The sequence below is a fragment of the Sander lucioperca genome, chromosome 11 (assembly GCF_008315115.2).
Source record: "Sander lucioperca isolate FBNREF2018 chromosome 11, SLUC_FBN_1.2, whole genome shotgun sequence".
Lineage (NCBI taxonomy): Eukaryota > Metazoa > Chordata > Actinopteri > Perciformes > Percidae > Sander > Sander lucioperca.
This window is the reverse complement of record NC_050183.1, coordinates 5,916,969-6,044,302: the sequence shown is the minus strand read 5'-3', so window position 1 is coordinate 6,044,302 and position 127,334 is coordinate 5,916,969. Positions and strand designations below refer to the sequence as shown.

The following is a 127,334-nucleotide window of genomic DNA, read 5'->3' as shown; positions in this document are numbered from 1 at the left end:
GGGTCACAGGAGTGGTGTGGTGAGTCACCTGCTAGAGCAGCCGGCCATCCAGCGCTGTGATTGTTTTGCCAAAGCTTTTAATAAGGAGATTCCCCTGTCCTCTTACAATACTTTTTCGGGGTGGTTGAGCCAGGTAGAGTGAATGAAAGGTATGAAGCTCTTTCAGAAAATCTGGCAACCTGTCGTTAGTCTTAAATGTGTCATATGTCAATACCTTGTAACTTAGGTGATAAATAATGTGTAACTTTTTTAAAAACTGTTTAGGTTCAGAGAATGTTTTCTTTCGTCATTGTTTTCTGTGCATGTGTTGTTTGTATGTTTGTTCTGCTGGATTTCTATTCAAAATATTTCAAAATGAATAAACAGATGTTTAAAAAATATATAAAAGGACAGAAAAGAACATGAAGTGAAATGGAAACATCTTGAAAACATAACTATAGTAGAATAATGGCAACAGAAATAAACAAACCTGAGTCATCTATTGCATTTGCAAATACTTAGTACTGTTTATTTTAAGAAACATGAAACACAGATGGGTGATGTTTTAGAACACCAGCATAAGACAAGTTGAACAAAGCCAGAAGACAGGAGCTTCACAACCTGAATTTTAAATATTTTTATGATTCTATAAACATGTTGTTTTATATAATTTTCTCCAATGTGTGCTCAAACAAATATTACTTGACCCAGGTTTGTATACTGGATAATGACTCTGAGGAGACTCTCACCTTCATGTTTAACTTGTACCTGCGTCTACAACCCAACACTTCTGAAATGTCTGGAAAGAGAAACCAGGTGAAGCTGAGCAGTAAAATCATTGCTATTGGCCATCGCCTGCTTTCCCAGCTAACTGTACACCTCACTAATGACCTGCTATTATGTCTAGCAGGTGTTTGGCCACTTTTGTTCCTGGGTAAATGTCTGTTTCGTGGCATTCCTCAGCAATGAATGTCATCCTTTCTTCAGCTACTCAGTTCTGTCCTGGTTTTTGTGTGAAATTCTCAAATTCAGTTTATTTCAAGATAAAATTATTAATGCAGTTCGTATCCTCTCATCTTTCAGTGAAAGATTAATTTACAAAAAACATCAAGAAACCATTTTCAATCAAAATCATAATGTATTCCATAACAGATTGGTTCATCCACCTTCATTTCAACATCTTCACAGACTATATTATATAGTAGGGATGATTAATGGAGTCAAGACCTGAGACCTCTACTGAAGGTAATACATGGTGTACAGCTGCAGGCAGAAAGGGAATGTTTCTGACTGGAAAAAATTTAACCAGATTGTCCACTTATTAAACAGTAGTTTGAGCCACTTAATTCAAAGGATAAGGTTGCTTTTCTTCTATAATTTTATGTATTGTCAACAAATCCCACAAAACCAAAAATTAATTTCTTGGTCTCTTATTTCTTTTTGACTGCCCTACCCTCTCTGTGGCACACAAACCTAATTTGTCCCTACTAAAGACATTTTTAAAAAGTGATCACAGATATATATTTTCACTTCTAAAAAAAGGCTCAGTCATTTCACAAAACGGATGTGCACTGTAGCTTTTGGCAAACTCAAACAGGAATAAATGATTTTGTTAAGAACTATTTTCAGGCATAGATTAATACACGCTCACACTTGTAAGTATTTTTTGCGCCATTGACTCAAAATAATCCACAGTGCCCATGTTCATTGTGAAGAAGGAACATGTGTCACCCAGTGCCAAGTTGTGACTCATTAATGTTTTTTGAATAGTTTTTGGACAACAATGGTATGGCACAGTGGAAATAAGCTCTCTGAGGCTTTTGGCTACACATACATGTATGTAGCCAGCCTTATCCCTTAGCAATTTGTGTGTTCTCATGTGTTCATATTGTTCAGGACAAAATTATATTTGGAAACAACTTTCTGGAATTCAAATGGAAACCATCACTGCCTGCCATGTTGCAATTACACACATTGTTCCCTTTAGCTCTAATTCCCATATGAGCTTCATTTTGTTGTAGTTTAAAATAAAAATGTGCCCTCATCCAGAGAAAATCCACCCTGCTCTCCCAGCAGCTTTTACCTTTTTTTACCCAACCATTCCCAAACATGTCCTTCAATAGTCAGCAAGGTTCCAGACCTCATATTAACATTAGTGCCTGGACAAATATTTAAAAACGTTATAGACACCCCCTTTAATAAACTCCTCTGTAGTCCTTGTCGCTCTGTCTCGTGACAGCTGCCCTCAGCCTTGTCCCTTCGCTTTACAGGTCTGGTCACGCACAGCTGCCTCTCCCCACCCCAGCTTCTCATTGCCTTCCAGTGACATCATTGAGTTACTCACAGCAACACATCTTTCATCATCATTTCAGTAATGATTATCATTATCAAACCACCATTAAGGTCTCTCCGACTGCATCATATTTGGCTAACTTCCTTCCCGGTAAGGAGAATAAAACTTCTATGGGGATGACAGGATAGACTGGGTTTGGGTGGTGATGAATCATGTGGAGGAAGATGGAAGGGTGGTGAGGTTGGGGGAGCATACATTGGAAGCCAATGGAAAAATCTTGTGCCAACCGTTGCTGTTCCTCGACTCTAATCATCTAAAGAAAGAGTGTGACAGAATTTGCCACATGAAGATCATCTTAATACCATTATCTGTTGTCATTATCCTCACAACAGACACATAACTGTTGCTTATCACCAGCTGCTGCTTTGATTCCTCCTTCCACCACCCACTCTTTGTCCTTTTGGTTTTGAAGTGGTTTACATACCACGTCTTTCACATTATCTCACATGTTATGAGCCCAGCCCTTGTTCAAGTAGGTAAAGACTGTGTTGTTTTCACAATAGGCTACGCTGACCACTTACACATAATGATAGGAAAGGTCACTCTACAGCAGCACTCTTATCTAGCATCAGCAATGACAGCTAGGAATGTGTTGTAGCATTTACAAACCTATTACATTGTTTTCATAGCCCTGCTATATCTTAGCAAGCGGGCAAGACTGCTATGGCTTTCTGTTAGCTATAGTCATGGAAGTATTCGTTGTTTTTCTGCCCATGCTAAAGAATGGTGTTAATCTATTTGTATGATTACCCATCTGTTTGGTATATAAACTAGCTACATGTGTTATCTGTAAAACTCTGTAAATCTGTGTATTTTTTTTATTTTTTATTATTAGTTTATTTGTCAGGGACAATGCAGCGCACATTATTACATACATAATTATCATAGTCAAAGCCATAACAATATGTGTATATGTGTTGCATAAAAGGTTTCTAGCCAATTGGCTAATTTGCAACCCCAGTCCCTGGTCAAGCCTTTCTAGAAAAATAATCCAAATATAATTTTTAAAAAGAACTACATAGTGTGAGTTACACAATCATGCAGCAAATACATTGTATACTAATATATTACATCAACATTTCACAGAGTGGTGACCACATTACACAGAACAGTACATCACGTAACAACACAAACCCCAAGCACCCGGACGCTCACACTCACTCACCTATACCCTAACCATAACCTTGGCAGCCATATACAAACAGCCATGCATCCACAGACAATACATTACTACAACACAACTGACTCAGTGGTTACATGTTTGGTTTTCTTTCAGCCAGTATTTCACCATTATATTAAATGTTTTCAGTTCAGTTTGTGTTTTTATTTCTGTTGGTAAATTATTCCAAAAATGGGTCCCAATCACTGAAAAACATGACTGGCCGAAAGTGGTTTTGCGCCCCTCTGCTATGCAGTTGCCACCCACTGCTCCCCTAGTGGCCACTCTCCTTATATTTGTTTTTGTCACAAAAGGACAGAGTACGGCTGGAGCTAGATTATTTGCGCATTTGAAAGTCAGTTTAAGAAAAGAAAACTTAATAAAGCTATCAAAATTTAAAAGCTTGTATTTCTGTACTATCAAACAGTGGTGCCACATTGTTGGTTTCCGATCCATTATTTTCAGTGCCTGTTTGTATAATGATATGATGGGTTTGACTGTTGTCTGGGAAGCTTGGCCCCATACAGTAACACAGTAGGATAAGTGAGAGAGTATCATGGCATGAAAAAACAGTAAAGCTGCATTAGTGAATGGGGTTTAACTTTGACATTGCTTCCCATGGTGAAAATGTACTGTAAGACATCTAGGATGGAAGCCAAACTGCATACACAAATGGCATATGTTACATTTCAATCTGATCACTGCCACAACAGTATACAGCAGGGGTGCTCACTTTCTATGAACTGGCCTGCGATCACTGCTGAGGTCTTATGTCAACAAGACTTTGGAGATTTTAAACACTGTAAAACCTCACACCTCTCAGAGAAAACCCTGGACTTGGAAATTACTTTTTTTTCCTTGTTCTGTCTCATCCTGTTAGCCTCCTCTCAATTTTTACTCTTTCTTCTCCCATAACATCTTTGATTGTTGTCGTAAATATATACATATCCCCTGCTTTAGTTCCTTATTAACATAAACCCTCCTAACACCTAACACCAAATTAGGTTAGGTCTTTATATTACCTTTCCTTTCTTTGTTTTAACCAATTCCAGTTTCTTATCTCCTCAGCTCCTCTCCCGTTTCCTTGCTCCATCCCTCCTCTTTTCTTTGCTCATGACCTCTGCTGTGTGTATGAAACCTGACTGATCCCAGTCAGGAATTTGCCCTATATCTCCAGAGTTGGGGCCCATAGCTGTAAATTACATGACCAGTATGTGGGAACGGTTATAATGAAGATAGACGGGCTGGAGAGAGAGCTGACAGAGCTGACTGCATTCCTTAGCCTAGTCCTTGGATAAGGGCGATCACAAACACACATCCACAAACTTTTATATTGCTATACCATGGCATTTCAAACCGTGACCTTACCAAGGGTGTCACGGTGCCTCAGTTGTTAGCAGTGTCACCTCACAGCAAGAAGGTCCTGGCTCCTGGGTTCGAACCCCGGTCGGGGCAGGGCCTTTCTGGTGGGAGTTTGCAATTTCTCCACGTATTTGCTTGGGTTTCCACTAGGTACTACACCACCAAAGACATGGACGTTAGGTCAATTTTTGTTTTTTCGGTGTGTCACAGTAAACAGTAGAAAGCAGCATGAAGGCCAGTGAAAATGTTATGGTGGTTACTTCTTGTTTTATTTACCTTTATCAGTCTCTCTTTAAAACTCAGTGGCGACTAATTTGGAATGATGACCAGCGCTGCTTGTACAGAGCCGGACGGAATTTGTGGATGAGATGACAAAGAGAAGTTGCCACACCATCCTGGCGGAAAAGGAGCGGAAATTAGCATATTCTCCCAGGTGTCATGTCACTACCAATCGAGCTGTAGCCGATAAATACCCGTGACTACTGCAGAGTCATTTGTCCAGGGAATGAATGCCAATTGTAACCTTTCCAAATAAAGACAAAAGCCAGATGTTAGTGTTTTTTTAGTTGATGGAGTTGTTTCTCTCTGAATTGACCTATCTTGTTGGAAAATCAAAAGGTGACTGCTATTGACAAATGTACACTGACGTTCATCATCTGCTACATAATCCTATATCTGTGCCCACATGTGGAGTCTTTATTTTATTTGGAGACGCAAAATAGAGTAAAGTATGCTAATCAAGTCAAACAGTGCACTGATGCGGAGGAGACTTTTAAACTGTGCAGAGCACATTCAAACCACCAGCCTTCAACTAGTACCAGATGCGGGAGACCATGTTATAGAAAGGCTTACACACACTTCCTCTGCGAGACCACACACCTCCACAGTCACATATTGGCTCTTTTCACTTCCAAGTAACATTACAGGAAGTCTCGGGAAATTGATGGCTAAGTTTACTCTGTATTAAGGAGCCATTTTAGAAGTTTTTTTTCACCTCTTTGGAAAGGCAAGAATTCAAAGAACCACAAATATGATGAACTGGCAGCTCAGCGGCCTCACAGGCTCTCTCAAGAGTTCAGTGAGTCTATCAGTGACTCAACCAGACACTTTAAGCAGACAATATTGACTCTTCCAAATCCTGTCTTTCCTTGGTGTTGGGCTGTCAGAGCAAACAGCTGGACTGCTACAGCAGCGTTTTTCATCCTGACCTCCCACTCCAAGGCCTCTGTCTGCTCATACACCTACAATACTGCTTTCTCCATGTGGGGGGCCATCAACACTTCAAAGCGCCCTGTTTGGGAGCAGCCACAGCCTAGCTGAGCAGAATCACACTAGTCTGTGCCAAGCAAACACATGTTGGATACTGGGTGTGAGCAACTTCTGGTTTAAAGTGAGTGAGTGAGGGTGTGAATGAGTGAATGAGTGAGTGAAACAGACTCATGCACATAAAAAAATATAGATGACTGTGAGTAATCAGGTTGAGGCTGCATCTATGTGTTGTGTTTGTTATCCTCCTTTGTGGTGTATAATTGATTATTGCCAATAGGAAATTATATAATGCATTCCTTTAGTGTAACGTTACTTCCAAATTCTTCAGGCGCACGTGCACACTTATTAACCCTATACCATACCTGGCCGAATAATCAGGTTTTGCCAGTGGAAATCCAGCTGTTAACAGAATTATTCTAAATCCCATTGTGTGAAAAAGAAAAGCAGATTTTAGCAGAAAACTGAGTCCAGATTTACAGACTTTGGCATTGGAAGTTTTATCTTAATCAGAATTAGAATAAACTAGAAAGAAATGTTCAAATTATTTGGTTGCTGTTTGACGAAACTACTGAATATATTCTTAAAGGAATAGTTCTACATTTTAGGAAATGTACTTCACTTTCTTCCACTGTCTGTAAAATATGAATCTACAGCCAGGAGACAGTTAGCTTAGCATAAAGACTGGAAGCAGCCCAAGAAATATTCCGGCACAACCGCTTGTAACACGGCACCTGTAATTTTTACACTTGTTGTATGTACTTGCTGTTTTTGTATGGATTAAACAAACTAGATACATATTCATTAATTACCTGACTAGCCATTTCCCCCTGTTTGGCTTTATGTTAAGATAAGCTAATCGGCTCCTGGCTGTCATATTGAGAGTGGTCTTGATCTTCTCTTCAATATGTGCAAAATGACAAACTATTCCTTTAAACATAGTATGTAATCACCGTAATTAACAAAGCCGACTCCGTCTTTTTCCAGCATGCCTGACTATTGAGCCTGAAAGTAGTATGAAAACCGGGTAAACATGGCAGTAGATAAGTGCATTTGTCCTTCAGAGCAACAATTTCACTGTGACCTAGACGGACTACATTAAACAAATGAGCTCAAAAATAATGTGTGTATGAGCAAAAGAGGGAGATAAAAACATAAACGGGATAAACATAAACGGGTGGTAGTATCATGCAAACTCAGCTGGCCACCTGATGCTTTTAACCCAAAACTGACCCTCAGAAAAAACACTATGGTAGTGACCAAGCAGCCTTGTAATGCATGTGTTGGAACATTTGTATATATTAGCAGTTCAGAGTGTGAAAATTGACTCATCATCCCTTTAGATCTTCTTACTTGTCACAACGTATGCTCTACTCTGTGTTTCTACACTAACCCTCCCCCCTCCCCCATCTATTCCCCTTTTTTTGGTTTGTGTAAAACTCTTGGGTGGTCCATTGATACGCGGCTTTAATAGGCCTCAGAGCATATGCGTGTCTTACAGCAATAGAGGTTTGACCCTAAACAAATGTGTCACAGACAGTTGTGGGGAACAACCGGATTTGTTTGTGTTGATAGAGGGACATGACTTCAGTGTCCCATAAAGAGGATACGAGAGGAATTTTCTTGATTTGTTTTATTGGAACATACATGGAGTATGTTTTGTTTTTGTTTTATTGCAGCATAAAGTGATGATTTCTTGGAAGAATCCACCTCTTGACATATTTTTATACGTCTCTCCCCTCTCTCCCCCTCTTTCTCCAAACACACTTACATTACAGATCTGCCCCTCCTTTGCTATCGTCGTCACCACCTCTGTGATTCCCCCGTGAAAAACAGCTGCAGCCGAACAAGAAGCGAGTGTGAGACAACGGCAGGAAGGACTGGAGGTATGGATGAAAGGTGGAAGGAATGCTGATAGGCAGGTAGGTTAAGAGGCTGTTCCAAGTATCTTAGCATCTGTTGCCCAAACCTCTAATGATCACAGTGCAGCAGAGCAGGCTGGCTGCTAGCTGGACGTCCTGTTCTCCCATTTGTCCAAAGTACACCTGCTTTACTAGAGCTTCACACTCATAAAAAGGCTTTTTGTGGCTTTTTCAACCCAATACATTGACAACACAAGGACACACACTTGTACCTTTACTTGTACGTGCACATACACAAGCTAACATACAAACAGGTTGGCTGGCTGGCGGTGTGTTATTGTGCTCAGGCAAAGTGAGGTGAAGCGGGACTTTCATGCTATTGGCTTAGTGGGTTGGAATTATACTGTACTAAAATGAGAACATGGTTCAAACTGCTTGAAGGAAATCATATTATGTCCTTTTGCTTCAATGATTAGATTCCCCGCCGCTATCTTCACCTGTTCTGCAGACGGCGAGCGAACATTTATGGGTAAACATTTATTCTTAGGTGACAGAGATGGAGACGTCTTTGTAATGGGAGACGTTCAATATCCAGATGGAAATAATTGGTCAATCTCGCCTGCACTTATTGTAAGGGTGATGTGTTTAGACTGACATTTTACTTTGATTGAGTATTGCAAACCCCTGTAGACGTCCAAGAGCTGCCAGTTCCAGCTTTGATAGTGCTGAAGATCCAATGCCACTGCTGTGATTTAGTTTAGTATTCTCTCGTATGTAGCTTATACTGCTTCTTCTAATTACTCATATTTGAGTTGTTCCTGGGTATTTACTGTAAAGGTAAGTAAATGCTACTTAAGTACAATTTACTTCACACTTCACACTACATTTCAGATGAAAATGTGTACTTTTTACTCCACTATATGTATTCAACAGCTGAAGGTCCTGTGCACAAGTTGTGCAAAGTTATTTTAAATTGGCATTTTTCATCTACTTGCACAAGAAAATAATTTGCTCACAACTTGTTGTAAAGTGTTACCAAAATATTATCATTTGGGACCTCCGTATTAAACACGCCGTTCTATGTAATGAGTGCTTTCACTTTAGATGCTTTTAAGGACATATAGCTGTCAATACTTATTCACTTATACTCTACAAATATTAAGTAATTTGAATGCAGGATTTTTACCTGTAACAGAACATTTTTACATTATTGATACAGTACTTTAATTAAGTAAAGTATCTGAATACTTCTTCTACTGCTGAAGATCCAATAATTTGCATGGATACATTAAATTGGAAATTAAATATTGAATGCTGACTGTTTAATGAAAACAAATGTAGTTACAATGCTGTAACAAATTAAAGTTCAGTGGGTGCACCCAGGTGCAGGTCAGATGTGTTTATGTAAGAAATCGAGGAACAACTTGAAAACATCTGTCTGTGTTGTTTATGTTAACAATTTGGACACCACTATCCACCAAATTTGCACTGGGGTCCTTTGCCACAGGACCAATGCTGAAATCATCAGACAGATTCAAGGAAAGGCAAAAGAACCAGTTGTTTCTGAGTAAAATAGCAACCGGCTATGCCCACAGTGTAATCCGCGTCATGTCTCCGGCACGCCAACCCTTGCCTAAACCAAACGGAGTATATCCAATCAGACTTTGTCCAGATTTCGTATGTTAAAAAACACAATGACGTGTGTCAGTAGCAATAATTTGCAGTTGAATGGAACAAGTTTAGCCATGGTCTCTGGGGCATTCTGAAAAATGTAGGAAATCAGTACTTAACAGAGTACACAAGTTACGTAGAGGTGAAGTTCACTACACAAAAAAGGTAAGTTGGACAATTTCATCAGACAATAACATCATGGGTTGAGGATATTTATTGGTAATAGTGTATAAGGGTTATATCCAATCCTTTTGGATACAGAATCCTCCATAAATAAATCTTGACTTTTTAAATGTTAAAAATGTAAGCCTTTTAAAACATGAGACCACAGTAAATTTCAATCCATACAGGTATATACTGTAGTTCGGCATTGGGCAAATTACGGCTCCACTAAAATGGAGATGACAAGTTTATGGCACGCTAAAGTGCAAACATATTAAGAAGAGGAGAGTAAGGAGATATCAAAGTTGTTATACTATTTCAAAATCCAGACGCCATTTCCTATGGTGCTGCTGCTCCTCAAAGATTCAACGAGGGTGGGAGAAGGAGGAGGCTTCATTTTTCACCCTTTTTCTTTTTAACTCAGTGGCTTTAGTCATTTTAAGGACCACACCTCAGTATGGACTGTCTCATAGTCACCACAGAGGCTGAGCTTGGGAAATATTCTTGGAGGGGTTTTATTGGAAATGTGTTTAGTTACTGAATTTACAGTAAAGTAGGTTTGGAGGGTTTTTATTAGAAATTAGTTTAGTTATTGAATTTACAGTAAAGTATCTTACATACTGTCATGATGCAATCCCAATGCAGTCACATTTCTTAAAAAAAAACATGGAAATTTGAATGTATATATATTTGGTTACTTTTGTCTTCACTATAGCAGTTAGAATATGAGTTCCTAAATTGATTTTAAATTGATTTAATTTCATTTTGTAACCATAAGTGATGATGAATTATTTTTGGGATTTGACTCATTGAACATGCTTGATTGGTAGTGAGGGGAAAGTGGTTGCATAGTAAGGACATCGGAAGGTATTTTATGCTGAAAACAACTGGGTCCTGTCAGCGAATGTGTCTACATTTCAGGATAAAAAGAGACCATGTGACTCTTAACATGTTCTTGGATATGAGGATGGCAGGTTTACATAAGTGTTCGGAGATGACTGATAGCAGGGATTTCTTTCACCTAATAATACCACAACCTCTGTTTTTGTCCATTTAATGACTCTCCACCCATCTGTCCTACTGACAGTTTCTATCTGTTTAAAGAAATAGCTCCACCTTTTGAGAAATGTGCTTTAAAAGTGCTTATTCACTTTCTGGCTAGCGGAAAAAATACACTGGTATTTCATCGTTGGTGAGAACCGCAGTTGTAGTGGGTGTTTGTCCCCCAACGGCCTCAAGGAGCAACAATGAACTCATTCCACACTAAAAAACAGACTTTTAGACTTAAAGTATGAAGACTAACTACTTGGTTTTGCAAATGTATGTCTGGTTAACCGCCCCAACTGCGTTATAGAACAACACACAGCCGCTTCCTAGCGCTGAGCTTCCGGGACTATCTCCCAGACACAGTGTAGGAGAGACAGTCCAGAATGGGGCTAAGGGGGAGCTGGGATGAGGTGAGGTTATTTCTCATTGGTCAGTTGCTCGTCACCTGGCAATTAGCAGAGATTACAGGACGCTACTGGTCCCAGCCAAGAAATAGTCCAGCTCATACTGTGAAATGGCAAATTGTCTCTAGTTGAATTTTGCCACCTTTGGACAGAGCAAGGCCAGCTGTTTCCCCCTGTTTCCAGTCGTACTAAGCTAAGCTAACAGGCAGCTGACTGCAGCTGTTTGCTTTTATGGACAAATATGAGAGTGGTATCGACCTTCTCATTTTTTACTCTACATGTTAATGACTGAAATGACAATATAATAGTGTTATAAACTGTCTGATAAATGGAGCCCCTGGTATGTCACAGAGCAGCCATAACATACATAACATACTGAGTGGATGGGAAAACTACCCGCCCCCCCCCTGCAGTCAACTTTACAGTTGGAGCTAGAAATGACCTCACCTCGTCAAAGTCCTAGCTCCCCCAAGGTTTGAACAGGAAATAGGGAAAACACCACCCCTGCCCAGCCCCTGCACCCATTACTCCACTCCCAAAAAAAACCAATCAACATTATAGAAAAAGTAAAGAACCCAAAAATTAAAGTTGATAAAAAAAAAAAAATACAGGCCTGTCTGTAGATGTTAAACAGTGTGTACTTGTAACATGGGCGAACTAACATTTGGTCCTAACCGCTGTTGTGAATTTTCAGTCTGTGAATTCCAGCCGTTGTTTGGATTCCTCTGAGAGGGGATGTTTTATGCTCCTTTGAAAATACAAAAGACGACGTGCACATCTGAAAGCCATTAGCCCCTCAAACTGTTAGCAAGCAGTCTGAGGATTCTTTCCGCTCTCTTGGAATCTTGCTACATTTCTCTCTTTGTCTCTTTCTTTTCTCAGGGGCCCCAACCTCTGTCTTTTGCAGTTACAGGGGTTATGGAATTTCAAAACTCTTCTCCAGAAAGTTCATGGCCCACTAAAACCATAGTCTTGCAAACATCAGCCGTATCAAACACATCAACCTCTCTCCATCCCTCTCCTCACTGTATGTTTTAACAGTCATTAACCCATGGCTGAACGAGCTGTGTAGTTACAATGTGCTCTATCTCTGGGGAACAACATCACGTGTATACCCGCCTCTTCCTCTTCTGGTTCCCACAAAGCAAGCAGCAGACATGTGAGGCAGGTCTTCCCACCTCCTCATCATCCTCTGCAGCCTAACTTCGCATAAATGGACCAATGTGTTTGTGTGCTGTTTTATGAGATCACATATTCTCATCCTTCCTTTAACACTGCCATTCTTTGTCTCCGCTCATGTTATACTTTGAAGTTCTACATTCCTCTCCCACTGCATCACCGGGGCAGCACAGCTGCACAAGGCCAGGTCTTTACAGAGCCAAGCAGAGCAGCGTTCTGGGTAAGGTGAGGCAAGAAATGCCTGCCTCGTAAGCAAAGGGTGGAAAGAAAAATGGAAGAAGAGGTAAAAAGGGGGAACGAGCATTAGAGAGGGAAAGGAGAAGGGGTTCAACAGAGGAAAAATTAAGGAGGTTATGGGTTGTTCCTGTGTCCCGCATGGACATGTTCTATCTATCTATCTATCTATCTATCTATCTATCTATCTATCTATCTATCTATCTATCTATCCTTGCAGTTTCCCACTGTATGTGGTTTTGCGTGTGTTTGTTTGTGTATGTGTGTTTTCATGTGTCTTTATGTGTGTGGTGCAGGGATCATATTTCCTTCCACCCAGGGAAAAACCACCAGCAGACCACAGGATTCCCAGCTGGGATCATCTCTAGACTGAGTCACACTCCACCCTGACCCCACAGGCTTCAGCCACAAACCCCAAGACCATGATGCCACTACGAAACCAACCTCTAATCCCTCCGCCCCACCTTACCACACACACACACACACACACACACACACACACACACACACACACACACACACACACACACACACACACACACACGCTCCCATGGCCTTAAGGTTACCCTCTGCCAAAACATACTACGAGCTAAAGAGTCAGAGAGTGAATACATTCAGTGTGGAAAATGGGAAGTGGGACAGTCAGTGATGTACACAAACAAGAGGATTTCAGGTTTTTTCCACTATTTGATTTGAGGGCTTTGAAGCTCCAATGAGCCTCATCATCATTGCGTCATTTGACTTGCTTAGCATACAAAGAATGAAAAGAAATCTTCCAATGTCTTTTTCTTTAACCCTACAGATTCAAACTAACCTACACCTAAACTTTGGACCATGTTATATCCTACAGTATAATGCCTCACTTCTTTTGTAACACATCATTATATCTACACTGCAAATCTCAAAGATACATAAGGCCCATTGACAGCTGAATCAAGTAAAACCAAGAGCTAACACTACAGCCAAGATGAAGCATCCAGCTTCACCGCTTGTGTAAGATGTGTGATTTCCAAAAAGTCTACATGGAATATTTTGCATCAGACCTGATGCAAGTTAGTTTAGAGCTACTCAACACCTCATAAAAGCACAAGTATTCTGTGCACTCAACATTTAACATCTTTTTATGTGTTTGTCAAAACCCTTTCTCTGTTATAAAACATTATTACTACTGTTATTGCCTGTGGGAACCTGTACACATAATGAATAATGACCTTTAGCTGTTTATATGTTACATCATGAAGGAGAATATAGCATTGTGCATGTAATTCATGTGTTGATTCTTTAGGGACAACAAGAGATACAGTATAATACATAACTACTGTATATAGAAAGTCAAGTTATGGAAACAAATTAAATCCTTTAACATAAACTCCTCCTGCCTCCAATGACCCACATACCCACCGGTTCAGCCACGAGGACAGCAGTACAGTATGACTAATTCTGGCCATGAATCTCTCCCTGGTGAGAGGCTGTCATAGAAGTGATTTGGCTCAGTGAAGGCTCTACTGGCTGGGCTAAAGACAGTCTGAAAGCCCCCATCAGGCTCCAGTGGTCTCCCCTGGTACTTTCTTTCAGCGTTGGGATCTCTCCCAGGCACCGCTTCAAGAATTCAGCTAATATACAAGTACAAGTGTAGATGAAAAGTACACGTCGTCTTAGTTTGCTCACACGCAAAAACAAGGAGACACAGTTGCATCACGACATGTCAATGAATGATACTGATCATCAAAGCTGACATATGGAATCTGAGTTAGGGGTGGGATTTAAAAGCTAGGTGGGTTTTATATATATATGTGTGTGTGTGTGTGTGTGTGTGTATGTGTGTGTGTGTGTGTGTGTGTGTGTGTGTGTGTGTGTGTGTAAATGTAAAAGTGTGTAACTGCGTTCATGTGAGGACAATGCAATCCTCATCTGGTTTCTGTACTGGCTTGTCATCTTTTATACCACTAGTACAGTGCCCGTTCCAAATGCCGATTGCTTGGCCTGTGGTTTTGCTGCTTGAAGCTCTCTCCAGAACCATTGTAGCCTACCCCAAAATTACTTACAGAAGGACCCCAAAGCACTTAATATGCAACCCCACTGTATAGCCTACTACTGACTTACTGTGTACTCCTACTTCAGAGGAAAACATTGTACTACTACATTTAACTGACAGAGAATGTTGCAGATTCAGAATTTACTCACAAAGTATGTGAGCATAGAGGGTGAGTCTGAGTGAGAAGGAAGTGGTGAATTTACAGCTCACAGCAATGCAAATAAGATATAGTGTCTATACGATCTAGTGTCGGCAAAAATGTCTTTTTTTTTGTTTCCTCTAAGCGAAATGATCCGAGTGAATTTTTTTTTTTTTTTTTAAAGATTCTTTTTTTGGGGCCTTTTTAGGCCTTTATTTCCACAGGACAGATGAATACACGAAAGGGGATAGAGAGGGGGAATGACATGAAGCAAAAGGCCGCAGGGCTGAGTCAAACCTGCAGCCGCTGCGTCGAGGAGTAAACCTCTACATATGTGCATCTGCTCTACCAACTGAGCTAACCCGGCCACATCCGAGTGAATTTAAACTGGGCTTTTATTGTGAAGGATAGAACTGCCTTTTTATTGAGTTTTCTCTTAGCGAAATGCTGAGTAAATTTAAGCTAGACCTTTATTGTGAAGAGTAAACACAGAAGAGCCAGCGTTATGGCAGCACTTTTTTTTATTAATATTCAATATTCAATGCTGTCCAAACTGCTCCAAAATCCAAGCCCCAAGTTCATTGGGTACCCAGGAAACCAAGTGTGAAGTAGATTGGATAAATGGTTCATGAGATATTAGACACACACACACACACACACACACACACACACACACACACACAGACACACACACACACACACACACACACACACACACACAACACACACACACACACACACACACACACACACACACACACACACACACACACACACACACACACACACTCACACACACAGACACACACACAACACACACACACACACACACACACACACACTCACACACACACACAGACACACACACACACACACACACACACACACACACACACACACACACACACACACACACACACACACACACCGATTTATTAGAGATGTGAGCTACAAGAGGGACCCCAAACTCGACTGAGCCCCTGCATTACTGCTCTCACTGGTCCAGGCACATGGAAAATAATGCAATCTGTCCGTGTGAGACAAATAGCTTGCTTTTACTGTAACAACGTGAGCCAATGTAGTCACCACAGCGCTCACCCCAAGTCTCACCAGGATCACATATGGAATAACAAGAATAAAACCTGACAATACAACTTCTCATTGTGAAACATCTAAACATGAATCCAGTGCACACACAAAAACGTCTTCTCTTCTACCTTAACGACCACGATTGGAAAAATGACACAAGTGCACACTGCTCTTTGGCCATTTCGGAAGCCTGCTCCTCAAGCCATATGTATTTACCTTAGGTTGACGTGGTGTGTCTGTTTGTGTGTGAGAGTTTACATATGTGTATACAAATGTGAAAGCTAGAAAGAAAGAAAGAAAGAGATGGAAGACAAGTGAGTGAGGAGATAGAGGGTAAGGGAAAAATTAAAAGTATTTCCCCAGGCTCTGAAAGTACAATGCACACAGACAGTGGTGTGTTTTCACTGTAGCGAGATCACTTTCTTGGCAAAATGTGGTTCTATTTAGAGGGAAGAGGGTAGGACTGCTGGGAGAGAATGAAAAAAAGGGACACACACACACACACACACACACACACACACACACACACACACACACACACACACACACACACACACACACACACAAAATGAGTTTGAAACTCCTTAAGGGTCTAATTCTTTGTTCCTATCTATCCCAGTCTTTCATGATGTCAGTGTGAGACTGTTAGACTCCCTAAGAGCTTCTGCAGCACACCATGTTTAACTGGAAGTAGTGAGAAGGGGTGCGACCGGGCAGTTGGTTGTGTTTTGACGTGTGTGTTTGCGTGCATTTCTGTGTCTATACGTAAGAGGAGAATGTAGCAATGCTAAAATCTGATTTAATGGGAATTTCCCTGGTTAGTTTCACTATTGTTTATGATGTGGTGACAACACAGTTGAACACTCATTTATCAATGAACACAATGTGGAAAAGTTCAGGTTTTCAAGTAAAATTTAAATGCATCCCCTGATGATTAAAAGCGGTTTTACATCATCTCTTCTCCGGAAATCCTAGTCCCCCACACTCACTTTGGTAAATTAGCATCATGCCAAGGTAGAAACAGAAAGTATTTTGCACATGGTTGTAATTACCCAACTTTTGTTAATCTTTTTTTTTTTTTTTTTTGGGGGGGGGGCATTTTCAGCCTTTATTGTTGACAGGACAGCTGAAGACATACAAGGGGAGAGAGAGGGCGAATGACATGCAGCAAAGGGCAGCAGGTCGGAGTCCTGCATGCTGTTCCTCACTCTCTGGTTTGGAGCCTTATGGTAGGGCCTCATCTTAAATAGAATGATTAGAATCAGAATTACGTAACTTATACAGTATACTGTATTTTACGCTGCTAAAAAATACAACTGAACACTAGTCTGGGTTCGGGGGGCAGACACTGTCACCACATTTAAGAATAAACTGAAAACCGTCCTCTTTGATAAAGCATATAGTTAGGGAGTGAAGAGATCCAGAAATGCTTGTTACTAACCTTTCTTTTTCCTAGCATATTTCCGTGGATTAGGATGGCACCAAGATCTTGGTTGCAGCTGTCGCCGTGGTCCTGCTTCACTACACCCTGCTCAATCTGCGGTGCCCTGCTGTGCCACGCTACATACTGTAACGCCCTGCAGTGCCCTGCTATGACATGAACTACTACGACTACCATTTTCTAGTCACTGTTCCATCCATCCATCCATTCATCTTCTTCCGCTTATCCGGTAACGGGTCGCGGGGGTAGCAGCTCCAGCAGGGGACCCCAAACTTCCCTTTCCCGAGCCACATTAACCAGCTCCGACTGGGGGATCCTGAGGCGTTCCCAGGCCAGGTTGGAGATATAATCCCTCCACCTAGTCCTGGGTCTTCCCCGAGGCCTCCTCCCAGCTGGACGTGCCTGGAACACCTCCCTAGGGAGGCGCCCAGGGGGCATCCTTACCAGATGCCCGAACCACCTCAACTGGCTCCTTTCGACGCGAAGGAGCAGCGGCTCTACTCCGAGCTCCTCACGGATGACTGAGCTTCTCACCCTATCTCTAAGGGAGACGCCAGCCACCCTCCTGAGGAAACCCATTTCGGCCGCTTGTACCCTGGATCTCGTTCTTTCGGTCATGACCCAGCCTTCATGACCATAGGTGAGGGTAGGAACGAAAACTGACCGGTAGATTGAGAGCTTTGCCTTCTGGCTCAGCTCTCTTTTCATCACAACGGTGCGATAAATTGAGTGTAATACCGCACCTGCTGCGCCGATTCTCCGACCAATCTCCTGCTCCATTGTCCCCTCACTCGCGAATAATACCCCAAGGTACTTGAACTCCTTCACTTGGGGTAAAGACTCATTCCCTACCTGGAGAAGGCACTCCATCGGTTTCCTGCTGAGAACCATGGCCTCAGATTTAGAGGTGCTGATCCTCATCCCAGCCGCTTCACACTCGGCTGCGAACCGATCCAGTGAGTGCTGAAGGTCACAGGCCGACGATGCCATCAGGACCACATCATCTGCAAAAAGCAGCGATGAGATCCCCAGCTCACCAAACTGCAACCCCTCTCCACCCCGACTACGCCTCGATATCCTGTCCATAAATACTACAAACAGGATTGGTGACAAAGCGCAGCCCTGGCGGAGGCCAACTCTCACCTGAAACGAGTCCGACTTACTGCAGAGAACCCGGACACAGCTCTCGCTTTGGTCGTACAGAGATTGGATGGCCCTGAGAAGGGACCCCCTCACCCCATACTCCCGCAGCACCTCCCACAGTATCTCCCGGGGGACCCGGTCATACGCCTTCTCCAGATCCACAAAGCACATGTAGACCGGTTGGGCATACTCCCAGGCTCCCTCCAGGATCCTTGCGAGAGTAAAGATCTGGTCCGTTGTTCCACGACCAGGACGGAATCTGCATTGTCCCTCTTCAACCTGAGGTTCGACTATCGACCGAACCCTCCTTTCCAGCACCTTGGAGTAGACTTTACCAGGGAGGCTGAGAAGTGTGATACCCCTGTAATTGGCACACACCCTCTGGTCCCCCTTTTTGAAAAGGGGAACCACCACCCCGGTCTGCCACTCCTTAGGCACCGTCCCCGACTTCCACGCAATGTTGAAGAGGCGTGTCAACCAAGACAACCCCTCCACACCCAGAGCTTTAAGCATTTCTGGATGGATCTCATCAATCCCTGGGGCTTTGCCACTGTGGAGTTGTTTAACTACCTCAGCAACTTCCACCAGGGAAATTGACGACAATCCCCCATCATCCTCCAGCTCTGCCTCTACCATAGAGGGCGTATTAGTCGGATTTAGGAGTTCCTCAAAGTGCTCCTTCCACCGCCATATTACCTCCTCAGTTGAGGTCAACAGCGTCCCATCCTTACTGTACACAGCTTGGATGATTCCCCGCTTCCCCCTCCTGAGGTGGCGAACGGTTTTCCAGAAGCACCTTGGTGCCGACCGAAAGTCCTTCTCCATGTCTTCTCCGAACTACTCCCACACCCGCTGCTTTGCCTCTTTCACGGCAGAGGCTGCAGCCCTTCGGGCCCTTTGGTACCTTGCAACTGCCTCCGGAGTCCTCTGGGATAACATATCCCGGAAAGACTCCTTCTTCAGTCGGATGGCTTCCCTGACCACCGGTGTCCACCACGGTGTTCGTGGGTTACCGTCCCTTGAGGCACCTAAGACCCTAAGACCACAGCTCCCCGCCGCAGCTTCAGCAATGGAAACTTTGAACATTGTCCACTCGGGTTCAATGCCCCCAGCCTCCACAGGGATGCACGAAAAGCTACGCCGGAGGTGTGAGTTGAAAGTCTGTCGGACAGGGGCCTCCTCCAGACGTTCCCAATTTACCCGCACTACCCGTTTGGGCTTACCAGGTCTGTCCAGAGTCTTCCCACACCCTCTGACCCAACTCACCACCAGATGGTGATCAGTTGACAGCTCTGCCCCTCTCTTCACCCGAGTGTCCAAAACATACGGCCTCAGATCAGTTGAAACGATTATAAAATCGATCATTGACCTTTGGCCTAGGGTGCTCTGGTACCAAGTACACTTATCAGTATCCCTATGTTCGAACATGGTGTTCGTTATAGACAATCCATGACTAGCACAGAAGTCAAACAACAAACAACCACTCTGGTTTAGATGAGGGAGGCCGTTCCTCCCAATCACGCCTCTCCATGTGTCTCCATCATTTCCCACGTGCGCGTTGAAGTCCCCCAGCAGAACTATGGAGTCCCCCACTGGAGCCCCATACAGGACTCCATTCAAGGTCTCCAAGAAGGCCGAATACTCCGAGCTCTTGTTTGGTGCATACGCACAAACAACAGTCAGAGTTTTCCCCCTCACAACCCGCAGGCGTAGGGAGGCGACCCTCTCGTCCACCGGGGTAAACTCCAACGTAGCGGCGCTCAGCCAGGGGCTTGTGAGTAGAAGAATTGAATTAAATAGAATAGTGCAGTCAGTTCGTCTATATAAATGTAAATATAGGTCATAATTGCACAAACGACCTCTGCGAAAGTTTCTCGGGGAAGGACTCTTTCTGTGTTTAAGGTCACCTGGCACAAAGTGTAGTTACATGTGATGTTATTCTGTATATGTTAAGGGGTTTAACACTTTTAATTACTTTAATAATTTAATAATTTCTGGACCATCTCCGGGGCTGAGAGGGAAGAAACATCACCTTCTTCAACCTGCAGAGAAACAAAGTTTGTCTTTTCCCTATGTTGCCCCTTAAACCTCTACGTGCAGATTATCCATTAAAAACAACCCTACTAGGTCGGCGCTGTCGCCTGCGACAGGAGACACACGTACTTATGTCTTATTTAATATCTACAGATCAATACAGTGTAGAGACTTACTTTTTTTGTTTAGAAGAAGGGACATCTGCCGTAGCCCATCCAGAAGCCTTTTTAATCCATCATGGAATTACTGTGTCTTTTTAACATAAATAAATAATTATGAATCCAAAAATCAACTTACGTTTGTTCCCTTTACTCTGCGACCTTTGAACCCATGGTCTTGTCGTAGCTTTAGCTTGTTAGCTAGCCCTTTCTAAAGAGGCCTACTGTGTCTTTGTAGCCCTTCCAGAAGTTTAGTAATCCGTCTGGTGAAGACAGTGACTTTTCGGAGACGTTGCACAATAATGCCAGAGCGATAAATCCACGATTGAACGGCTATTTACTGTGTATAGTCATCTTTTAGTACGAAAGAGCCATCTATTTTTCGTTAACCAGCTGCCATCTTTGAAAGTGTCATATTGACTGACAGCTTCGTTGACCAATCACATGAAGTAATTTGCTCATCGAGTTTGCTCAGCGAATAGAGCCCTTAGAGGAGGGCCTTATTTACTGTGTGTGTGTGTGTGTGTGTGTGTGTGTGTGTGTGTGCGTGTGTGTGTGTGTGTGTGTGTGTGTGTGTGTGTGTGCATAATCCAGGCAAAATTAAACCTGGAGGCTGAAATGAGTGTGACTTGGCCTACTGATGTCAAATAGCAGACAGATGTCTTTTGTCTCTCAGATGTTTCTCTTTACAACCGCTCATCAAATCCCACTAAAGTAGTGGAAATTCTTTTGGGAAAGTAACTCAAATTTGCAGATAGATGTCACACTGAATTTGCTATATCAACAGTTTGGTAGTCTATATCCTCGACCTTCCACTTCTGGGATTGCCCCGTTAGCGCCGGAAAATCCGCCGTATGTCCTTTGTGTTGGAATTCTAAACTCCGGTGGATTTATGATGATTATGGTTGAATGCTCCTCAGATCTCTGCAGGGTAAATCCAGACAGCTAGCTAGACTATCTGTCCAACCTGAGTTTTCTGTTGCATGACTTAAACAACTTTTGAACGTACACACGTTCCACCAAAACAAGTTCCTTCCTGAGGCTATTTTGCAGCCGCACCGGTGCTCCGTGCAGCGCTTAGTGCCGGCCATGACGATTGTGATTGGTTTAAAGAAATGCCAATAAACCAGAGCACGTTTTTCTCCCATCCAGGAATGCTGTGTGGACTAGCCAGACCCTCCGCCGCAGCGCTGTGGAGGAAGGTCTGGCAAAGCGAGATTAACAGTTTGATGCTGGTTATGGTCAGATTAAGACTATTTTCAGATGAAATTAAAGTATCTTTGAGTACCTATGGTCTTCGATTGATGCATTAACCTGCATTATCTGTAACTGTAACAATGCACATGCACCTTTATTCAACCTTTGCTGTCTGACTTTATTCAAGCTTAAAGAGTCTCCTTCCTTGAGCTACACTAAACCCTTTTTATTGAGAGTGGTGAAATCAGCGCAGTGGGCAGAAACATTTGAGATGTGCTCAGCTGTTCTCACCAATATACCACCCAGGTGGCCACTCTCTCTATGTGAACTTCCTATCAGCAGCACTTGTGGCAACAAAGCACAAGGATGTGTCAATCACAAGCACCAGTGGGCTGAGGCAGTAAATAGCAGGACTATTTGAATAGCAAGCGTAAATTTGACACACTGTGACAGAGTAACATGCTCTTTATGCTTTGCTATTGACTTCATTTGTACATGGACTGTGATAGAAGTGTGTCAAGCTAAATTAGACTTCACATTTATTTCTGCTAAATGACCATAAAATATGACAACTAATCACAGTCTTCTAATAGTTTTCTTCACAACCCATTATGACCTCTCCACCATTCAATGGATAATGTTAGTCATCCTATTGATTTGTCATTATTAGCTAATTTTCCCCAGCCTGGTGTTATTGCAAATGCTGCTCAGCAATCATCAAAGACCCTCTACTCTGGTGAGACTCTTATCACTGAGGTAGCCTGAAGGAGTGTTTTTTTTTTTGTTTTGCAGAGTGATGATAGTGAAGCCCTGTTAGCCACAGTGTGAAGGTTTAGCTGCTTGGCCCCTGTTATAACAACTCTAGGAGTCTTGAGGAATGTGGGTTTGTCCTGCAGTCCGTTACTACCCCCTCTCTCCCTCTGTCTCTGCCTCACTCTTGTGTCCCCTCCCCTCTCCCAAACAGGGCATTTCCCTAACTCTTCTCTTTTTCTCACAAGGCTATAGTTCAATATTCCATTGTGGGGCACATATCCTGTCTCAAATTCCGACTCTGGGCTCCTCGACGCCAAGGCACTCCAATTGTTGCAAGGTATTGTGCGCATTAGTAATCTGTTGACTGCAATTCAAAGTTATCAATAGCTTTGATTGTGACTATTGTTTCAGAAGCCCGTTGTTTCACGGGGACTATCTCTTTGTGCATGCCTGTTAGATAGATGGGGCTCAAATGATAAGATTTAGATGCAGAAAGGTGATACAAAGTTTAACGTTTGTTTCTAAGCATGTGAAGTTGCACTTTTTTTACCGGCTTTTTGAGAAACTGCATGAAAAAAACAACAACAGGCTAGTCACGTTTTACAGTTTGATTACTCGCCTTGTTGGAGTTTTCATACTTTGGGATAAACTTTCCTGGCAGGTAAAGTGGAATAAAATATGTGTTTGAGCGAGTAGGAGCTGATGTTGTGTTTTCCTCCATTCATAAAGTTGCGGTGACCTGCAGAGCTCGTTTCAGTGCTGCAATAACCAGATTTGTCTTTCTGTCAACTTGCAACTGCGCCGATGGCTGTTTCATAGCTACTTCGCAAGTGTGGTAGATGGAACCTGGAATTTTTTGTAGGTCTATAGGCTACTTTATGGACTTGAAGTGCGCTTCTCAAGAGTGAATTTTCAGTAAACGTAGCCTATTTAACGGTACCAACTGGTTTTGCATTTCTTAATATTCCCTTAGGAATGTAAAGTTATGCTGTGATTTTGCTTATCAAATCACTCTGCGATTAAAATAAATGTCAGATAAAGGACATGTTGCGTACCAATGCTAATTGATTAATTGATAATGCAGACTGCTTTACCTGCATTATTCTGACAGCAGGGTTGGAGAAGTGCTCAGCAGAGCTCCCACTCGGTAATTGATCAGGCATTTCTTTTGTTCGGCATTGATCCCGCCTCCATTCACGTCTCTTACTGCAAGCAGCTAAAGCCAACTTTTTTTGTATGTCGTTTTTGAGTGGAAAAATCTTTTGTTTTTTAATAACTCGGGCCACAAGAAGCTTAATACGCCCTTCTAAGAGTTTACCACTGCAGTTAGGCTAATGCACCACCACAAAGTATTATAGTCTATACACATTTAGGTAGCATACTTTTATTTGTTTCTTCCCCCTAAAAAATAAACATGAAATATAACTACATGCAATTATGTTAACATTAGTATCTCTTAATTTCTATGTCTTCCTGTCTAGACCCTGTCTGCCATCATTTTTCTTTTTCTCAGCATGCTTAAGTGAGTTCACTGCTCATCTATCTCTCATCTTCTTTTAAAATGAATCAGTGGGTCAGTGGGACGCAGGGCCATATATATTTTCTTTTCTTTGTCCAGCCCATAAATATAATATGGCTGTGTCTGCTGCGGTCATATATCACCAGGGGCCCACAGTTGGCTCTTAAATATGTGGTCCATGAGGTGGAGAAGAGAAAATAAACCTCATGGCTGTCCAAATCAGTTTGGCTCTGGATGTTTTTCAGTTTAATGTAATGAAGTTAGGACACGGTTGTAAGACTATATAAGCTATGCATAGGGTAAGCAAATCCAAAATTACAGTGATGTTCCCCTCTTTTATCTATGTCAAAAGTTTTTCAGAGGCCTAAAGGGGGAAATACAATCTCACTATTTAGAGATTATTCAATTTATAACAATTTCTTTGGTTTTATTATAATCCTTATTAACATCCCTTTAACTGACACTAAACATTTAATATTCAACACACTGTGCATGTCTCTCTAATCAGTTTATGACTTCTCTCTCTGTAGTGTGTAGTCACTACATACAGTATTTGGTGTCTGTGGAGTGATAAACCACTTATGAGAGTGCTTTGAAGTGCAGTATAGTGAAAACAGATTGCTGGAAGTCAGGATTTAAGTGTCTCTTCTATTTCCTTGCATGCTCTTCTTTATTCACCCCCCAACTCATATGTTTTCTCTTTTCTCGATATAACCACCAAGCATGTCACAAACCAAAATCAAATCAGTAAATAATTCCATTGCAAACCATTTCACAAGAGAATTGTACGGTGTCTTGTTGTTCACACATTTTTAGGGAAAATGTATGAGAATGATTTTAACTGTTTTACAAGGGTAAAATTGTTTTTGTCTGTTAGTTAGATCAATGATTCCTAACTAGGGATACTTGTACCCAGGGGGGTTGTTCAGGATTGATGTGGAAAGCTCAACTAATTAACTACTTTTGTTACAATAACCAGTAAGTTGCCGATCAACTTGTGTCCGTTGTAACACAATAAAATGATGTGTAGCAAATTGAGAGTGCATGGAAACTAGTTCCCAAGTTAGCAGAAAAGTTGAAATAGCTAGCTGAAAGGAATGAATAAACAGCTGAAGTTAGTTAGCCAGGCCTTTGCTAAAGGTAACGGATAAACAGCTGAAACAATTAGTTAAGAGTAATGAATAAACAGCTGAAACAATTAGCTTAAAGTCATGAATAAACAGCTGAAGTTAGCTAGCCAGGACTTGGCTAAAAGTAAAAGATAAATGGATGAAACGTCTAGTATACAAATCCAATTAGTAGGCTAACTCACAAATGCAGACCAAAACAACTTGATGATTCAATTGTATGAAATGTTTTTTAAAACACTTTTACATCATTACTGTGCTAAATAACATCCAGTTAATAATTTAGTAAAATGAGTGCAGTGCCTGTTCAAAACATGCCTGTTCGGAACAGGCTGATTGCTTGGCCTCCGTCTGCTTGCAGCGGACTCGAAAACTACTCATCCAAACAATATCACACTCAACACTATAATACACCTGCCATGACAAAGTTGCGTCTGCTAGGAATGCTAGAGTATACACCTCATTTGCTAACAGTTAGCTGTTTGGGACCAGGCTATTCCTGGGAACAAAAGCATTCATTCCGAAAGTTACATGCTGAAAATGTTGGAGTTTGCTACAATGTAATATCTCCGGTGTCTCTTTCTTCATCTGTTCTTGAATGTACTGTACTGTAGCAAGTGACGGAAAGCGAGCTGTATATAATAATATATATAATAATAATAATAATAATAAATAATATATATGTATAATAGGGGTTCCCTCTCAGTGCACAGTGTGTACATAACGCACTACTAATGAATATGTCCATTAGATGTCAAGAGCTCGCACTCCACACTGCATTTCTTTGCATCCTCAGCAATACACCTGCCAAGTGTGGTTAACAAAAATAGGACAAACATACAGACAGAGACTCCATTTTAATTAGATGAACACATTTGAAACATGGTGCTGATGAAGGAGTACATGAGCTCATCTGACAGGGCTGTGGGGGTACGTCAGACAAAAAAAATGTTGGGAACCAAATGAGCTGAACCAATTTCACCCTCAGTGTAAGCTTGATAAGTATTTCTAAGTGTTTCTTAGCTTTCATCTTCTTTCTTCCTCTGTCTAGCCCCTACTCTGGAGTGCACACCAGGACTTTTGATCTGGATCCAGGATTAGATCCCTCTGCTCAGCCTGGGTCCATACAGTGAACAGAGAGTCAGAGAGAGTAAGAGGTAACACAGAGATACGATTGGAGGGATAGCCAGACCGACCAATGGGATCAGGGAAGCTGGCCCAGGTGCTGCTGGGATGGGCGGCAATGTGTCTTACAGCGTTCCATGTGGCTAGCGGTGAAACTGGGAATGGACCATACCAAGCCAGTCGCTTTACTGGCACTGTGGACCAGAAAGAGGTGCAGCGGGTTCGACGCCGTGGCCAGGAGACACTGAGAGGGTAGGGATGACAATCTGTGTCAGTGACTTTGGCAAATCCCAAATGAGCAGCAATGCATAATACATTTTGGTATCAATTTTATTTATCTTATACTGTAGAAGCTTTCATAACAAGAGTGCTGAAAAGTAGAAAAGTGCATTAAGTTTGGTTTTGTACACACAGCTCAGAGCATTTGTAGATGTATCTGGAGAAACTTTAACATATAAATGTCTTTCCCCTTTCTGCTTTCCTGGCAGCTCTCTTTCAACAGCTGGGGCCAAGCTCGCCTTATACCAAATTATGCTGCTGAATACTACCACATTGTTTTCTCAAAAACAGCAAATGTTCGACCTTAACAGGCTGCTTGCCACACCGAAATCTCCCAGTGTATTTACAGCAAATTTACATTTTCATGGGAAAGGAAGGAAAAAGCTGCTTTCTATACATCTCATGAGGGGATGATGAGTGAAAAGCATGACCCAAATTCCACTGTATTAGTGTATTAGTTAAGCCGGAGAAAGTAGTTTAGGGCGGAGATTGCTGGCCCCGGTGTTTTAAGTGGAGGCAGGAAAATAGTGTGTGAGTGTGGGTACATATGAACATACATGTGTATGTTTTTAAATGTTTTGTTCATTTGAGTGTCTGTATGTGAGGAGTATCCAGTGAAATGAACTACAGGATCACCTCTTACCAGCTGCAACCCCCCTGTCCCTTCTCTCTCCTGCAGTTCAACTCTTTGACTTTGTTACCTAAACCATGAATCTGGGTGTGGCATGTATGTCAGTGCAGCAAAGAGTTTTCACTGTATATTTCGCCACTTCTTGAAAAACAAAGGATGTTTTGTTGGGCCCCGTTTTCAGTATCTGCATCAGTTATTCCAATCAGACTTCCATCTGTCCCAGCTTATGGTTCCCCCGGTGCCAAGCCACAGGAAATGAGGTATTCGTATCACCCAAGGGGGGTATGAAAAGGGGCATTTGTTTCACTGCTGTAGGTGACAAAGCAGCAGAGAGAATAACAGAGGGCAGGTCAAGTATGAAAGAAATAGAGCACATGAGAAATGAGAGATGAGATGAAGAAGAAATTTGTAGCAATAGCGAGAGAGATGGACAGACATAACTAAACTCAGTGAATAGTATTCAGTTGTTGCTTATTAATAGTGCAGGGTTAAGCTCACAGAGTCCTAGAACTGGTGTTTTCTCTAAAAACATATTCAGGGACGATCCCCACTGCGTAATAGAAATAGATTAGATTGCCTTGTCACTCATTTTGGTTTATATGGAAAGCATTTGTCCATGTTAAATAAAGAAAACCGTCCCTCTGCATTTAGACATATTTCAAAGGAGCTGTTTGTGCCAAACTTGGAGTGAGCAAAGTCCTTTAGCATTTTCACAAGAACATGTTACAAAAGACTGCAGACTTTTTCCATTACATTATTAAGTCTTGGAAACACTGCTATGTTAGGGACGTAATGTAGTGATAGCTTTGCGTACCAAAGTAAATAGGTGATGAGATTACACAGCATCTCTGAAATTTAGGGCATGTTAAGGCTAAAAAGCTCTGTTTGCACCCCGGGCTCCAGGCCAGTATGAGTACCACAAACTAAAGTTATTTGACAAAATGTTTGAGATCTTTTTAATTATTTTCATTGGATTTCTAGGTGTTGCCTGGTAACTGTCACTTGAATTATTCCAAAACTTAAAAGCACCTCCCATGCACTGCGGCAGGCTGGCCAAAGCAAATAGGTCTAATGTGTTGACATTATTTTCAGTTACTGTTTGAGTGTCGGCTGAAAAAGATCACAGTTAATCTGGAATCGGGTAAAATTAGTCATCTACACTTGAGAATGTTTCATCTCTGGACAGGAGCCTTAGGGTGAAGAAATCAAACGATGAGTGAGTAGTACGTGTTTTGGCTTTGTGTAGTGAAAGTGAATTTTACAACTCGTTGACCCCAAAAAAACTGTAATCCATACAAACCCAGGTTTGTGTCTTACTGTAATGCTTTCATCTAAGCATTGCAGAAATCACAGTGGACTGTCAGTAACTCAGTATAGGCTTTACAGATTCTCTGTGTGGGAGATGGAGGGAGGTTAGGTTAATGATGGTCATTACGCTGGCCTTGGGCTGGGGTGTAGTGTTTATTTGCTGGCTAAAACTCCATATCCCCTGGTCTGTCTCTGGTAGCGCTGGGTCTGATGCTGACTGACTCTGATTTATTGGCTCCCACCACACTGCAGCCTGGCATCAGTCCACTCAAGAGCAAACTGATCAGACCTTAGGTTGGCTGGCTGGCTGGCCAGTGTTACTCGATGGGTAATTGACTGTCTGGTTGGTAGAATGAGAGAAGGAAGGTGTGAGGCAGAGACTGATATTACTTTTTTATTTTTCTCTCTTGCTGTCAAATGCCCTACCAACTAAAATAGTTGACTATTTATTGTTTAATAAGATCTGTTGTATGCTAGAGTTAAAGAATCCAACCACCCACCTTCTTAAGCTTGGCCCAGCTTTACCAAGCTCTGCTGAGGAGACGCCTTGGATGCTGGCTAACTTGGCAGACAGTCAGCCCCAAAGCAGAGAATAGCTTTCAGCCACTCAATTCCCTTCCAGGGTAATGTCAATACCACCCCAATGGCTTGGATGGGGTCCTCTATTTAAAGTCTGCCATGGCGTATGCCTAATTTGAAACAGAATGAATGCCACAGGACAAACCTCTTTATCGCAGACCTGCAGTGTTTTGAGGATAGAGGAAGTAAAAAAAAAAGACCCACAAAAAAAGCTTAAGAAGAATTTACATTGGAATGAGTGAACAATTGCCAGTTTCTTTTTCTGTTTTTTTTGTGCATTAGGTTCCATTTTAGGTTTTTATGTGTCTGCATTTTATGCTTACTGTGTGTGCAGGCTAAAACCGAGCTGTAATGACAGGATTATCTGGGACAGCTGATTGGCATGTGGTCTGTTAATAAAGTGGTTTAATGTCAGACTGTATGAGAAGATTTAGCCATCAGTTTACTTCCCACATTTGACGTCTCTTTCCACACTGACATACACACCATAAAACATTTTGCATTCGCGCACATAAAGGCATTGCATGAGCTTATTTGTGTACATCGCTGTATTTCATTTACAATTACTTCTGCTAAACATCACGTCGTTAAAACAAACAGAACAATAAACGTGAATCCTGTCTGGGGTTTGTGTGGTTAACCACAGTTAAAGTTAAGCTATTCAACTGTATCTTCTGTTGTCTGTCAGCCAGGAATGTCATCACAACACACACCACTACAGTGATTTACTGTAAGTTTTGTATCTGTCCATCTCTGTTACACTGCCAACAATCTCTCACTTATTCCCTACTTATCTCTGTTTCTCAGTTCAATTCAATTTTAATTATTTTAGCAAGACAATACTGCCAAGATTATCTATCTATCGATGTGTTTCTCGTGTCGCTCTCCCAATACATTTACTGGAGTACTAAAATGAAAGTACAGTTTTGATCTACTCACATTTTCCTACATTCACTTTTACTTCCCTATATTTCATACTGACATATTACACTCAAGAGTGTGTGAATAAAACATTAAGTTGTTACATTTGACTAATGTAATGAGGCCGGCCAGTGTGCTTGCTAGTTGCTAGTTTATTAATGTTAGTTTATTTTGTAAAATACCAGGCAGATGACCTTTGACCTATGGCCAGTACGCTGACACACACATGGATATATAGACAGTTGACCTGGAGCCTGAGCAACTGTGAACTTCTGGTCTGTGTCTTATGGAAACAGACCGTCTGTAGTCATTTTCCATGCCTGCACCGTGCTACCCTTCCTTGTAGGTCAGTGGAGGCCGGCTGCTCTGAACTGCCTTGATCTTTGACCGCTGTGGATTCCTACATGGCAAGAGGACACTCAGGCTACAGCTGCATGACTTGTAGATTTTGCTGTCTTTGCAAAAGCAACAACAAAGACACCACAAAAACTCAATTCTTTCCAATTAACTATTATTTTCATAGTTGATGCAGTTTATTTTAGCAATCACTTGATTAATTGCTAAGTCTATCAAATGACATTTGACAGAAATTAGCGAAAATTCATGTTGCTTGTTTTATCTCACCAAAACCCAAAGATATTCACGTTACAAAGTTATATGACAAAGAACAGCAGCAAATTCTCACATTTGAAAAGCTGAAATCATTGAATATTTGGCATATTTACTTACTGAAACGATTAATTATTAAAATAGTTTCTTGTAGATCCATTTTCTATCGATGGATTAATCGACTAATCGTTTCAACTAATTGATTGCATTTCTTACAAGAGATGCACATTGTAATACCGTACATAGTTTTTGGCCTACTTCATTTTCAAAAATCTGCCTCCTCCTTTGACTTTGAAGTCTGACTACAGTATCCTTTTTTTCTTCATTCTTCATATTTCCCCTTGGATGAGGTGGCAGCCATTTTCCTTTTATTACTATTAATGACAGTTAATGAGTGATGCACGGGCCGGGAGGCAACTTTAAAGGCGGCGACATGGCCACAGAAGAGTTAATCTCCTTTAGATTAAGCCCTGAAAACAGTAGGACATTTCAATATTGAGGAAAACCCCTGGGGCTTAACCTCCCTTTTTATGGCTGTCTTTCATTCAGTTTAACTTCAGTTCATCCTCTAAAGCCTCCTCTCTGTGATAGGAGACCAGGCATTGACCTGGAGGAAAGAAGCGAGAGAGGAAGAAAAACAAACCAGAGCACCTCAGGGTCAAACCCCTATAATCCTTCATATATTGACATCCCCTAGGTCTGTAACAGTGGAAAATCTTCAACGCTTTGTGGAGAAATAGATCAGGGAAGATGTTGAGTTCACTGCTCATTAAGTGCTGGAATGCCGATGTCTCCCTCCATGCATTTCTAATGTTTTTTTTCGGAGCTCAGTTTGGTTTGTGTGTTTGCCCCAGAAATTCAACCCCCACTAAGGGTCTGGCCTCTTCTTGCTTATGCTGCTCTCTCCTTCGTTTCCATATCTCTGTTTTCCGCTCCCCACTCCTCCTCCTGCTTCCTCCTCTTCTCAACATAAATTTGTTTTGCTTTACCTCCCACTGATCCCCTGTTCTTTTCCCATCGTCCTGTCTTCCCTTCTTCTAACCACCATTCCTCTCACACTTTATACACTTTCTCTCTAAAACCTTGCGTTTCAGTTTCTGTGAATCTCCCAAAGAAGCCACTTCTCATATCTTTTCTCCCCTTCCTGTTCCTGTTTTATGTTTAGCTTCCAGCTTTGTCTGACCATTAACCCTAACCTATGTAAATACCCCTTGTCTGCTTGCCCACCTGTTTGTCTCTCCCATACACATCGGTGACTGTATTGACCTGGACACATTCAAATCATATATCCAAACCTACCTCTTCAGATTAGCCTTTACCCTCTAATATTATTACATTTGACCTGCTGTTATTTGTTTGGTGTTATTGTATCACTTGCTTTTAAAATGTGTGTTTTTTATATGTTGGTTTTATTGCTTCACTTGTTTTTAATGTGCTTAATGTACTGGTTTTATTGTAAAGTGTCTTTAAGTACTTTGAAAAGTGCTATATATAAATTAAATGTATTATTATTGGTATTATTATTATACAACTAAAACCCGTACATTTCTGTTGCAGTCTGTGGGGCGTTCCACTCAGCCTGTGAAAACTGGTAAAATGTCTTCTGTGGCTCTGGATTCAGCTTTGCAAAGTCTGAAAAAATAACTCAGATGTCATCAGAGTTATCTTGAGTTAGGCTTGTGACTTCTAATGTTTTACTGCTTTTCCACAGCATGGTACCGCACGGCTACTCTACTCAACGCGACTCGCTCTTTTTGGTTTTCCATTAGCAAAAGTTGTGGATAGTACCCAGTACTTGTTTTGGTACCACCTCGGTCGAGGTTCCAAGCGAGCTAAGCCGATACAAGAAGGTGAAGTTAAAACAATGCAGATTATTGATTGGTCGGAGAGAACCGTCACTAGCGCGAAACAGGAATTCCTGCACAAACCCGCCATTTTTAAATAACCAAGCTACCGTCAATAACAATCACAGTGTTTCTAATTCCCTCACCCCAGATAGGAAAAAATGTCAGCCTGCAAAACTATGGCATACACTACGGCGTACAAGTGACGAAGTGCAGACATCATTGCTGTTGAAAGGATCTAGCGGCTGTATCGTTGAAGATGATGTCACTGCAGTTTTACGCGATGTTGCTACGGAGATCAGCTGAGAATCCTGCCTAAACTGAGGAGCTACTATCTGCTGTAGAAAAAAAATAGAGAAAAGTACTGGTACTGCTACCAAAAGTGAGTTGAGTTGTGTCCAGTTGAGTTGAACTATGCTGTGGAAATGAGGCAAATGATAGACAACCTGTTATAAATAGGAAAATAAAGTTTGAAAGATGACTACATTTAACAGACTGTTGAGTTGCATCATAGGATGCATACTAAAAGTCAGAATATCTCTTTAAGAATGTCTTCTTTAAATCTGTCTCTCAACTCTATGGAAGTGCAACACAAAATCCCTGGTGCATCCCTTTAAAGGCTTGATAAGTTGTTGTCTTACTTTACTAGTCCTTGGTCATCTTAAAAACACACTGGCTAACCTAGCGTTACTTTAAACAGTCATAAATTATGCCCTGGGTTCAGAAATTGTTTAGACTAAAGAGATGTGATTCTTATGGCAAATGACTTTACCATGAGCATCTGGATCAGGCTTTATCCCAATTTACCAAGTTGTGGTCCCTCAATTCTCAGTCATGCCATCGGCAAATGAAAACAACTAACCACCAACACAGATGACCTCAGATATACCCATCATTATACGCTTTGAAAGGTCACTAAGGATATCATTAGTACCACCACATAGTTGGAATCCCTTCAGCTTGTTAAACAGCTTTATGCAGCTTCTTGGGGTATTTCACTTGAGTGCACACACACTGACTCACGCACACTTCCTTATAGTATATCTGGATTTTGGTTATGGGATTTATGCAAGTTGGGACTTTTAAATAAACTGAGTTAAAAGTAGGTGTGTAATTATTCACGGAAGATAAAAACTGAAGTGTTCTTCGCATTAGTTTGTAAGTCAGCTGCAGACCTCAGTTCTGCTGCATGTTTTGTGTGTGTGTGTGTGTGTGTGTGTGTGTGAGGCCAGTCATCTATAGATGTGGTTTAGCCATCTCCTCAGAGGAAATATTTGTGGCTAACCTGTCAGGCTAATCAAGTGCTCCATAAGCTGTGATGACTCTTACATCTGTCAGACAGGGTCAAAGTTCACTGCAGGCTCTCCACCAGTAAGAATCCGAACTGAGTGAGAGGGGCAGGCAGCAATGGGGAGCAGCAGGATATTTGCCAGAGGGAACAGGACAGCCAGGCATGGAATTTGGCAGAAAGGAGGACTTTATACATCCTGTCCTTGCAAGTTTAAATTCAGCCTTGAATAATAACAAAATGCTGCTCCTCCTTGTAGGTCCCTTGCATTTCCTTCCCCTCCTCGTCTCTGAAAATATGTCCATCCATCACTTGAGGAGGCTTTGCATCAAAGTTTGTTTTGTTTACTTTAAAGCAGCCATATTATGCTCATTTTCAGGTTCATAATTGTATTTTAAGGTTGTACCAGAATAAGTTTACATGGTTTAATTTTCAAAAAACACCATATTTGTGTTGTACTGCAGTGCTCTCTCTCACTGCTGCAGATCCTCTTTTCAGCTGGTCTCTGTTTTAGCTACAGAGTGAGACCTCTTTTCTTCTTCTTCTTCTTCTGTACTATCTTTGATTGCACTGCACATGCCCAGTAGCTCAGATGTAGATCATGTCAGCTAGCTAGCTCCATAGACAGTAAAAGAAAGGCTGTTTCTACAACTTCGGTCAGTTACAAGGCAGGATTAGCTGGGAGACTTCTAAATGAGGGCGCACATGTAAGTAGTTCTTTTGTAGATTATGGTGAACTTGTGTGTGTTGTAGTAGTGCTTTGCTATTGAGAACGAGGTAGCATGCTAGCGTTAGCATGCTAGCGTTAGCCATAGCGTTAGCATGCTAACGCTGCGAGCTAATGGTTGCGGTTAGCCTGCTCGTTTCGGCTTGTGACGTCACAAGCCGTGCCGATTTTGAACAGCTCACCCAGAGACTGAAGGCAGGACACATTCAGAAACCGTATCTCACTCTAAACAGCATGGATGGATTTTTTTCAAAGTTTGTATGTGTGTGGAAGCACCAGAGACACAAAATAACACCCCAAATCAAAAAAAAAAGAAAAAGTGATTTTTTCATAATATGGGCACTTTAAAATCCTAGGTCTAACTGTGTGTATTTGTTTAGGGGTTTCACTAAAATATGTTTGGGAGGTCTGGATGAGTAGTGAGTTTGTTTGTTCTTTTTTTTTCTCTGTTAGGCCTAATGTGTGTGGCTCTCGCTTCCATTCATACTGCTGTCCAGGCTGGAAGACTCTGCCGGGAGGGAACCAGTGTATTGTTCGTAAGTTCCTCTACCCTTAAATCCTCTTTAATATGATCCCACAAAGCCGAGTGGAGAATATAACATAACTCCTCTCCTCTCCTCTTCCTCTCCCTCCTTTCCCTCTTCCTATCCAGCAATTTGCAGGAATTCATGTGGCGATGGCTTCTGTTCCAGACCCAACATGTGTACCTGTTCAAGTGGTCAGCTCTCTCCTAGCTGTGGGGCAGGAGGAGGAGGTCAGTAACAGTGCCACTCATCACACACTCATACAGTAACTGAAGCTTCATCAAACAAACCCCATCATAAGGAGATAAATAAATATAACATTACATTAATCTGATAGTTTTATCTAAAGCAACTTACATCTCTTTCCCCACCACATACACATATAAAAAATTTTTTTTTGGGTTCAGTGTTTTGCTCAAGGACACTTTGATTTTGTGGCTCAAACACCAACCCTACAAGAGCTGAAACTTTGATTTTTTGATAAGTCGATTGACAGCAGCTATTTAGATTATTGATTTTTAGTCCAAGTAATTTTTTAAGCAAAACCAGTTCCAGCTTCTAAAATTGTATTTGCTGCTTTTCTGTATTTTATGTGATTGTAAACTTCTTATTCTCAAGTTTGTGAGTCTTAGTTGGATAAAACAAGACACGTGATGATATTAGGGATGCTTGGGAAATATGCTTATTGGCTTTCTGGTCGAGTGTTAGATGAGAAGATCAATACCACTCTCATATCTTTTAAGTTAAATATTGGGCTAGAGCCAACATCCTGTTAGCTTAGGTTAGCATAAAGACTGAAAACAGCAAGCCTTGTTCGGTACGGAGATAACCAAGGTACCTACCAGCACCTCAAAATAGCTGGGAGCAGTAACTTCCTGGAGTCTCCACTTGTTGCCTGGCAACTGCTCCCTGCCAAGAAATAGTCCAGCAGATAACCCCCTCGTACCACGAATTATGGTTTTTGCACTTAGGTTTTTGTACAGATTAAACAAACAGGATGGAGTGTGTTAATTGCTGAGTTTTAGAGGGGGTGATAGGAAGATTTTGTTACCAGAGCCAAGTTAGCTGTTTCAACCTGTTTACAGTCTTTGTGCTAAGCTAAGCTAACCAGCTGCTGGCTGTAGCTTTATTTGAAACAGACAGATATGAGAGTGGTATTGATCTAAATCTCCACCAGAAAGCCAATATGCGTAATTCCACCCCCCCTTAAATGACCTTAAGCCTGACTTTACTTTACTGTGTGATACTGCTCAGTGGAACTACTGATGAAATGATATTGCATGTTATACTGAGCAGTTTTAGTTCCTACTCATCCAATTGCTCGGCTATTTTCCAAATGTGATGGTTCCACCCTGCTCTCATGGGAGCCAGAATAGTACTGTAGCCAGTGTAATATAAGTGTATAGAGTCCCAGGCCCGCTCCACAGCCTGCAGGTCACAGGGTTTGTCAGGATTAAAGTAGAGAGTCTGGCCGTCCCAGCTCAGTCTGCTGGGCTTCGTTACAGACCACTCAGGATGTGTGTGTGTGTGTGTTTGTGTGTGTGTATTTGGAGTGGGGCGAGGTGTTTTACTGCACATGCAGAGTGTGTGAAATCACGTTTGTCGTAGTGAGATTAGTGCACTGTGTGCAGGGTTTAAATATGAAGTTAATATGTGCCGAAAATGCAGAAAACATTGTTGTTAAGCACCAGTTTGGGAGCATGCAAAGTATGTGTCGATGTGTGTATTAAGTAGCGTGCAGTGTGTTCAGCTTCACTGCTTTAGTCTGCCAAAGTCGGCTCGTCAGTCATGCCTGGCCCCTGCCAGCCCCTTTACACATGCTCACATTCCATTAAGCCCGCTAACACACACATTTTCACTCGTACAACTGCACACACTGACAGATATACAGATACTCGTACTCTTATACTAACAGGCAGACAGAAAAACTCACACACACACACACACACACACACACACACACACACACACACACACACACACACACACACACACACACACACACACACACACACACACAAACTAACACAGTGAGCATCAGTTGGCTGTGACCCAGAGGTGTAAAACAGGATCTGTTCCAGCCATAATCAAGGACGACGACCCTTACGTAGGAAGGGCATGGAGGGTGGGGTGGAGGAAAAACAGCCCCTGACCTATATGGCAGGAAAGATACAGATCTCCTGCAGAGTCAGTGCTTTGGCAAGAGCTATGAAGTCATGCTCCTTAAGGGCAGGAATGGCGCTAGTAAGTGAAGTGATAAATTAGAATGAGAGCTTAGCAGAGCTGGACCGAACTGATCGTCACACTGTGATTCTCAGCTTTCCCCAGCAGGGATTTATGGGGGCATTTCTACAGGTTTACAGGCAGTGGAGAGGCAGGAAAGGAAGCTATTGAGATACTGTATGATCTAAATAATCAGAGACAGCTTTATTGTTCTATGATTAGTATATGAGAAATGTGTTTAAGTGCACCGTTAAGAGTATGTGTCACTGCGAAAGCGCTTCCTCTGGCTTCTTTGGCAGCTTTGATGAGGGTCAGAGGTCAAACAACTTTATGGCCTGAGATAAACACACACCCATCAGTGAGTGCTGAATGCTGTGGAATGACCTGAGGAGGTCACCTTATTTTGGTAAAAGTTAGGTGTCTCTTCTAAAAATGATTGGTCTCAAGCAGAAGCTTTAATTCTATGAAAAGTTCATTTCCTCACTGTCCTGCATGTAACTACTCCCAAACTATACTGTGTCTAAATCTTTGTCATATTTGGATGAGGTGTTTCCAAATGTCTTTGCTCCATTGCTTTTTAGTAATAAAGCTTTGTTTTGATTTAAATTCCCACAGAGCAAAACTTTGAAAAAAGTTGAAAAAGTTGGAAACTGTTTTCACAACATTATCTGTCTCGGAGGCTTTAGGCCGTGCCAAGAGAAGGCAAACACTCCTCATCATAGATCTTGTCTTACCAAACGTGCTGACTCCCAAATTTAGCTTTTGGAGAGAGTCCACCATTTAACAGGATAATTCAGTGCAGTTGGAAACAAATTGCAGTGCTATGGAGATCTGTTTAGAAACACCAATTTCCTCTGCCTTAATTATACAGCCTGATTCTAGCACCCTGGTCCGCCGGGTTATAGATAGCATCTTTATTCACATCTTGCCTGTGGAATGCAGAGGTTTAAATAAATCAGCAACACATTTGTGATTTCATACATGTAATCCACGTGTCTGTGATTATTGTTGTGTCTACACAGATGGTTGTCTATGATTTATTTTATGGCTCTTCCTGGAATATTTGCTGTTTGCCATAATACAAGCACATGTTTCTGTGGATAGCAGGCAGACCTTTAGAAACATTACACATTTCTCAGTAAAAAAGCGAAGCCAAGGTGGCTTTGTAACGGCAAGAGTCATATTTACTGATTAGCTGGAGACAACAGGGGTTCATGCTGTAAGTCACCCTTGTTATAGTAATAAACACACTGATAGTTTAGGGCAGAGCAGCTGTGCTGAGGATCGTACAGGGTCATCTTTATAACCTTGTCCTCCTACAACCATAATTAAGAAATCATTACCACAGACGTTCTTGCCCTAATGCTGAGAAACAGCTGTCTTTAGACTGACAGGCTTCCATCAGCTATTAACTAGGACCACCAGTGAGTCCGGGGAATGCAGAGAGAGGCCTTTGAACTTTACTTCAATGTAGTCCGTCTTGACCGCAAGTTTGAGTTGGAGGGCTGTGAGTTTCCTAGAATGGAAAGAAATCTTTGTATTTGACTCTCAACCTGCTTCAACGGCATCCCATGCAACTTTCTGTTTCACTACGTCGCCCATCCATGCCGAAACTAAGGCTGACTTGTCACTGGTCCCCGGGGTGTGTGTAAACCAGGACAAAACACAACTATAAAGCTCCTCAGTTTTCCATCAGACACAGACACATGCACCCGTAGCACACACTGGCACACTCAACACACAAGCCTGGACTTCCTGTGTTTCGCAGCCTCTCGTAAAAAACACCCAGATGTGAGCAGCTCAACGGTGACACTACCAGAGTACAGAGGTGCATTGTGGTGCTGCAAAGCTACACCCAACTCCTTTTGCTCAACGTCTGGAAGACACACACACACACACACACACACACACACACACACACACACACACACACACACACACACACACACACACACACACACACATGCACATCCCCCTACCCTGTTGCTCTACACATGCAGCTTTCCAGGCACGGGTCATTGGAGCAATCTCCACCTGCGGGAGATGAAGTGCCATGAGGAGGGGGAGCGAGAGGCGAGGTTAACCAGTGAGATCATCTCCTTCTGTCTCCAAACATGCTTGTTTGCTTGCTCCTCCTCCTCCTCCTCCACCTCCTCCTCCCATCTATTTCCCGCTGCAGAAAAAACACGTGACACCTGGCACACATGGTACCTCCAATGTCTTTCCAGCACCTGTCCCATCATCCTCTGTTCCTGAGGGCAGAGAGTTCAGTGGCTATAAGACTCTTACTGCAACGTCTCCCACCCCACCAGCCCCAGCCAAAATCTTTCCCCATATGTTCTTGACCTATTTAGAAACACTGTTTTGGGGTTTGAAAAATGGAAGGGTTTACTCAAGTTGCCCCCAGCCCTGGAACTGGTCTTCTCCATAGTGTGTTCCATGGCAACGAAAACTGAAGTCCCTCGTTGCAGTCATTATTCAGGATCACATCACTGCTCCAATTATTGGCCTTGAGTGAATAAAGAGAGTCAATAGAGTGCACTAACCTCATGTCTTGAGCTGAGGTTAAAACTTGAGAGGATGAGCTGACCCTGTGAGAGTGAATGAGAAGAAGAGAGAGAAAGACAGAGACAGTACACTAGTACTCTGACCTATAAACCCATCCTGCCCCACAGTCCCAAACTATTTGCTTTCATTTATCACCATATGTTGCCATGAGACAATCCAGACAAAAAGTTTTTTCTGCCAAATCTGTACGTAGAGTCTGCCAAGTGTTGCACATGAGAAAGTTAACTGGAATTTCTTCTAGACTTCAGATGCATTAAATATATTGAGGGAATGAAAGCTCTCTTTCAGTGAATTACACCTCTGCCTTGCATTTACTGAAACTACACAGATCCACATCCAAGATTTGTGCTATTGTGCTTTGACTCCTGTAACTGAAGTCTGCCCTGTGTAATCTGCCAGTAAGGCAGGTGTGGGTGATCACAATGAAAAGCTACTTAAGAGAATATTCACTCATCATGACTCACACAAGTCATATTTAGTTTGTTTGGGTACAGTCAGAATAAGTGGGTGGATTACAGTGGCTGAAATGCCTCCTGTTGGCAAGTTTGCAAACTCAGAAAGTCTCATTAAACAACTTCAGCTACGAGGAAGCTCAGTCATTTCCCCTGCTGCACAGTGCTGCATGCCAGAAATGTTAAAGAGAGAAAGAGACATAAACAGACAGATGAAGAGAGAGAGAGAGAGAGAGAGAGAGAGAGAGAGAGAGAGAGAGAGAGAGAGAGAAAGAGAGAGAGAGAGAGAGAGAGAGAGAGAGAGAGAGAGAGAGAGAGAGAGAGGAAATTAATGTTGAACTTGCGATTAAGATATAGACAGAAAAGTATGAACGGCCCTAAGGGAATAGTTGAGGAAGGAAGAAAAATAAAGGCACAGGGAGACTAAAAGACAATAAAATATCCTCTTGAGCCAGGATGAAAGATAAAGGAGGATGTGAGGAAACATTAAGAGAATACAGTTCTCTAGCATGCAGCACTGTAGGTGTCCTCTCTCCTCTTGTTTTCGGTAAATGGCTGGCTCAGCAGAAAGCTGCCTGTCTGCCAGGAAGACCAATTAGTTTCCCTTATGAAAGCCACTGCTATGTGTTTGAGACTGTCAGATTGGCCCTCTCACAGTCTGGTGTAGCAGCCTGCCAGCCAGGAGGCTCCTGCTTCACATCATAATACCTGTACTGGTTGGTTTACCCACTATTCAAAGGTTCTCCCTTCCTTTCTCTTACATTCGCTCCTCTGTGCATCCTGTTTTTTTTTTTTTACCATTGTGCCATACTTCTCTTCCCCCCTCATCCAGTTTCCCTCGCCTCTCAGCAAATTCCTGACTGACTGACTGACTGTAGCATACAGCTGGCTCGACTTACTGCCTACCCCCAAACTGCTTGATTGAGCTTTGGTTTTGTGGCCTGGGGGCCTTTGAGCCTTGTCTGTTCATCTAAAGCTGCTAAAGAAACATCGGCGTTGGGCAAACCCAGCTGAAATACAATAATACCTCTTAATGTGTCAAAGTGACCATGGTTATTTAACTCACTTTAGAAAGAACACCTAATGCAGTTTTTAATTGGGTATTAATATATTTAATCAAACCACTCAATTGATTAATTCTCCCATTGCATTTCTGTCGAGGTTTGGTTGATAATACCAGTAAAAGCTTTTAAAAAAAACTTTTTTAATGAAGTAGTCACTGACTCAAATCACATGTTCAAATGTTCAAAGTTCCTGTTCTTGTTTATTTTGTTGTAATGTTGCAGCTTGTGTTATTGGGTGTGAAGGCCTGATCATTTTTTAAGTGTATCTGTTCACGTCTTTCTTTGTGCCCTTCCCACTCATCATCCCACCCCATCACCCCTCTCTCTCTCTCTCTCTTTCCTCTCTCCTACAGTTCAGTCCTGTAACGTCAGGTGTATGAATGGCGGCAGCTGTGCAGAGGACTCGTGCTCCTGCACGAAGGGCTACACAGGCAACCACTGTGGACAGCGTGAGTGAAATTTTCTGCACAGTCAGCACACCTGGATGTCAATGTGTGTGTCTAGAGTATATAGTTAAAAGGACCAAATGTCTTCAGAAAGATACACAAGGTGATGGAAATTCTGCGACTTGTCCTCTCTTTGAAGAACTTACTCTTCATACATATTCTTTATATTTGGAACTCATAAGTATGCAACAGCTGGTTTAAGACTTTGTAAGACCATAGAGCTCAACAGTCCGCCCCTCCTCTGAGAGACCTTGGGTTCTGGAAGTAAATTTCCCATTCATTTCTCCCATTGACGTCTGGAAAAATCCGTATGTAAAGAGTTTTAGACCATGCCTTAGGCTAACCAGGTGGCACGTGACTCATAAGCATACAACGTATCATTTCGAGTAAAAAAATGAACAGAAAATCCCCAAAAAGTCAAAGGTACAAGACTGTGTACATATTGTCATCTCAGAGCGAAGGAACTACTCATCCCATAAACCCCCGCGCACCACTGAATAAAGGAAGCTACGTTAGTTTAGCTAACAGCTAATTCGGCTAACTGCTAGCTGAGACAGCATGTAATAACTTTAAAAGACCCTCAAAATAAAACCTGAAAATAACCGTTAACATATATAACGGCTGTTACGTCAGCTGTAGACGGCTTTACCCAATGTTACGTTTGAGTTAACGTTATTTTAGACTGAATCAAGCTGTCAGCTAGCGGTTAGCCGAATTAGCTGTTAGGTAAACTAACGTTAGCTTCCCTGCAGAGGCTAACGTCAGAAGCGTGGAACAGATGGTGATTCGTGTCGTAAATCCTCGTGACGGATCGTGCAGGCAGCACAGATCGGGTACTGACACCCCCCCCTCCTCACCAGCATGAGTTCCACCAATCAGAGGCATCACTGTGGGATTGTGGGATTGTTCAGGATTGTGGGTAATGAAGTACTTATCCAAGACATCGCGAATAAAAGACATTTATCTCAAAACAAGGGTAGTGCCCCATGATTTGTGGCGTCTATATGAGCATATACAATCGCTGAGTCATGTGGGCATGCTGGTTTTAAGTCTATCATCGACGGTTACGATTTTCTGGCTTATACTCCACTTTGTCAATGGAGAAATTGCATTGTATTTTTACTTCCGGAACCCGCTGTGGGCGGGACTGTTGAGCTCTATTGGTCCAGCCTTTAATTGCAGCATGACCAATCAGAAACCCATTACACTGTTTACTTACTTGAGTTAAATTGCCAAATACATGGTCAAACAAATAAGTTTTACTGTAGTTGTTTACAGTAATGCTTGCAATAAAGTTTATTTTTTGGGTTAGGGAAAAGTTTAAAGTAAGGAATGAAGTGAAGAGAGTCTGTGTTATTGGCTCAAGAATTGATGTCATCAATGAAAATCCTCCCATATATTTGTTATACAAATATACAATACAGTATGTGTTTATGTGTTGGTGATGTCATTTGAAGAAAAAAATCTGTGTTTGTATGTCTGTGAGAGAGAGTGTGCTATGTAATTCTCTTTTCCTCTGTCTCCTGTAGCTGTGTGTGAGAATGGCTGCCAGAATGGGGGGCGCTGCATCGGGCCCAACAGATGTGCCTGTGTGTACGGTTTCACTGGCCCGCAGTGCGAGAGAGGTGAGTGCTCATCCTCATTTCTATGTTGATACAGTCATGATTCTCCTCTGTCAGCTCAGATAAGACAGAGGCCTGCTGGTACTAGTCCTTGCTTGGTATTTTTTGTGGGAAAACCAAAGGGTGCTGGAACATTGTACAGGGAAAGTGAATTTAGTTTGTTGGGTCTTGTTTTACTAGTTTTGATATTACTGTAATTCCTCATATAAGTTAAAACAATGTTATACTCACCATCGTCATTGCTGAGATCTGATAATGTGGCGACAACTGAAAGGGCGACCCAGCTTCAATACTCCCTACACACACACACACACACACACACACACACACACACACACTACTCCCTACACACACACACACACACACACACACACACACACACACACACACACACACACACACTCTAATGTTAAGGTTAGGTTATCGGACCAGGAAGGCTTTGATGTGGCCATGCAGTCATGAGTGTTGCTCCTATCAGTCCAGACATACTCTGTTCGTTCATTACTTCAGTACTCCAGCTCCTCTAACGTGGATGACTTCATGCAGTTAGCTCAGACAGACAGTGGGTGTTGGTCTCCTGAGCTTTGAACAGAAGCCTGAGGTATGTGTGTGGTGGGAAGTGATGGTGGGGTGATGGAAGGAGGCGGTACAGTCCCATGGCAGATGGAAAAAATACCTGAATTGATGGCTGCGCTTAATTTCTGTTCACCTCAGTTCACCTTTTCAGCGAAGGAGAGAAACCTTCAGATATTTAGATACACACCTTCAGATATTCTCTGTCACCAAACTCACCTTTCTGTGACCCTCACCTTCCACCTCCTCTGTCTTCCCCCTGCTGTTACTGACACTAAGAGAAGTTTTTGGCCTGTAATTTCACTTACCTCATTCATCTCAGCCTTTTGTCTGCATTTCTTTTTCCTACTTATATGTATGTGTGTGTATGCTTGTGTAAAATACTGCTATAAGCACTCATCTTCTGAACTCTTCTATCCTCCCCACTCCTAATCCTAATCTTATTTTTTTACTTTGTGTTAACTTGTTTCCATCCTTTAGTTTTTAACTGAGATCACCAAATCAAATTCTATAACTATTCTAGCCTTCATCTTACTCTTCATCCCTCAACTTATTTCTCCATTGAACTCTGTGGTCTTGTTTTGAGTGAAAATACAACATTTTGGGGGTTGAGTTTGTTAGAAGGGAACATCTGGCAATAACCCCCCCCCCCCCCCCCCGTCATCCCCATAGGACTGACAGAATAGACTTTCTTTGTAGAGCGATCGTGGACATTTCCTGATGAGGAGTGGAGCAAGGTAGTGAAGCAGAGGGAGAGAGAGGGAGAGAGAGGGAGGGATGGGGGGAGGAAGAAGGGAGGGACACGGGGAAAATGGACTCCCCAGCTGTGTACACAAAGACTGGTTGAGGAGAGTACAAACACTCTCCATGTTGCAGAGATGGGATACTGCTGGACCTGCAGGTAGTCACAGGGGAAACACTTCTAAATCTTTGTTTGTGTTGTGTGTTTCTGCTGCCAAATATCTGTCAGCAAGAGAGGAGTTGGGCTACATTTGTCAAATTAACAGCATTATTCATAAGAAATCATATTACTGACAGCAGACATAAAAATGATCCAAGTCACCGTCAACAATTTAAAGGGCTCATATTATGCTTTTTGGCTTTCTCCCTTTCCTTTATTGTGTTATATATCTTTTTTGTGCACATTATAGGTTTAGTGGAAAAGCCCAAAGTCCACCCCAAAGGCACTTACCATGCTCCAAGCTCTATTGTAGTCCAGCCTTTACTTCCGTGACGAACGTGTGTCACTTTGTAACATATGTTATAATGCTCACCTAGCTGCTAGCATGGCACTCCCTCATACTCTGCTTCTGACTAGCTTGTAGTAGAGATGCACTGATAGACCGGCCGGTGACCGGAATTGGCCGGTGCTCGGCCATGACCGGCGACCGGCAGGTCAGTCTGACATATGCCGATTTCATGCCGGTCAATGCTACAATTAACTGACAACATAAGTTATACGAGTTACAGTTCTCAAGGACGCACGCACACACGGATGCGACAGCACAGTCTCTTTTTCCTTTCTCTCAACTTTTCCGCCGTGTGTCGCGCGTACCCGCTCGCGGTGTGAAGCGCGTGTCCGCGCTATTCTCGCACATGTAGGGAACCTCGTGAATTAACCTGCAACATGTCAGCTGTTTGGAAATTCTTCAGCGTGTGTGCAGAAGATAACAAGTTTGCAATATGCAACACCTGCAAGGAAAGAGTAGGGCGTGGAGGGACGACACCAAAACCCCAAATCACATTTTTTTAGTTAGATATTGGATGTGAAAAGAAGGAAATGGTTCTAACATTGCACTTTAGATGTGTGTGAATTTCCTACACCAGGAGTAATTTATATAGTTCTATTTTGTAATGATTCATTATCTGTTCAAAATGTTTTCTATGTTCTGTGCAAAATGTTCTATTAAAGAAAAGATAGAAAATAAATATTTGTGTGTGCTGTAAAGTGGTTAGAAAAAATTAAATCGGAATCGGCTAAAATCGGTATCGGCTGACCTAACTCAAAGAAAATCGGAAATCGGAATCAGCCAGGAAGTTGTAATCGGTGCATCTCTAGCTTGTAGTCCTTACCTAGGTACTGTGCATGTGCGACTCCCAACAAAGGTACAGAAGTGAGATGCCTCACTCTGTAGCTAAAACAGAGAGCTCAACACACAGGGTGAAAAGAGGAGCTGCAGCAATGTGCAGTATAACAAAAATATGGTGTTTTTTGAAAATTAAACCATGTAAACCTATTCTGATATAACCTCTAAATACAGTTATGAACCTGAAAATGAGCATAATATGAGCACTTTAAATTTAATCAGCTGCAATATATTAATTTTAACTTAACGTGTCACTGCATCTTTAGCAAATACAATAAATAGGACATTTCAACATTTGTCCTTCAGCTTGCCAGTAAACAGCTTAGCAGAATTATTTGCACACTGACCAATAAAAGATCATTCTCAAATTCAGACTAAATGTCCTCTGAGATATTCAATTATTTTGATAAAAGACCAATATATGTCTTTAATATTGGGTTTGGCATAAAATGGATGGAGTGTCCCTGGTGTAACCATCGGTGTTCTTTGTGCTCTGTTGTGGTTTGAGAGCTTGTGCAACGGAGTCCATTTACTGTGTGATTTTGTGAGGACATACCGCTGATGAACTGTGATTATGAAGGCAGTGAAAAGTTAAGTTTCCATCCACTTGTCAATCGAATTATCTGAAGTTCGGTAAAAAAAACTCATGCGAATAAAGCTGGTGAAAGTGTGTTTCCATCCAACGGCTTTAAAGCGAATAGAAACCTGTGCATAATGACGTCACATGCTGTTTTGCGGTCAAATTGGTATATCGAATTGATTTGAGACATTTTAAGGTGTTTCCATTCATTTTCGCACTGAATCGCACAACATTCAAGCAAACATTTGCGAACAAAGTTTTGCTAGACAAAATAGGTCGCGCCATCTACCAACAAATGATCAATATTGCACAAGTTTTAATAGTGCTTATGTGCCAGCTGATAGCGACATATCAAGCTATAATAAGAAAACAACGACGCTATCAACACATTGCTATGATGATGCAGATGCAGATGCACGTAAATGCTCGGCAACAACGGAGGCGGCCTGTGGTGTGGGAACGACAGCGTTATATTTTGCTCGTAAATTAAATTCAAAAAGTCTCTCGTCTCCTCATTCGTCCACTTACATCTGTCTTTGTTGACACCCGCCATGTGTGCAAACAGAGCGGAAATACTGGCCGGAAATTAACTAAAACTTCTTCTTCTTCGTTTTGTGGTGGGTTGCAACCATAAAATGACCTAAAACTTAATCGCAATTCATTATTTGTTCGCCGTATATCGATCAAGATAAAATCCGATGAGACCCGAACGTATTTCCTTTGAGTTGATATTCATGAAATTCAATTGAATTTTACTGTTTCCATAAAGCATTTTTCATTCGATATCACTTAATTCGGATAAAAACGTGTGGATGGAAACATAGCTAAAGTCAACCAGTATGGGTGAACTTGGTGTGCGGAATGGAGTCATGGGAAACTCCTCTGTGTATGCGTGTCTGGAGTGTGTGTGCACATGCGGATGTGTGTGTGCAGCTTGTGTGTGTGCCTGAGGCTCGCTGAATCTTGTGAGATAGAGTTAGAGTTACCCATTCCTCCTTTAAACGAAAAAAACATTTACCACCATCTCCACCATGAGTACCCTGTCAATATTCAGCATATGTATGTGTGCATGCAAGGTTACTTATTATAGCCATACCTGTATGTGAGTGTCAGTGTCACAGAGCTGCTAGCATGGCTGTAGACTCTTAGTCTTGTATTACAGTATATGCAACATTAAGTGTGTGCATCACATGCCAATATGAGCCCCATTGCATTTGTGTTAATGTATGTTTTGATATCATTTCACCTGCATGTACACTAAGAGGGAGTGGTGCTGAAATGTGTACTCAGAGCTTTGGCTCATTCAGCTGTCTCTGCTCCAGCACTGCTCAGTCAGACCTAGACAGGCTCTGTGGTCAGTCCCAATGATCCAGGCTTGCGGCCCAGTCCAGAGCAAATAAACCGATAATCGCAGAGGAGCAATTTTGCCCCCAGCAGGCAGTTACGTCAAGGGCATTTTGAGGGTGCTGGAAGAGAAGGAACCTGTGCTATTTCTGCTCTAATGACTCTGACTAAGAGTGGACAGAACATGGCTGGACAGGATGGCTGCAATGGTGGAAGGGTGGGACTCAGGGGCAGGCACAGGTCACTCTGTGGAATGTATTCCCAATGACAATTTAGTTTTAGTCAGCCAGTTTGGAGCCGTGCTAAATGTGATTTACAGCAAGTCTATAAATTATGCACTAATGCAGCATGACGTTGCCTCTTAATGTAGGAATGTATGCAGGAATTTCTGCTGCAAGACAAACAATGAACCCTATTAAGCCACAATGGAGCAAATATCAACTTAAAAACTGGCTGACAATTTATTCAAATTCTGCAACACTATGTTTTAATCCATGTCTGGAAATGGATCTCACTGGGCTAACATAATGAGCCCTGTGCTTCATCCACATACTACGTGTTATTATATGCTCCAAATTAAATTATCATGTTATGCATTTAGTGTAATTAGGAACGTCACATTTCACAAGCTGTTTTTAGTGTCTGCTTTTCATTGGTGCACAACATTTTGATGATCCATCGCATAAACAAAAAGTGGAGGAAATTATTCACCAGTGGCCAGGCCAAACTTAGAGGTTAGAGGTTTGTTCAAATCAATACTTGCGTAGCCCCACGGGATGGCGATGAAGGTCGTCTTTGATCTGGCCTGATGAAAAATGGGCTGCTTTACTCTCTCTGCAGTTGAGAAAGCACTACAAAGAATCCCCCCCCCACCTACCCCCCGTCTGGCGGTGTCTGCATTCAATAATGCCTGCATTATTGTTCCACTGCTGGACAGTATTGTGATGGGAAGTTTCCCAAAGCAGACAAAAATAGCTGTAGAAGTCAAGACAGATTTTACAGTACAATGGGTAAGATATAGAAACAATGACAGAGGAACAACAAGATATGCTGTCACCGTTCCAACAAGTATCTGCACAGTTATTATGTTAAAAATGCCAGATAATTAATATTTTGTGTGTATTTTTCCATGTAGTCATGTGTGTTCTGTATAGTTACCGTCACACACAGCAGTTAGCTACAAGCTTTACTTTCACATCGCTGTAGATTACTGAGGGCTTATCTCTCCCATTTCCATTCTCCCACAGTTTAGTCACATTTGGGTGACTGCTTTTGGTTTGGAAGAAATGAAACGAGCAGACTCCTTGAGAAATGATAAGGGATAAAGGAAAAGAGTGATTTCAAGCTTGTTGATTATGGCGCTGATAAGACCAACAGAGACCGCTATGGTTGGCTATAATGAGGCTAAACCTCCCAAACACACAGACACACAAATGCACACACAAATAAACAAGCCTGCACATCTGAATCATTTATTTATATCCACCGTATCAGCCGTGGTCACATGGACACAAACAATGTGATGTGATCAGAAATTCCACAAGACCCGCCAGACATGTGCTCAGTCTGCACGCAAACACACACACACACACACACACACACACACACACATGGAGGATAATTAGAAAATGTCTGTTTTTCAACAGGTGAGTAACTGCATGACGTTTAGGCTCAGAGTAAATCTTCCAGCTGTATAAAGTCTAGAGAGAACATCCGGTTTGAAAACACATGCACACTCACACATGCACGCAAGCACGCACGCACGCACAGACACACACACACACAGACACACACACACACACACACACACACACACACACACACACACACACACACACACACACACACACACACACACACAAAGAGGTGAGTCTTCATATATACTGTATAAATATATCAAGATATATTTCTTCTCTTAATTCATTTGAACTCTTGTCATAGGAAAGTATGTATGAATCATAACAGCTTCATTTCCATGCGATCAACTCATTTTCTTATCTTGCCAGACCTCCTCTCCTGGGAGTTTTATAAATACCTCAGCAGTTATTGATGAATCTAAAATGGGATTTTTCCTCTTCTCTCGTGCCATTTCTCTTCCCCTCTCTTTTCCTTCTAGTGCTCAGGTCAATGCCCCCGTCCCATCTCCCCAATCCCACAGCTGGACAGGATTAATGGGAAAATGTTTGGGTATGCGTTCCAGGCAGGATTAAATATTTTCTCACCACAGCTTTTACAATATTTTATCTTCCTTTAACCCAACATTCATCAGAGCAAAGAGAAATAGGGTTTGATGTGTGATCACGAATATTTAACAATATTAGATTCTTATGTTGTTGGCTTCACTAAAAAAATATGTGAAGGGTCAGAACATTGTTTGATATGATTGTCTGGGTAATCTATGTGGACTGATCTAGGTGAAAGGTTACCAGTGCTTTAAGCAACTCGGGGCGGAGTTACAACTGGCAGCGATTCCTGGAAACCTTTATTAGAAGTGCTAATGTTTATAAAATAAAAACATTATAAACTTTTAAGAATGAGAAGCCTCCATTAAGTCCAACACAAAGTGGACAAGTTCTCATTATCAGAGGAAAAAGACTTAATTCATAGTGATGTATGCTGGTTATGAATGAAACCGGAGACGTCTGGATGAGATAGAGGTTGCTGACTGATTTAGGAGTAAGGAGAGGATAGAGGACAGAAGACAGGATCTGGTGAATGTTTTTGATCTATTGAGCAATTTGAACAGTAATTAGGCAAAATTACTTCCGAATGTTGTCAGCAGGACAGAGTCAGGATGTTGGATTGCTCCCATGTCCCAACCTGCCCGAGCCCATACTTGCATGTGTCCGCTGACTTTACATGCATAACATACAGATGTGCATACCACACATAAACATATGCACAAGGCAAAAAACAAAAGTCTGAACACATGGAGTACACACGCTGATTGGGACGGTGTGAGATAAGCAGCATTTCTTCACAGCTTGTTATTTTGTGCTTTCAAAGAAAGCCGTGTTGCTGCTCCAGTCTTTTGTTTGGCTCGACGATGCAGCTCAGACAGATGCTGTGTTTTTTTTCAGGCATGTGTATTGACACAGACGTGTGTGTATGAGAGAGAGAGAAGAGTGGAGCTGTGTTTGAGAAAGCATGTGTATGCGTATAAATTTAGTGCACATGCATACGCTGCTGAACTTGGCTGCTGTCTAGTGTTGAGACTGAAGGGTTGGTAGCGCAATTCATCTTTTGTCATTTGGTTTTCCTTCTTTATGGTCCATTTGAACTGTTTTTAGTTTAACTATTTCATCAACTGGTCCGAAAACAAGACGAACTGTTGAATGTGTGATTGCAGATGTGTAATTAACAGTATTAGCAGTTGTTCTCAGAATATTTAAGAGCTTTGCTTTTAAAGGGTAAGGATAGCAATATATAAAAATGTTCTTACTGTCAACAAATACCAAGAAAATACCAAAAAAAACAGAATAATGAATTACCCAACCAGTGTGTAACCAAAGCTTTATGTGGCTTGTTCCTTTTAGTCAATTGCACATACACCGTCCTGCTGTCGTAAGTGCGCACTCAAGCACAGAGGTATTGATTTGCTGCTGAAAATAGTCCCCATCAATGCACTATTTACCTCTGTTAGAGTAATGTTTGCTGAAAACTATGGCACCAGCTGTTTCAGGGAAAATAACTTGAAACTATATATTTGTGTGTATTTTTTTATGGTTTATGTCTTTAGTAGGAACCGATGGGTTTGGGGAGCATCACAGACAGGGTAGTGAAGTTGAAAAGTATTAAGAGATGGACGTCTAGCATTGTTGGTTTGGGTCTTTTTATGTAATTTGCTGACTGAATAAGAACGATATAAAATAACAGCAGCCATATTATAATTTTTTTAAAGATTATTTTTTGGGGCTTTTCCCTTTATTTGAAAGTGGATAGACATGAAAAGGGGAGAGAGATGAGGGATGACACGCAGCAAAGGGCAGCAGGTTGGATTTGAACCCTACGCTGCTGCAGGACTCAGCCGACATGGGGCAAACACTCTTACTGGGTGAGCTAGAGGCCGCCCCGGCAGCTGTGTTATTAAAGATAAATGTGTAGCAGAGTATGCAGGAAGTATTTTGCTTCTGTGTGTACACTGTTTTTGATTTAGTTGACTTTGCTAGAAATTTGCGTGGAAACCTGTTGCCTTAAACCGTTTAAGTTTTTACACAAGGTGAAACTAAACAGGTTAAGTTGTATTAACACGGCGCGGTAAGTTTATGCAGTAGACAAATCAAGTTTACATCAGTAGACATTACAAAAATGATTAGTAAACTTAAATTATTTTTTTCTGGAGTCATGTTGTCTAAAATAAGCATTTTAAGTTAAACATGCGAAGAAACATAACAAATATAAAACATCAGGCTACTTATCATTACTAATTAATTAACTTGTTCATATATATATATATATATATATATATATATATATATATATATATATATATATATATATTTCCTTTATGACAGTATAACTTTAAGAATATTTGTTCCAAAATAACTAAAAGGACAACAACCAGCATGAAACATTAAAATTTTCCAATGTATTGTACTGCGAGAGAAGTCTCACTCTGTATACAGTTACTGATTTCCAATCTGTGTATGTGCCTCTAAACACTTTCTCACTGCCCAGAAGCCATCAGTCAAATCAACCATGCAAAACTAAAACCCAGATAACATAAATGCACACCCAAAACATTAACAGAACATTATTAAAACACTCTTTAAATAGAACAGAACCCATTCAGAACATGTTTTTTTTCTTCCCATGAGCCTTTATGTACATGGCTTTAACTCAGAACAGTTCAAATGACCCCGCCCCTCCCATACAGAAACTTAAGATCCGTAGTTATCTCTGCTTAATATGATCTGTGCACTGCATATTTAAGCTGATTATTACATAACTAATGTGGTTTAGTAATGAATATGGTTTACAGTGTATTTGTGTAAAGGTTTCTAAGCAGATCATTTGTTTGTTACTTAAGAACATGAGTAAATGCATGTGGTGTATGAGTTGCCACTTCACTGTGCCAACCAGGCTGCATGATGATAGATATTGAATAGCGGCTGATTGGTCGGCAAGGAGAAAGTAGAAGACAGACAGACAGGAAGACATAAAGCGGGCAAAGAGAAATAAAGACAGATGGAGGAGAGGGAGGACTGGCGTGAGCCCCAACCTGCAGTCTTCATGCTCAGTTTGACCTACTTTACTTTCCTCTCTCTTTCTCTTTTTCTTCTTTCTTTCTGCGTCTCCTACTCTTTGCCCCCATTCTCTGCGATCCCCTTTCATGTAGCACAAGGAACCAATAAGTCTGAAGAAGGACTCCTACCAGACACCACCACTGATCCCTATCTTTTCATGCCATTCTGTCCTTCAGAGCTGAGCAGGCCACTCTCTTTCTCCACATCTCACTGTCCCAGCCTTGGCTAGCCAACCGTGCAGTTTGTCTTTCATCTCCCCTGTGACAATCTAACAAGCTATGTTTTTAATGAAGGCTATATTAAGTTTGGCGCCACTGCAGAGAACTTAATAAGGGTTTCTCCCACAAAGGAAGCCATCATTAGGCTGTATGTGATTGAAAAGACGAACATCGTATTGCTGAAATGGTTTCAGCATGAGGTCATTGTGCCTGATTTGTGAAGTGCATTTAACGAGATTATGCCATGGTTTCGCTGGCAAACAGCAGTGCAGTGAGGAGGCAAGGTGATCACTGAAGACAGGGACATTTTGTTCTCATGTTTACTTGCAGCATCTGTTTGAATTACTTTGTGTATTTACTTATCTTGACTTTTGTCAACATCCTTTCCCAAAAGATAGGCTCTGCAATTTCAAAACATATTTCTGACTTCCATGAGATATTTGTGTTACTTTTCTTTTATTGACAACATGTGTTGTGTTTTTGGACACACAAAAGTCCTGAAGATGGCATACAGATGTGTTAAAATGTCACGTTCATTTTTAGAGTGAATGATTGTCACGGGGAGATTGTTTCTGACGACCACACTGCCATTACTTGTACTGTCTTATCGATGGAAACAGAAACCACCACTGTTCAGAATACTGGAATGTGCTTCAGTACGTCAATCCAATGGGTAAACTTGTTATCACAGAGACGAAATACATAGCAGTCATTCAAATCGTATTGCTAAATTCCTGTAGAAAGAAACGATTTGGATGTGTTTTGCAGTTTAACTTGAGCAGGTTAAATAAGAAAATGCCTGAAATGACATGCTCTGACGTGAGCTGTTATGTTGCTACCAACTCTCATATTGTTCTGCTTAAGTCCTAACCTGCCACTTGTTAATGCTCCTCTTTGTGAGACGATTCAAAAACTAAACTCTTGAAACAATTAAACTGCGAGAACGTGTTTAAAGGTCCAGTGAGTCATCTCTCGAAAATCATCCTCTAATGCTGTGCCAGTTTTTTCCCACATCATCCCTCCATTTGTTGTTTGAGTGAAATTAAGAAAGAAAGAAGTGGCTCAGTTCGATGTTACAGGGAATATGCCTTCCCCATGAAGAAGAAAATTCTCAACTATGTAGTAAATCTGGTTTTAGTTAATGGTGCACCAGATGTGTTCGAGGAAATGAATCACTGTTGTATAATTTAATCAATCAAATGTTAAATCAGTCACTATGTAACTTCTTGCCTCTTTCCCTCCACAGACTACAGGACTGGGCCATGTTTCACCCAGGTGAACAACCAGATGTGCCAGGGCCAGCTCAGTGGAATTGTCTGCACCAAAACCCTCTGCTGCGCTACCATTGGTCGGGCATGGGGCCACCCCTGTGAGCAGTGCCCCGCCCAGCCACACCCTTGCAGGCGAGGCTTCATCCCCAACATCCGCACTGGAGCCTGCCAAGGTCAGATTCTCTCCTTCTTGTACACACACCTGGCAGATCTTTTTAATAATGATGGAGGACACACATACACACACACACACACACACACACACACACACACACACACACACACACACACACACACACACACACACACACACACACACACACACACACACACACTCAAGTGCACATGCACAGCCACACACCACCGCCACAATAAACAGTGCAGCCATTACTTCATCCGTCATCATCTCAGCTGCAATTCCTGCCCACAACATCCTCGAGGTAGTGTTAACAACACTGAGGGTGTTTACATGTACACAGGTACATGTAGGCCCGTATACTAGCATGTCTTTTCCTGTTAAGGTCTTATTTAGCAGAATATGTGTACATGCATCTCCATATCCCTGTAAACAGACACCAGCTTTAGGTTTTATTTATTTATGTGTCAATATCTCAGTGTTTATGAGCAGATCCCAGATGAAAATGTGAGCTTGTCCTCACCACTGTTGTGGTGCATACACAGTGCATCATGTCACCCAATGATATATAAGTAATAGCAGAATACCGATGTGCATGTGTTAGGCAAACCAAAGATACTAAAAGTGTTAATTTTATAAACTTATTCACTTGCAAATATAACACTTATCCATAACAGATATAGTGCAGACATAACAGAATCAAGCAGCTCTGACTACATGGATCCAAAAGAGTGAGATATGGAGATTATAAGAGAGAAACTGAGGGAAATATGAACTGAGATTCACCTTCTTTCATCAACATTCCTGACGCTGGTGTCCCAGAGCCCCCTCAGACCAGACCAGACGCTCTCTGCATGCCTCTCTAATAACCTATGGCCCTGGCCAGACTAAGCATTAAGACTGCATCAATATATGACACATGTGAAGGTCGTGTCCCTTGTTAAATGAGCCCAGCCAGGCTCTTTGTTGTCTCAATCCAACTCCTCTCAGATGGACACACCCAGCACCACCCTGGGCAGATTGTGATGGTTGACGTCTTGCTTGAGCCGTCACAGAGGGAGACTGTGTTTTTGTACCGATGCTCATAGCACCTGGCCACACTTAAACAGTATCAGAGCTAAGGACATTAAGTTCATGTATTTATGCAGGGAAGTTGAGGATTATAGCAAAGTGTTGTTTACATTTACAATAGAAAGTTACACAGGGTGGGCTTATACTCATACTTGTTAGACTTCATTGGCAGATATGTTGAGTGTGTGTTCCAGGCATCTGAATCTCTGCCCACATCTCTAATTTGTCCATTGATTCAAATAATGAACGCATAAAGGGAAACAAAAAGGCCAGTTTTAGCAAAGACACAGACATATCCAAAATCACCTTTTCATCATCCGTTCCTTGATGCATATTTGGGGACCTATATACAGTATATTTGTGCTTTATGCTGGGAAAGTATCTAAATTGAGTTAGATGGCCATAATATTAGAAAAAGGGCAATGTATTGCATATGATCTCTTCAACATGTAAAGGGCTTTTAGTAGCTTTTTCAAAGGTTTTACAAATTCTGTTTATTTGTAACTTTTCTTTCAGGGCCATAAAGGACGTACAGTAGTTAGGTACAATAGCTATTGGCTGGAAAATATACTGTATGTACCAATAATTATTGATGTACACCTGGCAGATATTTGGACATGTGTTAAAACATATCAAAGGGATGTAACACAGCCTTCCATAAGATGTAGTAATAACACGATCCACCCAACTATATGTAAAAGTCTGTATATGTTATTTATGAGGCAAATTCAAAAAGGCAACACACACACACTAAAGACAATTAAACCCCAGAGAGCCTACAGCAACGTCTCTCTCTCTGAATCCAAATGGGATTGCACTCCAGGCTCCACATCAGGATGTTGGCTGGTAGATGCTTTCTTTCTTTGGCGGAGAGACGGAATTTCTTAAAAAAGAAGCAGAGATAAATGTATTCAAATTAATAGAAACAGACTGCCTGGGTCCTGCTTATTGACTGGCAATGTGACTGGTGTGTGTGTGTGTGTATATGTGTGTGTGTGTGTGTGTGTGTGTGTGTGTGTGTGTGTGTGTGTCGGTGTCGGTGTGTTCCAGGGTAGACAGGATTAGAGGTATCCACAGTTTCTTACAGGAACCCACCCTCTGACATACTGTATTATGGGGAAAGTGACTCACATTGAATGCTGGGAAAAACTTACATTTAAAAAGCCATTTCCTGTTCAAACAAGAGCTGGAGTGGGTCTTTCTGGAAGTGGTCTTAGACATCAAGGAGCCGAGTTACTTCTCACTTTTACCTCATTCCCTTTACAAAGATCTAGAACAGAAGAAAGAAGAAATGTTTTAGCGACAGAAAGTGTGGCAGAAACATGCTCTAAAATGTGCTTTGAACCAAGTTACGTGATATAAACTTATACTTTTATAGAATACACATTGTTTGAAGTCTGAGTCCTAGTTGTAGTTTTTTGGTATATTACAAACATACTGTAGGATGCTGCATCTCTTAAACCAATGCTCTGCATGTGGCAGTAGTTATTAGAACCTTTGTTCTTTTCTGCTTTTGCCTCTTCTCAATGTCTGTCTTTCCTTCCTTCTCTTAGATGTAGACGAGTGCCAGGCAGTGCCAGGTCTTTGTGCCGGAGGTAACTGCATCAACACTGTGGGATCCTATGAGTGTAAATGTCCCGCCGGCCACCGTCAGAGTGAAACCAGCCACAAATGTGAAGGTGAGATGTAAAAAAAAAAAAAGACTGAGTCGTGCATTTAACTAAAAGACATGTTCAACAATAAAGTAAGAAACCTACATAACGAGGACCAAAGGTTTTAAAAAGGTATTACAGTAAAAAATGGATGACCATCAAATCTGCGCAACCCTGGTCAATGAAGAAACCATAAAGACTGGCGGGCATCTTTGATGTGCTGCCATTACATTATTGTCTAAATTGCCAGATGATTAGTAACAGGGCAAATATTATTAAGGTATGAGCTGGATCTCAAACACAGTTCTTACATAAAGAGGCAGTAGGCCATTGATTTCCTTTAGCTAGACATTCGTTTCCAGATGGATTCATGGTTTCTGATATCTAGCTGATACTCTCAACGTCTTTATCGAGGACTAAAAACAGAAATGAGAACTTCACTCTATAGGAAGTGTGATAATACTATAGGTTGTAGCAGTGAGTGCAGCTGTCTCACCTATTCCTCAGGCCTACTGCAATTTGGGTTAAGGCTTCAACAAACTATTGTCGCTAACCATTTTACTAACTAATTCAGCATTTAGTCTGTAAAACACAATGCCAAATGCCCATAATACTTTTTTCAAAGTCAAATGTTTTATTTCTGATCCAAAAATGCAACTGATTTCACTGATATGAAGCAAAGAAAACCATGCTAGTGTCAGCATTTTTAAGCTAGAGACTTTATTATTAACAGAAATAACGACTAATAACTACAAGCTGATTTTAAATTTTAAATGTAATGATCTACAAAGTAAAAATATATCGCAAAATATATCAACTCTACTTGAATGCTGAGTACTCAAGGATTTAAAGTTATCACCAATCCAAAAGAATCCATTGGAACTTAAATTAGATTTTGTTGAGTTACTGGTGAGACACTTATGAAAGGTGCACTTTATGATAACTGTAGGTTTGCTGGCATCAGTTTACAAATCTCTACGGGCGTTTAAAAAGTGACGACATTTCAGAGTTAAAGAAGTCTGGACGTGTGCACATTAACACACACAGACACATGGAAACACAGACACACAGAGTGGATTCACATTACAATGTGTTGATTGGATGGAATTTAAACAATGCCCAGGCTAAACAGTCTGATAGTTAGCCAGGCAGGGCTTGTGTCTGTTGGACTGAAGCTGATGTGTTCTTAGTCTTTAGGGAGGATTAAAGAAAGCTCTTGAACTGTTTCAGCCAGATTACATCTATTCTACTGAACAAGGCCAAGGCCGTAGTGTATCAGTGTATGAATTATTATCCAAATTCTCCTTTTATTAACTTGTAGCATGGATGAGAGCTGCACCAGATACAGAAAGAAAACTAGCGTCTCCACTTCAGATTCATGGCAAGCAATTACAATGACACACACCAAAAAGTGATTTATGTCGCAGTGAATAAAGGGACAACAGGGAGGATGACTTCACTAAATTCACCAGAGTCCCAGTTTCAGTTGTGGTTTTGGGTGAATGCCACCAACGGTTCAGGACTTACAGTAAGGAGAGAATGAGCACTGCTGAGCACTGCTCAAAGATGTTTGGGCGTGGATGCTGTAGACACATTCCAGCCCAGAGAGGGCTGAACAGTTATACTCCAAGGACACTCTGAGACAAGGTAGAAATAAAGCAGGAGTTTAGGATTCGAAAGTCCTGAAACCGTCTAACTTCTACCCCCTCTGTGGTCATTTTTACCTTAAAATACACACATCCTGCCTCTTTCCACCACTTTACTTAGAGCGTGTGCTTTATATAGCAAAGGTGATCGTGGTCACAACAAGACTAGAGCTGCAATTAATGATTATTTTCATGTTTAATCTAAAATCGATATGATGATCAACGATAAGACTCAAGTTTCTCAATTTGTCTGAAAAACAATCATATAAACCAGCCAAAAGCAATGAATCCTCACATTTTAGATGCTGGAACCATCAAAAGTTTGAAGTTTTTGCTTGTTAAACTAAGTGAACAATTACTTGAGTATCAAAATATATAGTTATTGATTAACTAACAAACTGATCTTGTCAGCATTAAACAGTACAGTATGACTCTGAAAACGCAAATTGGCATACCACTTTTAAATTGCATAATTCAGCAAATGGATCTTCAAAACTGTGTGAATCTTTTGCATCAATGCGTTAGTTATATGAAAAAGCCAGCATTATTTTCAGTTTTTCACTTGAAAAAGATGTCAGTTCTGTTGTTTATTTGTTTATTTTAAGATTTATCAGGCAACTTCATCATTTGACCCATGCAGAGTGAGAAGAGAAAGAGTTCAGTGTTTGCAAAGCTTGTAAAAACAAAGGAACAGTTGTGACGTGTATCTGAAGTCATGGATCGGCAGGAAACCCATGTTTAGTGAAATCTCGAAAGCAATCAGACCTTGGGGAAGTTTTATTGAAATGCCCTCCTAGCTAATGCACAAACAAGCCTCACTGAGAGCTTTCACAGTGAAATTACTGAGGTTTCGGAGCATTTAAGATAAAGTGCAGTTAAGATGTCATGGGTCTCTGATTGTTTTGGGCACAACAAGGCACCAGGTTTTATGGCCTGCTTTTAGTTCAGACTGTGCTTAACATTCTCTCCGTTTTCCCCTCCTCCTCCTCTTTCTGCTTTTTTCTGCTTCTTCTTCCATTTTCCTTCCATAAATACAGTCCTTTGGCTCAAAACCAGCTGTTAGTGCTGAACAAAGAAACACTTACAGCATCTGGGAGACTTTCTCATTACACACACGGACCTCCCCGTTGCTCTGACACTGTTCAAACACACACACACACACACACACACACACACACACACACACACACACACACACACACACACACACACACACACACACACACACACACACAGTTTCACACATCACATTTTAGATTAAATGACACAATTGAAACTTTATCCTAGTTTTCAGAATCAGAATCAGCTTTATTGGCCAGGTTTGCGTAGACAAACAAGGAATTTGACTCCGGCTAATCTTTGCTCCTATATTATACTGTAGATATTTACACAGTTACACAGGCAGACCTGACGGCTCAGACATTTATCCAGGTGACACATTTCCCTCCACACACACAGTGCTACGTCTCTGTGGAGCGTAATGTCTGGCGTGTTGTTGTTGCGGCTGACACAAGGTTTATTTGACTGGGCTTTTACAGCCTCACCTAGGCCTTCTGCCACTGCTGTCAGACAGGAGTCAGCAGGGGAAGAACAGCCTCTTAGCTTCCCACGGCAGGCGGTACTACACACAGCCACGAAAAACCCACAAGGATATAAGTTACACACTCTTTACTCCTAGAAAGACAAACACTAACACACCCTTCACTTTTTCAACTCGGCACACACACACACACACACACACACACACACACACACACACACACACACCACGTCTGCGCTATTGCTGTAATTATGCCCCGCAGTGGTGCAGTAATTACGTATGTGTATGAATAAGCGTGACACATCATAAAAACCCAATACCTTCTGGAACTTCACTTTGGGTTCCCCCATCATGGAGCAATGAGGCCCCCTCATTCTGAATATTACAACTTAATGCCATCATAAAGCGTACCACACCAAGGTGGGCCCTGCCAAGCACCGTGCCCAGGTACTCTCAGACACGTCTACATTTCTGTGGCATGTTTAAATAAGGTCAGGGAATTCACTGTAACCTTGGGAATTTTGTTTCTTTTAGTACAGCCATTTATTTCAATTTAGTTGCCATTTGTATATTGGAAGCAATTGTAGATACCGCAATTGCACATATAATCAAGCCAAATGCTGAGCGGTATACATACATATGTTTTGAATTATAACATTGCAGGGTTCCTTGTGAATGGAATAATTTCCCTGCAATATATTTGGTGTCTGTCCACATTTGAGATCCTCGTAAGATTGCTTTGTTGTCTTATCCTGTTATTATTATTATCCTATTATTGTCTTTATAGCCTGATCATTGTTTTCTCTTTTGCCCGTTGACAGGGCTGGGTATCATTCAATTCATTTATTTTTATTATACTTTTTTTGATATCTTACTTTATAGGTATGTAAACAAAAGAAGCCAAACTTCTCAAAGTTGTTGCCTACTCATAGGCAGCAGACCAAAAAGATTGGCTGAATAAAATACAGTCCATAATTGACCAAATAATATTATAAATCAGGAGATATTTGATCAAAGACCAAGTAAAGAAGACTATAAATCTGAAAAGACTTGATTTACATTGTTCTTCTCTCACAGAGCTTTCATACTGACTCACAACCTTGAGTTTCAGCCTGAACTGAACTCACCAAAAGTTAATTAATTCCGTTCTTTTAGTTGACTGCAGATCCATTTGATTTGCTTCATTTTTCCTCAGAGAGAAACTGTTGCCCCAGTGCAATAAACTTTTACTGCAGCGTGCTACTGCTGTGATGTGTCCTGTGATGTGATGAGGTATTTATGATGTAACTTTGTATGTGTGTGTGTGTGTGTGTGTGTGTTTCAGACATTGATGAATGCAGCACCATCCCCGGTGTATGTGATGGGGGAGAATGCACCAACACTGCTGGTAGCTACGTATGCACCTGTCCACGAGGCTACGTCTCCAGCACAGATGGCTCCAGATGTGTGGGTGAGTCTCTTTCGCACACACACACGCACACACGCACGCACGCACGCACGCACGCACGCACGCACACACACACACACACACACACACACACACACACACACACACACACACACACACACACATTTCCAACATTTCTCTAACTCATTTGCGCAGTTCCTCAACCCCCCCGGCTAGCTAAAAGCTTCACATCTGGCCGCTAACTTCCGTCCCTCCATCACTGCTTCCTGTGAGTGGAGTTCTGATGAGTAAAGCTGGCCTGTGGTCACCATGTGCAGACAAACACACTTGCACGCACTATTTGGCCTTGACAGCATTAATCTACTCTCATGTTAGTGCCCCTCTGACTCAATCACACACACGCTGACACACATGCAGTGCATACTTCACTGACATGTCCCATGAAACACTACCAGGTGTTAATGTATTCCTGCAATCCTCACCAATCATGGCAGCCACAGTAAAATACAACCAGGTGTTAATACATTATTTCAAGATTTAGCCCCAAAACGGACAGCTCAGGGTCTGTCTGTTTCAGCCTATCAGCATCACAGGCCCAATAAAAGCTCCTGAAGCAAAGTAAAACCACTGGATTGCTGTAATTGGAAATACTTGTTTCCTCACAGTTATTTTGTAGTTGTCATGCCATCAATCAATCCGCCATCATCCGTGGAGCTTTTTATAAAGACATGCTGCTGTAAAAAGCCTTTTCTGTTCTGTGAATTTATATGAATAAAATGTGTGTGTGTGTGTGTGTGTGTGTGTGTGTGTGTGTGTGTGTGTGTGTGTGTGTGTGTGCATGTGTGAGACAGAGAGAGAGAAAGTGGATCCCACACTGACACAGCGCTCCAATCACCCAAATCCAAAAGTCGTTATGCATGTCCATATTTTTTTCCTATCTCCACTTTCCTACTTTGTCCTGAAGAGATATGTTACTCTCTCTATATGTATAGCTCTTTTTTTTCTGAGTGTGTGGATCACACCAAAGCTCATTCTTCCATAACAGTTCAGTGATTTACAGGAGAAAGTCTCTGGAACTGTAGACATTTCCATATTTTTTCTCTTGTTCCGTCTCCTCTGGCTGTTTTTTCTTCTTCTTTTTTAACTCTTTATCTCCAAAAGTGAAGCATTCTCACACTCTCGTCGTCCTTATCTATCTTACCTTTTCCTCTTGGACCTTTTTTTCCCTCTCACCCTCTGACATCTGGATCCTGCACCTTGTTTCCTTCAGTTGCGGTTTCCAGTTGCTCTTCTGCAGCCTGCTGAAGTGCAAATAACACAGGTGCCAGACACAACCCCTATATATCCTTCCTCTGTCTCTGTACCACTTCCAAAATGGACAAGACTAGATTAGGAGGAGACAGAGATAAGTAAACCCATACAAAACCTAACTAGACTGGGTCAGGCCCAAACCAGTGATCTAAAGTCACACATTGACACAAACCTGGGCTTTGAAACACATCTCATAAACTCAGCTGGTTTTCTCTTCACGTGACACACTTTGACGCAATTTCCAATACTTTGTGGTCAGAACATAAGGTGAATTAAAAAAAATCAATTGTTTTTCTATCTCTTGCTGGCTTGCTTGCCCTCATGTTTTAGAAGCAGCAGGATGTACAGCTCTGGTCCTGGAGGCTATACTGTGTGGCTATTGGCCTGTGTTTTGTGGGATGTACTGTACCGTGGTAAAGTAGGCCAGTGGGAGCTGTTGGGGGCCTGACGGTAATCAGAGCCTAATGCCCTGTCACACGGTGGAAGCTCGAGAAAAAAAAAAAAAAAAGACCTGTCCAGTCAGTCAGTCTGTAAAAACACCTCAACAAATGAAAGCATATGCTTGTGTAGTGGAGCAACACTAGCGAGCAAACCACGGTCTGGATCCAATTTAAGTCATCATCATCCACAGCAGCAAACCCCTCCCTCTCCTCCACCCAGCCTCCAGCTCGCTCATTCCTATGGGATGTTTTTTTAATTGTGTGTATTTATGTACATTGGTGCGTGTATGTACGTATTTGTACAAGCATATAGGTGTGTATTTATGCACGTTTTGTGTACGTGCCCGTTTATATATATGGGAATGCATATCTGTGTGTGTAATTGCATGTACATTTGTGTGTACTGTACAATATGTGCTCCCATACACAGCGCAGCCCCTCATGTTCTATCTAATTGGCAAGAATTGCTCCACATGGAACTGATTAATTCCAGACGGCTGGCTCATTAGTGAGTTAATCGACTTGTGCTCCTCCCTCAACTCCCCCCTTCATTCTGCTTTCCCCTTTTTCTCCCCCTTTTTTCTGTAGCTGCACTTAAAATTCTCTTTCACATATGTTTTCCTCTTAGTAAAATACTACACATGCATTATCTCCCTCTCACTACTCTGCCTTTTTACCTTTCTTGGTATTTTCCTTAAAAGAAACCCTTGTCTCTCCATTTACTCCCTACACACGCTCTTTGAACCCTAGACCCTTCTCCTGCCTCGTTGACTCTGACCTGGAAAACTGTAACAAATAAGACCCCTTTTGGAGGCCCTTCAGATGCCTGCTGTTAGTCGAGACCCCAAGCAACCTTTCCCACTGCCAGCCCATAAAGAAGCTTCCTCCCCAGCCACCATGGAAAGGCCATGCCAGCCCTCTGACTTACAGCACTGCTGTTTTTGAGAGCAGCATTTACCTGTACCCTTTTCCCTGCATATAAGGCAGTGTCAGTGGTGTTAATTTTACTTAATTTGTTACCTGAAGTCCTGCATTTAACACCAGGCTGAAAAACAATGTTTCACTCTCTGGATAAAAGTTTTAAGTCTGTTGTACCTCTGACCATACCCAGAAACACTGATGAGAGTTGTTTGGTGTGGCACCTGTAACTACACTTGATGTCACAGGGTACTGACACACACTGGAGTACACTGCTACATCAAGATAAGAGTTAAAACCACTAGAGGTCAGCAAAAATAAGAAATATCAGATTCTGTTAAATTAAATTTGTCTTTCTCAGCCAGGGGAGACATAGAACATGAGATACATAGAACATACTAAAACACATTAAAAACACATCAGCCACGTGTATCTTTTTTATTTGACTTCTAATGACTATTGAGCTGAAACATAATGTTGCTGCCTGCTCAGTTGTCTAATTCTGTTAATGCTTCTCCACTTACTTCAGATCAGCGCGTGGGCACCTGCTTCTCCGCTCTGGCTAATGGCCGCTGTGCTGCAGAGCTGAGCGGTCAGTACACCAAGATGCAGTGTTGCTGTGACACAGGACGCTGCTGGGCTTTGGGACAGATCCCCGAGATGTGCCCTGTCAGGGGTTCTGGTGAGTATACATTACGTAAAACAAGATCCACATTTCATATGCAAGCTGATACCCAAACAAAGTGATAGATATGAGCTTGAAATCAGGACAGAACATCCATCACCTTCTTCCTCTGCTGAATAAAAACTGGCAGTCTACACAATAGATTGTCTATGACTTGGCATGAGCACAGGCAGTAAATAAAGCCATGACAGCGTTTCACAAGCCAAATTACTTTAACACAGTAATGTTAAACTAGACAAGAGTATGTGTGTGTGTGACAGAGAGGGAAGAGCCTCCACACAAACTGATGAGCATGATGTCATGAGCACAAACTAAACAGAGAAAGATGGAAAAGATTTGTTTCAAGATAATGACCAATCATCTCTGGAAATTCAGAAAGCTTGTCCTCTACGTGAGACTGTGTGATCCAAAACTGATCTGTTACAGAATGTTCTGCTGCTTTCACTCGCACCGCCAAAATTAGATGTGTGCGTTTTTGATTTATTCCGACTGTCAAACTAAGTGAAGAACATACACACATACAGTACTATGTATGTATACTTCACACACATAGACATATAAATACTGTACATACATTTATTCATATATACAAACATACACTTTAACAATACACTAGCCCTACTGTAACTACATGCCAAAGCAGAGTAGAGTAGATCATTATGCATGCACATTTTCCACTAATTACTTGGTCAGGCTTTGCTCCAGTCAAAGCATATCTGAAACCAGTACAACAGTTAGATGGTAAACTTTATAACAGACTTCAACAAAAGAACAACAAATGCATTGGGAAGTGCAATAGCCTTTGTGAGTTATGCAATTCCAGGAAACAGTGAGTACATTACTGTAGGACCTTGAGTGATGCAAAGTGCTTTTGAGTCTCAATTACTATAATAATCCACATAAACTGTTTAAAAACAAAATCTTTGCTCGCACAACTTGAGAGCTTATGAATATGTTGTTCCTCAGCTACAGCTGGATGGAAACTAATGAAACATAACCTACAGTTGAATGCATCCACTGACTTGTTCCCTGTGATCTTTGTCTCTCTTCTAGACGAGTTCAGGCGTCTGTGTATTGTGGGTGTTCCCCAAGGACACGGCTTTCCTAATGGCTACCCTAACGGACACTACCCCAACAACAACGGCAATGGGTTCAACTATGGATTCAAGTTCCCCAGCGTACCCAATGGTAATGGCAACGGAGGAATTGGTGGCAATGGCGGAGGAAGCTTTGGAGGTAACGGAGGAAGCTTTGGAGGCAATGGAGGAGGAAACCAACGTAATATAGGTAAGTCGATTCGTGGATTTGAATAATCCTGTTAAATGGTACTAGATAAAAGGGGTCATTTCTCAGTTGGAAAACATATTCTTATATTATGGCATATTTTTGTTTGTCTGCTGTGTTTTATTAATGTGTGTTGTGTATTCTCAGGCACTGTTTCTATGAACGACACCATTGATGTGTGCAAACATTTTACCAACCTGTGTCTGAATGGACGCTGCATTCCAACACCCACAAGCTACCGCTGTGAGTGCAACATGGGCTACAGACAGGATGTTCGCGGGGAGTGTATCGGTAAGAAACATGCACTCACACACTGTATAATGCATAAGTGCACATCAGGTCACTACAGTTCTCTATAACCTCCCTGAGCCATATAGGGAGACACAGTGACTATGTGACAGTGCCACAGTAAATTGCATGCCTTGCACTGCCACCTTCTGCCGATTTAAGGAACTTAATACAAGTGTACTGTATGTCAAAATGTGAATTGTTTTTTTTGTTTGTTAAATATTTAAATCCATTCACTCTGTCTGGATATGTCATAGTTTTTTGTGCATTTTATTCTTTTCTCCACAGATGTGGATGAGTGTGTGAGTAATCCATGTATCAATGGAGATTGTGTCAACACACCTGGAGGGTACCACTGCAAGTGTCATGAGGGCTACCAGGGAACCCCTACCAAACAAGCCTGCATTGGTATGTCTATCTGTGCTGTCAAATTATATTACTGTAACAATTCATATCCATCCATTCCATAAGATCCCGCTGATCAAACAGACACACTCAAAACAGCTTGTCCGAAATTGCTTTTATCATCTTAGGAACATCTCTAAAATTCGCAAAATGTTGTCAAAGAAGGATCTGGAAATGATAATTCACGCTTTCATATCAACAAGACTTGACTACTGCAACTCTGTTTTTACCTGTCTGAATAAGTCTGCACTGAACAAACTGCAAATTGTTCAAAATTCTGCTGCTAGACTTTTAACAGGTGCCCCTCGAAGGTCCCATATCACTCCAGTCTTGTCGGCTCTCCATTGGCTCCTTTTAAAATTCAGGATTGATTTTAAGATTTTAGTGCTGACTTTCAGAGCCTTAAACGGCCAGGCCCCACAGTACATCCTGGACCTTTTGAAGCCGTATTTCTCTGGCCGGACTCTTCGGTCCTCTGGCCAGAACTTGCTTGTAGTCCCTAAGACTCGTTATAAGACCCGAGGGGACCTGTCTTTTCAGTCTGTTGCTCCCAGACTGTGGAACGACCTGCCCCTGTCCATGCGTCTGGCAGACTCTGTTGTCTCTTTTAAACAGGATCTGAAAACATGTTTATTTAGAAAAGCCTTTGGTTGATGGGTTTTCACTAGTGTCACTTTAATTTTACATATGTATATACATTTTATATTGTTTGTTTTACCTATTCTTTTGTACAGCACTTTGTGATTTTATCTGTGAAAAGCGCTTTATAAATAAATTTTACTTACTTACTTACTTTTACTTAAAATTCCCCAAGATGTTTCATACACATGCCGATGTTTAACATACATTTTTACATATGTTTCACTCAGTAGTTTGTTGCACAATTTAGTATGACTGGTGGTTAAAATACAAAAAACTAAGCCACGTGCATCTTTCCTCTTCCTCCTCTCTTTAGATATTGATGAGTGTATTGTGAATGGGGTGATGTGTCGCAACGGCCGCTGTGTCAACACAGAGGGAAGCTTCCAGTGTATCTGCAATGCTGGCTTCGAGCTCACTCCTGATGGAAAGAACTGCATCGGTGAGAAGCTAACCCAGTAACAGGTCGAACTTCACTTGAACTTTTGACCTTTATAAACGTGAACTTAATTCTCCTCTCATTTCCCTCCAGATCACGACGAATGTGCCACCACCAACATGTGTCTTAATGGCATGTGCATCAATGAAGATGGCAGCTTCAAGTGTATCTGCAAGCCTGGCTTTGCTTTAGCACCTAACGGACGCTACTGCACCGGTATGAATGATTTATAAAGTACAAACACAAACCTCAAGTCTTGGGCCAAACAGGCTGCTGTGTTGACAGATTTGGTGTTTGTTGAAGTCCTGCAGATCCCTTTTTAAACCCATTTGTGTTTTGTCTGACTTTTTGAAACAATCCAGAAATTTCAGAAATAGATAGATAGATGTATGAATTTATGAGTCTCTGTTGAGTAGGAAGCTTCAAGAGTAGCTGCCATTTTATTGCAGTCACACCATAACATCGACAACACAGGTGCATATCCCAAATACAACACACATCAATCTAGATAACACCCCATGATCTGATTCCTTATCAAGCTCTCTGTGATTTCTTCTCATTATTGTATGTCATGAATTTGCATATTTTAAATTGAGCAGTAAGAATTGTATAAGCAGAAGAAAAGTTACAGATGGACTTAACCTAGGGGACTCATTTTATTTTTGCCGAAAAATTATAAGCCTTTTTTTTTTTTACTTTCATTTTGCCGTGTTGCTCATGAGTTGGCTGTGAAATCAGTGAAAATTGAATCCTATGAAAACAGTGACTTGCATAATCCAAGATGGTTGAAATTTCTTGTACCTACTATATGTTCTATATGGAATTATGAAATAAACACTCACCATTAGATGTATAGGAAACTCATAATCCTCTTTTGTTTACCAATTGAAATAGCCCATTCTGTACACACCTTAGCTCATAAACTGAAGCTGACACATGCCGCATACATTTTCTGCCCTCTCTTCATCAGACATCGATGAGTGTCAGACTCCTGGCATTTGTATGAACGGCCGCTGCATCAACTCTGAGGGCTCCTTCCGCTGTGAGTGCCCTCCAGGCCTGGCTATTGATGTAGATGGGAGAGTGTGTGTGGACACACACATGAGGACCACTTGCTATGGTGCCATAAAGATGGGCACATGCTCGCGGCCGTTCCCTGGTGCAGTGACCAAGTCTGAGTGCTGCTGTGCCAATGCTGAACATGGCTTTGGAGAGCCCTGCCAACCCTGCCCCTCCAGAAACTCAGGTAACATCTTTCATTTACTTTACACTGTTTTTTTCAATTCTTGTAAATCTTGGTTGATTTTGTTTAAGTTGCAAAACATAATCTAATGTGTTTTTTCATCTTATCCTGTATCTTTCAGCTGAGTTCCAGGCTGTATGCAGCAGTGGTATTGGCATTACAGCTGATGGCAGAGGTTAGTATGTTGTTCATGAATGTGGATGTTCCCACATTGCTGTTTATCAGTATTTATCTACGTACATAGCCTAATACCTATTCTATCCTAGACATCAATGAGTGTGCCCTTGACCCGGACATTTGTCAGAACGGCATATGTGAGAACCTGAGAGGAAGTTATCGCTGCATCTGTAACATCGGTTACGAGTCTGACACCAGTGGCAAAAACTGTGTTGGTGAGTCAGAGTGTCTCCATGTTTTTATTGAGAAGAAGCAGCACATCCCTAACTAGCAGCGTTTGCCATATTTCTGTCTTAAAGTAAAACTGTGTACCATCCTGTGGCCACAACTTGTAATGAACAAGATAAAGCAAAATGCTAAGACAGTGCAACAGCAGCACAAGTAGAGAAGAGTCATCAAATTGCACAGCAGTATCTTTCCAAAGTTTGCTAACATTAGCCACCACAAGCTACTGGTAAGCAAGCATCTTATGCAGCAGCAAGAAGTGCATTGAATTAAGGAAGTGTGTGTTAAATTGCTTATTAATTAAACTTGTCTTACACGAGATAATGTGTTTTTTCTTTTGTCAAAAGTTAGTCTCACTTTAAAGGCCACTGCTCCTGGTTTGCATGATAGCCCTCTAATTAGAAATGTCATAAACCTCTGTTTTCTAACCATTGCCTTCTGTCGCCTCCATTGCAGACATCAATGAGTGTCTGGTGAACCGTCTGCTTTGTGACAACGGTCTGTGCAGAAACACTCCCGGCTCCTACACCTGCTCTTGTCCTAAAGGATTTGTTTTTAAACCCGACTCTGAGACCTGCGAAGGTGAGCACTTTCACGCGCACATTCTCACTTTGTGCTGTCTCACATCCAGATGTATTTTGTCGTTTTTACCAACAACTAACAATCAAGGTCGATATGAGGTGACATTATTACCAGATGTGTTGCATTTAGTTTCCAGTAAACATGTGGCTCATGGAAAGAAGGCACACACATTGCGTTTGCCAAATGCTGATGATGATCCATTTCAATCAGCCTCTCAGCCTTGACCTCAGGTGTGTGTTTGCACATGTTTCAGATATCAACGAATGCGATTCCAGCCCGTGCATCAATGGAGCGTGTCGCAACGTGGCCGGGTCCTTCAACTGCGAGTGCACCCACGGCAGCAAGCTGGACTCCACCAACACCATCTGTGTGGGTAAGACATCTGTGTTCCCAAATGCCTGACGCAAATTAGAGAAGCACCGCTGGGTCCTAGAAACTGCTTGTGTGAGATTATGATTACACACTTGAGACACGAGTGTCAAGAGGAAATAATTGGTGCAAGGGTCTTTTTGTCTAATCATTCTAATCGAGGTTTACTCTTTTTTGTAAACGAACACTGAAGTGGTTCAGGTTTCCAGGAGCCATCCAGAAACATTATCATCCTCAGATGTTGGGCAAAATAACACGCTAAGATGATTTATTAGATAAATACTTGCATGCACAGCCTTGGTTCACATGGAGATTGCTTTACTTCATAGAGATCCGCTTTAGATTCAAAATGACATGTGGTATGTAAGACTCTCTGCTGAGGTTAAATATTCCACTTGTTTGGAAATTTCTTACTTTTGGGAAATCATTGTGAGAAAGCTACATGCTAATACAGAATACAGATGTTATTGTAAGTGGATGGAGAATGAGTCATTAAATAAATACTCATACATATTCCATGAGCTGGCTCTTTCAGCGGTCTCCAAATTCCTCTTGTTTGGTTCATTTCTGTTTTATGTTTTCGAGCCCATCACTCAGCGAGGGGAAGAAAGGGAAAGTAAATTGTGGTTTTGTGTTTGGGTGGTCTTGTGGTTTTGTAAAGAAGCTGTCACTGATATGACTGTACACTCTTTTAGTTCATTAGGAATGGAGTAGCATAGGATTAAATGTAATGATGCATGGGCTTTATTTAGCTCAGCGTGTAGCCAAAGACACAAGTTTTATGGCAGTGAGGAAAGTTGAAGGTGACATTTTGATTGTGTTTGTGGTGTATTTTGTTGCCATAGTTAAAGGTACCCTGTGGAGATTTTGACCACTAGTGGTGCTGTGGAGTAATTCTGTGCTCTAATAGCACACACAAGGAAAATATTTAAATACATTGTCTTTGCAAATGTTTTATGAAGAACATACTGTTAGGCCTGAAGGATAAACACAGTTAACATTCAGTGTTAACTTTACAAGAAAACCCCCCCACCAGGTAAGCAAGTCTTCTCTATTGTTGCTCCACAGACAGTATGAAGAGTACGTGCTGGCTGACGATACAAGACAACCGCTGCGAGGTCAACATCAACGGAGCCACACTGAAGTCTGAGTGCTGCTCCACACTGGGAGCCGCCTGGGGCAGCCCCTGTGAACCCTGCGAGATCGGTCAGTTCTCACACACAGATGCTGCAAATGTTTCGTGCCAGTGTGTAATGTTTGTAATTCTGTCCATTTTTATGCTAAAACTTGAAAAGGTTTCAGTCCTCCAGAGTTAAGGTCTTGTTCAAAAGCCTCTGAAACAGCATTTAGATTAGTGTTTACCGAACAAAGTCACAATTGAAGGGTGGTTTTACATGAACTGCTTTACAGTTGCACTTATTATTATAAATACATTAATAATACATAATCATCAAACAAATCAAAAGAATAAAGGAACAAATGAAATGCAGGTGGGTTGTTACTTAGCTCTATTTGAACATGTACTATATATATATATATATTTAATAATATATATTTAAATTAAATTAACTAATATTTTCTGACATTTTGGCAAACCAATGTATGCATACATACTCTACAAACAGTGCTTATACATAAAATATCTTCATTACATTTCCCCTCAGACACCGCCTGCTCTCGAGGGTTTGCTCGTATGAAGGGCCTCGTCTGTGAAGGTAAGAACATTTGATAACTTAATGAACGGTGGCAAACCTGCAGCCTCCTTTCATCCAACATCGATGCCATGAAATCATCTTTTTGTCCTTGTAATGTGCCTTAATATTCTCCCTGTAGATTTCTTTTGAGAAAAAGTGTGTTTCACCTTGTAATTCTTTACGGTTCTTAAAATGTCCCGCTCCCTGTAGACATTAATGAGTGTGAGGTGTTCCCTGGAGTGTGCACAAATGGCCGGTGTGTGAACACTCAGGGCTCGTTCCGCTGCGAGTGTGCTGAGGGTCTCACCTTGGACAGTACTGGACGCACATGTGTGGGTAAGAGGACTGCACAACAAATAAATCAGACATCACATCCAATGAAACTGTTATTTCCAGAGGTTATCATGTCACTGCTCCTTTAGGACAAAACTTGGAAACAGAGAGGTGACTTCATTTTTGATTTTATATAACAACTTTTCTAGATACGCGTAGTGAGCAGTGCTACATGAAGTGGCACGAGGATGAGTGTGGCGAGCCGCTGCCAGGGAGATACCGTGTGGACATGTGCTGCTGTTTAGTGGGTTCTGCCTGGGGCATCGACTGCGAGGAGTGTCCTAAACCAGACACACCTGAGTACAGAGCCATCTGTCCCAGAGGGCCCGGCTTCGCCAACAGAGGAGAAATTCTGACCGGCAGGCCGTTCTACAAAGGTACCAAATTGTTTCCACTCACTGCAAGTTGACACTTTCATCCTTGAAAGTGCTTTGTGGAACAATGAGTGTGTACATTTCTTGGTAGAACCCTGTATTACCAAAGTGACAGAGAATAAAGTTCAATCTGTAACAGCCATACTTATGTAAAATATTCATCCAGTAAATTGTATTATTTTGACCAAATTATTTTAACTGCATGTCTTCCCCTCCAGATGTAAATGAGTGTAAGGTGTTCCAGGGGCTGTGTACTCATGGAACTTGCCGGAACACCATCGGCAGTTTCAAGTGTCGTTGCAACAACGGCTTCGCTCTGACCGCAGAGGAGAGGAACTGCACAGGTACGAGAGAGGGAGTCAAATTTATTTCAGCGAAATGAAACATTTATGTCACAATTAGTGAGGAGTTAGTCAGGGTATCTTTTTATTGTCTTTGTGTTTCAGACATCGACGAGTGCCGCATCTCCCCGGACTTGTGTGGTCACGGTGCCTGTGTCAACACACCTGGCAGCTTTGAGTGTGAATGTTTCGAGGGCTATGAGAGCGGCTTCATGATGATGAAGAACTGCATGGGTAGGTTGGAAACAAATCCACACACACACACACACACACACACACACACACACACACACACACACACACACACACACACACACAATTACACAATTTCAAATGATACACCCTGTTTGAAGTCATGTCCACAGTATGAAACCACAGATCACCTAATCTGTCCATTACTTCCATTGTCCATTACATCCCTGTTTTACCTCTTTCTATTCATCTTTTCCTCCTTTCTTCCCTCTTTATCCCTCCTTCCCTGGCTTCCTCTCTCCTGACAGACATTGATGAGTGTGAGAGAAACCCCCTGTTGTGTCGTGGAGGAACCTGCCTGAACACAGAAGGGAGTTATGAGTGTGAATGTCCCACCGGACACTCGCTCAGCAACGATGGATCTGCCTGTGAAGGTGGATCATAAATATCCATTCCCACACTTGGTGTTATATGTCATTCTCAGCACATCACATTTTATTTTAAAAGCTAGTGCACTTGAAACCTATGTCAAGTCCTGAAAAAGTACCTTTCTCTTCTGGATCTTTTAGTTTCAATAAAGTAGTGTTGTAAGTATTATTCATGATTAGGTACAATACACTACATGGATTATAATGCATAACTTGTTTGGTTGTCCTGTCAGATGTGAATGAGTGCCAGCTAAGTGACAACTTGTGCAAGCATGGCCAGTGCGTCAACATGCCGGGAACCTACCAGTGCTCCTGTGACACCGGTTACCAGGCCACACCAGACCGACAGGGCTGCGTTGGTGAGTGGAACCAACTTTATCAAAAAATTGACACCAATGTTGGATAATTGGGAAATTATCTTTTGTGTACTGCCCGTCATTCTAATATAATGAGACCTAGATACCTTAACTGTAATTGTGTCCTTTCTCTGCAGATATTGATGAATGCACCATTATGAACGGAGGCTGTGAAACCCACTGCACCAACTCAGAGGGCAGCTATGAGTGCAGCTGTAGTGAGGGCTATGCTCTTATGCCTGACCTCAGGACCTGTTCAGGTAATAAAACACAGGATGTGTTCAGTTTATCTGGATTTCAATTAAATAGTTTTAAAGAAACTGAAACTATAAATAAATGCAACAATGGCATAATGTGATATTTTCGTAGTTCTCCCACGAAAATAAAAAAATTATGTTTTTCTGTCCGGTCTTCTTCATGGCGTTTCCACCTATATCACATTGACATTATTCTGCTGTTTCTTTTAGATATCGATGAGTGTGAGGAGACTCCAGACATCTGTGACGGAGGCCAGTGCACCAACATTCCCGGGGAATACCGGTGTCTGTGTTACGATGGCTTCATGGCCTCTATGGACATGAGGACGTGTATCGGTGAGAGGAAACACAATACTTAGAATATGAATGTAACTTGGGAAATCTTCAAATCTGCGGGACTTCCTCTTAGTCTCATGATCTCTCACTCTAATCTCTAAAGGCCAGAACATTTACATATTATGTGTGTCTGTCCATCCCTGTCTGCCCAGATGTGAACGAGTGTGACTTGAACCCGAACATCTGTCTCCACGGCGACTGTGAGAACACCAAAGGCTCCTTCATCTGCCACTGTCAGCTGGGATACTTTGTCAAGAAGGGATCCACAGGCTGCACAGGTACACACACGCACACACACACACACACACACACACACACACACACACACACACACACACACACACAGGCTGAGAGGTCTGGGCCTCTGTGTGTCCATATCTGAGACGAGTGTTGATACAGTTCACCCATGCATACAGTAGTTCCAGGTCTGCAATTGTTAAAATGATAATTTATGAATGACTCACTTCTTATAGAATTAAAAACTATCTGCTAAGCAAAAAGCTAATTTTTCAAATATCTTTGCTGTTTACATTCTTTTTGTTGTTGTTTTGTTTAATATTCAAATGGAAATAACTGGTTCACAAATGTGTGTTACTGCCTGTTCATTGGCTAATTGATCTCTATATCTCACCAGATGTTGATGAGTGTGAGATTGGGGCTCATAACTGTGACATGCACGCTGCCTGCATCAACGTGCCTGGAAGCTTTAAATGTCGATGTCGAGACGGCTGGTTGGGAGACGGCATCAAGTGTGTGGGTGAGTACATATTCAGACCAGACACGTTTTTAAGACAAAATAAAGGAACAAAAGTATCCTTTACACAAGAATATTCAAATTTGTAATTTGTTTCTCACGCTTTTTTCTCTCTCTTTCTGCAGATCAGGACGAGTGCTCTGTAGAGGACCATAACTGCAACCTCAATGCAGACTGTGTCAACACACCGGGATCCTACAGGTGTACATGCAAGGAGGGCTTCAATGGAGATGGATTTTCCTGCTCTGGTAAGACTGCTGAAACTATCTTAATGAATCCTAATTGAATATTAGCTACTGTGTGTGTGTGTGCAGTGAGCTCCATGCACAGTAAGTTTATAATGCACTGCTCTGTTCTGATTCAGACATGGATGAGTGTGCAGACAACGTGAACCTGTGTGAGAACGGCCAGTGTCTGAATGCTCCAGGTGGCTACCGCTGCGAGTGCGAGATGGGCTTTACGCCTACAGAAGACAGCAAGGCGTGTCAAGGTGCTTGACTCATTCTGTCACATTTTATTCTTTATACTTCTTCTTTTTTTATTCAACTAACATTTTTTCTTTGTCGGCTTTGCCACAGACATCGATGAGTGTAATTTCCAGAACATCTGTGTATTTGGAACGTGCCAGAACCTTCCAGGGATGTTCCGCTGTGTGTGTGATGATGGTTACGAACTGGACCGCAGTGGAGGAAACTGCACTGGTCAGTGTTGCCCTTCTGTAACTTTAGTTTTAAATTCACTTAGTTCAGACACAGAACAGACTCAAATAGCTTGGCTGAGTTTCCTCAACAAAAACAGCCTTTATTCATGCATTGTATTACTATTTAAAATTCTTTGAAAACATATCCAACATATACAAAGATGCATCTACTACCATTTGTTTATTCCCTTCATTTCTCAGTCTTTTTACAGCTTACCTTCAAATCACCCTTCTGTTAGTTTGTGACATACGCAGGATTTTAAATAATTAAAAGTGGTATTTTTGGTTCCTGTACCTACAGCAGCATATAAACTAATAGGCTCATACATTTCAGAAAGGTGTCTGTTGTCTGGTATCTGTTGCTGAGCTTGTTTGTCGCTGTGTAATGCAGACATCAACGAGTGTGCAGACCCTGTGAATTGCATCAACGGGCTGTGTGTGAACACTCCAGGAAGCTACCTGTGTAACTGCCCAGCTGACTTTGAGCTAAACCCCACTGGAGTGGGCTGCGTCGGTGAGTGACACTTAAAGCTGGCAGATTGAAATAAAAACAAACCCTTTTAAAATTAGCAGGTTTTAATGAAGGAGATTGAGATTGATTTTTTTTTTTTAAATATGAGAACACAGTGACAAGATGCTGCCTCCTATCCCAAAATGTAACCAGTGAGGACAGATGACAAATCAAATTTGAGTTCAAAATATTTAATAAAAATGTAATTAGACCACACTTTATTTCTTTTGTACACTCGCACATTGTAACGTACTGTTACATGGAAGTGAAGACTCCCATGAATTGATAAGCAAATATGTGTCTTTCTTAGATACACGTGTTGGCAACTGCTTCCTGGACATCCTTGCACGTGGTGATGGAGGAATCTCCTGTAGTGCGGAGATCGGCGTGGGTGTGACCCGGGCTTCCTGTTGCTGCTCCGAGGGAGGAGCCTGGGGAAACCCCTGTGAACTGTGCCCTGCCCCCAACTCCAGTATGTATTACAGGACTGATCGATTACCAATAATATTTACTGCAAAATGCACGTCATAGTTACTCAGATTTGTTGGTCAGTTTATGTTTTAGCAGTTATTTATTATTTGCTTTTTTTACACTAACTTGCTGTGTGTTTCTATCTTGTCTGTAGCGGAATATAAGACTCTTTGTCCAGGAGGAGAGGGATTCAGACCCAACCCCATCACTGTTATCCTGGAAGGTAAACCATCCAGCTTTCTCTGTTTTCCAGTCTATTGAATTAACATCAGAAACCACAGCTAGCACCGGTGTAGCAGGAAAACTCTAAACTTTGGCTTCTATTTCAGAATTAAAAAAACGCAATTTAACATCAAATCAATACATTAGCGACATCTATCTGGATCTAACAGTTTTAATTCTTTTCTAGATATTGATGAGTGCCAGGAGCTGCCAGGTCTCTGCCAGGGTGGAAACTGTGTTAACACCTTTGGTAGTTTCCAGTGTGAGTGTCCAGGAGGCTACTATCTCAATGAGGAGACTCGCATCTGTGAGGGTAAGAACTGAAAGAGAAATCATACTGAATGAGGTAATTGACTGGAAAAGATGTTTAGCCCTCTATTTATATGTATGTATGTATGTATGTATGTATGTAGATCACCTATGAAGGGAAAATGAACACCCTGCTCTCACCTCGTATTTTTATTATCTGTCATTACATCTTTGCGTGCAGATATCGATGAGTGCACGACCCACATCGGGATCTGTGGACCTGGTACCTGCTACAACACTTTGGGCAACTACACCTGTGTGTGTCCCCCTGAGTACATGCAGGTCAATGGAGGAAACAACTGCATGGGTGAGTGGGAGAGACCTCTCTTGGACCTACAAGAAAATATTTACTCTCTCGTGCAAATAAACGTATTCAAAGTTTGAAAAGTTGCAAACATTTCTAAATGTCGGCTTTTCAGCTTTTGGAATTAAAGGACTGTCTTCCTCTTTGTAATACAGACATGAGGAAGAGTGTGTGTTATCGTAACTTTAACGACACGTGTGAGAACGAGCTGTCCTTCAACATGACCAAGAAGATGTGCTGCTGTGCCTACAACGTGGGAAAAGCCTGGAACAAGCCATGTGAGGCCTGTCCAACTCCTGCTACCAGTGAGTGACAATAAATACACTAAAACATACTCTGAAACAGCTGTTGAAACATCGCTATATGACTACATTTTATCACTGCCACTGAGTGTCTCCTGTCCTGTCTGTTCCAGCTGAGTACCAGTTACTGTGTGGTAACCAGGCTCCTGGCTTCATCATCGACATCCACACTGGCAAGCCAATCGGTAAGGTCATTACAAGGTCAAAGCTGGTGCAGTGCAGTTTGTAGTAAGTGGTGCTGTTACAAAGTACAGTTTGCCTAATAACATCCTGCTGTGTTGTTTTGTACAGATATTGACGAGTGCAGGGAGATCCCTGGTATCTGTGCCAATGGAGTGTGTATCAATCAGATCGGGAGCTTCCGCTGTGAATGTCCAATGGGCTTCAGCTACAACAACATACTGCTCATTTGTGAAGGTAAAACTCGCTTGATATGTTTTCTTCTGTCCTCTAACTGTGTCTGTTGCAAGAGAAGATAATGGTAATCACATCCACATATTATAAGACAATGCGAACAGGGTGGTGCTACATAGATTTCTTGCTCTTTTGCTATTTCTGTGTTTCCTTTTTTGTCTCTCACTCTCGACACACACACACACACACACACACACACAGACACACATTCATTCACACACTTATACCTCCCCCTCCTCTCCTCTTTCACCCTGCTGCTGAATCATTGCATGCTTATGCTTTATACAGTATTAAGGATATACTTACTGCTGATACTGATGATAACACCTACCTCCATTTCAGCACTAAATCACACCAACACGCCCATACAGTCTCTCACACACACACACACACACACACACACACACACACACATACATAGGATGAGAGGCAGTCCACTCAGTGCAGTTAATGCTGCCTTTTTCAACATGAGTTATGCCCTTGTAAAGACAAGTATAGTGGCTCTGAATGAGAGCACCTGCCTGGACCTTCAATCACCCATAACCTGCCAGCGACTGAACCTTACCAAAGCCAAACTGGATCCGCTGTGTTTTCTCTCCTGCTGTCCACAAGCCGACTGCCTGCTTTGACCAGACAGTTATGGTGCCTGTGATTTATGTCCACTGTTTCTCTTTTTCTTCCCCCTGCAAAGATATTGATGAGTGTAACAGCGGGGACAACCTGTGCCAACGCAACGCCAACTGTATCAACATTCCAGGCAGCTACCGCTGCGAGTGCTCGCCAGGCTTCAAATTGTCCCCCAGTGGGGCCTGTGTGGGTGAGTCCAGCCTGTCTGACAGGCCTTAATGGGGTTTCCTATCTTAAAATAGCAGGAAGGTGGAATGATTGTGTTGGTGATGTGAGGAAAATGTTAAACATGGACATCCCTTGTTGAGGGAAGATTATTGTAATTTGCATTTACGGGAGAGTGGAGAATCTGCTGAGGTATGTTACTTTACACCAGCCTTTGACTAAACACAACACCAGTTTTTCCCAGGTGGGGTTTTATTCTGTCATAAACAAATACACATAAAACACGTGTCCAAATATTCACAAAACCAAAAAAGGAGAAAACCAAAACAAAGGACAGAAGTTAAATCCAGCATGGGAACTGGACCTGTAGAAACAAATTAAACAAAACAAACTATAAAGCATACAACACAAACAATGCATAAAATCGAAGCATAACACATGGCATGGTCTGTATATAAAATGGGATTTGTACATATAAAGTGCTTGTTAGTTGCAGCCCTTGATAATACGTCAATATTTTTCATTTCTGTTTTGTTTTTCAGACCGTAATGAGTGCCAGGAGATTCCTAATGTGTGCAGCCATGGAGAGTGTATTGACACGCAGGGAAGCTATCGTTGTCTCTGCCACAACGGCTTCAAGGCTACAGCTGACCAGACCATGTGCATGGGTAAGAAGCACAATCTTAAACTATAATATACACTATATAATTTATGAACACTGTGTTGCATGTAATCCTGCAGAGTAAGTCAATACCGTATACCGAATACTGTCTAACCCACTCTGAATGTTGTTCCTTCTGTGTGTATCTTAGACATCGATGAGTGTGACAGACAGCCATGTGGTAACGGTACCTGTAAAAACACAGTGGGATCCTACAACTGCCTCTGCTTCCCTGGCTTCGAGCTAACACACAACAACGACTGCATGGGTATGGATCATTTACTGTTCTGCTTATTTCATAAATTTTTTCATTTTCTGATCATTTACTGTTATACAAAGGTCAGCAGCAGTTAGTGGTTTCTCTTAAAGGTCAAAGTCTTGACACGGGTTTAGATTAGGGCTGGGCAATATATCGATATTATATCGATATCGATATATGAGGCTAGATATATGACACGTGTTGCCTTTTCCTGGTTTTAAAGGCTGCATTACAGTAAAGTGATTAGTGAGTAGTTTTCTAAACTTACTAGACTGCTCTAGCTGTTCTATTACTTGCCTTTACCCACTTAGTTATTATATCCACATTACGGATGATTATTTATCAAAAATCTCATTGTGTAAATATTTTTGAAAGCACCAATAGTCAACCCTTCAATACCACCACAATATCGATATCGAGGTATTTAAAAAATATTCTGATATTTGATTTTCTTCCTATCTCCCAGCTCTAGTTTAGATATCATATTGTTGAAGATTACATCGATAAAGTCCAATAAAAACATGCTGCCCTTTTCTGTAGCGGTATTACATAACAACATCTGATGTTGCTGTGTTTTGACTTTTCTTGTGTAACAAAGACAATTATACACGAGCCAGTTTTTTCAGAAGCTCTTGATGCCAGGAAAAACATACATTTCTTTACTTTTCTGTCTGTTTCCGGTTGTGTTTGTCGATGGATATCCAAAATCACAGGAATGTTTATAAGAGTCCTAATCCTCTCAATGTTGACCTTACAGACATAGACGAGTGCAGTGCCCTCCAGGGCCAAGTGTGCAGGAACGGACAGTGTATCAATGGACTCGGTTCTTTCCAATGTCTCTGCCATGAGGGTTATGAGAATACTCCAGATGGGAAAAACTGTGTCGGTAAGTCGGTGATTAAATATACAAGAAAAGTAAGAGCATGGTGGCATTTAAAGATTTCCGTACAGTACAGTTTACACAGACATAAACACACATCTGATTTGTACATTGTCCCATTTTTCAGATATCAATGAGTGTGTGAGTCTGCCCGGCACTTGCTCTCCGGGAACTTGTCAGAATCTGGACGGATCGTTCAGATGTATCTGCCCGCCTGGCTATGAGGTGCAGAATGACCAGTGTATAGGTAAGGCACAAACTTACACACATATAGTACATACAGGGATAGACACACTTCAGTACAGACTAATGCTCCACACATACTGAGGGCAACCGAGCCATCTGCTCTTCACACACATTCACAAATGCACCACCACCGTCTTCTCACCTGCCTTGCTCCTCCCTGTTCTCTTTTACGCTTCTTTTCCAGATATCAACGAGTGTGAGGTGGAGCCCAACCTCTGCCAGTTTGGCACCTGCACCAACACCCCCGGCAGCTTCCAGTGCACCTGCCAGCCGGGCTTCGTACTCTCTGACAACAAACGCCGCTGCTACGGTGAGAGAAGTTGTTAGTTAACAACTTGAATGAATATGGTAATCTGATATATTTTATCTCACTTACAAATGTGGTGGAGGAGGTTTGTGTCTTTGTGTCCCATGAAATGACCAATTACTGTCCATCTTTTTCTTATGGCAGATACCAGAGAGAGCTTCTGTTTCACCAAATTTGAGGCAGGCAAATGCTCCGTCCCCAAAGCTTTGAACACCACTAAGGCCAAGTGCTGCTGCAGCAAGATGCCTGGAGAGGGCTGGGGACTTCCCTGTGAGCTGTGCCCACGAGAGAGCGAGGGTGTGTAACACAGACACACACACACACACACGCAGAGCTTTTATGAAGACATCACATGCCCACAGACATTTGTAAAATAATGAAGCTGACCTTTTTCTTTTGGTAAATCTCCAGCTGTTTTCGACAGTCTGTGTCCCTTTGGCCACGGAGCAGTACCTGGGCCGGGCGATGCTCGTGAAGGTCAGTGCTACAACGTAGATCGATTTTTTTTTCATTTAGTGGCCAAGTGTGGAGGTCTTGCATATGTTTAAAAAACATGCTAATTTCCTTGTGCTCACTTTAGATATGAATGAGTGTCTGGATAACCCAGGCATCTGCACGAATGGTATCTGCATCAACACAGATGGTTCATTCCGCTGTGAATGCCCCTTCGGATACAACCTGGATTACACAGGAGTCAACTGTATTGGTGAGATGTTTTCTGAAATTAAAATTAACAATCTACAACGTTGGAATCATAAAAGAAGTATTTAGAAGAGTATTTTGAGTATTTATACTGAAACAGCCGCAATTAAGCAGACAAAGAAAAATCAATCGGCAGGACTTCTTTTAAGGAACTTTAATGCCATGTCTCAGAATATATCACCAGTATTATCAACCAGGTGTGATGTTGTTTTTATCACCAGCAGCAGCTTTTCCTGCATTACAGCCTAATCTATTTTTGGACTAACATTTTATCAGCTAATGAGGGCTTTTAAAGTCTCAGGTACAATATAAAATCTTCATTGGTTTTAATTGCCACCTCTATCTATACCCCCCTCTCTGTCTTCTCCAGACACCGACGAGTGCTCTATAGGAAACCCATGTGGAAATGGAACCTGCACCAATGTGGTGGGAGGTTTTGAGTGTTCGTGCCAGGAGGGCTTCGAACCCGGACCCATGATGACCTGTGAAGGTCAGTCACTTACACAGTAACACTCACATTGACAAAGGTACTTTTTAAAAAATGACAGTAAATTAAACAAACCCGTCTCTCTTCTTGACTCCAGACATCAACGAGTGCTCCCAGAATCCTCTGCTGTGTGCCTTCCGGTGTGTAAACACCTTTGGTTCCTATGAGTGTATGTGTCCTGCTGGCTACGTGCTGCGAGATGACCAACGCATGTGCAGAGGTGAGAGGGCGCAGCAGATTGCCTTTTTGTAAAGTGTCACTTTTATCTGCTTGATTCCTGTCATCTCTGATTTCACTCCTTTTCTGTGTGCTGTAGTACACCACTGAAAACAGGATATAACAGATCTCATTTTAGCTGGCTGTTGTAGTTTTACCTATTGGCCATCTCTCATTGTCCCTCACCAGACCAGGACGAGTGCTCTGAGGGTCTGGATGACTGTGACTCCAAGGGTATGACCTGTAAGAACCTGATTGGCACCTTCATGTGTATCTGCCCTCCTGGCATGCAGCACAGACCCGATGGAGAGGGATGTATGGGTGAGTAAAAATGTTTTAGCCAATGTGAGAGGTTCTCCTCAGTCGTCATCCAATATCTACTGTTTTTACTGGATTTATCCACCACTTCGCTCTCTTCATCCTCCCGTCCTTTTGCTCTGTATGCTGGCAGACCTGAACGAGTGCCGCAGCAAACCTGGCATCTGTAAAAACGGACGCTGCGTCAACAAAGTAGGAAGCTACCGCTGCGAGTGCAATGACGGCTTTGAGTCAAGTTCCACTGGAACTGAATGTATTGGTAAGATCACTACTGCTGAAGAATATGTAGTCACACACTGTGGGGGTGATAACTGAAAGTGTACTTATACTCGTTTGTTTTAAATTCAATTGAAGTTTAGCAACCAAAACATTTTTTTTTCCCAAACACAGACAACCGAAAGGGCTACTGTTACACAGAGGTTCTGCAGACGATGTGCCAGCAGTCATCCACCAACAGGAACAGTGTGACCAAGTCTGAGTGCTGCTGCAACATAGGCCGAGGCTGGGGCTCACAGTGTGAGCTCTGCCCGCTACCTGGCACCGTACAGTACAAGAGGATGTGCCCACTTGGACCTGGCTACACCACAGACGGAAGAGGTGAGTCGCACAGTAATACTACCGATTGCTTTTATGAAGTAAAACAAACAAAATCTTCAATGCAGCTTCAAGAAAGAAAGCTCACGCTGTCATAAATAAGCTTTAAAAGACTCTTTGTTGAATTATGTGTTTGGCAGTGTGAGAACCTGTCTAATTCAGATCACTTTCTAAAATGTCTCCGTACTTTCAGACATCAATGAGTGCCAGGTGATGCCAGATCTGTGTCGGAACGGTCAGTGCATCAACACCATCGGATCCTTCCGCTGCCACTGTAATGTGGGCTACAAAACCGACTTCACTGCAACCTCCTGTGTTGGTAAGGCTGATCTCTGTCAGGCTAATACTCTCTCTCTCTCTCTCTCTCTCTCTCTCTCTCTCTCTCTCTCTCTCTCTCTCTCTCTCTCTCTCTCTCTCTCGTTATTAGTCAATTTGGTTTCAAAGGCTTTTGTTTTTTATAGATACTAAATATTGCTACAGAATTTAAGCATTTTTTTTCTCTGTCTGCATATTACAGATATGGATGAGTGTGCTCTGTCTCCGAAGCCCTGTAACTTCTTGTGTAAAAACACAGAGGGCAGCTACCTCTGCTCCTGCCCCAGAGGATACAGCCTGCAGCCAGATGGAAAGACCTGCAAAGGTAGGTGGACTCTTGATTTGTGTTTGTTGGTTATTTCATAGCTTCATAAAAGCCATTAGATGCTATTTAATGATCTTTTTAATAGTTAACCATATTAGTAGTATTGTCGCCCTCAACACATCGGCAGGCTGGGGGCTGTTTGTTACTATTATTATTGTGTGCTACAAATGAAAAATTGCTCTCATATCATTTTTTATTAACAAGCTTTATAGCTTTGAGACTTCTATGTAATTTGGTTTTGATGGACGTTGAAGTGCTTTTTTCTTTCCCTCTAAGATCTGGATGAATGTTCGACCAAGCAGCACAACTGCCAGTTCCTTTGTGTCAACACCATCGGAGGCTTCACCTGCAAGTGTCCTCCCGGCTTCACACAGCACCAGACTGCCTGCATCGGTGAGTACAAGACAGAAAGAGATCAGTGTTACTCTGCACCGAAAAAAACAAAACGTGCATCTTTACTTCAAATGAAATTGGTTTCTTCTCTCTTTGCAGACAACAATGAGTGTTCCGCTCAGAACAGCGCATGCGGATCCCGGGCCTCATGTGTCAACACACCTGGTAGTTTCAACTGTGAATGCTCTAAAGGTTTCTCTTTGGACAGCACAGGCATCGAGTGTGACGGTGAGCAGACACAGAAACCTTTACATTTAGTTTAATATAGTTTGGAGAGGAAGGTCTCTCATGCAGGGTCCTTTTCAGTTCCAAAATCACGGGAACATTGGGTCCTGCTGACGTGTTGGTTATCAAAGGTGGCAGAAAATAGTGGTTGCACTGCTGAAAACGAGAAATGTAAAGTCTTTATTTTCATTTTCCTCAGATGTGGATGAGTGTGGCAGTAACCACCGCTGTCAGCACGGCTGTCAGAACATGATGGGAGGTTTCCGCTGCGGCTGTCCTCAGGGCTACGTGCAGCACTACCAGTGGAACCAGTGCGTGGGTGAGTTACACTGACTCAGTCTGTGAGTTTGTTAACAACAAAGGCACCAGAACACATTAGTATAGAGGATTACTTAGGAATTCATTATGGTTAAAGGCTTTTAAGGCTTAATATAAGATTGCAAAAATATGTTCATCTATGGTTTAATTTCATATAAAAATCCCTGATTCACGTAAGGAGAAATGTGGGAGGGATTAAGGCAAGGCAAGGCAGCTTTATTTGTATAGCACATTTCAGCAACAGGGCAATTCAAAGTGCTTTACATAAAAATGATTACAGTTTTTCTCAGTCGCTTTGGTGCATTTCTCACATCACTATTTACATTTGCACAACAGTTAATGCAGTTCTCAAAACAATTAGTACAAACTGCAAAACCTAGTTGATAACCTGCAAAAGCATGTCACTTGGTCAAAATGGATAGCTCATTCCTCAAAAGCAAGTATTCATGTCAATGAAAGTGTCAGTGTCATCAAGATGAAAAGTCCTGACACCATTGTGTATGAACAAGATAGTCAAATGGCTTTGTCATGTTTTCATTATGTCAGTTTACTCTGTAAATGTTTTCCAGTGCAAAAACGTCAGATCTTGGTGACACTACCTGAAAATGCTCAAGACAGCACTATATACTATTTGCACAGCCATTTGAAAAATACAGTAAAGTTACACATTACTGTATTTAGTGAGGTAAATGAGTACAAGACACTGAATATGTATGTTTCACATTTTTACTGCATATGCTCTTTGCAATTCTAATTTGTTCACAGCATTGTGCAAAAGAAAAAATACACCCTTATTTATAACAAACATAAACTCCCTTTGGGTACAGCTGTGCACAACGGTAAACAATATTGCAGTACATATTTGAACTGAACATACAACATACATAGTACTGTAATCATTCATGAACATCCAGACGTTCCTCTCTGTCTGGCCACATATTTTCATCTACATCACAGCAAATATCATCTCTTGCAATGCATGAGGAGAGGAGAGTATCTCCTCAAGTGGCGAATCCACCCTCTGCAGGACTCTGCTGTGATGTCATCACATGCTGCATCCATGGCCGCTAGCAGGGCCATTTGGGTATGTGGATGCCGGTCATATACCTTCCACCTCCAGGAAGAGAAAAACTCCTCTATTGGATTTAGGAATGGTGAGTAGGGAGGGAGATATTCCACCAGCATCCTATTACGTGCTGCAAACCACTGTCTGATGACATCTGAGTGGTGAAAACGCACATTATCCAAAACAACAACATGCTTGTTCAGATGGTCTCCAGTTAGACCCCTCTCATTCTCAGGGATTATGTCCCTGTAAAGAGTGTCTAAAAAAGTCAGCAGATGTTGTGTGTTGTATGGACCAAGACGGGGGATACGGGTGAGGACGCCGTTTTCTGGCGGCACACATAGTAATATTCCCTCCTCGTTGGCCTGGGACATCAATGGTTGCTCTCTGTCCAATGCGATTCCTTCCACGTCTTCTACCTTTTGCCAGATTGAAACCCGCCTCATCAAGGTATATGAATGTGTGCAGCGGTTCCCTGGCCTCCAGCTCCAGTACATGCTTTATTACAGAAGAGATGAGAAAAACTATAACAACTTTTCCTGTGTAACATAATGCATAATGCAAACATATTGTACAGTATGCACTGTGAATACACATACACAGAACTGTCATGTAAGTGTAGTGCATGACACTACACAAAGTAAACAGTTTACAGCACTGAACATTAGAATATGCATAGAACACATACATGTTTTACCTGTACATACTGGTGACGGATCTCCTTCACTCTGTCGCTGTTCCGTTCAAATGGCACATTGTACAATTGTTTCATGCGCATTTCATTCCTCCTGAGCACTCTGTCAATTGTAGCGACTGAAACAGATTCAATATTCCCAAAGACGTTGTCATCCTCTATAACAGCACTTTGTATCTCTCTCAACCTTATGGCATTGTTTGCAATCACCATTGCACAAATGGCTTCCTCTTGTTGCGGAGTAAAATACGCCCTCTTCCACCTCTGCAAGGTTGTCTTGCAATCCTGTGTGGTGCAGAGTAAAATTACAGTAAATATGGCAAATCTTTACTGTAACACTACTGTACGCTAAATGTGTGATGCAGTAAAGCTGTACGTCTAAATGTAAAATGTACAGTGACAAGTTATTGTCCCACTGCAAGCTTCATGTATGACACAATGACAGTAGTGCAGTGCAGATTGTTTAGTGCTGAATTACTGTCCATTTATATACACATGAATGTCCTAAGGGATGTATAAGCATGAGATGCTTGCAGTGACAGGGCAGGAACTGACCCTGTGATTCAGTATGAGAGTGTGTGTCATGGTGGTAGTGCAAATAGGTCCAATAGTGCAAGGATAAAGTCTAGAGACCAGCATTAAATATGGACAATATAAGAGAATAATGTAAACATAGTAATATAAAAACTATAGCAGTGCAAGGATAAAGTTTAAAAAAGACAGCATTAAATATGGGCATTATAAGGGAATAAAGTAGACAGTAGGAAAGACATAAAACACAAGAATTATATGAAGGTAAATATGGTGCAAAAAGGGAGAGCTTGTAGAATACAATGTGAGAACTTGCAGAACAAAAAATCTGAACTTGTATGTTAAAATTTGCACTTGTAAAAATTTAATTTGCACTTGTAAAAATAAAATTTGCACTTGTAAAAAATATTCACACACGTGATCTGAATTTGAAGTCATACAAAGAAAAAAAACATGAGAGCTTGTAAAAAATATCTGAACTTGTAAGTTGAAATTTGCACTGTTAAAAATGTTTTGTAAATAAATACCTTTTAGATTAAAAGGTATTTATTTAGAAGCGGGCTGGCTGCTAGTTAGCTAACGCTAGCATGCTATTCCACCAAGTTTCCATGCTACATAAATAAGCCGGACAGAGTTGTCCCTCATCTGGCGATAGAAACCCTGCTTTTCCCATAGACTGTATATAAGAAGGCTTTTCCCGTTCTGTTAGCTCAGAGCTCCACAGCCTAAGTCCACAGGTACAAATTAGTTTTGCACCAAATGTATCGTCAAGAGTGTTGTGAAAGTCGAGGTGCGCAGATTCGCCACTTTGTGATGCGAGAGAGCACATATGTGAAGTTGCAGTGACAGAGATTCGAGAGGTTGTAATCACTGAGTTGTGGTTGTGATGGAAAATGAACCAGAGTAAAAAAAAAAAGAGTAAATGTTGCATTATAAGTTTGCAGCTGTCATTGTGTTCATGTAAATATCAATCTACACATTTGTGAATATTTTTTCTGTAACTTCACATTCAGAATACAGGTGTGTGAACATTTTCTACAAGTGCAAATTTCAACTTACAAGTTCAGATATTTTTTACAAGCTCTCATGTTTTTTTTCTTTGTATGACTTCAAATTCAGATCACGTGTGTGTGAATATTTTTTACAAGTGCAAATTTTATTTTTACAAGTGCAAATTTTAACATACAAGTTCAGATTTTTTGTTCTGCAAGTTCTCACATTGTATTCTACAAGCTCTCCCGTTTTGCACCATATTTACCTTCATAGAATTATACTAAAGCATTTGTTTGAAAGCACTCTTTAAATTTTGATGTAAGAATTATCTATAAAGATAATAATCTTGTGACAATATAGGCACATCATCATCACATCATCATCACATCATCATCACATCATCATCAACGTGCAAAAGAAATGTTACAAGGCATGTACTGGATCTTGTCCTAACACATTCGCCTTCTCATTTTCGGTCTCTGCACTTTTGTCTCTTTCCTCCGCAGATGAAAACGAGTGTCAGGCAGCAACAGTGTGTGGCTCTGCCTCCTGCTACAACACACTGGGCAGCTTCAAGTGTGTGTGTCCCTCTGGCTTCGACTTTGAGCAGGGCGCTGGTGGCTGCCAAGATGTGAATGAATGTAGCACGGGCAGCAACCCCTGTATTTACGGCTGCTCCAATACCGACGGAGGCTACCTGTGTGGCTGTCCTGGAGGTTTCTACAGAGCCGGACAGGGGTGAGGGGACACAAATTAAAAATATAAATTTAAGCAACTGGTATTAGAAAAGTGGTGTCACTAGACACTTTTTTTGAGTAATTCCTGGTGGCCACATCTCACCATAGGAAACCATTCAACCATGTTTCATGTGCTGGGAGTATTGCCCATGAATTTGAAATTAATTTCCTTCCCTGTTACTCAACATACTAACCTCTCTTGTTGTTTCTATCCAGTCACTGTATGACAGGCTCAGGTTTCCCAAGCCAGTTTGTGGAGGGTGATGAAGACGATGACAGTCTGTCTCCTGAGGCCTGCTACGAGTGTAAGATCAACGGAGGAGGAGGAAAGAAGGGACGACATAAACGCAATGCTGATGAAAATGGGCTCAACCAGGTACGTGTGTTGACAAACTGCTTCTCAATGCTCGTCTCATTGGGTCACTTTTGAGAATTCAAAATAAGGCTGTTCTGATGTATGAAAATGAGTCTGTTGGGGTCTTTATCTGATTGTGTGATGTTTCTGCATGTTTCTTCTCTTTCCTTCTGTCCTTGTCCACGCTATAGGAACCGGCACTAAGTATGGCCAGCATAGACACCCAGTCCTCCATCCCCATGAACCTTTCTCTGTCCTCGCTGCTCAACAAGGAGCCTCTACTAGAGCTTCTGCCTGCCCTGCAGCCCCTGGAGCACCATGTACGTTATGTCATCACCCATGGCAATGCTAATGAACACTTCCGCCTTCTGGAACGACGCGATGGAAAGAGTGTGCTCCGGCTTGGCAAGAGGCCGCCTCCAGCGGGATCCTACCGACTAGAGATCGCCAGCCTGCGGCTGTTTGGGCCCCGAAGACTACACCAGCTGGAGGAGCAGCACGACACTGACTACCTACAAGGGGAAATAGGAGACGCTCTGCGCATCAAGCTCCTCATCCACCTGCACTGAGCTCTGAGTGCGCTTACAATCCAGTCCTGGACTGATTCCTAAAGCCTTTGAGTTCTAACCTTCCCTTTTATCAAATAACTCCTCCCTTCCAGCTCCCCCCTGCAGGACCACCCACACCCCAACAGGGGTAATCAAGGGCTAAGAAAGACTGAGTCAATCAGCCCAACTCTACCACCACTTTGTTACTGTTTATATTATTATATGTTCATCTTGTGTGTTTTTTTTACCCTGACTACACTTCCTCTTGCCCCCCCCACACACACACACACACACACACTCTTGTACCTGACCTAGCACTCCTTCTCCACTGAGAGAGCCAGTGGAGGAGATGGCAGAGAGGTGCCCTGGTGCTTGGACCATAGGCCCCTAATAAAGACAAAATGGCAGACAGATGGTTCACAAGTCCATGAAGCACTTTTGTCGACAAGCAAAACAAGAAACTAAACAGAAACAGAAATGAAGTGCTGAGAGTGGCCAAAACTGTCTTAATGTAACGTGTGGTAGTATTAAAATCAATCAATTAAAAGGATCTAAAGTGATGTCTTTTTGCTTAGTGTTATCAAGAAGTGATATTACGGCTAAATATTAGGGGTTGGGTGCCGTCATGGTGGTCCAAGGACTCTCTCACCTCTCTGTGATCTTGGTAAAAATCACAACACTGGGGAACAAGGTTTGTCACGTCTGCCCCTCTCAGTATTATAGTGTGTCATTTAATGTATTTGTGCTGTTAAAAAAAAATGTTAACACGAAGGACTGCAACATTTACACAGCATTTCAGGTTCTTTAGTCCACAGCGGTCTGTTCAATAGCTGGATGACAGCCAATTTTTAGACGAGAAAAAACAGCAAGCTGTGTTCATCTCTGATGTAACTGACTTCTTTCCTACCTGCGGGCAGCTGCAAGCAGGGATTAGCGTGTTTGCGTGTGTGTACTGTCATGTTTGGTTACCTCAGTACTTTATGGACACCATGCTGTGATGCTGACTTTGAAACAAAAGAGGGTGCTAGTGTCGCTCAGCATCCATCACAAGCAGGGATCACAAACAGCTAGTAGCTCGTAGACTTAAAAGAAGATAGATCAGGTCACATTTTTATTGATCCTTGTGGGGATCACGACTTCGGGTGCACCGATTCTGGACCTGAGAGCCATCTTTTTTTTTAAAAAGTCTTTTACCCTTGACGGCTGTCAGAGGCTTGTAGCTTCTCCTGGTTCTGCATTTTTCAAACAAACCCCGAAACAAAAATTCTTCAGGAGAACAGAGCTGTAGCTGACAGCCGGTGTTGGGAGGCTGAACTTGACTATAAGCTGGCTTTATCTGACTTCTTTGACTTTACCGTGAGCTTGATGTCTGAGGTCTGAGCCTCATTTACAACACAAAGAGACACACAGCTGACTACAGTCTCAAAGGTACATGACATGTTAACCTAAGCTGTAACTAAAGGTAGTGCTTTACAGCGTAAGGGCACGCACAGGTGAACACGAAACCTCACAAAAAAAAAAAAAATATATCCATCAGGTCATCTTTCATTTCTCATGATTAATTTTTCTCTCAAAGAGAAAAAAGGTGCTAGATAAAACCATCTCGTACGCTGTACAAAGAAAGTGCAGTCTTGAATCTGGATTGCAAAAATTAACTTTTCTTTTGCTAGGATTTTATTGTGTCTGTGTTTGTCTGTCTTTTGTATAGTCTCAGTGCTGAAAAACCAATTATTATCAAACTTGCTTCTTGAAAATTAAATTGTATATTTTTAAGTGGAATGTAGATGGGTTGTTTTTAAATGTCAGGGCTGCCGAATCAAATGCTCACAGTAAACCCAAAATGTAATGCCTTTACGTGCTGTTGACGTTGTCTTGTTGAGAAAAAAAGAAGCAAAACCAACAAAAATGTATTTGTTGATCACTGACTTTTGACGTTTTGTTCACCAGTCAAATCAGACATCATCAAAAATAAATCAAAACATATCAGACTTAGAGATAATTAACATTCCCATCAACTTGTATCTCATATGAGCTTACACTGTCTGTACATTGCCACATGGATCAATGACCATCTCCAGCTAGGATCTATGGTGCTTATCTTTTTCTCTTAACAGTCAAGGTTGCTGCACTCTCCCACAGCCTATGCAATGTTTATAATACATAACCATTTTTCTAACCTGGGAACCTTTGTATACTTTGTATCTTTCTTGTCAGTTTGTAATTTTTCTTTTATTTGCCACTATGTTTAAAAAAGGCAGTGTTGTGTGTGCTTACTGTATCTCAGCTTCAGTGTCAAACTTGAAACAATACTTTCATCATCATCGGCTTACATTAAAAGATGTGCTTTATACTTTATATGAAATATTCACCATAAACCTGACACTTGTTGATGCCCGAGTCCAGCTGGAAGCTGAAATGACAATCATCTAGTCACACCACATTTACTAGGCTGGCGATCAATAAATCAATCAACCTTCATGAAACATCTTTTATTATCCTGAATGATCATCATTTTTGTGCAAAGACAAAAACCAAAGATTTATAACATCAAATGGCAGTCTGTAAAATTAGAGTGATTCACATAATATTGTAAACTTTTGTCCAGTGACATTAACGGCAATAAAGTATTGTGGGTTATATTTTTAAGTCCTGTGTCCTGAGTTATTATTTTCTCTTGTGTGTAAATATACATGGCTAACAAAAGTGACACAATATGACAAAATGAGTAGCAATTATTTTATTTCTTTCCAACATGAACAATGTGGAGCTTCCACACAGTCCAGCCATCAGTGGTAATCAGGAAGAAGAAGAAAATCCTTGTTTTATTTTCACTGATTCAACCCAGTGTATCAAAAACAAAGCCGATAGTCTATGTATATAATTACAAAAACACAAAAAAAAGCAAAGCAACCTGCTTTGCCTCATTCTAAGACGTGGCTGCATGACTACCTCAAAAACCCACAGTCTGAATACAGTAAGAGGAAGAGAACAGAAAGGTAGCAAAAAGGAGACTCCCAAACTTGAGTCAAGAATAGAAAAATAAAGCTTTCTCTTGCCTAAAGGTTGCTGTTTGCTTCACCACCACACTTGGCAGGCGGACTAAGCAAAGGACAGAACCAGTGAACACAAACTCTACTTGCAGTAATAACAGATTATAGTTTCAATATGGCTTCTCAGTTATAGACACAGTAACACACAAAACATACACAGACAAAATGTTATGGAGACACAAACTACCTGCTTAAAAAGCATCTGAGACTGCAGTGCTGTTCCAGGCTCAGTGTCCAAAAAAAGTGAGGATTTGTGCTCCTTGATCGGCACTTAACACTTGAATGCTTTACAATGGACATTGGTTCATTAAAGGGGCATCTGCTTAAGTGTAAACTCCTTGATTTAAGTTCTGCTTGTGTTCTGCATGTCGAGTGTTCTTTCCATAAATGTAGCTTTGAGGTTCTAAACTTTGTCGTGAGTGAAGGTGATCTTCCCAAAATCTTATTGTGTTTTAATATCGGCAAGCTCTGGAGTTTGGAAAACCTAGCCCTAGGTGATGTTGTAGCATGTTTGATGGGTACAGTAGGTTGGGTTAAGGCAGCTGTGCAGCTCATTATTTCTGTCCTTTATGGTCCAACATCTGGATGTTTGGCTCACAGGGATTCCAGTGATCTGTTGTTGAACCAGACTTGTTATGCTTACATAGCATTCTGCAGCCTCATATTTACACCAGTACAAAGACTGCAAAACAGTGATATAAACCAGGCATACCCCTCTTATTAGAGTGCATTCCCAATATTACGCATTGGTACAGTCCATTTCCACATCTAAAATTGTCTAAAAGTCTATGAGCAATGCAATTTCCCCCTTACAGCACCTTACACCAATGCATAATCAAACTGGCCCCTCTCCAGCCCCTCCTTGTGGTCAGTCCAGGATGATGCAGGCATGCGGCTGTAGGGGTCCAGCAAGATCCTGAAGCACCTGACCAGCAGGAAGACCAGGAAGAGCATGAGGAGGCCTACGAAGGCAAAGGCGGTACGCTGCTCAGAATCCCCCCCAACCAATGCCAGAGAGGGGCTGCTGCTGCCACCGGCAGGACTGCCGGGGAGGGAGGTGCTGGCCGGGGACAGCAGCAACTCGTAGTCAAGTGTGGGCACATTGTTCATCCTCCAAGGGGCCCGAAGGCAGGGCCTACACACTGACTGGATGGTTGGTGTATTGGGAGGAGGTGCGGAGAAGAAAGGGAAGTTGTTCATGAGGGGTGGCGTAGAAACGGCCAACTGAGATTGGGAGTTTGATCACAGTGTTTACAAGTTTTATATTGTATTCCCTATTTGTTGGGTGAAGGGCATGTGGGCTGAATAAGAAATTAGGTAGCCACAGCCACCAGGTAGTTAACAACTAAGAAGACTGCAGAGCAATCCTCAAGGTCAGAGAGTGTGGTGTATTTGTCTAAGATGTGTGTATTCTGATCAGGACTTGCACACACATATTCTTCTGCTTGCCAGATTATTTAATCAAATCTAGGTCAGTCAAAGTGACATGACCCAGAAAGGCCTGGCCCTAATCTGCTCTGACAATGTGACAGACGCACATGCACACTTTTCAATTAAAGCGGACTACTTTTTAGTATCACGCATTTTGAGGAACTGACTGAACAGTGTAATGAAGCTCTATGGCTTTCTTATTCAAGTGACCGACCCTCAGGATGTAATGTTTTTAAAGTATTTATCAGGGCCAATCTGCCACATCAGCTCTCATTCTCGCTCTCAATCAGTGCAGGCAGGACGTGACACCTGCTAATGCAAACACACCAACACGTGTCCGATCACAGTCAAGGTGAGTGCTCTCTTTGAGAGTTAATAGTGTGCAGATGGACTTCTAACACCCAACTGGGTGTCACTGAACTTAGAGTCAGACACAAGACTTTTTTAAAGTATCTGCAGAGGCCAGCAACACCAGGTGTGTATTAGCATACATGTGTGGGGCTAATTAGATCAGGAGGTCAATGGATCAATGGCCCTGAATATAAAACAGTGCATCACCTTTGTATATGTTGCCCGTTAAATGCAACGTTTTCCCTTGTTGCGTGATAAGTGGGTCGGAGCTGTCAAGTGTTTAAACTGCCTCGCTTAACAAGAGCAGCAACAAGAGGTAGAAAATGAAGGTTCTCATAAGTTAAATTGTCAGTCATAAATGAAAAGTGGCTTCATCCAGTTTGATCTTCAGTCTATTGAATGCAGAGTGTATTTATGGGGCTCTTCAGCGGACATGACAGACGGTCGTTACCAGGCATAGTGTCATCAGATGTTTCTGGTTAAGACCTGGTTCTTTTGACTCACCACCTGAAAGAATAAGAGACCAGTGGTTAGAAAAGAATTGAGTTAATTATCCAAAAATGTCACTAATAAAGCTCTAATGATAACATTTAATTTGCACAGTATTACATCAGTACACAGTAAAATCCCTTCAAATAAAACTGCTTGCATTGCACAACTTTTCCATGAGGACTGTTTCTAATGTGGATCATAAGGAGAAGATTAAGTCATTCCTTCCTCATTTCATCATACGATCTGATTATTACCACCCTTTGCTCAATAAGTAACGATGACAGTGACATTAGCCATCTGTGGGGAGAACACAGCACCAGCATCCCCTGTAATGACACTCAATTAGTAAGCTGATTATGGTGCCATTACAGCCACATTAGCAGTAATGAATGCATGATGATAAACACTGATAGTGCATGACATCACCCTCATTTGTCAGTGCACTGTTACAGTGGGTCATTTGTTCACTTGTTGACCCCCTTCAGTCATTCGCTCACGTGATGGAGGGAAAGTGTTGTGGAGCCTCATAAATAATCTAAAATCGCATCTCCCCTGGCGTACCAGATTTCAAATCATTGAAGAACCGCGATACACAAACCATTTTTACCTGCTCACCCATCTGAATATAGCGTTGACTGGGCTATTTGCTTAGACAAACGTGATACTGCAAAGCACTGAGTGTGTGTGGGGGGAGATATGCTAAAGAGAGACAAAGGCGAGAGGATGCAGAGGGAGAGAGATAGATGGTTGGAAACAGAAAGACACATTCACTGAAAGTGAATTTAATTTTTTAAAGGTTTACAGTAAATAGGAAATGTAGGATGGACAGAAAACAGAGGAGGAGGAACAGCAAATTATGGAGATTGATAGAGGAGGTAAAGATGAATGAAGAGAGCAGAAGTTCCTTTGGTGAATGGGCAGCAGTACAGAGGAGAGGTTTGCTGGCACAAACTGGACTGACTCTCCTCTGCATGACCATGGCAAAATGCCTTTTCATATACTCTCTCTCTCTCTCTCTCTCTCTCTCTCTCTCTCTCTCTCTGGCTTTCAGTTCAAAGGTTTTCTATCTGCTATTTCATCAGCCTGTGTGTCCAGGGTGGTTGATGCACCAGACTCCAGACCTGGGAGCAGGATGACACACCTGGGAGGTGGCACTCGCACTGTGAATGAATGTGCACTTTTGTGTGTGTGTGTGTGTGTGTGTGTGTGTGTGTGTGTGTGTGTGTGTGTGTGTGTGGTTGTGTTTTTTTCTGGCTTGTCGCTGCCTCTGACTGATGGGAGTTGCAGAGCCCAAAAATAGGTCAGGAGGAAACTTTGAAACTGTTTTCGGTGACATTGTTATGACTGACACTGTCACACATCTGCAGCTCCAGATCAGAAAAGCTTTTCTGTTGATAGATAAGATATTGATAGCTTTGAAACCACACTTAATGGCTTATGCCAAATCTCTAGGCTTATTAGGGAAAATGTTGTTCAGCAGTTTCTCTTCACACTATTCTTTTAGGTTCTTTTGTATTCTATTATATAAACTTCTCAGTGCATCCGTGTTAAATGTAGCTATTAATATAAGCTGTCATACAAAACCTTTGTTTAAATAAAACAGTTCAAGACCCTAAACCACCATACTTCATGAACAAATAAGAATGATCAAGGTGTAACTTATATTACTAACAGGTGCTAAACTAAAAGGAAGGTCAGAGAAATGCCAATCAAACACAGTCTGTACAAAGACACATAGCCCTCATAAGAGGTCTAAACAGGCAAAAGAGGTGTGGGTGAATCATGGACATGCAGGACCTTTAAAATGAGCAAAGGTATGATATGGATCAGAGGGTATCTGATCACAGAATATGTAACAAGACTAAGAATCTGACTAAAAATTAAAATGATTTTGATGCTCAGTGCCACAGGTGAATCTTACAGTAATCTGTAATCAAAAGGTGTTGAGGTTCAGTACCAAACCCTGGTCAGGACAGATGGCCACTGCACATGAAAAACTCTACTGTACATGTAAACACACAGTGACGCAGACAGACCAGTCTAACCCAGCCTTGAAACTGTCAACTACCCACTCATGCGCACACACACACACACACACACACACACACACACACATACACACACAAGCATTACTGTAAACACACACTCTTGAAATACAAGTGGGCAAAAAAGAACATTGCTGACGAAACCCCACACAACTGGAATAATTTCCATTTTGAATGTGGGAGGAGTGGAAAATAGGTACACACACATAACCTCATCTGATCCTATCCACCCTGTAATTATTTAGTGGCAGCGTTTCTCCATTATCTCTCACTAACTCATCACAGAGAGAGAAAGGATGATAAATAGACTGAGGGAGAGGGGGAACAGACTTAAAGAGGAGACAGAGAAAGCATTACCTTTGAAATAGTGAAATCTATCATATTATACAATACAGTAATCGGTACACCATTACTTCTACTTATTGTATATTGATTTATTTAAGCAATGGAATTTAATCATGAGTGTAAAACATACATACAGAATAGTCGATTTTATAAAAAGGAAGTCAAAATGGCAAACATATTGTATTTCCTGCCTTTGTTGGTCAGATAGTTCAGGGCTACCAACGTGTGTGTGCGTGTGTGCATGCGGGCGGGCGGGCGTGTGTGTGTGTGTGTGTGTGTGTGTGTGTGTGTGTGTGTGTGTGTGTGTGTGTGTGAATAAGTCATTGGGATGTAGAGGGAGAACAGAAAGAGATTACTCAGCTTATTTTCCTCCTCGTTAAGTCTCTCTCCCACCATCACCCTCCATCAGCCTCATACATACACACTCATACACATCTCTGCACACGCACACTCGCACACACGCACACAATGTCGTCCATCAGCCTTCTTCTCGCTTGACTCGCATTAGTTCTCGCCCACTCCATTTCTCCTTCTGGACACTTCCTCAAAGCACTGACGAGACCCCTGAGATGCAGGGAAACGAAGCGGACACTCGTCAGTCTTCATCAAAAAGCCCATAAATCGACACCTCTCTCTCACACACACGCAAGTGAGCCAAAGGTAACTCATTCATATTCAAAAACACACAGGCAAACACAATGGAATGGACACACACACTTAAAAGTTCCCATACTTCAGCTCACTTACATACATATAGTTTATAGATGAACACACACACACACACACACACACACACACACAAATGGGTTACCACTGTCATCACTTCCTCACAGTGCCATTGATCAAGGTAACGTTGACAGAACTCATCCGGGTAAATGAAATGAAGAGAGCTGAGAATATAGTTACCTCTCTGGTGACCAGGGTGTCACCTTTTCCCTTCTTTATCCACCTCCCACTATCTCACACACACACACACACACACACACACACACACACACACACACACATACACTGCTTTACACTCTTTAATCTACAATCAAGTTCAATTAGGACATTTTAAGTGGTTATTAATGTTCAATATTTGTCAACAATTTTTAACATCTCCTATGAAGACATATTTGGTTGCGAGATGCAAATGCTTCAATGCTGAATTTTGAGGTAAAATGTTTATGGATTTAGGCTCATAGAAGTTGAAATTCATTAGACATTTTCCAGTGCTGATCATATTTTGACATCTGAGCTGCATTTGGGGAAAAAAGGCAAATCTATGGTGCCACATTAGTCATCAATTATTAAAAGATGGAAGGATTTTTGTTTTCTGTTGCAGTCACAAGTTATGATTTTGAGGACGAAAAAAAATTGGGGAACATAATCATTTTCAATTCAACTAAAATCAGACATTGTCTTTGCCCTCACTACTTGGTTTACTCGCTGTTTGGCCCTTTTTGGACGTCTGCTCTCTCTCTGTCTCTCATACACCCACACAGATCCCCAGCGTCACACAAACTTCACATGAAAACAGAGACAAGCAAGATCTTTTCACAGGGAAACCACAGACCACAGCTGTCCTCCCCCTCCAAGCACACAGATAGGCAACCAAGCCAGCCTCCACAGGGTTCAGTGCAGACAGCCTTGATTTGTCATTATTTATAGCCTGAGTAAAGCCACTCTCTAAAAGTAATTAGACTTTAGAAACAAAGAGAATAAGAGAAGAGAGAGAGAGCCAGTGGCAAGAGCAAAAGAAGTACAGAGAGCGAGAGAGAGAGAGAGAGAGAGAGAGAGAGAGAGAGAGAGAGAGAGTATATGTTCACAGTTTCAGCCACAGCCTGCTGGGAATTGAATTAACCCTTTCCAATTTGCTGCTTATAAAGATAAAGTGGACCTGAAGAAAATGCAATGGGGAGCTGCATATGATCTACAAGCTCAGGTGGGTATCCCCATTCACATCACTATAAAAGTAATGATGTTCACAAAACAAACAGGAACACATAAACTGCACATATTGTCAAAAGATGGGGGCCACAGTGAGAATGTATTGATACCATCCATCATCAATCCTTTTTGATATGTTTGATTCCCTGTCTGCTGTGATTGGTGGATGTTTGTCTGGGTTCATTCGTCACCTCAGGGAGCTGATGACTGCTGTGTGTCTGTGGCTAATGAGTACGATGGGGACCGGGTCACCTTGAGGGGTGTACAACAACAAACGCTCTCCAGATACAGACTTTATCAAACTTTATTGAGAGATTTCTCTTTACACTTGGCAAGCAGCTCCTCAGATAGCCCCCATCATAATTAGGCTGGCAGACACTCACTAGCCGTAATGGTGATCAAGTTGGACAATTAAATATTCTGCTGTTCCAACACAGCCAGCCAGTCAGCTCTGCACACACACTTGCTTACGTACAAAAAGGTATGTATTTATGCGTGAGAGACAGATATAAAGACACATTGCGAGAGAGAGAGAGAGAGAGAGAGAGAGAGAGAGAGAGAGAGAGAGAGAGAGAGAGAGAGAGAGCGCCCTGTTCTTTCACTGCGTGTACATGCAAATGAAAGGCAGTGCTGTGAGAGTGGAAAGCACTCAAGACTGCTGACCTTTTAAAACAAAAGAGGGTGCAGCGACACAACAGAGAGGGCAATACACTTTATGTTGATTATGCATTCTTCAAGAACCTGTCCACTGTCATAAACACATGTACTTTCTCACTGCTCACTCCTCATCAGTTTGAAGTATGGATTTCACTGCCGGGAGTTTCTGAAGAGAAAAAGTGGCTTGCCACGACTGCAAGAAACTGTTCACATCAGCTCACAGAGAAACTGAGATTGTAGTGAACCAGGAGAAATGAACAGGAGACCGAGATATAGAGTGAAAGACAAATGCAGTTGTACACAGATGAAGGAGCAAAGGGAAAAAAAACAAGCCCTTTGTGATTTCCTGATGCAGCAGAGCAATTCCATTTTCAAAGCTGCCTATAATCTATCATTTTATCACCAGCCCAGATGAACACATAGTCTATTTTCTCTATCAGCATACTTAGGGTTTTCAAGGTCACTTCTGCATCAATGTTCAATTCTTGATCAGTATTTATTTTGTACAAGATGACAAGCTTTCTGTTTTACCTAAATACAATGAGGTCTGATTTAGGTACAGCTGCTGAGCAGAAAGTCTCCCCTGAAAAGGTCACCTGCTGCGTGACGTGTGCGAGTGCACGTCTCTCCCCAAAACGCCAAGCGGGATCACATCGCCAGACATCAGGGAGGAGGAGGGGGAAGCTCCCCTCTATTTAGTCTCCAATCTGGTTCGTCCTCTCTCCTGGTTGTTTGTGTCACTCTCTCTGATAGCCTGAAGCACCGGTGTGTCTGACGCTCTAAGGGAGTCAATTCGGTATCTCTGTGGATGAACTGAATGGACGTCCTGCTGATGATCAGGATTATTCAAACTTGCAAAGCATTTTTTCTATGCTGGCGTGCAAAACGCCCACAGAGACACATACTGTACATACAAAGATGTGCAGATGCAAACCCAACTCGTATCCTGTTACTGGTCATACAGTCATCAGTGTATTTGTATGAGCGTCCTGCAGACCGCTGACTAATGTGGTGAGTCCTTATTTGGCTCACAGAATTTGCCCGGCAGCATCCTGTCCTTCACTCCGACCTTTGTTGTGTTTCTCACCAATGAGCCAGTATACATTTCACTCTACTATTTAATTTTCATTTATGCTTCAGAATTAGCAACAACAATGGACAATAATTTATAATGTCTACATACAGAAACTCAAACTGCAACACAGATTCAAATAGTGCAAGGGTGTGTGGGAGTGCAGAATGCTGGAATAAATAATGTATTTTAATTTAATAAGTTGCTTTACATACATACAGCAGGTGGTTCATGTACAGATTACACACTTATGTACACTATATACAGCCTGCTTAGTTTTATATTCGACAATGATGAATAACACGTGGACCAAAATGGCCGTGTGTGAGCGTTTTGTAAATGCCAGTGTAGTATATGACCATTCTATAACTTTCTATAAACTTTGCTTAAAGGTTTGTTATAAGGGAGTCCTATGAACTTTACTCTACACTTACTGAGAACATCTGGAAATTGTTAACATGAGTAGGGGTCCCCCCAAGACAGAAGAGACCTTTTTTGGAGTTGTGCCAGATAACATGCATTGATTGGTCAGTTATCCGTCCAATGATATACTCACACATATCACGTCCTATGTTGAAACAATGCATAGGATATATATGTTGCTCACACAAAGAAAAGTCAGAGCGACAAATTTTGAGGTTTGGGATGGTCGTTCTCCAAGCTCTCTGCAGGAGTTTGTAAAATTGATGCTGAATCTTTGCTTGTAATAAACCTTTTTATAATCAAGAACAGTGTCGGCGGATTCTTCTTCATACAGCATCACAGCATTACTATTTAAGACACCACAATTTTGGCGACGAGGATGGGATCGGTTGCATCTCCCAGGTCATCGTTTCATCATGGGCACTCCGGGACTGACTCCCGCTTCATTGGTCGACTATGAGGTGAGCTTTGTCACTATTTGGGCGCTGGTCAGTTCATGTGTGGCTCTGTGTGTGCGTTGAGAGATTGCACCGTGTCGAACCTGTGTGTGTTTTGTGTAGTGATTGCTGTGTGAGGGGGAGGTTCGTCCTAAATTTATTTGCGTTAAAATCAACGCAGACAGGGGGAAGTGTGAGTTAACATATGAGAAATAAGAAGAAAACAAAGCAAATGCTTTAAGGAAGCTAAGAGAAATAGAGAAAAAGGAATATGAGACAAATGAAGCAAAGGCTTAAGGAAGTTAGAGAAACAGAGGAAAAGGAAATTTAAGTGAAGAAATAGAGAAAAGGGAGAAAAAAGTAAGGGATTAAGGAATATTCACATAGACAATGTGAAAAGGCTTTAAGGAATAGGCAAATTGGATTTCAGACACCACACCAGTGTCTTAGGTTCTTAAACTACATTCCTTGAAGTCTGACAGATATAAGATACAGTACGTTCTGCATATTTGGGATACGTAAAGCTATTTGTGCATTCCATAAACTGTGTCATTTTCATGAAAGACATGGTTCAAAATACCAAAAAAGAACCAAAGCAAATGCATAATATTAGAATCTATGGGCTCAAATATTATACCTGAGTGTCATTTTTCTGCTTTAAATTTGTAACGAGATACTAAAAACACTTTGATTGCTCAATTTATTTTGTGCTATCTAAATGCTGAAATAATTTCTGCTCAAATTCTATTTACACTTTCTCAAAATGTTTCTATGATTCACATGCTCACACAAAAGTCACATGAAACCACAGAAATTATTTCTGGGCATCATTTCACAAGTTCAAGACCTTTATTTGAGACCTAAGAATATTACATCTAGTATTCACTGGGTCTGTGTCCCTGTGCAATAAAGCCAGCATGTCATGGAAAATAATAATGGCAATAAAAAATACAATAAAAAAGACTAAATGCACACACTCACAGAGCGAACCTATTTGTGAATTTTATTCCACCCAGTCATGACTCTCTAAGCTCTAAATGTGATTTTATTTCTTCCTGTTATGAAGCACCTCAGGGAATGACTCAAAGGGAAAGAAAGTCCTGAAACACATTTGTCGCCTCCAGCCATCTAACTCACTGATGCTGGCATGCTGACAGGCAGCAACATAAACCACCTTTCTCTCCTTCACCATCACCACCACCACCTTAATAAACTCTGTCATATCTGACCATCATTTTCATCTATCCCTCACAACACTCCTCGTGCCGTCATCCCAATCATATCCATCGACATCTTACGTTCAACTCACAAATCACAGGCATGAAATATTCCCATAATGATGAGGACAACGTGGTGGCAGGTCAGCAGTGAGTGGATGAGTTCTTAAGAAAGTGTTAAAAAAGGGAAGGAAAAGTTTTATACAAAGGACTATTTTGTGTTACTGTAACAGAGGTCCGGGAAAGGGTGTCAGTGGGCATGAGAGCAGCTGACATGGCAGAATTCAACCCTATAATTCACCTTGAAAGACCCCGTGCTGCTATCACGATGGCTAACAGCGCAAAGTCCTGGTGGTGAGGTGAGAGGATGTCAGATAAAAGACGAGGTAAGAAAAGACAGTGAACAGGCAGTGAAAGGGAAGCAGAGACAGAGCCAGAGAAAGGATAGAAGCAGGGAAGAAAGGTGGAGAGCAGAATGGTAATCCCTATGATTCACGTCTGCATGCAGACAGAGCAGAGGTCTGCGGCTACCCAGGGAGCACAGGGAATCAATCAGATATATCTGGAGGTAAGAGGAAAAGAAAAAAAACTGGGGGGGTGGCACTCACATTGTGACTGAATGGGCACTTTTGTGTGTGTGTGTGTGTGTGTGTGTGTGTGTGTGTGTGTGTGTGGGGGGTATGGAAATGTCAGCACTCTTAAGTCAGAAGACAGCACTTTCCTTCCATCAAGCAGCCATTCTGTCAAGTCCACTGGGACGAGCAGAGCCTGTGCCAGCCAGTCAACCGGCCCACGATGAAGGCCATTTATATTACATGCCCTGCCCTCACAACACTTGCTCAGAACCAAGGTGAAGTCAGCATTAAAAAAAAAGTCTGAAACTTTGAAGTAGACGGTAAAAGGAAATGAGCTGAGACGTCAAAGTGAACATGAGCAGGATGTAAAACAATGCCTTTCAGTCAACGATGCAAAAACACTTATAACACACACCCATGAATGTGAAAATATCAGGCCCACCTTTAAAAAAAAGTTAGAGCTTTACATACTCAACAATGGCAAAGTGCTGATTCAAACAGTGAAGCTAAAATAACTTTGCTCAGCAGGGTGCTGCTGCTCTGATCCCCACTGACAATTGAAGCCACCAGTTGGACTCCTAAGCATGGATTAAACACTGAAGAAAAGTCATCGCAAAGACACAGACATATCACCTTGCTGAAGTGAAGGTAGACTGTTCAGCTGATTTGATTACTGAGCTTATAGTGAGGTGGTTGAGAGAGAGCGAGAGCGAGAGAGAGAGAGAGAGAGAGAGAGAGAGAGCGAGAGAGAGAGAGAGAGAGAGAGAGAGAGAGAGAGAGAGAGAGAGAGAGAGCCTAAAGCCTTGCAGACCAGAAAAGGGAAGGCCAAACACATCTAGGGCAGAAGAAAGATGAGCTTATCTGCCCATTTCACTTCATGGTCCATCAGCAGATTTCATTTCAATAAGTGAATTGGCCCTCTTCTAGTATTTCCAGGCGAGTTAATAGACTCATGCTGGGAGCTGTTCTGGGTTCCAGGGGGCTATCTGGAGCAGAGACAATACATCCTGGGCCCTGTGTCAGTTATCAAAGGGCTACAGATTATGGGGTTGATGAATATTTGATGGCTGATCTCTACCAGGAAATCAAAACCACTACATCCTGGAGGATAGCCTCACTCTTACTTGTCAAGAACCATGATGACTCCGCTGCTCTGTCTCCTCTGTGCTGAGACCTATGGCTGAGACAAAAGTCATTTTCCACAGATGCCGCTCCACCTTCCTGCTGCTTTTGTGTTCAAGTGAGCAGGAGGTGGCTCTTTACGGGAGAGCAAATAGCAGGTTTATGAGCCCATGTGCTATGTTGCCACATTATATACAGCCAAATTGAATCACGCTCAGTGTGACATTGCTATTATTTCAGGGGTAATACACTGAAGTGTCACAGAATGTTCAGGTGATTTCTTGTTCTATTGTTCAGCGTGAAAAAGTAATTTAAGAACTGAACCGTACAACAGCATGAAGTTTAAATTATGGCACTCAGAGCGATGCCATAAAGACACTTTAGTTTGTCACTCAACTGCTTTCAAACGGGGCCTGGACAATTTAATAAAACAACCACATTTGGTGTGCAATAAAGAGTAAATTATATAACATATTGAACTTAATAACAGAGAGACACGTGAGACAGCTGTGTGGTGGAGAACCTGATTCACTAATGTGCTTCATGTAATACTGTATATCCTGACAGGAGGGCTTTGTGGGTAAACCCTCCTGGGTTTTCTCTTTCCTCTCCATCTCTCCTCTCATTACAGGTCATTACATGATGACACTGATGATGAGCTTCCTGCCGATCAGCGTTGCCATAGCGAGCTGTTTATTTATCAGAAGTGGTAAACTGACAATGGTCAATAAAGTTAAATAGATATCTTCTAAAATATCGTCTTGTTTCAACTCTTCATTCAAGCTTTTGATGTTTACATTGAGTTAAGATTAAAACCCAAAATCATTCCCTTAACAGGAAATATACTAAGATGTCTGATTTTGTCTCATTTCATGCATATTTCCCCAAAGTTCTGTGGGTTCGAACAATGTTACAATGCACAGCATGTATTTGTAATGAGTGGCCCACCAGAGGGCCGCTTCTCCTATTACAGTAAGACACCAACATTTCAGCAAACAGCCTTGATCAGGCCAAAATAACAGCTAATGACGTTTGTCATTTGCAGTGCTGTATTAATAAAGACTCATGAAAATGAGAACATAGTGTCCAGTTAACCTTATTGAAATGTAGCCTTCAGCAGCATACTGTACTTTCTCCAAAGGTATCATTTACATTTTAATCCTAAAAGCTCAGATTCTAGATACCAATAACTCAAATTACTGCATTACTGTTTACAAGAAGTGCTTGATTATTCAGCAGTTGTCACTGTAGCATGAGACCATATGGATGGGAGAAGCCAGGAAGGCTGTGGTGCATCCAACGCCTGGCACAGATTTTTAGAGTCCTGGTTGGTAAATGATAAGATGCAGGATGGGCCAAAGCCCACACCTCTGTGGCTAGGAGCTGGATCAGATAACACAATAACTGATATGAGTCGATCACAGTCACAACACTGTGCTTATAAAATAAATAATAAATAGCCAATGCAATTCAAAATACATTATGTGGGGAAATTAGAATTGTACTCTAAATGACAGTTTTAAATTAAATTCACGTGTGTACTGCTAGCTGTTTATGATGGGCATCCGTGCTATCCTAATGACCTACGGTATAGGGAGTTCAAACACCTTATCTCAGCAGTATAATTCAATCCACATGAAGGCTAAAATGGGGATTGGAAGGAATTCTATCTTGCCACACAAGCATTGTCATAGTCATTTTATGGCACATTGGTTCATGATGTAGTAACCCGGTGTTTCAAATCAATCAAAGTCAGCAGGTTTTGGTAAAAAGACTAGTAGCAGGTAGGCAGTGTTATTCTCTATTTCTGACTTGATATTACCTGCCCAAATCGAGACAAAAATAACTATATTAGGTTTATATAGGCTACAACATTAGTCTCTAGCACTCCTGTTTATGTCCAAACCAACAGAAACATTTGCTGCTGCTCTCAGCTACTGTAACAGGGATTTGCCATTAAGTTAAAAACTGACACGGTAGACTGGACTACAAGAGAATACAGCATCTGTAGCGAAAGGATAACTTCCAAAGTTTGACACAAATAGGCTATATAATACCGGAATCGACGACGAAGCTTTAAACTTACAATACACAGCGGTATATTACACACAAAAAGCAATAAAAGGCATCCAAGTCATTCTCTCATAAACCCATGCCCGATACTGATTTATCTTGCTTTAATTGTGCTATGTATTTATTTATTTCTTTTTTAAGTGCAGCCATTATAAGCAGTGTGATTGCAAACAGTAGAATATTTCACAAACCTGATCAGATGTCCCGTACGTGTTTCCGCGGTGTCCGAACAGCTGCAGCCTCAAACTTTGTGATGCGCTCTTCTCTTCCCACCCGCTCCTGACTGCTGCTGCTGCTGCTGCTGCTGCTGAGCGTCGATTTGCAAGGAGACACGACTGGAAGCAGGCAGAGGCTCTTAAAGCTCCCCACCCACTCCAGCCTCCCCCAGGGCGCACAGCCAATCACAGATGAATTATGCATAAAGTAGGCTATATGTTTTGATGAGAAACTACAGAAATATATCAGGATATTAAACAAATATTTGGTACTGCACAATTAACTTCCCATAGGAATATTACAGCCTGGGAACATTGCCCGGCATAGATAAACTCACTATTGTGCTTCACATAGCCTACACACAATTAGTAGGTTCTCCTCAGGGTACCATGAACTGACAATGAATTTCCCTATTCTCCTCAACTCATTCTCACCCTCATTCCCTTCCTCCATCCATTCCTTAAACTGCCTGATACACCCAGCATGTTCTGTACTCTTCCAGTTCATGTGGTGTGCATGTAGGGAAAACCAGCGGCATCTGTGCAATCTGTTGCCACCTGCTGCCATCCCTCCATCCTATGCCAGCTGCTACCGGTGCCAGTCGCCTCACCCGTGTCCCCAGTAGAGCAGGCTAGGGCTGGAACATGTGGGACAGGAGCAAGACAGTAGTGGCAGACGGCTCGTACGTGTGGAGAGGCTTAAATTAGATTCATTGCTGTCATTCTTTTGGTCCTCACAGACTCACCTCCACAGTTGGAAATATTACCTAACTATCACCAAACCACTGCACCTACTGTATGACTCTAATGTGATTTCCCCTTCTGTGGTTCATCAGCAACTGGCAGAAAAGCAGAATCTGAAAATGTGTAAAGTGTTCAGTTGAAAACAATGGAAGTAAACCAACCCAAGCTGAGGTTTGATGACTTTTTGTATCCTCCAATATAGATTTCCACTGTTTAATCTCACCACTTTCTGAGCGGAGGCTAACAAAATGCAGGAAGGAAATGTTACTAAACAATGTCAGATATTCCCTGCTGGTTCATCGCACAATGGCAAGAGTGTGGGCGGACAAGCCGAGTGTTCAAACCTTTGACCACCCAGCTGGACGTACATCTATTATCACTGTGCTAATTCTAATTAAAGCATTTTTTTCTTGGAACAAAATGGCAGCTTTACATAAGGGGCTGAAAATGTCCACATTTTAAAGTGTGTATAAGTGTGTATAAGTGTGTGTGTGTGTGTGTGTGTGTGTGTGTGTGTGCGTGTGTGTGTGTGTGTGTGTTTGTCCCCTGTGGCTGTGTGGGCGTGTGCAAGTACATTATGGATGTGAAGTGTGTCACTTTCCTAGGAGTGTTTGTCCATGTGTGTGTGTGTGTGTGTGTGTGTGTGTGTGTGTAGGAGGATGGGAATGGAGCTAGAGAGCCAATATCTGGCATGTTGGCTAAAATCTCCTAGTCTACTAACCTGAAAGGGATATGTGTATAATATGTCTCTGTGATTGTGTGTGTGTGTGTGTGTGTGTGTGTGTGTGTGTGTGGAGAGGCAGGTGGCCATGGCCAATCAATAAGCCTGATAATGAGATCTGAGGGGTGTCATTATGGGGGCCCCTCGAGCGTACAACGCCTCCTCTTCCGCAAAGAGCATCGTTGTCTTCTCTCCTCTGAGCGAGCACGCACCTCATTAACCTTTTGAGTCAACGCCATTTACTTTTTCCCGACATGTTCGGTAGTTGTAAGCAAATAAACCTTTTTCTCTCTTTGTAACTTTAGCAGTTTGGAGGTTTTTAATTAAGTTGAAGGTTTAGTTTTTTTCAACTAATAAAATGTTGAAGAATCAACCAAAGTCTGTAAATAGATTTCAGCAGCATCATTTACTTATTCATGAGTTTGGAGTGTAAAATCCTCTCTAATACACTATCTGTTAACCTTACCAAATAAAGTGTTTTTGTCATGCTGACAGACAAACCTTGGAGCACTGTGTGACATTTTGTGATTGACAGCAGAGGGAATTACTTTCGGAAAATATCCCACAATAATTCAAGCATTCTGACCCACCACTATCTCACCAAAATAAAGCTGACACAATTTAATAATGCTTATATTTATAGTGAACTTTGTTTTGTTTACAGTGAGCAAACTGTGCAGCTGTGATGACAAAGTATGTTTGAGGGTTAGGGTTTTCAACGCCAAGTGTAATAATTTTCTCCTCCTCCCTGAAGTCAGCTTTCCCTCGTGGCAGTAATCCCTCCCATGTTAAACACCAGCACATGGATTATCACAATACTGTAATATGCATAAAAACCAGTGGCCATTTTCAAAGTGAATGTGGTAAAGTCAACAGGGTGTCTGAAAGTCATTAAAACCTCTGGGAACCAGAGCTGCTTTGCAACCAGTGTCCTTCAGAGCCATGTCACTTCCCTGTGTGTGTGTGTGTGTGTGTGTGTGTGTGTGTGTGTGTGTGTGTGTGTGTGTGTGTGTGTGTGTGTGTGTGTGTGTGTGTGTGTGTGTGTGCGCGCGTGTGCGTGTGTGCGCATGTGCGTGTGTGTTCCTGTAGGGGTTTGGCTGATTGAGTAGTACAGAGGAACCTTGCTAAATTGAGTGTAGAGAGACTGTCCTGAAACCAAAATGACACGAGTTTGGTCTCCCTGCTGTGGGTGCACTCAGTCTGTGTGGTACTGAAGTGCCGTTGAGCTAGATATTTTGCAGCTTTGTGCTCATCTATTGTGAGCTGCTGAAAGAGAACGTCAACTATGTGCACAAATATAAATGAAATTCAGCAAAAATGCTTCACCGGCTAAAACACAGTGCTGGATAAGCACATTTTCCCAGCATGCATGGACTCATGTTCTAAACGAGTAAAGGATTAGACATCTATTTACATGTAGCTATCAACACAGAAGTTCAAACACTTTTACGCAACAATTTACAGTATGATTTTATTTCCTGTGCTCATTTGGTTTGCTTATATTTGTAAAATATTTCATGTTTAAACCAACAAGGATCAGCAGTTAGAAAAATAACTGCTTGAATGTGTGTGTATACGTGTATCTTTGTGTGTCCTCCGCTGTCAGGGATGCTGAGAGCAGAGGCTCTGTCTCCCCAGTGGTTTCCTACAGGTTGCAGGGGGGTGATTGGTGAAAAGGGTTTAATCGTTTCCACTCAGTCCTGGCTATGGACCAACATTCTTCATATATAGGTTCACAGCTTAACCCTGGGTTGTCCCAGTGCCACCACTGTGCAAGCTCACACACCCTCCCAGTCCCTGACACATACACACACACACGTACACACCTTAACCTATCAGCCCTCAAACAGCTCCACTTCATGATCCATTTGAAATTCTATTTTTGTTTAATTACTCTAAAGCATCTGGCCAGGTAGATCCAAGGTCTTAGCATGCTGTGTGTGTGTGTGTGTGTGTGTGTGTGTGTGTGTGTGTGTGTGTGTATTCCACTACAGGGAAACCTTGTGGCTCAGAATAACTGGTGACTCAGGTGTAAACACAACAGTTTGCTTGTACAGTTATTAAAGGAGGTGTGGCAGAAATAAACACCATTATGTAATGTAGTAAAACAAAGTGTTTCTTTGATTTTGTGCACCACATTAAGTCCACTTAGGTCCATTTTCTCTATCGTTATTAAAGGAGTACTCCACCAATTTAGCATTGCAGTCCTATAACACTGTCGCAATCGCAATGAACAGTTAAAAAGAGCATACAAATCGATGCAGCATCTTTTTTTATTCAACACATTATTCCTCCTTGTCAAAACTTGGCGCCTACATCACCCACAATGCAACTTGACTGCCCAGTTTGCGCTTGGATTCGGGTGTGTTATGCTAGTAGCTGCTAATGTAGCCTCCAGCCGCTAGCCTGAAGCTGAGATGAGGAGCGAGCTGCAAATGTCTGGTAAGATCATTTCTGTCTAACTAGGCACCTCCAGATTTGTTTCATTTTCAAACTTGTCGTCTTGAGACCCAACTGATGATGACTCAAGTGACATCACTCAAGGCAATTTATCAGATTTCACGCTGCTCCCTCTGGAGCCACAACAGGCTTTACACAACTTGTTTCACATGTGCAGAAGTACTCCCTAAGACCTGACTTTAGTGTATAATGTGGGTGGAGTTGCCCTATAAGCATAACAACTGTAGATCAATACCTTGAGGCTGTCCACCACTCCCATGATGGGAAAATGAGCTTTCAATGAGACATTAGCTCAACCCCTGACCTTGGTAAGAGCATTCTGAGGATTTATTTTCTGTCCCTAGCAGGAGCGTGGTGTGGTTAAATGCATGGTCTTAGTTATTCATAAGAGCTTTAATTATGCATGGATGTTCAACAGTAGTAAACAGTCCTTGAGTAGAGGGAGAAAACAAATTATTCTGAGCTGGAGACATTTATTCCTCCAAAACTTAAAGCGAAATGATTGATGGCCATATGATATCAGCTTTGGAAATGAAGTGTAAAGCTGTAAAGGTCTGATCATGATGAAGAAGTAGACAGTGATTGGAGGAGTTTGTCAGACTAGGCTGCCAAAATCACTTTGTACTGCTACTCAGGGTGTAATTTCCTTACTCTGAGAACAAGAGAGAGAGAGAGCAAGTGCGAGAGAGGGAGGGAGGGAGAGAGAGGAAGAGATTGGGAGGAGGGGGGGCTGAATTAAATTAAAATGAGAGGACACTTGGTTCAGATAACAGAGTCTGATGGCGCCAGTTGACTGATGATGCACTGTTTCAAATTTTCTCCACACGATTAGCATCACCAGTGGATTAATTCTGGCTACATTTAAAGTGATTAATCATTCCTATAAATTAATGAAACAAATAGTAAATATATTAATAACGAATGAGGGATAAGCCTTGCCAGAAAGCCAACCAGCCATGGCGCTGCAATGCATCACTTTCAGATTTGTCAATTGCATTTTTTTTCAAGTTATGCTAGTCCATGGTATTACACCACACACGCACGCACGCACACCCACAAACAAACACACAAACACACACACACACACACACACACACACACACACACACACACACACACACACACACACACACACACAACTCTTCTCAACACTTACTGTATTTTGTCATGGGGTGTGACCTGTTTAACCCTTCACTTCTCCTTCACTTCAAAGCCAGTAAGTCATTACCATCCCTATACCTGTGATTAAAGACAAGGCCAAGGATCAATCTCTTCTGATCCATGTGACACATTGAGATATTGAAGTGTAAATGCCACACAGAGTAACTCCTATACCAATGAAGATATCAGGGTTTGATCAGCTGAGTGACCCATGGAGCCTCGGTCGATGGATGCCCACTGACACTGGAGTGGAGTGCAGTATTCCCCAGCCACACAGAGAGCAACTACCCAAGAAATTACATGTGCAGGTCAGCATCACATCACTGTCAGTGCTGCTCTGCATCCAGCCAGCACGAAACATGTCCACTCATCACACTGACATCACATCAGCGCAGCGAAAAAGCAGTTACTGGACCGAGCTTGTGATGACAGCTAACTAATGAAAATGAAAAGTTTGCATACATTTATGACCATTTTCAAAAATGAAGTAATGGTGGAATGGAGAACATGCATAATGACATCATTTTTTGTCCTACGGCGAATATGGAATTACCAAATTCCTATATTCATGGCTCTTTAATATCAATTATGAATTAATAATCTTATTTTGCAAATAATTTTAAACTTAATTCTATTTTATTTTGGACCATTTCACAGTATTGGAGTTTGAAAGAACCTTCCAAAAAACTTTTCAAGTGTTTTCCTCTGTGTCTGTTGTCTGATTCATCTGTACCTGTAACTCTACTATTAAAACAGAATGAGGAAAGCCCGTACTGTGTAGTGAAAAGGTCTGGTCGGTTTTAGAAACATTCCGGTTGCACCTGAAGTTTAGTTGAGTTTAATTAAAGAGCTTGGTTGGTGCATGGTTACCTGAGGAAAGCTGTGAATGAAAGGCAGTGATTTAGGCAGATTTATGGGTCATGGGTAAAAATCTGAAAATGCCTTTGGGAGCACACCTGAACTGTATAAAGTTAAGCAAGTGCACAAGCACCTTTCCACTGAGACTAAGGGACATGGACCAGACATTGTGCTGGGGCCTAAAGAGGACTCTTTAAAAATTCAAAATTGCCTCTGCTCCCTTCATCAGTCACTAGAAATGAAAGGTATAGGAGGGGGTGTGGGGCAGTTTTGATATTTTTGCCTGGGATTTAATTTCCTCCCTTTACATTTATCAAAAACCCTCTCCCCCACTTTCTTAATCCTTCCCCTTGTACCTTGCTCTCCACCTTTCTTACTGTCTGTTGTCTGCTATCCATCATGAGATCTGATTTTAATATGCTTTACTGGGGAATATAAGTCATTCATCACAGTGTGGTGAGGCCCAGGACATTGCTATGCTACACTTTTTATAGGCCAGTAAGCCTCAGCAGTAGCATGGGCCAGCTGTCGAGCTGCTAATGCCTCTATTTATTCCGCCAGGCAGGCCTGATACAATCCGTCACTCCAGGCCTGACTACCCTGCCTCTGTGTCACACCTTTTATGCTGCTCCATAGTAAACATTTCTCTAGTCACATGATTGGCCTTTTTAAGGATGGATGGGTAGATGAATGCATAGGCAGCATCACAAGACAGATAAGGAAAATTACGAAAAAGAAAGAAATTAGGAATAGCACAAATGCAACAAATGAAACTGGTATAGTCCCTAACTTTCAGGAGTTCGCTAACATGTTAACATTTTAGCTACACTAGCAGCCTGGCTCTAGGGATGGCAATGTCAGCTGGCCCACCAGCTGGTCCAGAATGAAATACCTCAACAACTATTGAGTAAAATGCCATGACATTTGGTAAATATATTTATGGTCCCCACAGGATGAATCCTAATGACTTGATCCATTGACTTTTCATCAACAGTAGTGGCACCATGAGGTTAACATTTGTAGTTTTAAGTGAAATGTCTCGACAACTAGGCTGCTGGATGGATTGCTATGAAATTTGGTTCACACATTCATGTCCCCCTCAGGATTTTCATCTAGCACCACCATCAATACAATACTTTGGTTTATGACAAAACACATGCAAAAATAATGACATTTTCATCACCCTCAGCTTGTTTACTGCTAATTAGCTAATATTAGCATGCTAACCCACCAAACTAAGATTGGTGAATAATGTAAGCATTAAACTTGCAGACATTGGCATGTTAGCATTGTTATTGTGAGAATGTTAGCATGCTGATGTTAGCATTCAGCATGGCTGTAAATTCTTGTTGAACAATGCATATATTTCCCAACCTGAAATTCAACATAGAAAGGTACAGCTAGATAAAACTAAATTGAGAGTAAGGTATATATATATATATATATATATATATATATATATATATATAAGAAAAAACAGGTGTCTCCATATAGGTTTGACACTAAGGGACATGACCCTATTCTCGTAGTAGTGTAAACATTCATAAGCAATCAGCAGACCCCGCTGAAGAGTCCTTGCCACTGGCAGCAAGTAGGGTGTGGAGAATCACAAGGAAATAGGAGTCTGTGGGGGAAATTAAATCATATTATCAAATACCATTCATGCATTGCTTTTAAATGATGGCAATTATTCTTTGAAGCATGATTAGCCTGTGAAGGATTCTCTTGAGAACAGTGTGGTGGATTAACTATGTCAGCCTGACACTTGTGTAATTTGACAGGGGATTGCGATGAAACACTGCGAGCTGAGGAACACACAAGTTACAGTATATTAATGTAACTTATGTTGCGAGGGTTCTGCATTATAAATCTTCAACTAATAACAGTCATGCAATAAAGAATGCCATATGAAAAAGAACAATGGGTTAATTAGTAGTGCTAATCCATGATTTATCACAGGTCATCCACGTCCCAAATACTCACATTATCTTACATTACTAATCCTTAATGAGGAACTTGTGCTGTTTAAGGATTGCTGATCATTTGCACAAGGTGGACATGTCAAATATAATTCATTAGTGAACTCAAAAAATCATCCAAACAAGTGACCTTTCTATCTCTCTGTGAACATCTGACTTACAGCTTAAGTGAATTGCATGGAGGAACATCAAACTGCCCTAAACCTTAGCATTTTAAGTGCTATAATATTTCCCAGTGCACTGCATAATGTGTAGGTGTCTCTGCATTTTTGTCCTCGGGTCAGTCACATCGTTTTGTCTCTAATGTTCATCTTCAGGCTTTTCATTCCTCCTTGTTGTATGCCCTCACCTTTCCCCACTTTCCTTCAGTAATAAATCACTTCTGTCTCTCTGACCTTGACATTGATAACTATTGATGAGACTAGACCTCTTTATTTACAACCTTATCCCTGTCATGCTGATGGAGGGAGAAAAGCAAACTAACCACAGTGCGCACACACACACACACACACACACACACACACACACACACACACACACACACACACACACACACAGAGGCAGAGAGTGAAGAAAGAGACATAGACGCTGACGCTACCTATAACTTCTGTCTTCACTCCTATGGGTTAAAGAGGCTCTGTTTGCTGGACTGACCTCTGATTTCTCTGAGGACAGCCAGAAGAGCCTCACTCTGTAAGTTCTCCTATGCAAACGAAAACCTTCGACAAGTTGACATTTGTTTCCCCAGCCCACTGGCCTCCATGACTGATAGGACATGGTAACCGTTTGGAAAGTTGATCTAACCAGTCTTCCATCATCATTATAGTTATTGATAGGCTGTGAGGAGCAGCGGGGGCTAGCAGACCAGTACCTGTAGCCCACTCCAGCTGTCCTTTGGCCTCAGCCCCAGTCTGATTTACTCCTATAAATTAGCTGTCACTGAAGGCGAGGCAATCTGTCACAGCGTCTGCCCACAGGGCCCATGAAAAAGAGTGGGTATAAAGGAAAACATATATGAGTCATGGTATACTCACTGAAAATTAGTCATTTTATTATGTGTCTTGTGAACTATGGCTGACATACCTCTTTTCTTCCACTTGTTGATCTGTTCTTTCTCACCACAAACTTTAATTTAAGTTATGTAATATGATATACTGTTGTATTTCCTTTAGAGTTCTAGTATACAAGCTGCTCATTCTCAATGATTAACGAAGAGTGATAAATCTCTTGAGACTCTGAGTTGTCTGCACTATTATCTGTGGGCCAGGAGTTAAATGGCCATGTTTGACGCTCCTCCAGACAACTTATGAAGCCGTGTGTGTGTCTGGTAAGGAGAGCAGCCTGTATTTACAGCCATGCTTTCCTCTGCTTATCTACTGAAATGTCTTCCTGCAGAGGCTAATATGGGCATCCAGGCCACTAAATCTTATGACATATCAGACCTCTGAACAGGAACAGTAACACAGCCGGCTGGAGGGAGAACAGAGACACTGGCTGATCAATAGAAACAGCATTTGCTTCCATTGTTTTTCCTCCTCTCAGCAGAATCGCCATTCTCATAAAGAATCTGCTGCCTGCAATTAGGGTGGGCTTGCTGATGGTGTCTTGGGTGGACAGGGGATTAGATTTGGGAAAAGAGGGTGAGGGGGGGGAGGGAGAGAGAAGTGATAATGGAATTAAAATGATTAGAAAATGGCTAATGCATCAGATTTAAAAGGATGGGAAAGCATGACAAATGATCAGAAAGTAAAGATTTAGGTATTAGTGGGTGGGAAAAATGTACACTGTGAAAGAAGCAGCAATCTTTGAATGGCAATTTACCTTAGATGGAGGAAATGTAAATATTGACATTGATATTTGTGCATTTATTTTGTATTATGCACTGTGCATAATACAAACACACACATTTGTACTCCCACATAGGTATGACATCAAATTAAACAAAAGAAACAGTTGAATCAAAAATCTTTTCTTAATGTTAATATGTGTATATATATATATATATTTCCCTATTAGTATCATACAATTATTATTTTAAATAAGAGGATTGATGATTTTTACTTCTTCAGCAACATCACTTTCAATACTTCAGCAAATAGAAGATAATGTTTCCTTCTGAGGTTAATGCTTCATTATGGGGATAAACCCCTAATCTGTAAAAAGTATAATCTCCCATTTTGGTCATCATTATTCTTAATCTGAAAGAGGTCATGATACTGGTGGTTGTGGGGAAGATGCCAATCAGATGGCATCAGCATCTCAAACAGCATGCAGTGCACTACACATGCAGTTCATTGGGTTAATAAAGAACATGCTGATTAGTGATTGGCAGGGAATGGTAGTTTTAGGTTTATTTGATTTGAGTTTACTTGGATTTTAAAAGGATGTGCATTTACATTACATTGCTTATATTGTTGATATTTGTAGCTCAGATGCTGATTTGCCTATCTGAATAATTTAAAATACTACTGCAACATACTGTATATTTGTATCTGCTGTACCAATAAAGCAGATTTGAATTTAAAAAAGCAATCCACCTACAACATCATCAGACGTTAAAAGAAGAATAAAAAACAATGCAGATATCGTCTTTTTTTATTCCAGGCATTTATTTTTCCTTCAACTCAACTGCTGAAAGTTCGGTTGGAGATTGGTTATGCTAGTAGCGGCTAATGTAGCCTCGAGCCCATAGACTGTATATAAGAATGGACCAACAGATCCCGTTGCTCTGGACGGAGACCAGTGAAGGCCGTTAGAAGCACTTTTCCGGGGAGCGCTGAGCGTTACTGCGCAGCCTCCAACTGAGAGAGACGACGTAAATGTGCCGTGAGCAACCTGTCTGAAAGTTGTAAGTCTTCTGGTAGCTGTGCCACGAGAAATCTCAATCATTCCCAATCTAGCAGAGACGGAGAGCGTAGGTATATGTAAGGAGATAACATAGGCACAGGCTAATTATTGATCACTAAAATGATAGTTAACATTAGTAATTACAATTAAACAGCTAATGTGAGACGAAACTGCCTGCACGCTTCTCCTGTACTATACGGTGATTCCTCTACTATGCGACAGTAAGTCGCGTGGTTATGACACAATCGTATTTTTACAAAAACGTCTGCTACGGAGCCATAACATGAGGTACAAGGTAATGGAGCCTTTCATACATTGTCGTGTTTCTTTAGAAATAAACAATGGACAAATAGAGTCTTTAAACGCTTCAGATGTAAAGTTATTCGCTGTCAATGTGGCGCCAAAATGAATGGCAGTCAATGGAATGCTAACGGGGGTTGATCGCTTTGTAGCATTAAAATGGCGCCATAGGAGGTTTGCAGTCCGAGGAGAGGCTTACCCCCTTGCTCGAGCCACTAGCCTCAAGCAGAGATGACGAGCCGGCTACAGAGGTCTGGTGAGCTCACTTGTTTCAAACTCCACATCTCGAGATGTTTTTTAATTCTTAAACTTGTCTTCAGCCCCAGCCGACGCTGCCTCAAGGGATGTCAATTGAGGACATTTATCAGATTTTGTGCAGCACCCTCTGGAGTCACAAAAGGCTTTATACACTTTTTTTCACATATTGTATGCAGTACTCCCCAATACCTGTAAACAGGCTTTGATGTGTACAACCTGTGCAGTGCCCCTTTAATTGAAGATCGAATTGAAAGTGACAGAGAGACAGAAAAGCAGAAACAAAGAAGCATTGAGGGCACTGAAATAAATATGTGAGAAAGAGGAGTCTGTTTCCTGACCTGGTGGACACTGTTATCCCATATTAGTTGACTTTACTAGAGATTTGCGTTGAAAACCGTTGCCTTAAACGTCTAAGTTTTTACACAAGGTGAAATTTAACAGGTCAAGTTGTATTAACACAGAGCGATAAGTTAATGCAGTTGACAAATCAAGTTTACATCAGTAGTCGTTACTAAAAATCATTAGTAAACATAAATTAATTTCAGAGTCATGTTGTCTACAGTAAGCACGTCAAGTTAAAGCTTTAGTGCGTTTTTCATATTAATGAACATAATTTCCTTTCAAGCCATTTCCTTTCACACAATTTAAAGAATAATGCATTCAATATATTTGTTCCAAAAATAAAGAAGGGGATAACACATGTACCATGTTCTAATTTTCAAACAAATTATACTGTGTTGAAAGTAACGCACAGAAGCCAAAGTTGTTGATTTCCAATCTGTGTATACCTATTTCAATACTTGCTCACTGTCCAGAAGCCATCAGTCCCCATGTGGATCTCGGTCATGGTGCAACAATAAATGTAGATAAACATGAACACTAAATCAACCATGAAAAACTAAAACCCAGAAAACATAAATTCACACCCAAAATATTAGCAGAACATTATTAAAACACAATTCAACACACACAACAAAGACAGAAACCGTTCAGAACATATATTTTTTTTCCCCAGAGCCTTTGCATCGCTTCAGTGCAGAACAGTTGAAATGACCCCGCCCCTCCCATACAGAAACTGAAAGGTTCAATATGTAATATATTTACTGTAATAAATCCAAAAATGACCCCAATGCGTCATCAGATATTAAGGAAACACGCTAAGTTGAAATACTGTGTTTTCTAACAACAATGCTAATGCCAGTATTTTCTCCTTTTGAAATTTCCGTTCCGTGACAGAATATCAACTGCCCAGTTTGACAGCCAGGCCGGGTTGCCAGATATACCTGTAAAAACGTAAACCCAGTGCGCTACAGCTGTAACGTTAGTACAGCCATGAAAGCAGCAAACAAATGGGATCAACGGAGATAAATTCTAACCAACCTAAAAAACCCTGGCATGTTTCTAACAGTTGTGTGACCAGAGATGTTACAAACCCCAGGTAAATATTGGAGATCAGCTTAGAGCCCAAATGGACATGAAGTTGGCTAATTTCCTCCTGAACAGGTAGCTAACATTAGCTTCGGGCTAATTTATCACGGAAACAAGGGGCGAGCATTTAATGTCATTTCAACATTTGTGTATTCACATAAAATTATATAGCTAGAGGACCCGAGTTGGTTACTCGCAAAAACAAATTGAGACACAGCCAGTAAACTGGTCCTGGCTAACGCCGTTATGCTAACCCTGCTAACGTTACCGGAGGACCAGGCAAGCGGGCCACGGCTGTTTACAACGTGTAGCCTGTTCAGCGGCCGTAGCCGACAATGTTGAGTTATTTTAAGCCAAGAGAGGGAGGCTGTAAATTGGGAAGAGAGGACCTTGAGTTTGCAGTGTGTTTAGCAATTGTTGCCGTAATTCAAAGCCAATAAAGTGTGTTCAGTCGGGTGGAGAGGATGGCAAGGTAGTGTTATTTTTAGCGGTTCCTACTGTAATTCTAAGCCTAGGAAGTGTGTCTGTCTGTCGGGTGGAGAAGACGGCAAGGATTTTGTGTTTTTAGCGGTTTCTACCGTAATTCTAAGCTGAAAAAAGTGTGTCTGTCAGTTGGATACAGAGCTCCGCATGAGTATGGGCTTCTATGACTGTCAATAGAGCTAGCATCTAACGTTAGCTACTCCGCTGTGCTGTGAAGTAATGTCTGGCTATGTGAGACAAGCGTCCAGCTACATTGTTGTGGATGCTCCTTAAGCGCGCTTTGGAAGAGGGTCTGGCAAAGCGAGACTATAGATGCTGCGGTCTCAGCCTGGCAACCTCCGTAAACTTCGAGTCTGGGGAGGAGGGGGCGGGGGAGACGACTCTCTCCAGTATTTGGAATTTGTACTGCAGTAACTATTTTAAACACTAGCTGTCAGAATTACCAAAGCCAGTCTACGGAAAGCCTTTCCACTCCCTATTCAGCCCCATTGTACCGAATTTGGTTGCAGTTCCACCAGAGTTCCATTTCCAGAGTGCAAAATGAATGGGACGGCTAAATTTGTCTCTTTAGCCTGATTGTCGTTGAGAAATCTCAGATTTGATTGTAGTTTTTGCAAGTTCAACATGAATTGTAGTACTTATGTCCTTTCTTACAGGTTGAATTGTTGTTGCCCATAACACGCTAGCATTCTGCTAATGAATGCTGATTGGTCAGTGAAGGACAGATTACGATCGGAGATCCCGCTTGACAGCATCCGAAGCAGAACCAGAATGTAAGAGTGAATATTTCGGCGTGGTCTTTAAAACATTAGCAAACCTCTTTCTAGCACGTGTATTGACAGGGAGAGTCTAACCTGTCAGCTGTGTTGTCGATGCCTCAAGAGAACAAAGGAAGCGACTCAGAGCTTGCCATAAAGCAGTATCTCTGGCTGCATATATGTATGACGTCATTGACATTTTAAAAGGCTTTTTAGAACAAAAAAGCCACTTTTAAAAAATCTAACACCCAGCAGTGTGTATTTTCTTAGCCTCCCCTTTCAAATGCAACATTCAAATTACTAGACAAAAAATGATATCCTGAGAAAAGTGGATTTTGAGGGGTATAGCTCCATAGAGTCCCATTCATTCTGCACTGGCCTGTGAGCGCCCCCTATATGGAACTCTGGTGGAACTGCAACTAGTTCAGAAGCCGGAAGTAACGAGAGTGGAACTTCTTCCCTTATTAGAAATTCTTTGGTATTACATATTGCACCTTTAACTTCCTTAGTTATCTCTGCTTAATATGATCTGTGCATTGCATACTTTAGTAGGTTATTACAAACTAATGTGATTTAGTAATGAATATGTTTTTTTAACAAAACATGAAAGAATAAGTAGTGACCACTAAAAAGTTTAATTACAACTAAATCTTAGTTTACAGTGTAACCCGCCTGCGAGTGTGATCCAGCCAGAGTGAGTATTTATCAGCACCAACACATGCAGACTCACAGAGCTGTGTCTGAGACAGCTATACTAACAGCCATAGTCCCACGTTTCTGCTGTAATGTTGGGCCTGGGAGTTCCAGCACGTCAGCCACGTCCTGCTGGCCTTGAACATGCATGGTTGGGGAGACAGGGGACTGGTTAGAGCACTCTCACAGCTTATTACTGCTGAACAGGCACACCTGACCCTCCATAAATTAGTTTGTCTGCCCATCAGTCCTTCTACCTCATCTCCCTTTCTGTCGCTCTCTTTCTGACTGACCACACTTCTCGATCTCCTTCCCTCTCATTTTAATTTTTTCATAACACAACTTTGGCTCCCACTCTCTGTTTGATATATCGCTGTCTTATCTTAAGGGACTGAAGCGATATATGAAAATGAGATAAGGATATATTGACCAAGGACTTTAATAGGAAGACAAAAGCTCCTCAATATTACATCCCGAACACTGTTGGAGATGCAATAAAAGGGTGGCTTTATGAAAAGATGAAGAGGATAACCTTGAAAAGAAAAATGTAATTTTAATGTGGGGCAATATCCCCTAACAAAATCTTAAAGATCTATTATTGAACTGTCCTCGGCCAAAGGTACAAAAAACCAGAGAAGAAAACCAAGAAGTTGCAATGCTCAAGAAAACAAAAACATTTGTGGTTGTATCTAGCCATCCAGATGGCTTTATCTATCTGATGTTGGCCTCCACCCAAATATAATGGAGGTAAAGATAAAAATACAACAAAACATTTAAAACATTAACCTGTGAAGCGGGTCAACATGTAAACAAGGCTTCATTTTAAAAAGGTTGTGTAACACTGCAATAGAGTTAAGTGAAGACATATAGTTTTTGTAATTTGGGTTGGCACAGTGCCCCACTGCACTGGTGAATCTGGGTCAGCATGAGCACCTATACATGCAGACACACACAGAACGACTTTGGTAATCCTTCATTTAAGCACTTTCCAAAATACTTACTGTGCATCTGAAGACATCTGATGCATAAAATATTTTTTTCTTTGCCGCTCAGAGGCGTAAGATGGGTATTGTTGCCTGCCACCATATTGCTTCTGATATAATCAGATACAGGAAAGGATGTGGTTACCTGTATAGTTTTAATTAGATGGAAGGAGGACTAGAGAAAAGGACAATGCTGGTTTAATGGCCCTTAAGGATACTCAAGGACAGCATAGTTAATGGGGCATCAGATAGATGACAGAGAAGAAAGGAAATGGGGCGGATGTTAAAAGGACGGTTGACAGGCGAGAGTTACATGACATGCATCGGAAAATTTCCATATGTGATGTAAAGATGAATAGTAACCATAAGTAGTGGGGAACGGAAGACCACAGTCAGTTACTTTAATGGCATCACTCTGAAAGCTTTTACAGTCAATATTTGCCCTAATGCTGATTAATTTCTTTCACTTTCGTTTTTAGTTAACTGGTTTCTGAATTCGGTAACACTTTACTTGAAGGTATCGACATAATCGTGACATGACACTGTCATAACTATGACATGACACTGTCATCAACGTGTCATAAACGTTACAAACAAGTCATAAACGTTTATGACTTCTGTCATTAAGTGTCATTCGGTTTTTGTCATGACAAGTTGACATTGTTTGGGTTGTCTTGATTATGACAACTTGACATTAATCAAAGTGAAATTACCAGAAGATGTATTTGTCATGACAACTTAAAGGACAATTCTGGCGCAAAACGAACCTAGGGGTTATTAACAGATGTGTACCCACTCTGTCGTTCTCTGGGACATGTTTTCATGCTAATCGAATGTGTTTGTAGCTTGAAAGAAGCTAGCGCAGACCGCTGATTAGCTTACAACGCTAGTATTCGGGGCACAGGGAAAGTAAAAACAAATCGCTATTTATACCACTAAAAAGGCTCAAAATATCACCAAACTTCAACGGTAGCATAATGAGGGTCCCTACATGTTAACCGAAGCATTGAGAACTTTGTAAGTGTACAGACAGTTTATTGAATGAAGAGCTGCGGGAGCTCCGTGAAACCTGGAGAAGCTTTTAACACCATTTAACAGACTTCAAGGTGTTTGCTAAATTCTTTTATGACGTGGGATTTTTTTGTTCAAGTTCATCCTTGTTGAGCTGCTGTCACTCAGCTTGCTAGTCCTGCTGCAGCTGCCAACCTGGATCCCAGGCCACGACGGGATGTCAACACTCAGCAGTCAAGTGAGAGAGTCTAAGTGACACTTCTGCCCTACTTCCTTGGGACTTGACCTAGCACTACTTTTGTGTGTGTGTGTCTGGGGAAAGACACATACATGTGAGAATAGCCTGCTCTTGGTCAGCTGCATGGCTGTAACCTTTTTTCCGCCTTGAGTACCAGTTCCCAACCACATATATACAACAAATATTTACTTGGAGAAACAAATCTCACAAGTGCCTTCCCAATGAAAAAAATGCCTCTTTAATAATGAGGAAATGTGTCTAAAAAAAGGTTCAATGAAATAAAACCAATAAACAAAATAAAGCCTGAGGGTCTTAGTTTAGATAGATTTTTATTGATCCCAAAAAAATGGGAAATTCCAGTGTTGCAGCAGCAAAATATCAGACATACAGCACACATACAGAATATACCTGAAATAATAAGATGCAATATACATGAAATAATAATAATAATAATAATAATAATAATAATAATAATAATAATAATATTATTACAAGTTGGGAAATAAAAATGTACAACTGTTTAACTAGTATTGATAAAGCTGTAGATACACCTATTGTGCAAGGTGCACTTAGTGCAGTTGTGATGTCAATGAGTCTTATCTAACACTCAGTGATGAAGTGTTAAAAAGTTTAATTGCCTGTGGTAGGAATGATTTCTTGTAGCGGTCCGTGCGACATCGAAGCTGTCGAAGCCTCTTAGAGAAGGTGCTCCTCTGTTGGACCAGTGTGGGGTGGAGATGGTGGTCGGGGTTATCCATGATAGATAACGGTTTGTTCAGTGACCTCTTCTCCACCACAGCTTCAAAAGTGTCCTGTTTGCAGCCAATAACGGAGCTTGTCGTTAGACAAGCAAAAACTCAAAGCACGAATAGCAATAAGATCTGCCCTGATGCAGGTGGAAGGGTGTTCTATGATATCCACTCAAGCTAGGTTTCACAATGCTCAAAATCACCCTCAACCAGTAGAGGAAAAAAGACAGTAAAATAAGTCTTAAACTGGCCTAAAGCCCAGAGGTTCCAGATGACAATATCTAAAGCTAAGTAGCTAAAATGGGTTCTGCATTAAATTAAGGAATGATCAGAATGCCCCGTGAAGACATGGTGTCGCCACACCATGATTGGCCAAGAGTGGAAATGCACCAAGCTGCTCTCAATTCCTATTTAGGAACCAGTCCCCACACCCTGCACAGCAGGTGATCTGAATAACCCTCCAATCAACACAGGGCAATTGGCAGCTAAAACAAATTGGGAAAATGGAAATACAGCCAGTAAATAATACCATACAGCAGGCAGTAGAATTAGTTTTAAGGTTTAAATCCAGGGATTATTTGGGAGGGTGTTTGCATATTTTCTCTCATTAAGATATACTTTACTACCAACAATTTTCCAATCCCTATCGTTACAGTATAGATTGAA

At 41.6% G+C, this 127,334-nt stretch overlaps 2 protein-coding genes across 3 annotated transcripts; one reads left to right on the top strand and one right to left on the bottom strand.

Moving 5' to 3' along the window:
* The first annotated feature begins 22,863 nt into the window (after nt 1–22,863).
* Nucleotides 22,864–94,206, top strand: fbn2b (fibrillin 2b). 2 transcript variants are annotated; one of them, XM_031307237.2, is made up of 65 exons: nt 22,864–23,004; nt 26,365–26,690; nt 35,078–35,160; nt 35,277–35,378; nt 41,809–41,904; nt 43,431–43,526; nt 54,818–55,015; nt 57,603–57,728; nt 62,212–62,337; nt 65,494–65,646; nt 66,703–66,936; nt 67,081–67,224; nt 67,510–67,629; nt 68,582–68,707; nt 68,798–68,920; nt 69,675–69,950; nt 70,069–70,122; nt 70,214–70,339; nt 70,806–70,931; nt 71,185–71,304; nt 72,369–72,506; nt 72,965–73,015; nt 73,205–73,330; nt 73,477–73,704; nt 73,920–74,045; nt 74,148–74,276; nt 74,543–74,668; nt 74,896–75,021; nt 75,156–75,278; nt 75,486–75,611; nt 75,764–75,889; nt 76,246–76,368; nt 76,491–76,613; nt 76,730–76,855; nt 76,944–77,066; nt 77,457–77,579; nt 77,887–78,048; nt 78,202–78,270; nt 78,457–78,582; nt 78,760–78,885; nt 79,038–79,187; nt 79,298–79,369; nt 79,476–79,601; nt 80,290–80,415; nt 80,933–81,058; nt 81,203–81,319; nt 82,068–82,196; nt 82,318–82,437; nt 82,621–82,746; nt 82,888–83,040; nt 83,155–83,220; nt 83,324–83,449; nt 83,816–83,935; nt 84,030–84,152; nt 84,338–84,469; nt 84,600–84,725; nt 84,857–85,063; nt 85,254–85,379; nt 85,578–85,700; nt 85,977–86,093; nt 86,193–86,321; nt 86,518–86,637; nt 90,427–90,658; nt 90,874–91,033; nt 91,204–94,206. In XM_031307237.2, exons 2-65 carry the CDS (start codon nt 26,512–26,514, stop codon nt 91,579–91,581), a joined length of 8,664 nt encoding a protein of 2,887 aa, XP_031163097.1. In that variant the 5' UTR covers nt 22,864–23,004; nt 26,365–26,511; the 3' UTR covers nt 91,582–94,206. The 2 variants fall into 2 exon arrangements, with proteins under 2 accessions (XP_031163097.1, XP_035863155.1); XM_036007262.1 differs by lacking the exons at nt 75,486–75,611; nt 75,764–75,889; nt 76,246–76,368; ... (9 more) ...; nt 79,298–79,369; nt 79,476–79,601.
* A 76-nt stretch (nt 94,207–94,282) lies between these two features.
* LOC116055314 (cortexin-1-like) lies at nt 94,283–109,108 on the bottom strand. The gene is made up of 2 exons (XM_031307239.1): nt 108,974–109,108; nt 94,283–96,899 (listed from the first exon to the last, which is right to left on the bottom strand). The coding sequence occupies exon 2, from the start codon at nt 95,808–95,810 to the stop codon at nt 95,430–95,432; it is 381 nt and encodes a 126-aa protein (XP_031163099.1). The 5' UTR covers nt 95,811–96,899; nt 108,974–109,108; the 3' UTR covers nt 94,283–95,429.
* Nucleotides 109,109–127,334: the final 18,226 nt, after the last annotated feature.

Coding starts and splice junctions, on each gene's coding strand:
- fbn2b (XM_031307237.2), top strand. CDS start 26,512: ATGGGATCAGGGAAGCTGGCCCAGGTGCTGCTGGGATGGGCGGCAATG. Junction 79,602..80,289: donor CATACTGCTCATTTGTGAAG/GTAAAACTCGCT, acceptor CCCCCTGCAAAG/ATATTGATGAGTGTAACAGC. Junction 90,659..90,873: donor TTCTACAGAGCCGGACAGGG/GTGAGGGGACAC, acceptor GTTTCTATCCAG/TCACTGTATGACAGGCTCAG.
- LOC116055314 (XM_031307239.1), bottom strand. CDS start 95,810: ATGAACAACTTCCCTTTCTTCTCCGCACCTCCTCCCAATACACCAACC.